General features: G+C 36.7%; 7 protein-coding genes, 1 long non-coding RNA gene and 1 other non-coding gene across 15 annotated transcripts; 4 read left to right on the forward strand and 5 right to left on the reverse strand.

The window, feature by feature from the left end:
* Window positions 1–10,962: 10,962 nt before the first annotated feature.
* Window positions 10,963–17,890, forward strand: SCL28 (SC35-like splicing factor 28). 2 transcript variants are annotated; one of them, XR_014333710.1, is made up of 8 exons: window positions 10,963–11,316; window positions 12,200–12,277; window positions 13,599–13,763; window positions 13,883–13,941; window positions 14,227–14,266; window positions 14,856–15,403; window positions 15,701–16,003; window positions 17,590–17,890. XR_014333710.1 is itself a non-coding variant. In XM_028254955.2 (7 exons), the coding sequence occupies exons 1-7, from the start codon at window positions 11,165–11,167 to the stop codon at window positions 17,597–17,599; spliced, it is 807 nt and encodes a 268-aa protein (XP_028110756.2). In that variant the 5' UTR covers window positions 10,963–11,164; the 3' UTR covers window positions 17,600–17,890. The 2 variants fall into 2 exon arrangements, 1 of the variants encoding a protein (XP_028110756.2); XM_028254955.2 differs by lacking the exon at window positions 14,856–15,403.
* A 1,721-nt stretch (window positions 17,891–19,611) lies between these two features.
* Window positions 19,612–23,800, reverse strand: LOC114309243 (NADH dehydrogenase [ubiquinone] 1 alpha subcomplex subunit 8-B). The gene is made up of 2 exons (XM_028254953.2): window positions 22,804–23,800; window positions 19,612–19,966 (listed from the first exon to the last, which is right to left on the reverse strand). Exons 1-2 carry the CDS (start codon window positions 22,992–22,994, stop codon window positions 19,834–19,836), a joined length of 324 nt encoding a protein of 107 aa, XP_028110754.2. The 5' UTR covers window positions 22,995–23,800; the 3' UTR covers window positions 19,612–19,833.
* A 1,352-nt stretch (window positions 23,801–25,152) lies between these two features.
* LOC114309241 (putative 1-deoxy-D-xylulose-5-phosphate synthase, chloroplastic) lies at window positions 25,153–33,762 on the forward strand. Of its 2 annotated transcripts, XM_028254950.2 has the most exons (10): window positions 25,153–26,427; window positions 26,554–26,682; window positions 27,893–28,057; window positions 28,704–28,854; window positions 29,235–29,506; window positions 29,603–29,876; window positions 30,729–31,036; window positions 31,186–31,467; window positions 32,351–32,635; window positions 33,161–33,762. In XM_028254950.2, exons 1-10 carry the CDS (start codon window positions 26,296–26,298, stop codon window positions 33,308–33,310), a joined length of 2,148 nt encoding a protein of 715 aa, XP_028110751.2. In that variant the 5' UTR covers window positions 25,153–26,295; the 3' UTR covers window positions 33,311–33,762. The 2 variants fall into 2 exon arrangements, with proteins under 2 accessions (XP_028110751.2, XP_028110752.2); XM_028254951.2 differs by lacking the exon at window positions 27,893–28,057 and having other exon boundaries at window positions 26,106–26,427.
* A 5,965-nt stretch (window positions 33,763–39,727) lies between these two features.
* LOC114309242 (uncharacterized) lies at window positions 39,728–41,843 on the reverse strand. Its single transcript, XR_014333711.1, has 2 exons — window positions 41,692–41,843; window positions 39,728–40,745 (listed from the first exon to the last, which is right to left on the reverse strand). It is a non-coding gene; the product is annotated as an uncharacterized LOC114309242 (long non-coding RNA).
* A 5,380-nt stretch (window positions 41,844–47,223) lies between these two features.
* LOC114309239 (uncharacterized) lies at window positions 47,224–56,473 on the forward strand. Its single transcript, XM_028254948.2, has 6 exons — window positions 47,224–47,366; window positions 47,469–47,511; window positions 48,556–48,597; window positions 48,693–48,960; window positions 50,354–50,659; window positions 56,144–56,473. The coding sequence occupies exons 1-5, from the start codon at window positions 47,359–47,361 to the stop codon at window positions 50,644–50,646; spliced, it is 654 nt and encodes a 217-aa protein (XP_028110749.2). The 5' UTR covers window positions 47,224–47,358; the 3' UTR covers window positions 50,647–50,659; window positions 56,144–56,473.
* Window positions 56,474–57,097: 624 nt separating this feature from the next.
* On the reverse strand, window positions 57,098–58,971 carry LOC114309240 (uncharacterized). Its single transcript, XR_014333715.1, has 3 exons — window positions 58,950–58,971; window positions 58,694–58,810; window positions 57,098–57,238 (listed from the first exon to the last, which is right to left on the reverse strand). It is a non-coding gene; the product is annotated as an uncharacterized LOC114309240 (transcript).
* Window positions 58,972–62,429: 3,458 nt separating this feature from the next.
* On the forward strand, window positions 62,430–69,510 carry LOC114309238 (uncharacterized). 4 transcript variants are annotated; one of them, XM_082875731.1, is made up of 9 exons: window positions 62,451–62,886; window positions 63,865–64,230; window positions 64,496–64,523; window positions 64,601–64,721; window positions 65,576–65,888; window positions 66,244–66,316; window positions 67,110–67,200; window positions 67,281–67,360; window positions 69,072–69,510. In XM_082875731.1, the coding sequence occupies exons 2-9, from the start codon at window positions 64,046–64,048 to the stop codon at window positions 69,204–69,206; spliced, it is 1,026 nt and encodes a 341-aa protein (XP_082731857.1). In that variant the 5' UTR covers window positions 62,451–62,886; window positions 63,865–64,045; the 3' UTR covers window positions 69,207–69,510. The 4 variants fall into 4 exon arrangements, with proteins under 4 accessions (XP_028110748.2, XP_082731857.1, XP_028110747.2 ...); XM_028254946.2 differs by lacking the exon at window positions 64,496–64,523; XM_082875732.1 differs by lacking the exon at window positions 62,451–62,886 and having other exon boundaries at window positions 64,107–64,230; window positions 64,461–64,523.
* Window positions 69,511–69,770: 260 nt separating this feature from the next.
* Window positions 69,771–76,240, reverse strand: LOC114309237 (BRCT domain-containing DNA repair protein). Of its 2 annotated transcripts, XM_028254943.2 has the most exons (8): window positions 75,808–76,240; window positions 74,559–74,954; window positions 71,850–74,137; window positions 71,492–71,761; window positions 70,905–70,985; window positions 70,656–70,767; window positions 70,498–70,564; window positions 69,771–69,997 (listed from the first exon to the last, which is right to left on the reverse strand). In XM_028254943.2, exons 1-8 carry the CDS (start codon window positions 75,950–75,952, stop codon window positions 69,901–69,903), a joined length of 3,456 nt encoding a protein of 1,151 aa, XP_028110744.2. In that variant the 5' UTR covers window positions 75,953–76,240; the 3' UTR covers window positions 69,771–69,900. The 2 variants fall into 2 exon arrangements, with proteins under 2 accessions (XP_028110744.2, XP_028110745.2); XM_028254944.2 differs by lacking the exon at window positions 74,559–74,954 and having other exon boundaries at window positions 75,808–76,230.
* A 12,028-nt stretch (window positions 76,241–88,268) lies between these two features.
* On the reverse strand, window positions 88,269–88,742 carry LOC114309250 (uncharacterized). The gene has a single exon (XM_028254960.2). The coding sequence runs from the start codon at window positions 88,740–88,742 to the stop codon at window positions 88,269–88,271; it is 474 nt and encodes a 157-aa protein (XP_028110761.2).
* Between the last annotated feature and the right edge of the window lie 20,713 nt (window positions 88,743–109,455).

The following is a 109,455-nucleotide window of genomic DNA, read 5'->3' on the forward strand; positions in this document are numbered from 1 at the left end:
GGTGAGCATTTATGCTTTAGCATCTCGCATGAATATGAATGTTAACATGACAGCATAATTACCATGAGGCTACTTGCTTATGTGATATAACTGCTTGAATGCCTGTGGGGTGAAGGTTGGATTGTTTGAGTTGGAACAACTCGTTAAAATCCGTGCTTTAGCCTACTTGCGAGTAGCAAATTTCAAACTATTTTTCAAACAAACGGATATGCAATGTTTTGTTCCAATTTCGGCGATTTGGTCTATACTTGTTTGTTGTGCGCATAACATAGTAATTCTAGGCTAATAACCGGAATAGGAACACATAATGCTTTCAAAACAAGATAACACGGTTAGTAGAGGCCGATCTTTGATCGGGCGAGAGGGGGTGCTCATAGCTGACCTTTCCCCAATCGTACCTAAGTTCCCGAGTCGAGGCAACTTTGGTGATGACGGACACGTGGCCTTTGGCACCGAGTTAGGGTTTCTTAAATTTCCCAAAATAAAATATTTAGGCGGCGACTCTGTATCTGGCAAAGTAGTCTATGTTTGGTACTTCTTTTCTAAAATTCTGTTTTTCTCAAAACGATTTGCCGGATTTGGACTCTTTGGTTCAGATTAAAAACCGTGACAATTCGAGAGTCCGAACTGTACTGAGCCCAATATGAACAGAACGGGACTCACCCTCTCGGGGCGTTCGGGCGCGTCTACAATGGCCCACTTAATGCAATGTGACATGATTAACTTAACAAAGCTAATGACATGCAAACTATGCTAATGCATGCATACTCAATGCAAGACAACATAAGCATGCAACAATATGAACAACAACTAGCATACACAATGCAAATATCAACTAGCATACACAATGCAAATGGCAACATAATATACACAATGCAATGAACATGGCATACACAAATGCGATGAACAATATGGCATACTCAACGCAATGTGACCTAAGCATGCAAACAACATGGCATACACAATGCTAAATGGACTTAAACCAAAAGTGGACAGACCTCAGCCATGCCCAAATCAGTGGCCATAACACCAAAACAAAGGCAGAAAAGGGCAAGGCAAACATGCACATGCCTTGCCCTATCAAGTAGGCCTAAGAGCACAACCCTCAAGGGTGCTCAAGGAGTGATAAACATGGAAGTGTGACAACACTAAATGCACTGAAATAAGGTATGAAATGATGCCAAATCATTCAAACAAAGCAAGCATAGCATGCAAAGGTCCTTAAAGCATGAAACTAGTAAAGAGGACTACAAAGGGGGCATGCAATACATGGCACAAGTGTATGAACCAACCATGGACAGAGCTTAATTAGGCCTAAATAAAGACCAAAATATGCTAAGATAGAGGCTCAAGGACCTAGGCAAGATGGCATACATGCTAGGCCACAAGCAAGGCAACAATGCACAACCCTTAGAGGCACTCAAAGGGTGAATGAAGTGGGAACATGGCAATGCTAAATGCTCTAAAATGAAGTATTAAATGATGCCAAACCATCTAAATAGCTAAAAGATAGCATGCATGAGTCATCAAAACACAAAGCTAGCAAGGCTAATTGCACTACAGCTATACAAAGCATGAAGCATATGGCAAAGACAACCCAAAACAGTCTTAGAACATGTCAAAATAATACTAAAACATGTATGGAAGGAAGCCAAAACAAGCTAGAATGAATGGCATAAGGCATGATGAATGCAAGGCAAATAAGGTGGCTTACACTACACCTATTAATACCAAGCATGAGATGACTTAACCAATAAAAATCAGAGTTATATCATGGTAAAATAATCCCAAAAAACACATTGAAATGATGGCTCGCAAGCTTAGGCATGAAGGCATACATAATGACCAATGTTAAGGCATAAAGGGGGAAACCCTCGAACGCATTGAAAGAGTAAAGAAAGCAAGTGCATGACCATGAAACATGGACTGAAATCACATTATAAATGATGCCAAATCATTCAAATAATCCAAGTAATGCATGCTAGTGGACTTGATGTACAAAGCTAACAAGCTGGAATGCATTATAGCTATACAAAGCATGGCATGCATGACCAAAACAACACAAATCAGAGCTAGAGAATGCTAAAGCATGGACAAAAGCTTCTTAGAGTTAAGCCAAAAGCATGCTAGAATGACATGTTAAAGCATGATACACATTAGGCTAGTTCATGGAAATACACTACAAGTGCATGGAGCATGCAAGGGCCAACCAAACCAAACCTTAACAGAGGTATGACATGGCAAAACACCACAAAAAACATACTGAAATGGAAACAAAACAAGGTAGAATGACATGCTACCTCATGAAGCATACAAGACTAGTTTATGAGATTTACACTACAAGTGTATTAGGCATGTATGAAGTGACAAAACCAAGTAAAAATAGTGGTATGCCACAGCAAAATAAGCCCAAATACATGCTAAGATATGGCCAACATAAGCTTAACAAACATGCTCACACATGAGGCTAATGAAACAAGTATTGAAGACACAAGGAAAGGAGATGACTCTCTCCTTATTGGGACCTCAAAACACCACTTCCACTACTAAAATTCCTCTAAGTTTCAGTAGTGAGAAGGTCAAAACAAGGGTGGTCCCAAAAGCTTAAACAGAAGGCACAAAAGCAAGGCCAAACAAGGCCTAAGCGGGGGTAGACAACCCCTAACACAAAAGTGACATTAAACAAACGTTTTAAGGACCAAAAATCAGAAATTTTTGTAATAGGAAGTTAAGCTTAAATCAGCTTGCAAATAGGTCTAAAAGCTTAAGCAAGAATGAGGGTTTAAGGAGTTAAAGGCTCACCCTTGAAGACCACCTTCAAAACTGCAACTCCAGCAAGTTTTTCAAGCTCAAACCAATCCAAAAACTCTAAAACTAGCCCCTAAGCACCTCAGCAACAAAATGATGGTGTTTGAGTGTGTGTTTGTGTGTTAAAGTATGATAAAACTACACTTTTAGGCACAAAAATGAAACAAAGAGAGAGATATAGAGATAAAGGTGTATCTATCACTCCTTAACACCAAAAGCTGAACCTGGAGGAGGAGGAGGGGGGAGACTCTCTTTTATAGAGAACAAAAGCTCAAACTTCTTGAAGAAGTTAAGGGTCCAAGGCCATCCCTCTATACACGTGTATGGAGAATGGTTCTGGTGCCTTCCAGCTGTGCCAGCTGTAAAGAAAATATCTTCAGGAAGCTGGTGAAAAGCAAGTGGTCGGCCAGCTACTTCTACTGGTCGGCCGACCAGTAAAGTGGTCGGCCGACCAGTAAAAGTGGTCGGCCAAGGCAAAAAGTGGTCAGCCAGGTGGGAGTGGTGGTCTGCAGCATGAGACCAAGGTGGTGGTGTGGTGGCTGACCAGAAAAGGTGCCCCAAAGACCAAGAAAACCAGTTTTCCGACCAGAAAACTGGCTGGCGAAAAGAAAAGTGGTCTCCAAGGGGAAGAACTGGTCTCCCACCCTTGTACCATCTTCCAAACAAGGAAAACAAGATTTGTACAAAAAACAAACCAAAACGGATGTAAGACGAAAGCCCGGGAGGCAAGGCGCGCAGCCGGGAGACCCGAAAACTAGTCTACGAGCACCAAAAGTAGTTTACGACCACAAAAGTGGTCTCCCAGACCACAGTGGCCCTCTAGGCCAAGGCAACAAGGCGTGGTTCAAAAATCATGCCAAACGGAGAACGTTCAGCGGTCCCGAGACAAGGCGCATGGCCGAAGGCTTCAAAAACCGGAAACTAGTCTCCAAGCGGGAAAAGTGGTCTACGACCACAAAAGAGTGGTCTACAAGACCTCTCCTTCCCTCAGGCAAGGAAAACAAGGCTTGGTCCGCAAACCGAGCCGAAACACAAAGAGTTCAGAGGCCCGGAGGCAAGGCACTCAGCTGAAAACTCCGAAACCTCGAAACGAGCACAGTATGCGCAATTACTGAGCACTAATCGACGACGTCTGAGTTTTAAGGTCGGTCAAAAATGAGGTATCTGCACCTTGTTTCTTATAATTGTGTCGAATTCATCAAGCTTGTTTCAAAAGATCCGTTTGGTACCGATAATGGTATGATCTTTAAGTTTTGGCACAAGTTCCCACACTTTGTTTCTCTCAAATTGGTTAAGCTCTTCATGCATAGCTATCATCCAATGTTCATCGAATTCGGCTTCTTGAAAGTTTTTAGGCTTAATTTGTGAAAGAAAAGCCAAGTTACTACAAATGTTTTTAAGTAAAGAGCGAGTTTCAATACCTTTTGTAGGATCACTTAGGATTAAATCCTTAGGGTGATTATGAACAAACTTCCATTCTCTTGGCAAATTATCATTGTTTCCTCCTTCTTCTTGGGGTGGGAGAACAGTTTGTTCAATCTCTTTGTTCAACTTACATGGTTGGTTCTCTTCTTTGTAGATACTTGAATCTTCCACATTTGATTCCAAATCTGTATTATCACTAACAATTTATTTTTGAGCAGAGATGTTAGTTTCATCAAATGCCACATGTATAGATTCTTCAACAACAAGAGTTCTTTTATTAAAAACACGATAAGCTTTGCTAGTCAAGGCATAGCCAAGAAAAATTGCTTCATCAGATTTTGAATCAAATTTACCTAAGTTATCCTTACCATTATTATACACAAAACATTTACAACAAAAAACATGCAAGTGATTAATGTTGGGCTTTCTATCATGCCAAAGTTCATAAGGAGTTTTTTTGAGAATAGGTTTAATTAATGCACGATTTAAAATATAGTATGCGGTGTGAACGATTTCAGCCCAAAAATATTTAGGAAGATTATTTTCGCAAAGCATTGTTCTACTCATCTCTTCTAAAGTTCTATTCTTCCTTTCCACTACACCATTTTGTTGAGGGGTTCTAGGTGCTGAAAAATTATGTCCAATACCATGCTCATTACAAAACAATTCAAATTTCTCATTTTCAAGTTCTTTACCATGGTCGGTTCGAATATTAGTAATAAGAAAACCTTTTTTCATTTTGAATTCTACGACAGAGTTTTGTGAAAGAAAAAAAGGTTTCATCTTTGTGTGCTAAAAACATAACCTATGTAAATATTGAATAATCATCAACAATAACAAGACAATAATGTTTACCACCTAGACTAGATGTCCTTGAGAGACCAAATAAATCCATATGCAATAGTTGTAAAGGTCTAGTTGTGAAAATATGAGATTTTGATTTAAATAATGTTTTAGTTTGTTTTCCTTGTTGACAAGCACTACAAAGATGATCTTTTTCAAATTTAATTTTTGGAAGTCCAATGACTAAATCCTTTCTAAAAAATTTAGCAATTAAATCCATATGAGCATGACCAAGTTTTCTATGTCGTAACCAACTATTTTCATTATTAACATATAAACATTTAACATCACTAGCATAGAGATCATTAAGATTAAAAACATAAACATTATCATGGCGATTACCAACAAATAAAGTTTTATGATCATTTTTGCTTTCAATTGTGCAGTGTGATTTATCAAAAATAACTCGATTACCTTCATCACATAATTGACTAATACTAAGTAGGTTATGCTTAAGTCCATCAACAAGTAAAACGTTTTCAATAGAAGGGTTAGGAGAAATACCGATGCTACCAATACTGATGATTTTTCCTTTCTTATTGTCTCCAAAAGTAACAAACCCTCCATCTTTGGATGATAGTTTAGTAAAGAAGGATTTATCTCCGGTCATGTGTCTGAAACATCTACTATCAAGGTACCACTTTCCTTCTTTAGCTTTGGACTTAAAGCAAACCTACAAGATGACAATCAAGTTTTGGTTTTTGGTACCCATAGTTTCTTGGGTCCTTCTTGGTTAATTTTGTTAGATCCCTTAATAATCCAAATCTTTTTAATTCCTATGTTCATATTCTTTTTGAATGGACAATAAGATATATAATGGCCTTTCTTTCTACAATAATGACAAGTAATATAAGGGTGTGTCATGCGAGGTGCCTTTTCAAAAATTGTATTGAGATTCTTTTGTTTCTTAATAGGGTCATATCCAATGCCTGCTTTATTGAAAGCACATCTTTGATTTCTAAGAAGCATGTTGAGATTATTTCTACCTTTTACAAAATTTTCAAGTATTTTTCTTAAATCATCAATATTATTTTTTAAAACAGTTTTCTCATTAGAGATGGTGTCAAAATTATTTTTCAAAATAAATTTTTTTTCTTTAATTCTTCTACATTACTAGATAAAGATACAACAGATTTTTTTAACACATTATTTTTTGCACAAACTTTTCTAAATTCATCTTGTAGTTCATGAAATGCACTTTCAAGTTCTTCATAAAGAGTAGTTACCTCATCTTGAGTAAAGTTTTCATCTTCAAGAGCCATGAGACACAAGTTGGCTACTTCATTTTCAATTTTATCACATGAGCTTTCATCTTCACTTTCTCCCCAAGCTGCTACCATGGCCTTCTTGTTTCATTTGTAGTCTTTTCCATGGTTTTTCAATTTTAGACAATCCATTTTCATATGTCCAGGATTTTTGCACTCATAGCAAATAATAGATTTTTTCTTATTATCTTTGTTATACTCCTTTTTGAAAGGTCTTATTTCTTCATAATTATTTTTTTTGAAGTGCTTTTTGAAATTTCTACTAAACATGGCATAGCTTTCATCCTAACTATAGTTTTCATTTTCTTCTTCATTTGATGAGGTTTTGAATGCAATTCCACTTTTCTTTTTGTTTTCAACATCCTCATGTCCATTCATGGTGATCTCATGAGTCATAAGGGAATCCATAAGCTCATCCAATCCAAGTGTGGAGAGATCTTTGGCTTCTATAATGGCGGTGACCTTTGCTTCCCAATTCTTTGGTAAACACCTAAGAATTTTTTTTACTGACTCACTATTAGTACAAATTTTGCCAAGAGATTTCAAAGAGTTTACAATTTCAATAAATCTAGTAAACATACTTGAAATAGATTCATCAGAGTTCATTTTAAACAATTCATAACTATGAACAAGCATATCAATACGAGATTCCTTCACTTGGTTTTTACTTTCATACGTTACCTCTAGTTTGTCCCAAATTTTTTTTGCCGAATCACAACTTAAAATTCTATTATACTCCTTAGAGTCTAATCCACAAACAATAGTGAGTTTGGCTTTAGCATTGGCTTGCAATAATTTGTGATCCCTCTCATCACATTCATCTTCTGTTTTAGGTACACTAATATTGTTTACTAATTTAGTAGAAATTTTTGGACCCTTGGTGACAATAATCCACATGGCAAAATTAGTGGCTTGTAGGTATAGGGTCATCTTATCCTTCCAATGACTATAGTTGTTTCTGTCAAACAATGGTGGCTTATTTGTGGCTTGTCCTTCAGCTAAGGTTGCCATGGATCGAAACTCCTGATGGTTAAATCTAAAACAAGAGTCTAAGCTTTGATACCGATTGTTACCCAAAAGGCAACCTAAGAGGGGGGTGAATTCGGTTTTTACAATTAAAAATAATAATACCCTAATAAAAATTATGACTAGCACAATAGATAAATATAGTTAATGAAATAAAAATAATTAAAACAAGTGTTCTAACAACTATGTCAATTAATAATTTTAGCATAATAAAAATATGAAATATAGTTATGGCAATTTAAATAACATAAAGAGATAACGGAGAGAGAGACAAACAAATTTATAGTGGTTCGGTTTCAACTCGGCCTACGTCTACTCCTCAAGTTTCACTTGAGATTTTTCACTATTCTCTAGCTTCACAGGGTGCTAACAACATTTTCACAGATGGAGCAATTCTCTACAGATTTTACACAAACTTTCTAAGTCAAGAACACCGAGTGTACTACACTTTTACAAGGTTGAAAATAAGGTATTTTTTTTTTCACAGAAAGCTACAAGAATTATCTTTCAAAGATAGATATAAAAATGAAGCTCTGGTCTTTCTGTAAACCTCATACAAGAAAGATGAGCTTAAAGCTATACGTCTCAGTGTATAATTTCTAAAAGATGATGTAAACAAAAATTGAAGAACACTTCTCAAAGAATTTTTCAGAAAATAGATGTGAGTGATTATCGATCAAAGAATATTTTCTATTTTTTTGTAACTTGTTTATATTAGAGGCTTTGGTATAATGAAACTTATAGTCGTTTAGATGCTTTGGTATAATGAAAATAGTTGTATTCATTTGAATTTATAGCCGTTTATAGATATTGTACTCCATCATTACTAATTTGAATATTTTTCACTCCATAACTACTAATTTGAATATCTTCCACTTGAACCTTTTAAACCTTTTGAATTGCTGTTGTACTGGGCTGTTTGAACTCTTAATTTAATCAAATATTAAATACATTCTAACAACATTTAGAATAAAGGTTTAGGTGAGAAATAATGGGGCAAAAATAAATTTTGATTATATTTTTCTCTTTCAAATAAATTAAAATATCATTAAATAAATTATCAAAATAAATGTTGATTCTATTTTTATCTTTCAAATAAATTAAAACATAATTAAATAAATTATCAAAATAAATAAATCTAACAATTACATTCAATCAATAATCATTTCATTTTTCCTCTCACAAAAAAGTCAAAAGTCCTTAAAAAGCCAAAAAGTCAACCCATTTCCCAAATGAACGCAGATGGTTACATGGTTTACTATTTATTTTTTTTGGTGAAAATTATAAGAAAAATTTCAAAGATTGAACATTATTAAAACTATTAATTAACTTGATGATTTATTAACAAAATGACATATTTGTTATGAAATTTGAAATCTTAAGAGCATAATGTAATTTTAGAATTACGGAGGTAATTTGTAATTTAAGTACATCTTAAGTGGTGTGTTTATAATTTATCCTTAATTTCTTTTGTTGATTGAAATTGGTGAAAAATATGTATTTATATAGTTAAATTAAAAAAATAATATTTTAGATATTTTATGTAAACTTATATTAAATTTAATGAGCTAAATACCTATTTTTTTTAGTAAATTTTATTTAATAAAAATAAATGAATTGTTTAAATTAAAAAAATAAAAAATATTTTATTTATATTATAATTGTCCCAATATTTTTTTTGTTGGACTAATAATAGAGAGGAGGGAGTTTGGCTGTGTTTTTAATGATTTCCGAACTATAATTCTACCCATACATTTTAATATGATGTTTAAATAGGATGTTCAAATTATATTTTCACAACATTTAGAAAACTTTACAGAAAATCCTGTGTGAGGTGCGATTTTCAATTTTTTTTTTGAAATTTGGCCTAACCGGTCATCTGGCCTGTTTACCAGAACGATGTAATATTTATTTATTTAATTATTTTTCAATTGACACATGTTAATTTTTATATATTCAAAAAAAATATTTTTTGATTTTTTAAAAAACTTTGTGAGCTTTAATAAAAATTTGAGCTGTGTGTTTGGTTATGAGTTGTAAATTTTTATCAAATATCACATGTCACATCAAAAATTTCTCACTCAATTCAAAACTCTTTAAAAAACTGATTCACCAAACAAATTTTCCACACACAAATTATAATTCCAAAACTCATAAACTTAAAATGCAACTTCTATTTTCAAATCATATTTAGAAAACTCTACCAAACCCTACCTTTAGCTCTCGTTTGACACCATCACTTTTTAACTTAAAACTTAAAAAGTTACTAAAAAATTAAAAAAATCAACCACCTATATTAAAAAGTTGAAAATTTTATTTTCTCATTACCTTTTTACACATTTTTTTTATTATAAAAAATCAAAAAAAAAATTCCAAAAAATACTAATTTGTTTACATCAGAACATCTTCAACGGTGAACCAAATTTTTTACCAAATTTGAATAAAAAAATAGCCAATTTTCTCAATCTGATATGGCTTACTCCAACCGTGCATCAAAAGAGAAGTAGTCGACCGGTTGGTTGACCGGCCGGTCAACCGGTAAGGTCAATTTTTTTTTTTAAATGTTTTTTGAACCGTTTGAACCAGTAATTTGAACAATTTGAATCAATTCACAGGTCAATTTTTACATGAGCTGATCGACCGGTTAGTCAACCTAATGGTGGATCAGAAAGTGACTTTTTATCAAATTTCAAATATAATATAAGGTTTGACGAACCATTGGTCATGGCTCATATTTTAATAAAAAAACTAAAACGTTGCCTCGTTTGGGAACAGGCTAATTTAGTAACTTTTTGGCTATTTGGTTAAAAATGTGGGTAAAAAAAACTTGTATGTTTGGGATGACTTTTTGGCTAATTACGAAAAGATGTGCAAAAAGTAGAGAGAAAAGAGAATCTTTGACTTTTTTGTATGGGTTGTTGGTTTTTTGGTGGCCCCGTTTGGAGACTTACTTTTTTAGTCAATTAGCCAAAAAGTTACTAAATTAGCCAAAAAGCCAACAACTCATACCAAAAAGTCAAATATTCTCTTTTCTCTCTACTTTTTGCACATCTTTTCGTAATTAGCCAAAAAGTCATCCCAAACATACAAGTTTTTTTTACCTACATTTTTAGCCAAATAGCCAAAAAGTTGCTAAATTAGCCTGTTCCCAAACGAGGCCTTAGCAACTTTTTCGTTTGGGAACAGGCTAATTTAGCAACTTTTTGGCTATTTGACTAAAAAGGTAAGTAAAAAAAACTTCTATGTTTGGGATGATTTTTTGGCTAATTAAGAAAAGATGTGCAAAAAGTAAAGAGAAAAGAGAATCTTTGACTTTTTTGTATGAGTTGTTGGCTTTTTGGCTAATTTAGTAACTTTTTGGCTAATTGACTAAAAAAGTAAGTCCCCAAACGGGGCCAACTTTTTGGCTAACTTTTTGACTAAAAAAATAAGTAAAAAAAATTTATATGTTTGGGATAATTTTTTGACTAATTACGAAAAGATGTACAAAAAGTAAAGAGAAAAGAAAATCTTTAATTTTTTAGTATAAATTATTGACTTTTTGATTAAAAAAATAACTTTTTAACTTTTTAGCTAAAAAAATAATTCTCGAAACGGAGCGTTAAAATTATCCTGTTTAAAATTGGGGTATTTTAAGTGATCGTTGTTTCTAGACCCTCCGGTGTGAACTCTCTCTGTCGACGCACCATTATTTCTAGGGTTAGGGTTTTTCATCCAACTAGGGTTTTCAATTCACAGAGAGAGAGAGAGAGAAAAGAAGAAGAAGAAGAAGAAGAAGAGAGAAGATTAGCACAGCAATGGGGAGGTACAGAAGCCGAAGCCGAAGCCGAAGCTACAGCCCAAGGCGTGGCAAGCGATACGACGACCCTCGCGAATCCAGGTCTCGCAGGGACCGACGCTCCCCTGCCCCTTCTGGTCTCCTCGTTCGCAACATCTCCCTCGATGCCAGGTCTCTCATTTCTCTCTCTCTCTCTAATTATTATTATTATTATTATTATTATTATTATTATTATTATTATTATCATCATCCTTCAATCCCTTGATCTCTCTCTCTCTCTCTATATATATATCCATATTTATATAATTATTACTTTAGGGTGTTGATTTGTGGTTTGCAATTTTGCATTTAAATTTTGGGATGGTTTGATGAGTAAAATCGTTTAGCAGTTTTGGGCAATTTGATGAATGAGAAAAAATGTTGGTTGGATGTGAACAACCAAATAGGAATTGAATAGATTCATTCACCAACAGTTACAGGGCTACCTCAAGTATTTGATTATTTGTTGTTTAGCCTTTCATTGTTGCGGTTTCTCATGAATTTATAGTTGGTTTAGCAGCAACCTTTTTGTCCCAATTTATATGAGTTCACTCTAATGTCAATCCGATCCACGGCACTGGAGTTCATTTTTTCAATGTTCAGAGTCTTTATGAACTTAATGGGATTTGCGGTTGTGGGTAGTAGGGGATGGGTAGGTTGGCATAGGAACCTTATGTAGGAATTGGCAACGGGGCAGGGTCAAAGAGCCTTTTGCCTATTGATCCACGTGTCACCTCTCGAGGCTCACACGTGGTTAGAGAACATGGAGAAGGTGATGCAGTGGTGACGTGGTTGAGCCACATGGCAAGTGGAGCCATAGACCCAGATACCCTAATTGTTATTTACTTTTTTTTTTTTTGGTAGATAAGTTTTTCTTCTAAATATGTAAAAAATATCATTTTAAACCTTGATCTTGTCATTATATGATCGTTTTAAATGTTATTATTCTCTTACACTCTGTTTAAAAGAAAGAAAAGAAAGAGAAAATCTAATGATTCTACTTGATTCTTTACAGGCCAGAAGATCTTAGAATCCCATTTGAACGATTTGGTCCGATAAAGGATGTTTATCTACCTAAGAATTACTACACTGGGTATGATTATTTTAACTTTTATACTTCCGTATTTTTTTGTTTTGTTGTTTGTTATCAAATATCTAGAGAGTTCTACTTATTCCAAAAAAAAAAAAAGAAGAAAAAAGGCCTCAGGTGTGTGTAGGTGATAGTGGGAGACAGCTGGAGTGTGATTTGAATTTGAAAAGATGGGTGTAGGTGGGGTAATGGGCAGATGGAGGGTGCAGATAGGGCTGCAAATGAGACGAGCTTTGCTGAGCTCAAGCTCGGCTCGTTTACTTGTCGAGCTCGTTTATTGAGCTCGAGCTCGAGCTCGGCTCAATAAGAAATTAGGCTCGAACTCGACTCGACTCGACTCGACTCGTTAACATTAATAAAACTCGAGCTCGGCTCGGCTCATTAATTTTTTTTAATATTATTTATATTATTTAAATAAAGATAAACGAGTCGAGCTTGACGAGCCGAGTTTATACGAGCTCGAGCTTGGCTCGTTTAGTAAATGAGCCTCATAGTCGAGCTCGAGCTCGAGCTCGGTTCGTTTATTAAACGAACCGCGCCGAGTTGAGCCCTTAACGAGCCGAGCCGAGCCGAGCCGAGCTTGTTCATGAACAGCTCGGTTCATTTGCAGCCCTAGGTGCAGAGGATGCTGTGTGGAGGGACTAAGAAGCCTCTGGTTTTGGGCTGGTAGTCTTCTAGTTCACTTCAAGTGGATGATTGGCTGACCCAAAATTCTGGGCTGGCTGGTTGTAATTATGTTGGGTTGGGATCTGTGGCTGGTAATCATTCTTTGGCTGCTAGAGGGAAATGAGTTTCTAATGAGAAACGCAAAAGAGGAGCTTGACACTTTGGGGATCTACATGCCCCAGAGTCGTGGAGATGGGCAGGTGCTTGTCAGCCTTATTTTTCTGTCAAGGTGTTCTGTTTGGGCTTGGGAATGGGTCTGCAGTTATGGTGGAGACAAAAGCCCAAGGCCTACTGTTTTCAACCATGGCCATTCTTCCAGTGAGTGGTGAATGCTGGAGAATGCTGTTGACGAGGTGGGAAGCTCTAAAGTAGTAATATCTGACAATATTCTATGCCTGGGAAGCTCTAAAGTTAGTTTATATCCCCTGATCTAAAAATTAGATACAAGTCATGATTTCTTCGAAATAGGTATTTGTAATGGTTATTGTTATTATGGTTGTTACTGTGTTGCCGTTAATGCTTTTGTTGATATGTTCAGCTACTAGTCAAATGAATTCTGTCTTGAACATAGAGATCAGGGATGAATGGTTTGCCTCTTACTAAATTCTTATTTTGATGTTGATGCTTGGCTTAATGTAGTTCTGATTTGAATTTTTAGGGAACCACGAGGCTTTGGATTTGTGAAGTTCCGTTATCCTGAAGATGCAGCAGATGCAAAGGATCATTTGAACCATACAGTTATTGGAGGACGTGAGATAAGAATTGTTTTTGCAGAAGAGAACAGGAAAACGCCTCAAGAAATGCGTAGGGTTACACGCCCAAGGTGTAATATTGCTGTAGTTTTTTTGTTCTTTTGCAGTATCATCATTTTTCCCTCCTGGGAAAATCTCATTTATCCTTTAAGCAGTTGATGACTTTGTTTTGCTTTATTTTCATTTGTAGTGGAAGAGGAAGCTACAGGAGGCGAAGTCCAGCAAGGTCCCCAAGACGCCGCTATCGCTGTCAGTTCACGTGTTAAACTTTTTTTCGTTCATTTGATATTTTCCCACACTTTTAGACCCACAAATTCACCTACAATGATGTGGCAAGGGACTTGGGTCCTATATCATGCCATATCATTGTGGGTACAATTGTGGGAGTTTCTTGGGGGTCTCAAAACATTTTCCATTTTACTTTTGTTTTTGGGTTGTGCACTTAATGCTTATTGTGGCAGCTTTAAATTATGTCATGTTGTAGTTCGATAATCTCTTTTCCTTGCTAATATGTTGTTATGTTTTGTATGACAGCTTATTCACGCTCACCTTCCCCAGAAAGAAGTGGCATAAGGTCTGGTTTCATATCTGTAAAGAGAGTATTAATTGAACTGTGTTGGTTTTTGGTTTGGGATTCTTGGGCTGTCATTTTATATCTCACACTACTAAGTTCTTTGTGCTTTCACGTTCAAGCTTTCAATGTTGATCTTATGTTATCCCGTTTCTCATCATAATGTTTTTTGGATTGTATGCATAGTTATTGGACTAAAAAAATTTAGTTAGTTACCTTCATTTATTGTTGGAATCATACACATGTCACATTTTTACAAACTAAGTAACTGTCTTGTAGTAACTACTGTGTTTGTGGGCATTCATTTCCTGGAAGAGTGGTTTAAACTGTAGAATAATCTATTGGGTACTCCTGTTAGCTTCTTAAAACACTTTGTTTTCCCATTTGATTCTTTTTCATTTAGTCATATGATTGAGAAATCTCTAAATTTTCTTGTTCGTACAACTCCCGTTTTTTTTGTTTTTTTTGTTTGTATAGATGATGTTTCATTGCTGTGATTTTTTTCATATTCTACACATTTATTGTTCTTTTGGGTGATGTTACGTGTTCTAGTGGATTTGAATGACATCTGCCAGTGGCCTTGTTCATGCAGATTCTTAGTGAAAAAGAGAGACTTAAAGAATTCAGAATTAATAAAGTCAGAGACAAAGATCATAAAGTCGAGACTGCTTGCTTACCTTTTGATCAAAGCCTCTTCAGAAGTTTCATTTCTAAATTCACCTTCATCAATAATAAACTACAATATGCATAGGCCTTTCCTATTTTATGCTTTTGGCTTGTAAAGCTTCTATCATCTAATGGAACCAATTAGGTGGACTTGGTTTGTGAAATGATTACGATCACACAAGAACTTCATTTTCTTTCTGATTTAAATTGTTAGTTTGATGACTTGATGTTGCATACTATCCAGTTAAAGAAAGAATATAGAGCTTGTAATTGGCCAAAGAAAATCTTCAAAGATGGGAACTGGTAGAGGTATGGTGGGTTGTTCAAGAAAAGATAGTATGATGTTTTAAAAAGTTGAGGCAAGAAAGCTGTGAAGTTATCAGATGCTGATCCACCAGTACACCATTTTAAAGCCTTAAACAGTGTTTCGATCAAAGTTTCATGTTTTTGTGCAGAAACTCTGTAAAGGTTCAGGTAAAGGTCACATTTCAGTTGTTTGGATTTTAAGGGAGGTTTGAGTAAATTTTCTTACTTATAAAACAACTTACATAATCTCGCTTATTTTCCTAATCAAGTGTGTGCTGAAATTGCTTTTGTGTAGTAGTATTATTCTTTACTTTTGATAACATTCTCTCACGGGGAAGTTAGAGATGCTTTTTGTTGGTCTTGTATTTCCTGTTAGATGCATTAATAATTGATCCATGAACTTATTTTGCAGTTTTAATATAGAAATTGATTTGTTTGTTTGTGTTTTCTTGTTCACTGATACAGGGACCGCAGGTCCAGGGATGATTATTACTCTCCACGCAGATCTAGATCTGTTTCAAGATCAGTTTCACCACCCCCTGATGAGAGAAATTATAGGTCAAACCAGAAGTCCACAAGGCATTCCAGATCCATTTCAAGGTCTCTTTCTCCACGCCAGGAGAGAAATTACAGGTCAGACCACAGGTCCCCAAGCCCGAGAGAGAATGGTCGTAGTCCCCGTGATGAGAGGTATGATGAACCCAGCAGGTCACCGAGCCCTAGGGGAAATGGGCGGAGTCCCTCAAGGTCTCATTCACGATCCTACAGGTACGTACCATTTTCATAGAGTTTTTGTTTGGATGGAAAATATGAAATTCATGACCTAAGTGGGAGTGGAGCTGTAGTCTACTCAAAAATTTGGTCATAGTTCTCTTTCATTGGGCCCTCATGTTTGATCTGCATATGGGTTTTGGGAATATTGCCTTTGCTTTTGTGGTTCTGAGAAGCAAGATTTTAAAAACTAGACTAGACCGGCTAGTTCAACCGGTTGAACCGTCGACCGGTCGGGGTTCCGGTCCGGATACACCCACTAAACCGTTCAAAGTAAAAAACTGGCTTATTTTGAGAGAACCGGGGAAACCGGCAGTTGAACCGCCGAACCGGTCGACGGTTCACCTGGTCAATAAAATCAAATTTTTGTTTTTTTGTTCCTTTTATTTTATTTATTCTATCTTTCTTATTTTATATTATATATATATATATATAAGAAAATTTTAATTGGAAATCTCTTTTAAGGGTTTCTTCTTGTGAGGAATCCCATTGAGAGCTTGAAATTATTGTGAAAGCCTCTAACTATCTATAAGAAAAAAATTCTTCCAAAAAAACTCAAGAAATCTATGCGGGATTCAATCAAATTTATCGGAAGGAATCTTAAAATTTTGATATCCCTTCAAAATTTTTGCTCTTCTTTCAATTAAATTATTTGAATTAAAATCATATGGAGAGAATATCGAATATTTGATTTCTTCTTCTAAAATTAAAATTAATAATATTTTAAATTATAGTTTTATATTTTTTAGTAAAAAAAAGTATTAGAAGAAATATTTAAGATTATTTAATTTTTTAATTTATAATTTTGTTACTTATATTTTTATTTAAATATAATTATAATATATTTATAATGTCACGGTTTGATTTCAGTTCAGCACGACGGTTGAACCGGTGACCCGTCCACTCGATCTTTTTTCCGGTTCACTCACCAATTCTGTTTTTAAAATATTGCTAAGAAGCATACATGTTTTAGAAAGGCTTTTTGAGGGTTAGCCCTGAGGTCGGGGCCATTATCTCAGCATGCAAGCACTCAAGGAATTGGGGGTCAAGTAACTACTAACTGGGGCTTTTGCTCATGGGACTTGCCTCGAGTAGAAATTTGAAAGGGTTCGATCAACAAATTGCACCAGAAATAAGCGGCTTTTTTGATTTCTCCTCCGCATTATACTTATGATATCTTATATTTGTATATATATTATAGACTTCAATGAGACTTGCTTCAAGTATTAATACTGTGAGGTGAGTTTAACATTTATATACATATTTCAAGATGTCATCCAAAGGACTTACTCTCTCTTATAATATTTCTATGCTTTTCATTATGCTTAGTTTCCTATATTTTTGTAGTTTTAGTTGTTCAACAATTTAACAATTTTTTGGGCTTCAAGACTTGTACCTTAGCTTAACGAGGGTAGACTCTTCTACCTTTAATACTGTCTGTAAATATGGTTTTGTTGACTGAAATAAATATGTGCGTGCATACATGTACATGTTCATACACATTCATATCTGTATTCGTACTCACCCATATGTTCACACATATACATGATGTAACTAATTCATTTATATTGTTTTATTTGCAGTCCTCGCTGATGGATGTTCGACTTGAATTGCAATAGTATGGCATCCTTGGTGCCGTTCTTCGCAGTGTGTGCTCCTTATCAGTGAATGCTAGACTACTACTGTTATATGTAGCCATTTTAATAGTATGTTTGGTAGACTTGACATATTATGTATGTAGCCATTTTAATAGGATGTTTGGTAGACTTGACATATTATGGTGACTTTGTTTTGTTTTTGATAGACCCCTTATTTAGCCCTTTTGGAGTATGTTATTTTGAATGGAGTATACAATTAATGTATCTATTGGTTTCTATGGTTGAATTTGTTGTTGGAATTGCATGTTCGGGTCCTATTGTGGAATGCCTTTACTTGTTTGGACTGGAACCTTGTTCTCTGTATGTATACTAATATTTGGGGCACTGAAATGAAGGTGGAACGGTCTCTTTCCCACATTTCGTTCATTGAAAATTATGTCAAGATTTCATTAACTTACAAAGTGAATAGTCATTTCATTAAGAGATTAAATAATGAACATTGTAATTTAGTCTACTTTCATGTGTACCAAACAGAACAGAAGCAATTTCTTGACGGCATATAAGGGTAAATTTAGGGACACTTCCAGTTATTACAATCACGATTTGAGCAACTCCATTTTTCATTAAATATTGTTTAATTTGACATCTCAATCACAATAAAAATAAAATCCATTTCTCATAAAATGTAGCCTCAGAACTGAAAACTGTATGATTTCCCCCGTACTAAAATTTTGTTTGGAATAAACTAAAAAGAAAAATCTATTGGAAAGTTTTATTTTGGAAATTTTTGAATCATTTGGTCTCATGTTTTAAATGGTTAATTGGAGAGTTTTTACTAAGCGTAGTGTGTGACTAGTTTTTTTTTTTTGGAATGTATGACAGATATGGTGTGATACTTTAATGTGACAGGTATTAATATGACACTCTAACGATGAGACACTCTAAAAAAATTAAAAAATTTCTTAATGTATTTTTTATAAATGTGACGTAGCAAATATGATGTGACATTCCAAAATTTTTACTCATCATTAATGTACTTTTGCCAAATGTGATAACGTGGTAGATATGATATGATACTTCAAAAAAAAAAAAAAAAAAAATCTTTAGTATATTTTTTTCAAATGTGATATCGTGATAGGTATGTTGTGACACTCTAAAAAAATTAAAAACTCCTTCGTGTACTTTTCCTAAATGTGACATGTGGCACTTCAACATGACAGATCTAATTTGATTGAATTACTGCATGTTTTTACGTCACGCGCTAAAAAACAGTTAATAAGGAATTTACGTCCAACATTGGACGTGTTAAAAATAACCAAACTATAAAAAAACTACTAGTGCGTTTTTCAAACAACGTGACACACAAACACCCCACTACTTTATCCATACATAACTACACCACTTGCCTCCAACTGTACTAACAATAGCAAAACAATCAACAAATAATTTAAGGGACCACTAGGTCACAAAAAAAAGTTTAAAATCTTATGAATTACAAGTCTACAAAACGAGATTTATTAGTCAATTCTCCAACTAAAAAAGTTAAAAAGTTACTAAAAATGTTAAAAAGTCTATACTATTCAATGGTAGCTTGGGGGGAGGGGGGAAGCCACTAGAACAAAATTATTATTTTGTCTTTTAAATTCAACTACCAAAGAAGTTAAAAAGTCAAATAGGATGAAATGATCATTTTGACTTTACTATAATATTTTATCATATATTTTTTTCCGTAAAAAGTCAAAAAATTATTCTAAACATACATATTTTTTTCTCTACTTTTTTAACCATAAAATCAAAAAATACACTTACATCCCAAACAATTACTAAGACTTGAGCTAAAACAGGGTTTTTTCTTGGGAGAAGAGAGTTCTTCCTCTCTTCTTTTCTTTCCAAACCGCCCAATCCAAACAGGCTATCAGGCTCCTGTGAAATGCTCTCATCAAGCACAACACCTTGAAATGCATCTGGATGGAAAACGAGCGTTAAAAAAAGAAAAAGAAAAATCAATTATTCCAACAATGTATGTAGTATTTATCTACGATTATGATTGAAAATGGAAAAAAGTAATATCCTGGAAGCATTTCCCAGGTACAATCTCTGCTCGAGCAAAAAAAAAAAAGGTACAATCTCTGCCACACGGGTTTGGTGGCATTAGTTTTAGTAAAATTTGCTCGTTGTAGTCTGGCCAAAATTATTACAAGCATTGGATTTTGGGTATCATCTGCTCGGTCACTCCAAAGGACAAGCTTTCTCGAACTCTTTCTGCTCTTTGCGACACAAGTCAAACTCATCTGTATAGTAGTACATACAACCGACATAAGCATCCATCTCCTTTGTGCACCTCTGATGAAGATCTTTCAACCTGCAGAGCCAATTATCATAAAACTCAGAAATAGTTCAAACTTCCATGCAAATTTTGTATGATCACAAATCCGACACATTCTTCACATAATCATCTAAGAACAAGAGTTTCCTACGCTCATCACCTAACATCACTACAAGAGGGAAGGAGCCACTTTCAGTACAAAATCCCTCCCGAGTGCTATCCCACTTCAAAAGAGGAGAAGACCAGCATTTTTTTCAACCTAAAATCAGGGGAAAGAACCATAGAAAGTCTTTTAAGCCATTAGCAGATTTGTCATAATGAGATAATTTTGCTCAAAAGTCAACGCAAAAGTTATTTCATAGGGTTCGTTTGGGATGTGGGTGATGTGGGTTGGTTTTTTGGCTTTTTGGCTATTTTAGCTTGGGGTTAAAAAACCTCGTTTGGGATGAGTTTTTTGGCTTTTTTGACTTTTGTGAGAAAAAAAAAGTAATGATTATGGGTTGAATGTAATGTTTTGTCTTATTGGGCTAGAAAGCCTATTTTATTTTTTTGTGACTAAAATAACCAAAAAGGCCCGGGCTTTTTCTTCCCAAACAAACCCTATAATCTTACATTTTTTTTTTCTTTTTTCCACCCGGGAGTTTTTCGACTAGCATGTTCAATTGAGCAAGGAAACGAATGAAATTAGAAAAGATTAGGAGTACTAACGTGGTCCATCATATAATCACAAACCATTCAAATAAAAGAAATGCCTCATTAAAAAAGAACTTGAAAAAAACTCATGCTGGGAGGCGGCAAGCATGATGATAAAAGCCAAATGCAAAAACCTTATACAAAATAATGGATACAAGGTTCAATCTTCCATTTGTATAAATAAAAGTGGTATAATTTTATTAGCAAGTCTAATTTTATTTGGATCGTACATTAAAATCTTTTGGTGTTTGCTACCCCTAACTCCACCACTCATCTTCTACCTGGTCGTGTGTGGCCACACAGGACCTTTCCCACTAAAAACGCAATTGGAGTGTCCCCAAGCAGCAGCTCAAAACTTAATTAAGTCATATATTTATAGAAAATGAAGTACTTGAGATGCCTTTTTAAAGCGAATTATGGCATTTTAAGCTATAAGAAGTTCTAGGAATTAGCTGGCAGCACTATAAGTTATAATGAAAGAAAATAATAAGGTTTGTTCCCAAATATCACATGATTTTGCTTTTAGATAACATGCGGTTATAAGAGGTTTGAAGGAGAAGAAAGTAGGGAAAATCTAGCAATCAAGATGGCACATGATCAATGGAGATAGGCTGGGCAAGGAAATATTAGGAGCGAGGGAAAGAGAAAGTAGTAGTAGCAGTAGTATTGGAGGCTAGAGTCAAAGAGGAATTGCTTACTTGGAGAAGGGGATGGATGCCTGCTATTTCTAAAAAGAGTGAGACCATGGAGGCCGGCTAGTGTAATGTGCTTGGAACTCATGCCTAGGCTGGTGTGAAGGAGAAGTGCTAGTCCTTCCAACTTGATACATTTTTAGTGGAAATCCTTAGATGTAGTAAAAATTGTAGGATGTGGACTTAAGCAGGCCGTAGGCATATTGCATTACGGTGCCATGGACAAAGGCTGAGGTAATACAAATGGAGGATACCCTCAAGTGGAGGACATGCTCAGTCAAACCTATGAGCAGAGATGAAAAAAATACATTAGTGAGTGGCTCGAGTAGATGCCCACAAGTGCCTAGGTTAGAGGCCAGGGCTCTACATGCATTGGCTTACACATGAAAGGGAGAGTACAGAAGTCATGTTAGAGGTGAAGTGGTGGCACATGGGCCATATGTCACCTCAAGGGCTGAGTGGGCTGACATGTGGAGGCACAATGTGACATGGGGATGCTGTGTGGCGAAGTGGGATAATATTCCCACACCATGTAATGGTATGAAGGACGTTCAGCCTTACAAATCAACCCCAAAGAATGGAGATCAAATTGCTTACTAAATTTATTGATGTTTATTCCACAAGAAAATTAGGGGAGGGAAGAATTGTTGACTTGGATTTCAGTTTAGAATTGGAATCTGAAAACCCATCCCAATCCATTCAGACACCAACAAAAAATTATCCGGTTAGACGGTTATTTAAGAACAAAAAACTATGCACTTTTTAATGTTATCATAAGCTCAAATCCTCACTTCCTAATCCAGTTCATAATTAATCTATAAACGTATACAATAAGATGGACAATGCCTCAACATTTCAAGATAATATTTTTTCAAGTTACAGTAATGTTGTGTCTGACACATAGATTTAGCAAATGATTTGTGGAGATGGGAAGGGAAAATTGAACAAAATTTAGCTTCTACTTTGTACACATATCCCCTTCCTTTTCTTTTTCTACCACAAATCACAAATCCAAGATCCAAACACAGCCTAACCGAAATAGCGACAAAGTTCAACGCCATGTTTTAGACCCAGAAATTCATCATTTCAACAACGACAAAAAAAAAAAAAAAAAAACTGAGTCAATTCAACACTTCCTTCTCCATAACAATGAAATTCAGAGATCCAAAAGCCCCAAACTTGATTAATATCTGAGATGAATATTTGATCAGCACTTTATATAGCTCTCACAAAAAGCAAAAAGGACATCTAAGATCCAAACACAAGCTAAGCGAAACATCAGCAAAATTCAGCTCCATGTCCAGTCAGATTCTGTTGTTCAACACATAAATTCATCATTTTAACCTTAGAAAAAGAGACAAATCATCACTTTCTTCTCCACAACAATGAAATTCAAAGATACAAAAGCCCCAAAACTTGATCAACACTAAAAAATTATACAGTGGTGACATGAACACTATAAATGCAGGTGTATATGAATGTACTTACAGGCTAAGAACACAACGAGTGACTTGTTGGCCTTTGTCCAGGCATTTCTCTGGATTAGGATCGTCTTTCTTGCATTTGAGGAAGGCTAGGTTTTCGTTTCTGCATCTGCTCGCTATATGCTTCGCCGACGACATCAGCACCGCCGACGTCGGAATCGGATCTCCGGCCGGATCCACAGTGCTCGACGACATCTCCAACTCCGATCAATCAAACACTCGATCTTCAGCAAAGCAAATGAGAAATCGTCCCGTTTGGTTACCGAGAAAATGCAAAGAAAAATAAACAGGTTGGGGACGGCTTTTTCTGTTTTACATTTTTACCCCCTCAGTTTTGCTATTATTACAAGAATACCATAGTATATACATATATACTCTTCAGTCGATTGATTCATCATCTTCCCTCTTCATCAGCGACCAGCGGCTCAGCCCCTCTCTCGCTTTCTCTCTCTCTCTCTCCGATTAAAATCAAGAATTTCCTTTTAATTTGCAGAGTCTGTGAACTTCAACAGCAAACTCAGGTACTTCCCAACATATTTTAAATTTTTTTTTTTTTTTTGGTTGTGTTGTTACTTACAATAAATACACAAATCAAAGATGCAGAAATGAATGTATGTTTGTTATCTATAGTTCTAATTAAGACATGAAAATCCCTCAATCCATGAATTAGATTAAATCAAGCTTCACTGCTAAATCAAATTCATATGAAATAAAGACAGTTGTTGAGCTTTGAGAATTCAAGAAAATTGCATATAATCCCAGATTCACTCAACCATCAGAAGCTGCAAAACACTCTCATAGTTAACATACCTATGTACCAATGCAATTTACATGTAACTTAAATCTCCATGACTTCCCAATCAAAAGCTGCAAAACACTAGCATAGTTAACATACCCACAAGTGCTTGATGCTCTACATACATAAGTAAGCCTTTATTTGAAATTGAGGCTCTATCATCATTTTTAGAAATTGAAAGCCTCCATTTCATGTGAAAGCTTTCGTTTTTATTTTAAATATTTTACTGAACTTATAAAGTTTTCTTTTTTTTATGAAACCTTTGTTCGATCTCAAGTGGAGGTTACTATTTCTTTCTATCTGCGCTTTTCTTTTCTTTTGTTCTCTTCTTTTTTCTCCTTCCGCCTTTTCTCCCCTTCTTTTATCTTGTCTTCGGATCTGAAATTTTAAATTCTGCTCCATTTTCTACACAACATCTAAAAATTAATTTCATTAGTCCTCAGATATCAAAAGGAAAAAAAGGTACAACTTGTTTATTCTGTCCAAAACAAGTGGGGAATGTGCATTTGCTTGAAAAAGTTCCCAAGTAACTGTTTTATGTCTTCGGGCTCACATGGAACCTTTTATTATGTTTCGACGAATATGTAAAAGAAAATACTCCACTTTAAATGGGTACTTTACCGATTCAATCTTGTACATGAAGTCTCTATCGAAAATGGAGGCTTGATAAGCCTCCACTTGGATAGTGGGCTTTACAATCATTGTTTTTTTTTCTCCATTAGTTGTGTTGCCTAATGTTGCAAAACAACTATTGGGAAATAGTGTGGTAAAACATTCAGTTGTTTGCATGTTTCATAACTTTGCTGTGAGTTCCTATTGACTTGTTTGGCTTTTTCTTGCTTGAATAAGAGATGGGTCAGAAGAAGAAGACTGCTTCGTTGTTCATCAGGCTTGTTTCAGCTGCTGGGACTGGATTCTTTTATGTGAAGAGGAAGAACCCCAAGAGGATCCAGACGAAGCTTGAGTTCCGAAAGTATGACCCACGTGTGAATCGTCATGTTCTGTTTACTGAGGCAAAGATGAAGTGAATGAGAAGCCGCCCTCGGATAATGCCAATCTGTGCTTATCCCTTATCTTGGATCAATACCATGTTGCTGCTATTCCTTCTAAACAGAATATTTGTACTAACTTGAGCTAGATACAAAAATTATCTTCCGTGCTGTTTTGTTTTCAGTGTGATAATTTCGGCACTGTTTGGTACAATTTGATAATTAGAAACCAGAAGTTAAACATATATCTATCCCAAGTTATTTTTATTTTTGCCTCGTAAATTGAAAACAGAAAGTGTGTTAAACATTTTAACTCATCCTCAAAAATGGGGAAAAAAAAGAAAAAAGAAAAAAAAGCCATAAACAGACTTAATTAGTTACATGAAACATGTCCTATATCATAAAACTTCGATCTGGTGTGATTATTCAATGATCAAAATGAATGCCCATAAACTACATTTAAAGTTTTAAATAGGAGCAGTTATTGGATTTCACAAGTAACATTGTCCCAAATCAGTTTAGGATCGTAGTGCCACATATTTATCCCATTCCTATGTCCACAATGATGGAACCCAACTACCCTATGTTTTCAAGGGAAAGCTGGAACCAAAAAAGAACTGGTTCCTACACATATAAGACAGGCAGAGATGGGACGACCAGTTCCTCACAGAAAGCAAATTTAACTCTCTAATCGTCTTCTTTGTTTGATAAATGCAAGCTGGAACCAAAAAAACCTGGTTTAATATTTTGGCACTAATTGTTTATTTTCCAAACCTAATTTCAAAAGAGAAGCATCCTTTTCATCTGCGAAACAAATATGCTGTCTTTTTAGATATTCAAAAGAATTTTGTTGATGTGTCTTATTTTTACAAATTCAAACACAATTTGAAAAGAAATTGCAATAATTGTGATCAGATAACACTTCTTTTTAAAAAAATAAACAAAAGTATGATTTAGAATATAGATCACTTTTTTTTTTGTATATAAATATGTACTGTTTACTGATCTCAATCAACTTGAATTAATTTAAATGATTTAACGGGTTCTATAAGTTAAATATAAGTTAAAGGCACACATGTCTTTGTCACCGGCCAATCTTTAATTGTCATATCTATTATTATTTACTTACGTCTCAACACAAAATAATAAATTTCATTCGTACCATTTATCAGCATCACAATCTCCCCCCAAGCATCACCTGACCATTTCTGAAAAACACTTCATAATCATCCATAATCATTTAATAAGTGATAGTGAAAGCATAAATGCAAATGGAATGAATTGACTAAAAATATATAATGGAAATGAAAGTGACAACTTTATTCTTCTTTTCCCACTATAGTAGAGAATGGAAGATATGTATATTATCATATATCTTTGTCATCCCCATTTGTTATTTGTGCATACGTGGCCCAATAGGAAGAGACCCACCATGTCAATCCTGGAACATTCACACCCACCAACACCATGGCTCTAGAGAGGCCACCAAGGTCCACTCCCTTTCAACACTCTAAACTCTCCCCCCATTTTCACCTCTCCACACTTCCTACACCACACACACCCACTCTCTCTCTCTCTCTCTCTCTCTCTCTCTCTATATATATATATATATATATGTATGTATGTATATCAGCAGCAGTGGTATTAAGCAACAGTGGAGTAGCAACAGGGGCACCAGCTTTCTCTCTCCAATACACACTCTCTCTCTCTAATGGCTCTGTGTACATTCTCATTTCCCTGGAATTTGAGCCCCACAGATCTCCATAGAAATGGTCCTCTCTCTTCTCATTTCCTATGGGGAACAGATCTGCAGTGTCAAATTCAGCAAAAGAACTACCACCAGGTTTGCTAAGCACAACTCTCTCATTTACTTGAAATCAAAAGATTTACTGTTTGATTGAATTTGTTTGTATTGTCAATTTTGGGATAGAGGTGATTGAAAGATATGGGTTTTGATTTTGGTCCACAGGTCAAGAAAAGGGCAGTTGGGTTTTGGGCATCACTTTCAGAGAGAGGAGAGTATCATTCTCAGAGACCACCAACGCCTCTCCTGGACACCATCAACTATCCAATCCACATGAAAAATCTTTCTATTAAGGTATATAAAATCATTGAAAGCTCATAAAACTTGTTACAAGAGCTATGGATTCTAATACACGGCACGAGATTCTCAGTTCCAATGAACTCTCAATCAATCGTATCTTTAAATTTTCATGTTTTGATATTTCAATTTTCGGCGGTGGTATATGCACTACCAATTAGTGTTATGCCATTATTAGTTATTACTGACTATAATCATTATACAAATTACAAATATTAAATTTTTTTAAAATTATACTACATTATCAATTGATATATTAATTAGTTTACCAATTGGTTTATATAGTATTATTCTTCAATTTTACGAATGAAATTCATGTGTTTCGAGATTTTTAGTTCAGGGAAAGTATATTGAGACAAACGAATGGAGATATTGATTTCATCAAAAATGTTTTAGAGCTCTAATATAGGAGCTCTAAGAGTTCTAATGGGAGGTGAGCCCCACTGTGGTGTGATGTTTTGGCTTTTTTTTTTTTTAGATCTTTCATATCATTAGAGCTCCTAAATTAGAAGGATGTATCATTATTATTATTGTTGAGATTCCTATGTCTACTTAAAAATAAATAAATAAATAAAGTATATTGAGACAAAAGATCAGAGATATTAAGGCCAAGTTTGGAAACTTTTGAAAAAGTCAAAAAGTTACTCAAAAAGTTAACACTTTTTATCAAAAGTAACAATTACGGTTGCACAACTCCCAATTCTAATTTTCCCCAACAAACCAATTTTTACAAATTTTTATTACACATTTTTCCATAAAAAGTCAAAAAGTTAACCCAAACATCTATATTTTTTCCCTCAACTTTTTAGTCTAAAAAGACAAAAAGTATACTTATTTAGGACACCCTAAATAACCCCTACATCCATATCTCGGGATTTTTACTTCAGGAATGAAATTCCTATATCTCGAGGTTTTTACTTTTTTTTTGGAAGTGTCTTTGGACACAAGAACCCAAATATTGATTTTTGTGTCTTGAGATTTTTACTTCATAAATGAGATTCGTGTATTTCGAGAGATTTAGGGACTGAGGATTCCTAACCTATAAAGTGTGTACTTGAGATTTTTACTTCACAACTGAGATTCTTGTGTGTTGAGATTTACACTTCATCGTGTGACCGAAAGTATCTTGGAACAGAATGACAAGAGATTTAAGGACCGAGGATTCCTAACCTATAATCTGTGTAATTAAAACAATCTTTTGATGCAGGAACTGAAACAACTTGCAGATGAGCTACGGTCTGATGTCATCTTCAATGTTTCCAAGACTGGGGGTCACCTTGGTTCAAGCCTCGGTGTCGTCGAGCTCACTGTGGCTCTTCATTATGTCTTCAATGCTCCTCAGGACAAGTTATTGTGGGATGTTGGCCATCAGGTCATACTCACAAAAATTATACAATTTTTTTTGAAACTTACGTGTAGATTTCAATAGGTGGACTTATTATTCAATAAGTCATATGATAATTAATAATATTTTTCATCAAACATTATTAAAAATGGTTATTAATTGTTAATTTTTAGCTACTATTTAGAAATTGTGTCACAAAAAATATCATTAATTATAAGTTTTAGTAACAGTTTAAAAAAATGTCACAAAAAAATTATTAATGTTCAACTTTCAGCAACAGTTTGAAAAATTCGTCACCGAAAACGTCACTAATTGTAAGTTTACAGGACAATTTGTACAAATTGTGACAAAAAAGTAACTAATTGTTAATTTTTAGCGACAAAAAAACGTCACAAAAAATTATTTTTGGCAACGATTTTATTAGGACTTATTTTCAATAGGATTTTATGGGAATTAAGTTCAATTATTAAGATTTATTGGTAGTTTGCCTTTTTTTTTTTTTTTAACAGAATAATATGGTTGAACTGGAACTATTCAAATTAAATGTGATGTTTCTTAATTTTGAAGATGTTATTATCACATCATTCTATCATTTTGGATATATTTTTTTTGTAAGAATAGATATTTCCGTAGGGAAAACCGAAAAGCTTAGTAACCTAAAAAAATTGTGCAGTCTTACCCACACAAAATTTTGACTGGAAGAAGAGATAAGATGCACACAATGAGGCAGACAAATGGGCTTTCGGGATTTACTAAGCGATCGGAGAGCGAGTATGATTGCTTTGGCACAGGTCATAGTTCAACTACTATCTCAGCAGGCTTGGGTAATTCTCTGTTCTGATCTGGTTGATTATTGCAACGAAAGTTAGATAGAACAAGAATTTTAAGTTTGATCTTTGGCATGTTTATAAGCGTTTCCTTCAAAGTGGGTATTTTCATAAACTTTCCCAACAATAGTCTGCGAAATAAATTTTCCGCATCAGTTCATATATTTTCTGTTTTGTAGAACATAAAATGAAAATGAAACCAAACGTGTCCAAATGATGGGAAACAACTTTATTTTGGATTTTTATGTTTCCCTCAGTGGTAAATCACATTGACGCCACTGTCATCAAGATACTGTATTTTGTTTCCGAGCCAAATTATGAGCCTTTATTTAATTCTCCCTGAGAATTTTGATCCTTGGCTTGTTTTGGGTGGACAGGGATGGCTGTGGGAAGGGATTTGAAGAAAAGAAGGAACCATGTCGTTGCTATTATAGGTGACGGGGCAATGACAGCAGGCCAAGCGTATGAAGCCATGAACAATGCAGGGTATCTTGATTCCGATATGATTGTTATTCTCAATGACAACAAACAAGTCTCTTTGCCCACTGCTAATCTAGACGGGCCTATACCACCTGTAGGAGCTTTGAGCAGCACTCTGAGTCGTTTGCAATCAAACAAGCCTCTAAGAGAATTAAGAGAAGTTGCCAAGGTTAGTAATAGCTCACCAGAGTACTAATTGAGAAACACTTCATTAACGATGATGCTTTTGATGAACCTGATTCTACCGTGGTTGAGATTTTTGCAGGGAGTAACCAAACAAATTGGCGGGCCTATGCATGAACTGGCTGCAAAAGTTGATGAATATGCTCGTGGAATGATCAGTGGTTCTGGATCAACACTGTTTGAAGAGCTCGGACTCTATTACATTGGTCCTGTTGATGGTCACAACATATATGATCTTGTTTCAATTCTGAGAGAGGTTAAGAGCACTAAAACAACCGGTCCTGTACTCATCCATGTTGTCACTGAGAAAGGTCGAGGATACCCATATGCTGAGAGAGCTGCGGACAAGTACCATGGTATATATAGAAATTTATTTACAAATTTAGAAAAATTAGAGCCAAGTTTACAATGATTGAGATTGCTAAAAAGTGATACTGTTCTGATTTGATTGCTAATCATTTCAGCACAATACTGTTTAGTTTTGTTTGCAGAATCTGTATTTTAACAAAATAGTAAATTTGGATTTTCAAGCTTGGTGAAAATACCAAAGAGATGTTTTTGGATTTTCAAAACTACTATTGCACAAAAAGGGGAAAATGATTAGTGTTTTAGAAATTTTAAGCCAACCTTCCTTTTGCTCTTCCTGCGGTTTGCCTCCACAAACACACCACCTGGGAGCCCTACTCATTCCAAAGGCCCTACTTCAATTCAAGCGCAAATCCCCCAAAAAGTGAACGATCCTTTGTTTTTCGTGGGTATTGCCAGGCTGCTCCAATAATAGAGCAAAGCATCAGTTATGTCAAAGAGTACTCCCCTTTCTCTAAAAGATGGCTTTCGCTTTCTGACTACTGGTACTACTGGCTGGCAGACTACTGTAAATAAAGACCTTTCTTTTCGTTTCTTACTTGACTGTTCTTGAACTTTTAAAAACTATTTTTGCACAAAAAAGAAAAACAATATGAAAAAGATGAGTGTTTTAGATTTTTTCATAAAGCAGATTCTTTAAACGAAAACAAACACAGGGATTTTACAATATTTTGGACAAATATACTCATTTGGAGTTGTCATGTAAAACAATATTATTCCATGTCAAATCCCAAGGGGAATATCACAATCATCTAGTTTCCATATGTCTGTCTCAATACATTTTGTGTGATAATTACAACAACATATAATTTTAAATAGTACCTGGGTTTTGTTCTTTGCAGGAGTGGCCAAGTTTGATCCAGCGACTGGGAAACAATTCAAAGCCAGTGCTAAAACTCAGTCTTACACAACATACTTTGCAGAGGCTTTGATTGCAGAAGCAGAGGCCGACAAAGATATCGTTGCAATCCATGCTGCAATGGGTGGTGGAACAGGCTTGAATCTTTTCCTTCGCCGTTTCCCAACACGATGCTTTGATGTTGGGATAGCAGAACAGCACGCTGTAACTTTCGCTGCAGGACTGGCCTGCGAAGGCATTAAACCTTTTTGTGCAATCTACTCATCTTTCTTGCAAAGGGCTTATGACCAGGCAAGCCACCTTCTCCATCATTTGGCTAAAACTAAAAAGCCAACTTATTTTTTCCTTCCTTGATCCCCATCCATATTAATCAGATCATTACAAAATTATGTTAAAATTGAGTTAATTTGGCAATGAACCTGTCTTGGTTTGTACCACAGGTAGTCCATGATGTTGATTTGCAGAAGTTGCCTGTGAGATTTGCAATGGACAGAGCTGGGCTAGTTGGAGCAGATGGTCCAACACATTGTGGTTCCTTTGATGTCACATTTATGGCATGCCTACCAAACATGGTTGTGATGGCTCCTTCTGATGAGGCCGAGCTTTTCCACATGGTTGCAACTGCAGCCGCCATAGATGACAGGCCAAGCTGTTTCCGTTACCCAAGAGGAAACGGTGTGGGCGTCGCGCTGCCATCAGGGAACAAAGGCATTCCTCTTGAGGTATGACTCAAATGAGTTTCCACTTGCTCTCCAGTTGGTTTGGCAATTGCTTTTTTAACACCTTTTTTTGTTGACTATTTTTCATTTTTACCGAACTTCTTTAAAAAAAAATACAAAAAACTTTTCACTTTTAGGTCCACTAGGCTAGGAAACACTAAAAATATCACCCACCAGCCTAAATGACAAACAAACACTCAAAGAAAAAAGTAGCAATTCAATTTCAATGGTTTAAGCTTGGAAGCAACCTACTATCCATCAACAGGCGAGAACAGACAGTTAATCTTTTGCTTCCTTGACTCTGATAGCAAAGTTTTCATTTTCCCTTATTTTTGTTCCAAGGCTTTTGTTGGGCCAAAAAAGCCAACTCCTTCCTTCCTTTGTTTGATGCTTTCTTATGTCAAGCTTGAGCCACTTTTCTTGAACTCTCTACTAAAGACAATGAAGAAAGGGGGGGGAAAAAGTCTTTTTTTTTTTAAATAAAAATAAAAATTCTTGTATTAGTGATATTTTTGTGGATATTTTTTTATTAAAAAAAGAAAAGAAAAAAGATCCTTTTAGACTCGTTTGGGAACAGTCTATTTTAGTATCTTTTTTATTTTTTGGCTAAAATATGAGATAAAAAAATTAGTATGTTTAGAATGATTTTTTGATTTTTTACGAAAAGATGTGCAAAAAGTGAAGAGAAAAGAAAATTTTTGACTTTTTGGTATAGATTGTTGGCTTTTTAGGCTAAAATATTGAATTGCATGTGAAAAGTAGATAACTTTTGACCGAAATTTGAAAAAAAATCACAAAAGACAAAAAAAATCAAAAAGGTAATCTTTGCCACAAAGATTAATCTGAACAAATGAAGTTTTATAGATTGTTGAAACTTTTGCAACAGGTTGGGAAAGGCCGGATATTGATTGAAGGGGAGAGAGTAGCACTCCTGGGATATGGAACGGCTGTTCAAAGCTGTTTGGCTGCAGCCGCTTTGGTAGAACCCCGTGGTTTATGGTTAACAGTTGCAGATGCACGCTTTTGCAAACCATTGGATCGGGCTCTTATTCGCAGCCTGGCAAAGTCACATGAGATTTTGATTACAGTAGAAGAAGGATCAGTTGGGGGGTTTGGGTCACATGTTGCTCAGTTCATGGCTCTGGATGGGCTTCTTGATGGCACAGTAAAGGTATGAATCCAAATTATAGTTTTTAAACATTTGAGCAAAGTTTGGATCATGGTTGAACTTGGAAATGAACATCACAATTTATGCTTTAATTCAATTTCCATTAGAAAGTTTTAGCTTTCTGTCCAAATGAAAGGTAAGTACTTAACAACTAAGAAGCACAAACTTGTTTGGCAAGCTATTTCATAAAACAGTTCTCAGGAAAATTTTCTGAAAACAACTCATTTTTTACAAAATACCAAGAAGTTGTTTTCAAATTTTTGTAAACATGTTTTGTACAAAAATGAAATGATATGCAAATGGTGGTTGAACTTCTCATTGTTTTGTTTTCAAAAATATGGAAAAAAAGAAAATGAAAACAGAACCAAACATATCTTAAACTGATTCTATATATGGGGTGTGTGTGAGTAGTAGATGATCTATTTGTTATTTGGTTATTTCTACTTTTTCTACCCATACACCAAAAAGAAGAAAACTTCGAACTCAGCACTAGAGTACTTACTCTCTGCCCTTGAAAATCCTGTGCAGTGGAGACCAGTGGTTCTCCCTGATCGGTACATTGACCACGGATCACCAACTGACCAACTGTCCCAAGCTGGTCTCACACCAGTCCACATTGCAGCAACAGTGTTCAATATGCTTGGTCAAAAAAGAGAGGCTCTGGAGATTATGTCATAGAAGAGATGTCGGGTTTTCGCTTCTCTCCACAATGTACAAATAGGGCGACCCACGGCTTCAAACAACAATAGCAGGTGTCAGCTAATATTTAAAACGCTGAGGGTGACAGTTAGAATTTGAATTTATCATCTTCCAATACTGTAAAAATTAAGGGTTGGTTTGGGGTGTCCTAAAAAAGTGCACTTTTTGTCTTTTTACGAAAAGATGTGCAGAAAAGTAGAGAGGTGATGTGATGGAAAAAAGATAAAAAGATAAAAAGATGGATTATATAGGTTATGCCAAACAAGGCTCAAACACAAGATGCCTAGCGGCGAAAAACCAGGTCAAAAGAAAGCGGATCTAAGTCTGATTAAATATGTAAGATCGAGAGAATTTTTAACCTCTTGTAATGTGTTCTTGATCAATTAATTCAATGTTGAGGTCAATCTTTTGGCAGTTGAATTCTGCATTCATTTATGTTTCCCATATTCCATAATTTTGTTTCCTTGTACTTGTGAGCAAAAAATAAAATGGTGAATAATCAAATTATGGTCAAATAACAGATAAAGAACCAAAAGAATCAAAGATGATGGAGAAAGGAACAATAAAACTTTTCCATATTCATGATCGGAGATGCTCTTACATATACTATCAATATAGTTCGGTGGTTCCGTCGCATGGCGGTTCCTCTCCGACCAACCTAGGGTTTATATTCATAATTTGATTTTCTTTTTAAATAAAAATAGAAGTTAAATTAATTTGAAAATTATAGTAAAATGATCTCATTTTTTAAATTAAAGTTGTTATCTACTTTTAAAATATAAATATAATAAAATCATGTCATTATAATAATTGAATCATTTTAAATTTTGAAAATTTTACAATTTAACATATGTTTCGCAAATAATTATAAATATATAGAAAAATTTATAACTTTAAATATTAATATTTATAAAGTTTATCACTGATTTGAAATTGGTTTTTAAAAACTACACTGAATTCTAATTTTCCCTTAAATATTTTCCCTTAAATTTTTAATTAAAATTTTTAGTTCTATGATAAGAGAATTGGAAATAATAAAAAAAAAAAAAAACAAAGAAAAAGAAAAAGAAAAGTGAGTTACCTAATAGAATTTTATGTCAAAATTGTGATGCAGGCTTTTGGGTATGGCTTATAACTTATAAGTTAATTTTTTTACTTATTACGAAAAGATAAAAGTAGAGAAGTGATATAACCTAAATAAACCAATAAAAAACTTATTTATGGTGTTGCCAAATGAGCCCACAGTTTGTGACTGAGGCCTTATTCCGGAATAAGTTATTTTAACTAAAAGGTCAATACAAAAATGTAATTCTCTCTATTTTTTTATTTATCTTTCGTAAAAATTCAAAAAATTACTAAAAATGTCAATTTTCAAATGAAACCGTATGTTGTTTGGAAAGTTAGAAATAAGCCACATCTTTTTTATTTTTTTCATCTTAGTGACCTTATTTGAAAATTATGTCAATATTTTTTAATTTTTCGATCCGTCGGATATAAACAAATCTAAAAGTATTTTTTTTTCCCATAAAATTTCAACAAAAAAAATAAATTAAAAAGTCAAAACAAGCCAAAAAGATTTGTCTTTTTTAATTTTCCAATTTTTTCGCATTAACTAACTCAATAAATATGTTACAATTAACGGAGAGGTTTCTCACTTAGATGAAAAAAAAAGAAGAAATAATGATTATGGTTTCTCACCGTTATGTTTGAATAAATAAAAGAGAAGAGAATATGATTCCTCACCTATCTTATTTGGATAGAGTAAATAAGGGGAAAAAAAAAAGAAAAAGAAAAGTGTTATATTTTATTTTATGAGAACAACCTTTCATATTAATAAGTAATATTTTTTATAATGATAATTTTGATATTTTAGAAAACTTTTATTAAACCCAATTCTTTTCCACCAAATCTTACCATTTTTTAAGAGAAACAAAACATAAATTTGCTAAAGTCTTTCTGTCATCATCTCTCATCATTTCTCACTATTTCTCACCTACTTAACCATCTAAACAAGTGAAATGATTTCTTATTCTCACTACATTTTTTCTTACCAAACCCCATCATCCAAACGGAGTATTAGACTTCCACTCCCTATGTATATATATATTCATAATCTACAAGACTTGTGGTAAGAATTCTACCAACACCTTCCAATTGGAGATAAGAAATGCCTTGGAGAAAAGGCAGACAGAGGGTAGGGGAAATATTGGATACATTTACTTGAAGTTGATTGATTATTAGTAATTAATCTAAATATTAATATTAATTTTTCTTGTGATATCAAATAAGTTTGACATGGTTGGGGAGGTTGGGATGTGGTTAAGTCCAAGAATGATGTTCTCCAAGAAATAGCATAGTGGTGGAGTTCAGCACAAGAAATAGCAGTATAAAAATAAATAAATAAATAAATAAATAAAAACAATATAAGAATAGTAAAAGAAAAAAATTTAACAAAAATACTAGAGATTCGAAATGAATACAAGAAAGAATAAAACAAGCTATATATATTGAACCAAACACTGCTCAAAAAAGAATACAAGAATCAAACCCTTGTAACCTATGTAAATTGAGTTATGTAGTAATATGATTTCCTTCAGTGTTCTTTGTGCCCTTTTGCATAACCAAAAGTAACTACTACAAAATTTTAAAAAATAAAAAATTAGAGAGAGAGAGAGAGAGATTACCTACAAGCAGAGGCCCAGTCTTTAAGGCCCCCATTTGAATTTGAAACAAATCATCTGGTCTTCAAAATCAAGAGAATTCAATACATCTGACAAAGTTTCCCAATGAAGAGGTTTCTCAACTTTGATCCCTCCACCAATCTCAGTCTCCACACCTTTTAAGTAATGCCTCCAACATTTATAATACTTAGAAGTAGTGCAACACTGAGGATCTTCTTTTCTCTCCACTAGCAACTCACAGAATTTCTTTAAGAGATCAGTGTCTGGATGCTCAGCAACCTCTTTTAGAGAGAGATTCTTAGGATGACAACTCCAAAACAGGCCATCCAGAAGAGACTCACAACAACAACTGTTAGAATTTCCCATCTTTCCCTTCACCTACTCCACTACACACTCCACTTCACCTACCTCCACTTCACCACACACTCCACTTCACCTAACCCACTATCACCTCCACTACACCTACTACCACATTTTCTTCTATATATAGATTGTATAAGAATTGTAATTTATCAATCTTGTAATCAATCAACATCAATCAATAATATACATCAAATTTTACATGGTATCAGAGCTGGTTTAGAACTTACTATTTTTGCTTCACCGGCGGGCGGTAACCTCACCTTAGCCGCCCGCCGGTCCTCAACCCAATTTTTCTCTCTCTCTCTCTCTCTCTTTCTTCCAAGTTCCATGGGCAGATCTCCTTGCTGTGAGAAAGAACACACAAACAAAGTAGCATGGACCAAAGAAGAAGATGAACGCCTCATCAACTACATCAAAGCTCATGGTGAAGGCTGCTGGAGATCTCTCCCCAAAGCTGCTGGTTTGCATAGATGTGGAAAGAGTTGTAGACTCCGATGGATAAACTACCTTCGACCTAATCTAAAGAGAGGAAACTTCACTCAAGAAGAAGATGAACTCATCATTCACCTCCATGGCTTGATTAGCCGGACACGTTTTCCCAGGCGGTCCTTCCTCGGCCGTGGTGTTCCGGCTGAGTCACCAGACGACCATCGACGAGCTCTGAGCTATGGCTTCCTCCTGGGCGTCGAAGGCGACTCGTCAAGCCGCAATCGTTTCTCGGCTCTCCTCACGCCGCGACTCTTGTCCAGCGCCGCGGCCTTGCTGGCGCTTGCCACATCTCTGCCGACAGACTCCATCGCTACCGTCTTCTTTGATCTGCCGCCGTCGACAGCCTTCCCTACCGCCGCATCTCTCCTATCACCGCTATTTCTACTCTCTCTCATCTCCTCTTCTCTTTCGAACCAGAGCACCGACTTCAATGGTGGTTTAGCTAATGGTGGAGGATCGAGCTCTGCTAGGGTTTCTATGATATTCCAACTCCTTTGTTGAGATTCACACACCCACACACTCTCTCTCTCTTATAACCACACAGCCTGTTTTTCAAGAATAACCACACACACACACCCCACTTCTTCTCTCTCTCTCTGCGCACCTAGTCCAGACTTATTCTTCTTTTTTGATTCTCTCTCACTTTCCACCCACTCTCTCTCCCAGCTCTTTCTCTCTCTCTAATAATCAACTCACATGCCCACGATATTTCCCTTTACAAAAAATAAAATAAAATAAAATAAAATAAAATAAAAAAAAACAAATGCTCTCTTTCTGCCCGAATGCTCTCTCTCTGGGCTTTTTCACTCTGCAGGTTTGAACTTTGAACAACCTTGTGTCACTCTTTAAAAAAATAAAAAATAAAAAAAAAAAAAAAAAAAAAAACAACAACCAACACTGCACACCAAACTCCTTTATTCCTGCCGGGATCTCCCCGATCACATTTTTACACAACAAAAAAAAAAAAAAAAACAAAAACAAAAACAAAAACAAAAACAAAAAAAAACAAACACACAAACACAAAAGCCACACCCACAGTGGGATTTTTCTTCTCTACTCTGCTGCAGGTCTCTTCTTCTTGCCTCCGTCTTGGCCAGCCCTTGACGGTATTGCCTCCGTGTTTCCCACTCCACTGGGCACGATCACTCCCCCATACTCCTCCACTGCAGCATATGGCGGACCTCCAAATCGGAACATCACGGTGGCCTTCCGCTTCAGCTCCTTGTTTTCTGCCCTTAGCACGCTTATCTCTGCTCGCGCATCCTTATACATGCGTTGGAGCAGAGACAGCTGGGAGTTTAAATGCTGCACTTCATTTGTCCTACTCTGCAGCCGGTTCGACAAATTTGTGACCGCCGTCATGCTTTCCACACATGCCTTCAAAGTATACTGATTAGCCTCAATATCAGTTTGCATCGCCATTTTTTGCTCCACCGACCGCATCGGAAAGTTCAATGGAGCAAAACCAGAGGTGTTTGGTTGCGGTTCACTGGCCACCGCACCAGTTATTTCTCTTGTGGGCTCGTTCAGTTCTGGAAAGAGCGTGAGCAGGTTCTGGGTAACTGGACGGGAAGAAGAGGCCATGTTTTTGAGTTGCTAAGTGTTTCAGAGAAGGGTTGGTTTCCGGGTGTTTCAAGATTTGCAGAGACAAGCTCTCCGAGCGTTCAGAGGTTTCAGACTCGTATGCACAGCCTTCGCCTCAACCTTGTTTTAAATAGCCAGGGCCAGCCACGTGCATCGCGCGCCTCTTGCCGCCCGACAAACTGGCACGCCTTTTCATGGCACATCTTTTGATGAATTGGGCACGCCTTTTTATGGCACGCCTTTTGACAAATTGGGCACACCTTTTGAGGGTGCAACTTTTATGGGTCCGACAAGACTCTGTAAACTGTCCCGACATTGATTCCGGTTAGCTCCTTTATGGGTCCGACAAGACTCTGTAAACTGTCCCGACATAGATTCCGGTTAGTTTCTACAAAGGTCCGACAAAACTCTGTAAACTGTCCCGACATTGATTCCGGTTAGTTTCTACAAGGGTCCAGCAAGACTCCGTAAACTGTCACAACATTGTCTTCTACAACGGTCCGACATGACCCCATAAACTGTCTTCTACAACGGTCCGACATGACCCCATAAACTGTCTTCTACAAACGGTCCGACATGACCCCATAAACTGTCTTCTACAACGGTCCGACATGACCCCATAAACTGTCTTCTACAACGGTCCGACATGACCCCATAAACTGTCTTCTACATCGGTCTGACACCACCATACAGTGTCCTCTACAACGTTATGACACCCCATACAGTGTCTCCTATCCTTTTTTATTTTTATGTATTTTCTTGTTTTGTTACTCTCTCCAAACTCAAGTTGGTTAGTTTCTATCCTCCTTGAGTTTGCGGGGGCTGTTAGAATTTCCCATCTTTCCCTTCACCTACTCCACTACACACTCCACTTCACCTACCTCCACTTCACCACACACTCCACTTCACCTAACCCACTATCACCTCCACTACACCTACTACCACATTTTCTTCTATATATAGATTGTATAGGAATTGTAATTTATCAATCTTGTAATCAATCAACATCAATCAATAATATACATCAAATTTTACAACAACGACCCCATAATATTTTTAGATTCAAATGCTCTATTTCAGGTACTTTGGTTATGTATGTTTCTTCCAACTCGTCTGCATCACAAATTTTCATCTCAGGCCAACCATGTTTTACCTGCAGAGTCAAAACTCTAGAGGGATTCCAGTCTGCCGCGAATTTTCTCAACGCAAGGAGCCATGAAGGATTAATATCATATTTTAAGCAAATTATAGTGGCCTTCAATTGGTGTGGAGCTCTGAAAAAATATAAAGATGGAATTCCATTACCCACGTATTCAAATGAGAATAAATTTGGAGTATCAATCTTGGCCTCCACCAACTGATTACAATTGTCCAAATCAATCTTCTTGAGACTCTGACTAGAAATGTCTATCCTTTTCAAGTCACTGACATATTGCAAGTGAATATCCTCGAGTAAAGGAAACTTCGACATAAGGTTTTTGAAAAGTTGGTCCCTGATGCTCAATCCCTCCAAATGTAGAACTTTAAGATCGCAAGATGAATCAATGTTCAACACAAATGTATCGCCCTCCCCAATATTATACGAAAAGGATTGAAGACTTGGCGCATTGATCTCAACTTCCTTCAATCCTGAGATCCTAACTTTCTTTAGATTATGAAGACTAGCCATTAAACCTAACTTTGACAACCCATCGCACCAGACAACACACAAATTTTCAATGAGAGGGCAATGGGAGATTGAAACATCTGCTCATCGACATCGATCCACATGAGAGACAGTTTCTGCAGAGAGTGAAGCTTTATACTGTCATAAGATGAGTGCTGTTTTAATTTACACTGATGTAACTTCAGTGCTGTCAAGGATTTGGCAGTGAAGACCGTTTGAGGCAAAGTGTACCTTGTACCTTGATCATTTGCGGGAAAAATTTGGAGTTCTAGCTCTTTGATGTGGTTTTGCAACAGTATTCCTATCCAATTGTCAATGATAGAAGTCCACTCATTTATGAGGGTCAAGGAAAGCCTGAATTCGTGAATTGGTATCCTCTGCTCATGATATGTCTGCAAGGTTTTTGTCCACAATGTTTAAAAATCTCTCTCTATCATTGAAATTTGCTGGATCTCTAGGGAATAAGGTGTCAATGAAATCCAAGTTGGGATTGGTAGACCATGCATGCAGCCATGTCTTGGACAACACACGGGTTCTAGCTGCTTCCTTTGTACAAAGGCAAGATAGTATCTATTGGATAAGAAATACCGGCAACTCCAATATCCGATCCATGCCTTGGATTGTTTCATTCCTGATACACGAAAGTGCACAGAAAAATCAATGCGCGATGATGTGCAACTTTTTTGCACTTTCTGTGCAGGTAACATTACTGTATATAAAATCAAAACAAAATATTTCCAAAATAGTTGTAATTTTAATCTTGCTGAACTGTCCTCAAACAAACCCAACCAACATGAAGTATGACTTAGATAATATCATTAAGGATGATGTTTTCTAGATAAAAGGTAAGACGTATTCGATAGTGTAGTTAGTGCCATGTGAGGTGTCACATCAGATCGTACATAAATATGATCACTCTAACATTATTCTAGGATAATAAAACTAGACATACCCAGTTGAAGAAAACTGACCTTTGAGGAAAACCATTTCAAATAAGTAGCACACTAAGATAGTGTAGTTAGTGTTATTCTTTGAGTCTCTTACCCAGTGTTTGGATCGTGGATTTAAATAGGGATTTGGAAAGAGAATTTTACCCAAATCCATGATACAAACACAGGCTTAATATTTTAATACATTATTTGACATGATTTTGCACGAGTACTCCTATCAATATTATATCTATACCAAATTTCTTCTTAATTATAACTTGGTGAATCAAAAAACAAGAACAATGAGAAAAAAAAATTCCAATAACCAAGTCAAGCTTAGTCAAGATAACAACTTATCAAACAAGAAAATTTAGGAGTAAGAGTAATAGCTAATCATACAAGACACAAAATTTATATGAAATTTTAGGCCCTAAGCTCATCGCAAAAATCAAGTTTCAATGTACAAAAGAATTCAATTTTTCATGAAGAGCACGCATCGATTTCATCGTCAGCAGTTCACATTCTCATTACAACCAATCAATCTACAACTATATACATGTGGGGAGATTATATTAATAGATCAAAGCAGAAATGGAAATGACTCTTATCTAATTTATGAAAAATCCAATGCCAAATACGAAGATTTACCGAAATCTGAAGATTGCTCCCCACGGAGTTCGCAGAATTATAATGCTGATTCCCTTGAATTTGTGATAATGTTTGATTTTAATCGAGACACAGAGGTAGAGAGACACTCGAGGGTTGAGAGATGAAATCACCCGACCAAGTGGAAAGCTATTTATTTATTTATGATAAATTATAAATACACCTGGCTCTTTAGGCCGTGTTTCGTTCAATAATCTGACGATAGATTTGGAAAGAAAAAAATATGATAAAATGTTAATAAAATATATTTATATTTATATTTATATTTTATTTTATTTTATTTTTTATTTTTTCTCAATTTTTTTCTTAAATTCATGAATAAAATACAGTTTTAGAGTTGCTTAAAATATACAGTAATACTACAAGCCTATACTTAACTATCTAGAAATTATTCAAAATTACTATTTTTATTCCACACATAAAACCCGCACTACATATTATACATAAATTCAATATTAACCATGCCACACTCATTCGGAATAAATTTAAGGTATTTAAGGTGGGTTCATACCATTTTTCTAAAACATAAATTGTCTTTTGTCATTTTGAAAATTACATTATGTCTCTCAAAATTTTTCATCACTTAACAATTTATCCATTTTAATTAGTAAGGTCTCGTTTAAGAACAGACTATTTTAATAACTTTTTACAAAAAGATATGAAGAAAAGTAAATAAAGTGATGTAACAATTTTAAGGCATAAGACAATTAATAGTTTTTTTTATGATGTTACAAATATATTTTAATTAACAATTTTAATAAATTTATTGTTGTATATGAAAATAATTAGAAATTTTATTTTTGTTGTTAATTCATTTGAAAATTGAATATTTATTATTTCTAAAATTATTGTCACGACCCAAACCCGGCCCTATGGGTTTAGCACCGTAACCGGCCAGTAATCCGAGATTACCGAAGGCCTGCTGAACAGTAATACAGTAAAACAGAGTACAGGGCCTGGCGGAAGCCAAAACAATAAATAAACAATGCCCAATGAGTTGCAACAGTCTATATGAAAAGATTTTTCATACATTTATACGTAAACAGTACAGAACGGTATGCACAATATTTACAATCATTCAGACTAGGGACTCAACCCTAGGCAACAGTACGGTAAACATTCAGTCTATACAAAACAGTGAAACAGTACAAAAGGGGGAGTTGTAAAACACCCTTAAGCCCTAACACGTTAGGCTCGGAACCTCGCAGTGAGGCACAAAGGCTGGCTTGACAAAACTGGAGTAACCCTGACGCCTCTAGCTTCAATCCGGTGCCTGTACACCTACATATATATATATGAGCAGTGAGCTAAAGCACAGTGAATAACATAAAGCGTAAAGGGGTTTAGAATGAATGTCCTTCCAGTAATGAAATCAGTTCATTAAACAATACTTCAGTCTTTCAGTCAGAACAGTTATTCAATCATATGTGGTACATCCATTAGCATAGCAGTAAACAGTAGGTCTTAAAGACCGAACAGTAGTGATGGCCATCAATCACTAAACAGTAGTGGTTCCACGAGGGAACCGACAGAGATCTCTGTAACAGTAACAGTCAGTAACAGTAGGTGCTAAGGATGCCACAATACAGTTCAGAAGATAGGACATACATTCATTCAGTAAACAATATCAGTTCAGTAAACAGTTCAGTTCAGTATTCAGAAGATAATCATTTGAACATATCTTTACACAATTGTTACTCACAGAGTTCGGGCTACAGTATGCTAGAGCGTGCCTCTCCAGTCGCCAACCCTACACAATTAACAGATTGAACACACTAAGCTACACAGCTGGGAAAGATAATAACTTAACCCCTAATGCCTCGGTGTGTTCTACATCTATATCCTCAACAAGATGTCTACAACTAGGCCTAAGAATGCCTAGAATGAGATGAGGATGCAAAGATGCACATTTAAAAGCATTTTCAGAAAAACAGAGTTCCGCTCGAGTGCAGGTTTCCCCGCTCGAGCGGTAATGCAACAAAGGTACACGCTCGAGCGTAAACTTTCCCGCTCGAGCGTACTGTAAAAGTACTAGATGGGTGAAATCTCCGCTCGACGCCCGCTCGAGCGTGAGACATGACTCCGCTCGAGCGCCCAATCCTCCGCTCGAGCGGACTGCAAAACAATGCAGAGAGATGCTGGATGCTCGGATTCCACGCTCGAGCGCCACTTTTCCCGCTCGAGCGTAAGTGCAAAATCTGGGAATTCCAGATTGCACCTCCAAGCTCCAACTCACACTCAAATGCATCAAAACCAATCCTCTTGGGCCCATTTTATGGAAAACATTTATAAACACATAGTATAACATGGTTCAAAGCTCAATTTTGAGAAATCAAAGCCCAAGGGTGTTTAATTCAAGCTCAATTTCAAATCATTTTCAAGAAAAATCTTCAAACATGACATGCATGATCTTTAAATAACTTTTAAGCTTCAAAACATGCTCTAGTGAGCCAATTGATTCACAAACAAAATGAAAACATGGACCATTACAAATTTATGGACATGCATGTGACAATTTGCCATGAATTCAACTCAAAATCCAACAATTCAAACATGCATGCATGAATTATGTTCTATTTCAACATGTATGAACTAAAACAAGACTTAGCTCCTTAATTTGACATGAATCATGCAAGAACAAGCTCAATTCATAAGCAAGAGGGTAATTACTCTACCTTAGGTCTTGAATTAGAAGACTAGGAGCTCAATTTAGCAATCTACACTTCAATTCTCTTCAAATTCTAAGCAATATTGAGATGAACTCAACTCCTCAAGTCTCTCTCTCTCTATGGTCGGCTAAGGGTCTCACAAATAGGCTAAAGAAATGTTTGATTCAATGTATAAGGCTCAAGTGTGTGTGTGAGATAGTGGTCCACTAGGGGTAGTTCGGTAAATAAGGCCAACTCTGCAATTGATCAATATTTAATCTAATTTAATCATACCTAATCAGTTTTCAGATAATTATACCATAAAATCATATTAAATATGACGATCATAATACACTAACCCATTTCCGGTTCGGCCGCCGATAAGGCCTTCAATTAATAGTTTAAACATAAAACACGAACAGATTAAACAAACAGTCAACAGATAAAATGCAATTCAAACAGATGTATTCACTCAATTCAGTTTCAATTTCGGTCAGTCAGTTCAGTACTGTAATCAGTTCAATTCTCAGTCAGTTATCAGTCATTATCAGTTCCGTTTAACAGTAATCGGTGATTATCGGTAATCAATCAGTCATTAATCAGTAAACAGTATGAGGGTTGTTACAGTCTCCCCTCCTTATAAAGAGTTTAGTCCTCTAAACTCGAGTTACCTTCATTCTGGAAGAAAACAGGGTTCAGTGGAAACAGTTCAGGATATCTTTTGGCCATGTCATCTTCCCTTTCCCAAGTGGCATACACGCCACCATGGTTTTGCCAGTCAACTTTCACCAGTGGGATCGTTTTGTTTCTCAGTTTCTTGATCCGTCTGTTTACAATCTGTATAGGCCGTTCCTCGTAAGTGTAGTCATCACTCAGCACTATACGAGTAGGCTCAATTACATGGAAAGGATCCCGAAGGTAGTCTCTCAACATAGAGATGTTTAAGACGTTATGCATGTGCTCCATTTCAGGAGGAAGCGCAACTTGATACGCCACCGGATTAATTTTCTCAATGATCTCGTATGGTCCGACGTATCTCGGTGCTAACTTTCCTTTGACTCCAAAACGAGTCTGGCCCTTCATTAGTGTCACTTTCACAAAAACGTGATCACCCACTTCATACTCTTTGTCTCGTCTTCTGACACCAGCATAACTTTTCTGTCTGCTCTGTGCAGTTTTCAGTTTCTGTTGTATCAGTTTCACTTTCTCAGTCGTTTCATACACAATCTCGGGACCAAGCAAAGGCCTATCTCCAACTTCTGCCCAGCAGATCGGAGATCTACATTTCCTGCCATACAATGCCTCGAAAGGCGCCATACCAATACTCGAATGGTAGTTGTTGTTGTAGGCGAATTCAACTAATGGCAGATGACTTTCCCAATCTCCCTGAAAATCAAGGACACACATTCTCAGTAAATCCTCTAGAGTTTGGATGGTCCTTTCTGATTGGCCATCTGTCTGAGGATGATAGGCACTACTCAGTCTCAGTTCAGTACCCAGTGCAGTCTGTAGGCTTTGCCAAAACCTCGATGTAAACTTCGAATCCCTGTCAGAAACAATAGACACAGGCACTCCATGCAGTCTCACAATTTCATCAATATAGATAACAGCCAATTTGTCCGCATTATAGGTTGTCTTGACAGGTAAGAAGTGAGCGGATTTGGTTAGTCTATCAACAATAACCCAGATTGAATCCATACCTTTTCTGGAGCGAGGCAATCCCATTATAAAATCCATCGTGATATGCTCCCATTTCCATTCCGGTATGGGTAAGGGTTGCATTAATCCGGCAGGTCGTTGATGTTCAGCTTTGACCTGTTGGCAATGAAGACATTTGGACACGAAGTCGGCAATTTCTTTCTTCATTCCTGGCCACCAGAAATTCTGTTTCAGATCTTGGTACATTTTCGTATTCCTCGGATGGATCGACAATTTCGAATTGTGGCCTTCTTGCAGAACTCTTCTTTTCAGTTTAATATCATTCGGTACACACAGTCTTTCTTGAAATTTCAGTACATTATTCTCAAATTTGAATCCCGGTCTCGGTTTGGATTCTCTTTGTGTAGAATGAGGAAAAAAAAGTCTTTATTTTATTTTATTTTTACAAAGGCAACGCTAATATATTAGTATAATTAGTATTTAAAAAAAAATTGCCTTTGTTTCAATTGTGTAAATTTAGTTCTCATTTTATCCATATTTACACATATTTTTTTTATTTACTTGACTATTAAATTATTAATGAAAAATAGATTAAATGATACTATATGCATTAAAATTTTAAGAGAATCCAATATAATTATGTTAAAGTTGTGAAATTTACTTTATTTTTTCCAGACTTTATAGAGGTCAACGTAATTTACTTAAAAATTATTTAAGGGTAATTTACTTAAAAATTATTTACGAGTAAATTATAAATACACTCCTTAATATTTGATTAAAATATAAATTGTTCCCTGTGATTTGAAAAATTATAAATACCTGTTGTCAAAAAAAATTATTTAACAAAATTAATTGAAAAAATGAAATTCATAACTTTCATCCTACACAATAATAAATTTGTGTAAATTATTAACTAAAATATATTTTTTGATATCATTAAAAACAGTTAATTGGGTTGATAATTTATTAATAAAATGAGGTATTTGTTATGAAATTATAAAACATAGGGTAAAATGTAATTTTCAAAATTACAGAGGTGTTTTGTATTTTAAGAAAATTTCAAGGAGGTGTATTTATAATTTATTAAAAAAAAATTTTTAAAAAAAAAGGTAAGAGAGAGAGGGGCTGTTACATGGGCCGGAAAATTTGGGCCCAGAGAGCCACTGGGCTGGGCCACTGGTCGTGAAGATATTAATATGGAAAGGTTGACGTGGTGAGCTCTTAGTGGGTGTTTCCGAACCAAACCGTGGTAGCTCGCGCACCGAACTCCGAACCTGATCGTCTCAAATCAGCCCTAGCTCCGGCGAATCCTAACATCTGAATCTCTTTTTCATCATACATAATGCCCCGGTATGTATATTTATATACATATATAGGCCTCGATTTGTGTTTTCTGATACTGATCAATTGCTTGTTCTTTGTTGTTGTGTTGCGTTTTTTGCGCCATTACAGGTATTATTGTGACTACTGCGACACTTACCTGACTCATGATTCTGTGAGTTTATTTCAATTTTTTTTTTTTTTTTTTTTTTTTTTTGGGGTGTATGAGATGAGATTTTCACTTTTAATCGTCTTCAACCTAGCAGCTTGTGATATGTACATGTTGAAAGCTATCAAAAAATTGGGGTTTTTTTTTTGGTTGCCAAACACGCTTCTTTTCAAGACACAATTTTAAAATCCAAGCACTTCTGAACTTATTTGCCAAAGTGACGATCTTTTGATAGGTATTCAATCAATTTGTTTTAAAACTTTTTAAAGCCTTACTTTGATAATTCGATTTCAATTAAACAACTTGTGTTTGAGAGGTAAGATCAAAACCATGTGCATTTGGGAAATCAGTTTTTCCAATAGAAGTATACTTTACAGTGGTGCAGGATACTGATTCAATCCTGCACGAATTGGCTGTTCGAAAATTCTCGTCTAATTGGCTTTTTTCCTCTGACATTGGTTTCTCTCGGCTAAATGTCCCACTTCTTCGAACATTATTTATGCTAATTTTGTTCAGCCAATTGACTCGATTCCTTCTAATTTAGTGGTGCCAAAATTTCTCTTCACTAGTAGGCTCTTGTTCTGTTGATTTTTATGTTTTCATGAGGCTGTCAGCATTCTCTCTTTTGACATAATTAGAGTTTTCACATGCAATGAACATGGTGCATGTTAGAAATAGAGAGGAAGAAAAGTCTGTGTGAAGTGTGAACTTGGGGAATTTGTGGGGAGTGTGACAGAGGCATAATTTGAATCATTTAAATTTACTGTTTAACCCTTACTATCCTTTTTGCTTAGGGAAAAAAAAAATTCAAGGATAGTAAATCAAATATTTGTCTGATGACAGTTCGAAATAAATAGGAACCCCATTTTATTTTCCAGTGACTCTAATAGTCGAACACTGTATTTTATGTGACTATGGTAATACTTATATTGTTTATCTTGTGTTCCTATATGCACATGAAGCATTCAGTATCTTCACTTAGAGACATTTTAATTCTTAACCACTTTATGATTCTTTGTCACTAAGAATTATCTTATGTTACTTTCTCAGCCCTCTGTTAGAAAGCAACACAATTCCGGTTACAAACACAAGGTACCTATCTAAAAATATTATAGAAAGGATTTTTTTTTATCATAAACCACATAATGTTGTCAATGATTTTGATGCTTATTTTGTTTGCCATTCAGGCAAATATACGGGCCTATTATCAACAATTTGAGCAACAACAGACACAAAGTTTGATTGATCAAAAGATCAAGGAGCATTTGGGGCAGAGCACAGTGTACCAGCAAGTAGGTGCAGTTTACAATCAACATCTTGCTTCTTTTCCAGGAAGTCCTCAACGTCCCCGTCTACCTATTTTACCACCACCAATGGTACAAATTCCAGGAGCTGGGCCCTCACCAATGTTTCCAGGGATCAGGCCTCCTGTGTTGCCAAGACCTGGCACTCCAGGTAATTAAACATTTTATATGTTATATTGATTCTGCTGATGCTGAGTCAGATAGATTCTCTGCAAAGTTTATGGTGCAATTACAAGGGTTTGTTGTGGACAATGTCATGTTTGTTCTTTCTTATTTTCTTCTATCCTTTTTTGCTGTGGTTCGCAGTTTATGTTAAAGTTGTTATTTCACTGCAGTATGTTATGGGGATTATGGTGAAACTGAGCTGACATTTTTTTTATTTTTTTTCCCCCTTTAATGCTGGTCTGTAAAATGTAAAATTATTATGCTTATCAACTTTGCGGGCATGGACTGCCCATTGAAGGGAACTCTAAAAGGCTTTTAGTTGTTTACATTGTTTAACCAGTATTTCTTTATTTGGCCCACATGCATATTGATTTAGTGTATTATGCCCTGGATGTCACATTGTTGGAGAATCTTCCGCCTTCTTCATTAAATCCTGCATTTCCAAGAAGACTGAATGAATAAACTCTTGCTTTCTGGTAGTAGTAAATGGACAAGATTTCCGATAGCTAGATTTATTTGCCACAGTGCCTCCAATGAAATGGCATTTTGATATGGCAAAAATGGTCTCATCCCTACCTTTCACTGAAAGTCTAATAATGTTGTAGTATCTATATGTATATTTAAGATAGAAGAGAGAAGAGAGAAACTTGTGGCTGTAATTAATAATTTTGATATTTTCGAGCCTTTTTTTATTTTCAGCCACTCTTACTGAGCTATTGCATTTCAGCTGTTCTGTGTGTGTCTGCATATTGTTCTTTCACATTTTGTGGAATGCAATAGACCCCAGCAATTTTCAAGTTCTTTTCATTTATGTTTTGAACTTGAATTTCAGTTGTTTACTATCTTCTCAATTTTGAAATATTCATTCTATTGTTAGGTAGTACTGCATCTAGCTGATTTCATGAGGTTTTATTATTCTTTTTCAGGAAATACAATAAACTGTATAATTTCTCGTTTACTGCTATTGACTTATATTTGTCCACGACTGCTCACTCTTTCTGCTTTGAAAATTTGCAACGTTTATTTCATTGTTTCATTTACTTTTTTGATTTTATAAGATTTCATGTATCTATGGATTGATTTCTTGATTGGTGGATTAGAGTATTTTATAGCCTTAGCATTTAATTTTTAACAATATCTGGAATCTTTGTACATATAATTACCATTGGCATCCTAGATCCTTGGCCCAGCTCGGTTATTTATCACTAAACACATCTTCTCTCTCCTTTATTTGTATTTAGGTGTACTCTCACACAAAATTTTGACCCATCCATGTAATATGTCCCTGCAGTAATGGTTATTTTTTATATTTTAGAAACAAAAAACTGCATCAAATCAATTTTGTTTTTATTTTTTTTTTATTTTTGTGGCTTTGGCAGGTTATGGGGTCACTCCAATGATGGCACCAGGTATGGGGCAGGCACCGGGTATGGGGCAGCCACCAACTGCTTCCTCCTTGCCCATGCAATTAAATAGTCTGCCGAGGCCTCCAACAATGAATGCCCCAACAACAGTTCCCGGGGGATTACCAGCCCCGGGATCAAATGGTGCCCCCTCTGCGGTTACCCAAACTGTGTACCAGGCCAATCCCACTACTGGAAGTACTGCTTCATCAACTTCTACTGCTGCAGATAACTATGCCTATGCACAAGCTTCTGAAGCCGGTCGTTGATCTTTCCAAATTGGTATGTTTTCCAATTATGTCATTACATATGTTCTGAAAGACTAATACATAAAACTGCATAATTTGGGTTGTGTTATTTATGTGTTGAATAAAACAAATAAATAATTAGTTCTCTCGTTCAAAAAAATGAAGGAAAGAAAGCAGAGCAGAAATTCATCTAGAAATTTTTCAAACTCAGTGAATATTGTTTTTAGAATTTAACAGTTTTCAATGAACATTAGGGGTGTGCATGGGTCGGGTTGGGTATGCCACTGGCCCATCATCTGAACCGACCCCATCGGTTTAGAGAAGTGATCAACTGTTATCGGCCGAACAGCTGTTCGAAATTGACCGAATGAAAAGATTCGGATTGGCGGTCGGTAGTTGATTTCAAACATCTGATGGAGAAAAAAATTATAAAAAATCAAAATCAAATTTTAGAGTAAGAAATTTCTTTCTAAATTGAAGAAAAATAACTTAAATCATATATTTATATAAAAACACACATACATATATACATATATACAGATCTCTGAGATAACAAAATGATGGAGAGACAGCAAAAATAAATAAAATAAAATAAAAGATGAAGAAAAAAGGAGAGAAAACTGGGAGAAAAGTATGAAGGGGGGCTTCCCACACCGTCGCTCATCAACGCCGCCACCATCGATCACGGCAGCCACAATGTTAGAAATAATGTATAGAGAAGGAGAGAGAATAAATTGTATGTATTATTATTGATTGATATATTGTTATTTTCTGTCTATTACAAATGGTTTCTTATATAGATGTAGGTGTAGTGGATGGTGTGTAGTGGATGGTGATAGTGGTGTAGTGGGTTAGGTTTAGTGGAGTAGGTGAGGTGGTAGTGGTGTAGTGGGTTAGGTTTAGTGGAGTAGGTGAGGTGGTAGTGGTGGTAGGATGATAGAAACTAACCAACTTGAGTTTGAAGAGAGGAACAAAACAAGAAAATACATAAAAATAAAAAAGGATAGGAGACACTGAATGGTCGTGTCAGACCGTTGGTGAAGACACTGAAAGGTGGTGTCATAACGGTGTAGAGGACACTGTATGGGGGTGTCATAACCATGTAGAAGACAGTTTATGGGGTCATGTCGGACCGTTGTAGAAGACAGTTTACGGGGTCATGTCGGACCGTTGTAGAAGACAGTTTACGGGGTCATGTCGGACCGATGTAGTAGGACAGTTTACGGGGTCATGTCGGACCGTTGTAGCAGACAGTTTACGGGGTCATGTCGGACCGTTGTAGCAGACACTGTTGTGACAGTTGTTGTGACAGTTTACAAAGTCTTGTCGGACCCTTGTAGAAACTAACCGGAATCAATGTCGGGACAGTTTACAAAGTCTTGTCGGACCCATGAAGGAGCTAACCGGAATCAATGTCGGGACAGTTTACAGAGTCTTGTCGGACCCTTGTAGAAACTAACCGGAATCAATGTCGGGACAGTTTACAGAGTCTTGTCGGACCCTTGTAGAAACTAACCGGAATCTATGTCGGGACAGTTTACAGAGTCTTGTCGGACCCTTGTAGAAACTAACCGGAATCTATGTCGGGACAGTTTACAGAGTCTTGTCGGACCCTTAAAAAGTCGCACCCTCAAAAGGTGTGCCCAATTTTGTCAAAAGGCGTGCCATCAAAAGGCGTGCCCAATTCATCAAAAGGTGTGCCGGACATGATGGCGAGGCACGTGAGTGCCTTGGTTGGCGTGCCCGTTTGTCGTCTGGTGGCAAGTGGCGCGCGATACGCGTGGCTGCCTTGGCTATATAACCAAGACGAAGGCAGAGGCTGAGGCAGAGAAAAACTGAGAGAAACCTCTGAAAAATCCTTCGTGTTGCTGAGAAAGAGAGTTCCTTATGCTGAGAGAGATAGTCTGTAATACTCTGTAACGAGAGATATTCTGTAACACTCTGTTGCCCAGAAAATGGCCTCGTCTTCCCGGAGTCTGCTCACCCTCTTTCCCGACCTCAACGAGTCAACAAGAGAGAGAACTGGAGCGGTGGCACTGGAACCTCAACCGAGTGCCCCGGAGTTTACTCCGCTGAACTTTCCGATGCGGTCTGTGGAGCAAAGAATGGCAGTGCAGTCGGATGTGGAAGCCAATCAGTATACATTAAAGTCATGTGTGGAAACCATGACTGCGGTTACAAACTTGTCGAACCGGCTGCAGAGTAGGGCAAATGAGGTGCAGCAGTTAAACTCCCAGCTGGCTCTGCTCCAACGCATGTATAAGGATGCGCGAGCAGAGATAAGTGTGCTAAAGGCGGAAAATAAGGAGCTGAAGCGGAAGGCCACCGTGATGTTCCGGTTTGGAGGTCCGCCATATGCTGCAGTGGAGGAGCAGGAGGGAGTAGTGATCATGCCCAGTGGAGTGGGAAATACGGAGGCAACACCGGCAAGGGCCGCCCAGGACGGAGGCAAGAAGAAAAGACTGGCGGCAGAGTAGATAAGAAAAAATCCCGCCTGTGGATGTGTTGTTTGTTTTTGTTGTTGTTGTTGTTTTGTTTTGTTTTTGTTTTTTTTTTTTTTTTTTGGTGTAAAATTAGGATCGGAGTTGATCCCAGAGAGGAATAAAATATGGTTTGTTGTGTAAATTGGTAAATTGTTTTTTTTTGTTTTTTTTTTTTGTTTTTTTTTGTTTTTTTTTTTGTTTTTTTTGAAAGATATATAATAATAATAATAATAATAATAATAATAATAATAATAATACAAAGAATGGGTCAAAGTGGGAGGGTGTGAAGAAATGTTATTTTAGAGGATGGTGGAAGACATGGGTGGAAAGATATTAAAATAAAAAAAAATATATATATATATTATATATATATAATATATAAAAGCAATGCCTTCCATCTGTACAAAAGCAGTGATGTCGGCAAGCGTGGAAGGAGAAGAAAGCAAGTGCAGTAAACCGGCAGTGGAGGTGAGTGTGCAACACGTGAGTTGCACGGAGGATGCAGCTGTATTTGTGGCATTGTCAGCGGCCGTTGATCTAAGCATCGATGCTTGCAAGCTTTTCTCTCAAAAGCTCAGAAAAGAACTGTGCCAGTCACATGATTTGCTCAGCTGATCATGACTTGAATGTGAATTTCTCTATCATTTTCAAAAAAGTAGTGCCTTCCACCTCATAAGCACTGCTTATATATATATATAATATATAAAAGTAGTGCCTTCTATCTTTACAAAAGCAGTGCCTTCCACCTCATAAGCACTTACGTCGGAGCTCTATTAGCTTGCGGTATAACCTTTGTGGGTTCAAATTTCTTTGCAATCTTTCCTGCCCGTGGAGGCTCGCAAGGACACGGCAGCGCTATGAACTTTGGCAGCCGATCTCCGGGCATCAACACCGGCAAGCTTTAGTTCCGGTCTTGCTTTGGGGAAGAGAAACCAAAAAAGAAAGAAAGAAACAATGCTTGTTTCAGATGTGTGTGTTTGAGGCAGCGGAGTGAAGGTATGTGTAGAGGTCCGGCGGACTAGGTTGAGGTCCGGCGGACGGCTAAGGTGAGGTTGCCGCCCGCCGGGGAAGCAAAAAATAGTAGGTTCTAAACCTGCTCTGATACCATGTTAGAAATAATGTATAGAGAAAGAGAGAGAATAAATTGTATGTATTATTATTGATTGATATATTGTTATTTTCTGTCTATTACAAATGGTTCCTTATATAGATGTAGGTGTAGTGGATGGTGTGTAGTGGATGGTGATAGTGGTGTAGTGGGTTAGGTTTAGTGGAGTAGGTGAGGTGGTAGTGGTGTAGTGGGTTAGGTTTAGTGGAGTAGGTGAGGTGGTAGTGGTGGTAGGTGATAGTAAATTCTAACACACAATCGCAATCACCACTATCAATCATCCTCGCCACCGGCACATCAAAAAGGGGGAAGGGAAGAGGAAGAAACAAATATAAGGAAGAAAGTATTTGTATCTCAATGGGAGAGAAGAAAATGAGATAAAAGAATAGAATAGATTTAGATTGAAGATAGAGAGAGCGGGTCTCTTTAATTTACTGGACTTCGTAGGGTTTATGGTCTAAAAAATGCTTAGTAGCCCGAAAAGGAGGGGCTTGAATGGTCCGAATGGGTGTTGGCCGGACGTCCGCTCGGACGACCGGATGAAAACTTGTCTACCGCGGTTGTCACCTTTGTCGACCGCGACTGTCAACCTTTTTGTCGGACATCGTCCGAACGACCAGCAAGATGAATTTCGAACCATTCGAGCTAACCTCCTTTTGGGCAACCAAGCATTGCTCTTATGGTTTATGAGAGAGAGAGAGAGAGAGAGAGAGAGAGGACTTACTGAATGTTTACATGGGAACTTGGGAAGTGGAAAGGTATAAGATAGAGTGATGCTTGAAGGAGTAAAAGTTCTTTATGAATTGGTAAGACCAAGAAAAGATAAAAATAACAAAATGATACATTCCTTTAATTTGGAAGTTTTAAAAGAGCACTAATGATGTGAAAAATAAATAATAAAAAAAGAAAATAAAAACCAAGGTCAAAACATTACATCACATATCACATGGGACTCACATTAATTAGAGCTATTAGAGCTCTTAATGTAGAATTCTCGAATCATTTTTTTAAAAATAGAAAAAAAAAACGTGACTGATGAGCTGTTTAAGGGATGCAGTTGTCATGTAAAAAATCTTTATTGTATCTTTATGAGATACAGCTATGATGTATAGACAGCTTTAATTGATAGGCACTACTTAAATAAATACATACAAAAAAAATATAAGAGTATTAAATGTTCGGCCGGTTCGGTTTAAATGAATATTTCAAATTCATACTGCCACTCAACTCGAAACTCGGATTTTTAAACTAATTTGAACACTCAAAACTCGGATTTTTAAACTAATTTGAACTGTGGCCGACCGTTACAATGTTTGAAACTGACCGAAAGTGGATTGGGTCAGCCGGGCCGGGCAGTTTGAACGGGTTGGTCGGATCTGTGTACACCCCTAACATGAAAGGCAGAGAACAGCAAACGTTTAGAAGTAGAAACTAGTTTGCCCAACACATCTGAAAAATTGCCAATGAAAGCATGTTTTTGCTTTTTGAGTTCTAAAAGTAATGGTAAATGTTACGAATCATATTTGGAAATTGGAACCCCAAAAGAAAAGAAAGAACAAGTACTGAAAAGTGAATCAAATTAAACCCTTGCTAAAAAGAATCAAATTAAACACTTGCTGCAAGTGAAAAACACTGCATAATGTCCTCTATTTGATGTAAGTACAACAACTACATTTTGAAAATCAATGGAAACCATTTAGCGCGTTCTTATTTTTTTTTCACAAAAGCATGGCTATCTTTGTTGCTTGACGTCTCTTGGAAAATATCTTGTTTTAATACGAACAGATTTTAATGAAGAAAACCTGAGAATACTCATTGTCAATATCCTTGTCAATATTGTTAATATCCTTGTTGTTATGTACTCACTTTTTGGTGAATTCATTTGTCCCATTCATTAAAATATCTTCTTATGCCTTCTCTTCAACAGATCCGAACCTTCCTTCTCAGTGGACTAGTTGTGCAGTGTTTGGGAAAGGTGTCATTGCTGGGTTTGATCCAAAGAAGAGTGGACATGAATTATTCAATGAAAAACAAATTCTATTCTGGGATTCTGTAATTGTAATGTAGGCTCCAGTGTGCCTAGTTATTTGACAGTTTTTTCGAGCCATCTAAAACAGTGCTGACCTCAAGGATATGGTTTGTATTTTGTCGCAAGGAATCAGAAATTTTGCCTAAACATTATCACAGTCACCATGTAATATGATTTCTATATTGAGACTCAAATCACATTACTAGTTGGTTGTTTTTATTCAGAAAATTATGTTAAGAAGTTTTTCCTGCTTACTTTGCTGATTGCTTAGGTGGTAGCATCTCCAACTGCTATTACTCACAGAGCTCAATTAGTCGCTTAATTGTGATCTCAACCCAAATGGCTTTTCGGAAGAAAATATCTAGTGGGTCTGGTTTATGATTATTTTGTTTCAATTTTTTAGACAAAATGGTCCTATGTAAGTACACACAAAACTACGTGGTATGTCCAAGTTCTAGTGTTTGGGATCAAACTTGACCAAGGATTCTCCATTCCAAAAGTCTCCGTCTCCATATTCACAATACACAACCAATAAAAATACAAAAAAATTGGACATGATCATACAACTGCATATTAGGACAGAGGAATAGGGATTTTAATGATCAATTATTATTAATGACTATAGTAATTCAATGAAATCAAGGGCTCCATAAAAACATACACCATCCGTATTGTTCAATAATAAGCTAACAACATGAATCAGACATGTTGTCCATCTTCTACAACATTTAAATGTTTCAGAACTAGAGTCTTGTTTTTGTGCCTTCTTGTGTAAAAAATCCAACATCCTCACGTACCATATAGGTCCTTTTCAAGAAAGAAGAAGAAAAAAAAAGTTTAATAAAGCAACCACCAAAATCTGGAAAAACTAGGTATCTTTTGTTGCTTCTGTGTCGCGATTTCTCCAAGGATTGAGAGCTTCTCTGATAGCTTGAGCTTCAGGGGAACTTTCCCAAGCTCTCTTTTCTGATTCCAAAACAGTTACTCTATCATCTGCCAACATGCCAAATGTAAGCCCTACTAAAACTTAAATTGAAAGGCAAACTCATTCACAGAGAGAATAATATGAATGAATTCTAACAGGGTATGCTTGTTAATGTTGACTAGACCTAATGCCGGTCATGATGGCTGGAAGATGATGGCAAAGACAGCTGAATTGAGAAAAACAGTACATGAAGCCAACAAGAAGTAAATAGAATAAAAGGCCTTAATGAGTTGAGTATGTATTTAACAGGTTCAGCTTTATCATATGTTGCCAAGACTAGCATATTACAAGCTCGTAAGAGTTTGTTTTAATTTCACCTCAACGCATATATTAATGTCGCGAATCGTGATGAAATCAGTCCTAATCCAAAATCCAAAACCAATAAATTTTTTGTCACTCCTATGCATGTCTGCAAAACTACTAAAAGCAAAACCTAACCATAATGTTTGTCCAAAACTTTATCATATGAGATGTACTTGAGTAAGATTCTTCGGCCTACATTGCTTTCTACAAGTTTTCTCCCTTATTTTCCTTCTAATTTCTTTTGTTTGTATATAATAGAATTTGAAATTTTCATGACGAATACATACACTTGCCCAGCCAATAGAATTCCCAATAAAACTTTGTCTAAACACTAGAGTTGAACTACACGAAACTAATGTTTTTAAAACATTTAAATTTTTTTAAAAGTAACTCATGTTAGATCAAGGTTCTGATCATTGGGCAAACCAAAATTCAGAGTACATAACTCTAAATCAATTGCATTTCCATACAGCAATGACTGAAGGCAAGAATTGAATAAGCCATTTCTTTTTTAAACCATTGAAATAGTTCAACTCTTGCAATTAATAGTTCTAAATTTAACACTTCCAAGTTCCAACCACTCAGATAAAGGCTAAAAGCAGCAGTACCAACTGAAAACCTATTTTAGAATTAACTACAGTGAAAATTATGCTTATCGATACAAACTCTAATGCTCTATTTTTTTCATTGGAATGAGAGGGAATAGAATGGTGATTCCATAAGCTTTCCTATAGAATGACAATTCCTTAAAATTAGTAAACGATGATTCCATTTGTAATGCATTTGTCATTTTTTTTTTTTTTTAAGTCTAACCAAACATGAGAATGAATATTTTGATGAAATAATCATTTCATTCCAATGAACCAAACACTATCTAAATCTCTAATAGATTATCTGCAAATTATGAATTACATTCACATAATCCATTGATTTTGCAATTTGTTTACAACCCAATCTCCTCATCAACACATTGAATAAATTTGATAAATTCAATCCATAACCCACAGTGAGCCATTCATTTTAGCTGGGCAAATTCATAATGAATGAGAGCATTGAATCCAAAAAATCAAAATTTCATAAATCAGAACATTAATAGAAAACACAAACAGATAAAAATGAAGCAAAATGGAAAAGAGTGAGAGCTAAAGGAGTGTTCTCACACAGAAGCCGGTTTTGACCATGAAAAACTCCATTGAACCTCCAATCAGCGCCGACACGACTGATATCTTCAGGTACCAATCCCAAAACTTCATTTCTCTATTTCACTTCTTTTTCCACTGAAAATTTGTACAAAAATGAGCAATTAGGGCAAGTTCCTTTCAGCAATTAACAATCAAATAGCCATACTCAAACGCATACACACAGATGATCAGAGAAAGAACTGAAGAAGATGTGAAGCAGAAGAAAAACACAAACCTGAGAAGAGAGAACGAGGAGAGAGAGAGAAAGAGATTTGATTTGGGAAGTGAACCCCAAAAGGGGTGCAAAATCGACCCACCCGCCTGACGTCCACCCGTGACTCTGGGCCTGGAGCATGTGTTTTGGGGCCGGATCCAATCCAAGGCCCGTCCCGAAATCTAATGTCATTTTTAAGTTATTTTAGTGAAAAATAAAATAAATTTTTTTTTATAAAAAATAAAAAAAAATAGTCAAGCCTGGCTTAAGCTTGAGGCCTGATGGCCTGGCCTGATTTTTGGCTGGAGCTCGCTAAGCCCGACGACACGACGACAGGCCAACGTGTGGTTCACGTTGAATCATTTTTACACCCCAATTCAAAACCAAACAAAATAGTCTAATTTATATCATTTTTTAAAATCGACCAAATATAAATCGGTTTTTTCTTATGAGCTGTTTTGTGGCCATGCCTAAACATTTTTAAGATTATTTAAGTTTTGTTTATTTGTAGTACGATAAAAAGTTTAGCTTATAATATTAGCTAAATATATTCATTCAATCAAAGCTTGACTCAAAAGATTATTATATGTATTAATCAAGATAAGATGAATTTGATTATATGAAAAGAATTATCCATCAATATAATTGAGCACAATTATTATATGTATTAGTCAAGGTAAGATGAAAATGAATTTAATTATATGAGAAGAATTATCGATTAAAATAATGGGTAAATTGTATTAACACTCTCTGAGGTTTATGTTTATTACAATTCTCTCCTCACATTTGAAAAATTACACTAACCCTCCTTGTTAATTTAATTTTATGTATGATGATCATTACGGTGAAGGGGAGAACTGTTATAAAACTTTAAATCTCAGGGAGCAATCTATAATGAAATTTTAAACCTCAAGGAGGGGGACGTAATTTTCAAAAGGTGAGAGGAACGGTCATAAATATAAACCTTAAGGGGTGTCAATGTAATTTATCCTAAAATAATTGAGCACGACTTGAGTGGCTTGAATATAGTCGTGGAGGACAATATGAATAACTTAGCATATAAGAGTGCAAAAGTGAATTGAAAGAAATGCAATTGTAAATTATGCAAAATATCAACATATTTAGTGGGGTTCAAAATCAATCATATGTAGGAAGACTTTTCAAGAAGGAAATACATAGAAGCTATATTATCAATTATCAAAGACTTACAGTATGAAAGGAATTCCATACCTATGTGTATGGGTCTTACATCTTCTCTTTTTCTATTAGTGTGTATTTAGATATAGAGATTATTGTTTGTAATTTAAAGAGTAATGTTAAAAAAATTAATAATGTATTAATTAACATATCATATAAACACAAGACACGCATGTCAAATTTATTATTTGAAGTGGAATTTATTTAATATTTTATTTAGTTCATATATTTATTGGTTTACTAATTCTATTTATAATTTAAACATCTCAACAATGTGACATCTATAAATATATATACTCTTTCTAACAATTCACCCTGTAAGAAGGTGGCAAGTTATAATTACGCATTGGATGTAAATTACACACAAAAAGAGACATTTAATACATTTTACAATCTTTTAAATTGTAAACTTCTATGAACTCACTATTAACTTGATAATGAAAGATTCAAGCTTGTTCGTGACTGGGGGTGGTTGATAATCTCCACTGGTGCCTTGGTGGTAGGTCCCTTCTTATAGGTTGGATTAAACCAGGCCGACAACCGATTACCCGGGGCCTGGGCGTGCGGAGGTCGTGATGCCCCCACAGAACCTCCTTTTTTTGTGTTAAAAAAAAAAAAAAGCTTGCAAAAGACCTGCACTCTCTAATTATTTATTTGTCTTACAAAGTAAAGAGAAAGAAAACACTTGGTCTATAATAAGGGTTTTTTTTTTTTCTTTTTTGCATCAATAGTTATTATTTTAATATGTTTTTGAGTCTAGAATTGAACTGGAGTTCAAATTTTATTATTGTACTATGCAACATCTCAATCTCCTATTTCCTTTTTATCAATCTTAAAAATAGTAAAACTTTGGTTAGAACATTTTAAATTGAAAAAACAAATAAAATGAAATTTTGATAAATTTTATTAAAGAAAACTTTTGGAAATGTAACATGAAATCTATAGTTAATAATACAGTATTAAATAATGGAAACTAATAAGAGGAGTCAGGTTGAACACCACCAAGTTGTAGTGGACGACTTTCACTCAAGTTGTCAACGATTACGCGACCCAGAATACCTTCCAAAGATCATTCCACTCCCTTTCTCTCTCTTTTTTTATTGTTCAAATATTTCAATCTTTTGTAGGAAATTGCTCACTCGACGGCTCAACTTTTCAGATCACACGGCATAACTTTCATGCTGAGACCGTGTTTGGGTGTTTTTTTTAAATGAAGTTTTAAGTTTAGAATTGATAAATAAATAAATAATAAGAAGCAAATTTATTTATTTATTTATTTTTTGTGTGTGGATTTTTACTATTTTTTAGATTCATCTTCACAAATGGATTGGAGAAATAATTTTTCTACATAATATTAAGAAATATCACTAAAGATAAAAATATATGTATATAACTATTTTAATTATGTGTCAAACATGCCTTAAGTCTCCATTTATTTTGACGTAAAATGTCATATATTATGTATTTTTTATTATTTAGTTGAATTAGGCTAGGTGGTGGTGGAAGAGTTAGGGGAGCCGTGTTAGATTTGAGAAGGCATTGGAGTTGCAGATAGTTGTATAAAATAGCCTACTAAAATTTATTATGACTGAAATTGGGGGGTTGGGAGTTGGCAAAAAAGAGCCGAGAAAAGGTAACAAGGGGTTAGGAGTGGTGGCAACACTAATAGAAATGGTGGTTGAAGTGGTGAAGAGGGTGGTTAGAGCAAGAATGAAGGTTGCGGGAAAAAGAGGAGAAAGAGTGAAGTTGCATGACAAAGTTAAAAATATGGTAAGAGTTAAAAGAAAAATAAGCAAAGAATAATCTTAGAAGGTTAGGGGTCAAAACAAAAAAAAAAGACACAAACATGTTTCACAAATTTTCATTTGTATTTCATCACATAATGACTTGCTATCTCTTTTTGTAATTTTTTTTTCTATCCCATTGTTAAGTAATTCTCCCAATAAATAAAAAAAAAGGGAGCATTTAAAAATAAATAAAGAAGAAAGAAGAAAAATGGATGAAAGTGCAGGTGGCTCTTAGAAAAGTAAATTACAAATACACTTAGTTTATTTAAAATACAAATTATTTTTTGTGGTTTAAAAAATTATAAATATCTCTTTGTCAAAATTTTTTATTTAATAGAATTAATTAAAAAAATAAAATTTCTAACTGTTCACATATATAATAATAAAATTATTTAAATTATTAATTAACTTGATAATTTATTAATAAAAAAATTTATTAATTATAAAATTAAAAATAATAAGAAACATAATGAAAATTTTAAAATTTTAATGTGTAATTTGAAATTTAAATAAATTTAAGAAAGTGTATTGATAATTTACCCTTTTAGAAGAAGCAGTACCCATGACAGAGAAACGAAGGAGTGGGGAAAAGAAACCAGAAAAATACACAGAATTGAATGCGGGAAGAGGACGATAGGTAGCTATCATCTCTAACGAGGGACCCACTAGGGCGGGTCATCCACCTGCTGCCTGAACCAACAACACAACTTCCTCTTTCTTTCTTTCTTTCTTTCTATCTATCTCATCATCTTCCAAGCAAAGCACCATACATTTCTCTCTTCATCTCTGTTTTGTTTTCTCAATTATTTATTTGTTAAATTTAACCATTTTGGTAGTGAATTCACAGTCCCTCTTTGTCCCAACCTCCATTAACCTCTGCTAGTTTCATTTCTTTCATATAATTTTTGAGGGAAACAAGTAGAACAAGTTGAGAAATCATGCAAAATAGTGCTGTTGCAGATGATCCTCCCAAGGTCCATCTCTCTCTCTCTCTCTCTCTCTCTCTCTATATATATATATATATATATTGTGGTGTTTATGCTTGGTTCACCAGAAATTGGGTTCTCGATTTCCTTCAATTTTGTGTGGGTTTTAGCTTTTCCATTTCATTTTATGATCTAGTGTTAGTCAGATATCTGGGTTCTCTTTGGTTTTATGGTTATATATGGTGGTTCACTTTTGTCAAATCATGTGAAACTGTTGGCTATTTAGGATTTAAAGATTTCCTTATCTTCAATTCTCTGTGTGTTTTTTCTTCTTTTTTTCATAAATGTTAATTTCATTTTAGGATCAAGGGTTAGTCAGATATTGGGTTCTATTTGGTATTTATGGTTTTATACATATGGTGGTTCAATTTTGGCAAGGCAATCGTGTGAGACTGTTGGCCTGTTTGGGGTTTAAATTTGCCCTAACTTTAATTTCATTTGAGTTTATGCTTAGAAGCTTTTTGCTTCAGAATAGTTGACTACATGTGAAAGACTTTGGCTTTGGAATCCATTATGTTTCAGGTGATTTTGTTCGTAACCACACTTAAACTGTGCCTTTGAGTTGGTACGTGGCATTTAAATTATGTTCAAATATTTACCAAGTACTTAACGGTGTGCATGATTTTGCAAGTGATCTTGTGCATAACGACACCAGAAATGAGCTGTTGAAATTGTGCAAACTCAAAGTAACTACAACTGTGAATTGGCGTGTGTCATTTAATTTGTACAAATATTGAGTAAATACTTAAACAGTGCATAATTTTTCAAGTGATTTTGCACAAACGACACCTGAAATGAGCCGTTGGAATTATGCAAAGATGGAAGTTAAATTATGTAGAAAGATTTACTAAGTAGTTATCATGTAATTTTTGGAATGTTTGAACCCGAGTTATTACTTGAGTGGATTTATGTGATAAATGAATTGAAATCCCAAATCTTCGGTATTGAAATGTTCATCACCTGCAGGCTGACCCCCAATTTGGAGGCTCCACTGATGAAGTTGTAAATTTAGGACAAAGCGTGAAGCGCTCAGATCTCTCCCTTCAAATACCTCCTAGACCGGTAGGTTTGGGAAGTAGCCGCGGTAGTTCTTCATCAAGGGGCTTTCTTCGGGGTTTAAGTTTCAAGAAGAAGGTTACGACACCTGATGGTGAAAAAAGCTCACTTCTCTATCCAGACCTTAAGACAGCTCCTGAAAGTCCTGTTTTGGCCAATTTCATGTCTGGTTGGAAAAAATGTGCCTCTGTTCCTGTGTCACCTGCATCAAACCTGTCCCCTTCTGCTTCCACACCTGCTTCAGCAAGGATTTCTGGTGAACGGGTTAAGTCACATGTAAGTTGATCTTCTATATCACTTGGTTTATGAACTATTGAAATTGTTTTATACACTTTGGCTAGTAGAATTTTAACCCACCCTCCCACCCTCCCAAAAAGCAGTTATGCTTCAAATTGAAAGAAATAGTTCCAATCATTATATTGTTGATATTGTTGGAGAGAGAGAGAGAGAGAGAGAGAGAGAGGACAATGTTTTCTAATTACTACTAAAATATTTCCTATGTTTAGGCTGCTGATTAGGCCATCCCCTACTTTTGTTATAGGCACCTTCTCTCAACTATGGCAGCAAATGTAAGGTTTTTATATCAGCAAACAGTGGCAGATTAGACATATTATGTGTTAATTTATCTGTGATTGATTTCTTTCAGATAGGGTCGGTTCAAGGTTCAGTTTCAAGGTCTTTCTCTGTCCCTGGTCGAAATGTTGTCATTGTAAGATCAGTATCTTTTGCTAACTGTAAAGAGTATGCTGAAACAGATACGATTGAAGGTTTGTAGTATGATCATATACTCTGTCATATTGTTTTTTGTGCAGCAACATTAATTTGTAGGGTCATTGCCAAGCCTTTCTATTAGCTATATCTTCAGAAACCTCAAAACTTTGTAAAATTTACTAATGCTAAGCTTTTTTTATCAGGCACTGATTTGTCTGAGTTGCTTCTCTTTCAGTCTATAGACTCTATACCATTGAGATGTAGATGATTCTATTATGGGTCCTGCTAATGATTGCCCACTTGGCGTTTGTTAAAAACCAATTAATGCTTGAGAAGTCAGAATTCCTATACACATTTCACATAACCCCATACACTTTTATATATTACTTTTTTTATTTTATTTTCTATATTTCAAATACACTTTTACATATATACCAAAATTAACCACTTTTAGTATTTTCCTTCTATTATTGTTCATTGCTCCTAGTGGATCAAGTTTCCAAATAGGATCAGTATGTGCACACTGAAAAATGTTCGCCGAAACCTTACCAAACATCTGTGCACCTAGGAGGACTGTTCCAAATATCTGTTTAACAGTTTTACTTTTGTCTGTGGTTGAATTAAAGAGAAAAAATAAAATATTATTTCTCATTGAAGTTCAAATGCTCTTAATTTGCTTTAAGTTTTTCTTAACCATCCATAAGTAAGATTTTGGAAACTAAACGTTGCCAAGTCAAGCCTTCCTGCCCCCACAACTGATCTAGATTCTCAACTCAGACACTATCTGGAGTTGGTTGCGTTTTGTAGGCCATTTCTTTCGTCTCATGGCCATCTTATATCTGCATCTTATTTTGTACTGTTTTTGTCTGACAGTCCTTTGTTTATTGTTAATTTTCTCATGGCAAGTCAGATCAAATTACTCCTGTTCCGCCAGAAGAAGACGATAAAGAGATTGCTGAAGAGGAAGCAATATGTCGGATCTGTTTTGATGTGTGTGAGGAAGGAAATACACTCAAGATGGAATGCAGTTGCAAAGGTGCCCTTAGACTTATTCATGAAGAATGTGCAATAAAGTGGTTTAGCACAAAAGGAAACAAGAATTGTGATGTCTGTGGGCAAGAGGTTTTGAACTTACCAGTAACCTTGCTTCGAGTGCCAAGTTTAAATCAAAGAAATAATAGGCAGGAGCATAGTCCGCAAAGTTTGAATTCACGAACGATAAGGTGATTAAAATTAACATGCAAAATTTCATTCAACGTCATGCTGTAAAGCTTTGATGTTAGACTAGCAAGTCTGGGCCAATCTTTATATCAGCTGATACTCATCTGTCTAGCAAACTCAACTGAATAACATCTGCTTCAGCTTAGTTTCGGTCTTGAGCAATTCACCACCAGAGTTTACAACTAGATATTTGCTCTCATGGGGAAAATAGATGAAAAATCTCATACAAAAATTTGAATTGACAAAACCGCATTCAACTAATACTGTACATAGATTCACTGTCTTTTTCTTTTTCCTTTTCTTTTTCTTTTCTGTGATTGTTTTTGAAGTAATGTTGATGGATATTTTTATATGCAGTGCCTGGCAGGACTTTGTGGTTCTTGTCTTGATTAGCACAATATGCTATTTCTTCTTTCTTGAGCAGCTACTGGTATGCTATCTCATCTTAATTAAAAAAAATCATTATAGAATTGGTTTGATGTTTTTATAGGCTGGAACCTTTTCCTTCTCTCATTGGCAACACGCGCACACAATAAAAAAAAGGAAATTTATTTGTGAAATACATTTATTGGATAGGAGTTGCTCAGGCATAGATGCTTAAACATTTTCATCAGTAATATAATCCTGAATAACTTCAAGCTTGAACAAGGCCTACTGTGTCTTTATACCGTATTGCAAAGAGAATCCCCCCCCCCCCCCCCCCCAAAAAAAAACAAAAACAAAAACAAAAAACAAAAAAGAGAAAAAGAAAAGTATTTCTGATTTCAGATTTTGACTGAAGCAACAGTCATCAGCATTTTGAATATGAACATTGTTATTGCACTTACCCTTTGCTAATTTCAGTAAACTCATACATCTTTCACTGCATCTGCCAAAACTTTTTCCACTTGATGTTTTGTTGATGGTCTTGACGCATCTATTTGGTTCGGTTTTGTCAACATACAAAATCATGAATCAAGACCACCTTCAAGAGTGTTGTAGCCTGTAGGGCAAAGTATTATGAATGTCCTCGTAGTCATAAAGTGGATTTTGTTGGTTATTTTTGTTGTGGCTGTATTTTCACTTTCTAGAAACAATTTTTAAAATAATAATAATTATAGAATGTTTGAGCCAATACCCACTATGAAAGTGAGATAGCTCTTACCAACCCTCACCACTTTTTATTGCATGCATATATATTGGAATTCGGCCTAGCAGTTCTAATTTTACGTCCCATTTTGCAGATTCATGACATGAAAACGCAAGCAATCGTGGTTGCTGCACCATTTGCATTTACATTGGGCCTTTTGGCATCAATATTTGCAGTCCTCTTAGGTATAGCCAAACCTCCAAAATTTCAACCATCTTGATGGATGAGGTATGATTGTCTTGATACTGACTTGTTTCACTTGCAGCCATCAAGGAGTATATATGGACATTCGCTGCTCTTGAGTTCGCACTTGTGGCTATAATTCTCCATGTATTTTATTCTCTGGTGAGTAATGCTTCCTCAAATTATTTAATTGATTATGTATTTTTGTTTCAGTTTCCATCATTGATGTCCATCCTTGATTTTTTTGGTGAATTTGCATTTCTGAATTTTTTTTAATATAAATATATCTTTTTTCATTTTCCAGAGCACAATACCTTTACTTTGGCTTCTTATTGAAAAAATATAGATAATGTTACCAAACATGGTAAAGAATTTAATGATAATCAAAATGGCCAATATGAATGTGGACATGCAATGATTAACAACTCACTATGGCTATTAACAATTTTTGTGTTCTTCACATTTAAAACTGGAGAACCCAGGAAGTAAACTATTCAAACAGCATTGTAAATTGGAATTGGAAGCCTTTCCTCATCCTAATTAATTCATTTCGGCTAGGGATGGCAATCTGAACCCGGCTCGACGGTGACCCGACCCCCCGACCCCAAATTGAGCGGTTATTCCCCGAAAAATATCCCCCGCAACCCGGGGATGATATTAAAAAAAAAATTCCCGATGATGTTCGGGCCGGGGACGGGGATACATATCCCAGCCCTGAACCCACCCCGCCCCGAATAGCCCCGATGCAAAATTACCATTATGCGCAATATATATATATATGTGCGCTTAGGTTTGGTTCTCATTCACTTCATTCACACACTCACAGAAGTGTTGGGCCTCTCTCTCTCTCACGGCTTAGGGTTTCCCCTCCCTCTCTCTCTCTCTCTCTCTCTCTCTCTCTCTCTCTCACAACGACTGCAGTGCCGTTTATCCCTCACCGCAGCTGCTTTCCCCTCCCTCTCTCTCTCACACACGATGGCTGTCGCTTTCGCTGCTCCCTCACCGCCGCTGCTTTCGCCTCCCTCTCTCACTCTCTCACACACGACACCGATGGCTGTCGCTTCTCCCTCACCACCGCTCGTGAACAGATCGTGACCGTTGCCAACGATCACCGATCTGAACAGATCGTAAAGCTCTCTCACTCTCTCTCTATGTATGTATGTATGTATATATATATATATATGTGTGTGTGTGATGATGATTGTTGATGATGCTGATATATATATATATATATATATACGTGTGTGGGTGATGAACAATCTCAGATCTCTCTTTTTTTTTTCTTTTTTCTTTTTCTTTTTTATGTTGTTGATGATGATGATAGATACAATTTCAGAATTTTTTTTTTTAAAAGTTGTTGATGATGATTGATGATGATGATGATGACTCCCCCCGCCCCCCAACGGCGGGAGCGGGGATTTTTTTGCCATCGGGGATCGGGGACAGAGAATGTAATCCCCGGCCCTAGCCCGGCCTGTTGCCATTCCTAATTTCGGCTAGAATTTTACTATGCCAGAGTGTAACACCATTGTAGAGCAGTTGATTTGAGAGGTTCAGAGCTTTGTAATCTTTATTGCACATGGTTTTTGATATCCTCTTTGTGGACTTAAACACATTGGCTAACCACTTATTTTTTGTATTTTGTGTGTTTGTTTTGTTTCTCTTGTAAGCCATTCGATTGCTGCAAAACAGTGTTCTTTAGTGTAGAAAATAAATAAAATTCCTCAAAAATAAAGAACGAAACTAATGAAAAAGCTGATGATTGTGTATATACTTTGGTATTCATATCATGTCAGTGTTCCTTATTATGTTTTTATTTATTTTTCTTGGTGACTCGTACCTTAAAAGTAATGTACATGTTTTTTTCTTGCAGCTTCATCTGAAGGCAGTCTATGCTATAATGCTATCGTCAGTTGTGGGTTTTGGGATGGCAATGTGCCTCAACTCACTTTACATCCAATATTATGCTTGGCGAGTTCAAGTTTCCCAAAACTCGAGCCCTGTTTAATCATTCCCATGTTCTAGTTAGTGTTTGGATTCTCCTCGAAATGCTTCAGTTTGGTTCAAAATATATTAGTTAGCAGGATATCCTCCTTATTCTGGTTATTGTTGGTTTTCTCCTAAGTTGACGCGAAGGTTCAGTTCAAAATAATATTAGAGGGATTGTAGACCCCACAGAAATAGGCCTTATTCCACATGTTTTGAATTGAATTATTCACCGGAGAGGATCCAAACTCTCGTGTAAAGTGTGAACATTAATTTACCAGTCACTGGTCAAGAAGAGTGAATGAAAAACAACACAAATGCTCAAATCTTTCTGCTTCGTCAATGCAACCCTAAGTTGGTTTGATTTAGATTTTTGGAGTTCAATCCTCATCAGCTATAAAAACCCCTTTTCTTTCAAGTAGGTTCATACCTTCAATAATTGAGAAAACCGCATTTTTAGTATCATTTTCGTTTTCAAACTGGAAGGAAACCTGAACTGTGGTGGAAATTTTCTAATGTGCATGTTGGTGACCGGAGCGAGATAAGTAGTTCAGCAAGCTCCAAGAAACCAAAAAATAAAATTAAATAAAACAAAAACAAAATCATGTGGATAAATCTGCAAAGAATATAAACATTGAAGCTTTCTTTACAAGATGCAGAAGACAAGCCCTTGAGAGATGAACAGCATACATAAAAGGAAGGAAGAGGGAGCAATCTTATTTGTGGTTAGTGACAGGCAGATAGTGATTACTGTCTTGTTTCAATCGTACTGTAGAACGGGTTCTCCTGACATGATCTACAAAGAGACGATGTCTGCCCAGCAAAAACATAAAATTGTGTTAGAAATCAAAACACAATGGTAAAAGAAATTTGTACACTTAAATCTTCGCTTCAAATGCAATCCAACATAACAAACTCAAGAAGTACGGACATTTTTAAGGTGGCGTCTAACAAACACACTTTTAAATATGTCCTATTTTTGTTAAACTCAAGACTAGTTTCAGATACTTGAGACACACGTATCTTACATTGTTTGAAGATTTCAGTATCCGCATGTATGTGTTGTCTGTGCATTCTTAGCACTAGGAAAAGGATTTTTTAAGATCATTTCATCCTCTAGCCAGTGGCAAAGAAAAAAATTGATATCTTATACACGCACACACACCTGTATGCATATATAAAAGATCATAATTCATTGGTAAGAACAGCCCCAGCATGCAATTATGATGCCCATGCATAGTTGATGGCACATCAATCTCCCCACTCTGATAGAACCAATTCAATTTTTTCAAGAAAAAGTATGTGAGACCAACCTTTCATATTCTAGCTTCTGAATCACTATTCCATTCAGTAGCAACTCTGAACTGTAAACTGCTGCACCTGCACATACATAAAATTAAAAAATTTCAAATCATACCATCTTTATTAATTTGATTAAGGCCAACAAAACAGAAGGTAAATTATTCTTAACCTTTCTCAAGAAAAGGCACACAGATAGCATAATCTTCCTCACAAGATAAAACCAACAGGCCTTCTGAAATTTTATCGTCCTTGAATGCTGATCGACCAATTCTCTCCACCGCCTGACATTTCAACTCAACTTGGTTTTCATACGAGAATTCAAAAATGTGTTGAAGTGAAATTAACTGAATTCTAATATGTGCTACTTCGTCATCATTAATGCACTTAGCTCGAAAGAAAGACTAGCAGACTTACGCACCAGGCCATGGACTGCCTTAACCAAGCTCACCAATATTTCTTTACCAGGCTTTGTATTTGGAGTAATCAAAACTTTTAGCCCCTGCAAAGAAGGACAACTTATTACAAGGAACCACACAGCTGCAGCATCTGATTAATAAAAATAAGAGTACACTATGGCGCTGTTTGGGAACAAATTTTTTGGGTTTTTTTTCGTTTTTTTTCACTAAAACACAAATTGGTTACAAAACCAAAAAAAACAAATCTACACAAAATATCACATCAAACCCCATAATCATTTCATTTTTTCTCTCACAAACATCACATCCAATCACAAAAAAACGCAATTATCTTTCCAAACACAAAATTTTTTTTCTCCAATAATATCCTACAACTAAAAAAACCTACAAAAAACTCACTTCCCAAACACCCACTATATTTCTAGAATTTTATCCAGAAACATCAATGAGTGGTCCAGATTCTTTCTATGCATGGATCCCATCCCACAATGCACCAATTAAATTTCAACCACACTTCCCCATTCTGGGTAAACTTCTTGACAAATTTTCTGGGTGAGCAGAGTTTTCCTGTAAAGAAAATTGAGTGCACCTGTAAAAGTGGATGTTGGCATGCACGTGCCAATGAAACCGGCAAGCTAAACCCAAACTCCTTTTCCTTTTTGGCATCTCTCAATATGTAATTCCTCTCATCAATGAAACAGCTAGCTTGTCTACAGCTTTCGAGCCATGAACGTGTCACCACAGGTTTGCCAAAAGCAATAGCTTCTAACATATTCCTTGTTCGGACAAATTTATCCGTTACAAAATGTGTGGCTTCTGAAATAGAGGGTGCCACTGAAGCTCCTAGCCGGGCCAAAATCTGTAACAAGAGACCAAGAATAAGGCACATTTTGAAGTTTGAATCTGCTTGTATCAAGGAAAGAGTAGAGTATACCATAAGTGACTACCTTCTTTTGCTGCTTGATTAAATCATCATCCAAGTGGTGACTAAACAAGACACAGACATTAGCCATATCTCTTCTCCTCCTTGAGTCTTTGGTTGGGGAAATAGGCTCTGGTCCCTTGGAGATTAAGCTATTGATTTCTTTAATAAGGAATGATTTTGACAAATTCTTCCTGCATGACTGTTTGAGATAATCTGCACCCATACAAATAGGTGATGCAGCATTTATAGGAGTGGTACAATTAACAGGAGTAGTCGATGCTGGACCAGATGGTTTGCATCTGTCTCCTGGTGACACTTCTAATCTGGCATTTCCTCCAGCATGTTCACCAGCTGACATGGTATCTGCATCACTCTGTCTCCTTTTTGTTTTCCTCTTCACGCCTAGATCCATGGAAGGACTCACAGCATTGGTCTTTGATTTGTTTGATTTTCCAAGAGATTGTCCATTAGTCTCCTTCCCAACAAATTGATTGATTGATTTATGAAGGTTGCAGCTTCCATTTAAAGGACCTGACAGTTTTCGCTGAGTTCTTCTTCCTCTGTTGTTTCTCAATTCACCAATTCTAACAGCAGCAATCGTATCAATCAACTTTTGATGTGATTTCTCCTTCTCCGTAATGCCCTCTTGTCTTCTGTCATTCAGATGTTTCCCTTCTCTAGAATCATATGACGCAATCCCAGCCCTTAATTTATATTTTACCCTGTGCTGCTGCCTAGTTCGACAAGCTATGGGTGTACAAAAACCACCTTGTTCTTCCAACCGGCGTTTCTTGACTGATATACGCCCACTTGATGATGCATTGGCAAGGCATCTGCCAACCTCATCAATGTTACTTCTTTTCAGAGCTCTTACTTCTTTTATTTGCTCATTAACTTCAGGAGATACTTTGTCTGCATTTTCAATCAAATTGGTGGTTAAGTGTACTCCATCATTTGACTTGGCCTTCTTTGGTTTTGCCACTAACTCAATATCACTTTCCTTCCTCACATTCTTAGCCTGTTTCAATGATGAAAGAGTTGGTTCGCCACTCAATTTGGTACCAATAATCTTAGTTTGCTTTGAATTTCTTGTTAAAACTCTAGAACCAGACAAACTTGATCTCTTCTGTCGAGAATATTTCTTAGACCATGACCTATTCTGTTCTTCTCCTCTGGAAGAACCTTCACACGTATTTTTGGTACCTTGATTAGTGTCTTTGTTGTCATGGTCAGCCACGTCCAAACCAAAGCATAGTTCTTGCATTGCTTCCGCAGCCATTTGAGTATCAACCCCCACATTCAGCATCTCCGACGTATCCATGTCAGAACCAGTAGCTTCGATTCCATCTGAGGAACCAATCTTTAGCTGTTCATCCATTTCCTTGGTAAGGTCCTTTTTAGATTTTGCTTCTGTTAGCTTCACTGTCTTGTAATTCCTTTTCGAATTATGCAACACTAACCGTGAATCGGAATTCGCTAAATCCTTTGTCTTTCGATGGATTTCTAGTCGTTCTTCCTTGTCTCTAGTTTCATCTACAGCACCAGTTCCTTTGGAGTCAAGATGCTTGAGCATACGAGGTTGGGTAAGAGATCTATGCCTCTGTCTTCCATTATCAAAGAATGCTTCCTTTTTCTTGGTGAAGAACTCTCCCCCTCCTTCATCTTCACGGTTATCATCCCAATCAAAAATCCCTCTTCCTCCCGCTGTACTTTTAAAATTAGTTCTTTTGGCCAAACTTTGGGTGCCTTTTGCACTTGAAATGGGTTTTACTTTTCCCCCAGTGGACCTTACTATGTCAACTTTTTTACCAAAATCCATGTCATTGAATTTAAGAAACCTGTCCACAAAGTCTAGTGCATTGGCTTGCGACAACTCTCCAGGTTCTTGAGAGTCGACATAGCTCAACCCAGCCATCTCATTGCCACAATCGGTCAACTGAGGCAAGTCAACTCCTCCACCAGCATTATTTGTGTAGTTATTCAGTCCTTCAATCTCAGCAAGTGTATCATCCGCAAAAAGCCTTCTCACTGTTGAACTACCAACCCTGCACTTGTTTTGATTCTTTAATCCCTTCATTTGCTCATTGTACTCCCTTGGAAAATCCTCATCAATTTCCTTTCCAAATGCCAATGAATCTCTGATATCAGTCATCCCATTATCCTCAGCAGTATGTTGTTTTAAAGACTGATCATCACCCTTAATGGAACATGGCTCATTGTTGGTTCCCTTAAAAGCCATGTTACGAGCTGCTAAACCTGAGGCCCGTAAAGCTGCTGCACGGACTGAAGTGAAATTCCTTCTTATGGATCCTGTGTCAACAAGTAATAATTACAATTCCAGACTTACATAACAGTTAAATCATGTCCACGAATTGACCTTCAGAATTCAAAGCTTCTAAAAGAACAAAAGAAGGCATTCCACATTTCACCAGCATTCCTGTCAAATGTAATTATCTACCAGCAATGATTTAAATTTTTTCAGTAAGAGATTGAAAAAAAAAAAAAATTTTTGAAAGTGTAAACCTATACTTCTTTTGTTATTGATCCAGCTAAAAAAGATTTCCTTAGTTAATGCACAAAATCATCACAAGTTTTATGAAAGTTTCATCTGCTTGACTAAAGATTTAGAAAATTTAAGCAAATAGATAAAGAGTAATGATAGGTAATTGAGATGTGAAATGAAATCAGTAACATCAACAACAATTGTCTTTTACTAAGAAAAAAGACTGACCTGAACTCCGTTGTTCATTAATCAACCCATCTAATTCTCCTTTACAACCCTTATCGTCTTGTTTTGAAATAATGGTATAGAGCTTATTCTCTTGGTTCATTGGATAACTACCAACTATGTTTACAGAATCATCATCAAACAACTCTTCAGTATCACCCAAAACTTCTGTTCTGTCTGTTCCTCCGTCATCAGTATCAACAACTTCATCATCACACTCATCTAACAACTGGGTGTCCATGTTCTCAGCATCATAATGATTATCCAATACTTGAGTTTCACCAGCAAGACTCGTGACTTGGGTCTCAAATGCATCTTCAAGTGGAACGGTACCAATAAACGGCAATGTACTTTGTAGAAACTGTAACTCATTAAAGTCCTTGTCCTTCAATTTATTACCTATTGCAATAAATGGGTAAAATATAATGTAACATTTTAACCATGTATATGTCAAATTTGTACATCTAATTAACTTGACATGTTAAAACTGATACTTGTACACTCTTGGATTCCTCACGTGTGCCAAGTCTGTGTACATCATTACTGAGTCATCATAAGAAATCAGCCAACTGATATTATGCATAAGAAACACAACATTTATCTGCCTTACTTCATCTAATTTTTCTCTGTCTTCAACTAGTTAGTAGAATACATGGGTTTATGGGCCATCACAAAGGCTCAAGGTTAACCATACCCATACAAAGTGTTTTATCATTTACACAAACAGCAATGCTAATGCAACAGACAAAAACTATACCCTTTCATCGTCCCAATTAAAATTGAGTCTTTAATATTTGTTCATATTTATCGATTCATAATATGTTGCTTCCTGGGTCATGTTTTTGACCTACATTTTTCCTTTCCCTTTCCAAATCACTACCCAAATCCATAATTCAAACACAACGTAAAGGAAAAACAACACGAAAAAAAGAAACCAAAGCTTGGTTGTACTCGCATATTAGTGACACTTATAGCAAATTAAACACTACATTCTTCTGCTCAGATTTTAACCAAATTTATTCTTTATTATTTCTTTATACATATATGCATGTTGCTGAATCATAACAATACCTAAAATTCAAACATACTGTTCTTTTTTTAACTGTTATCACTTTCCACCATTTTCTTGGTTACGGCATGTTTTCCTGACCCAATATCATTTTCTCCAACTCTCATTCAACAGAGAAATGCCATTCATCACTTGCCCAATAATAACCAAAGAAAATGGAAAGACTGGTAGTGAAGTGATTACCAGGCACTGGAGGCAAAGAAAACTGACTGCCAAAGAGTTGAGTCTCGGTGTCGCCGCCGCCACCATCAAGAACCGAATTCCGCTTAACTGGTTGGATCTCATCGTCATGGTCTCCCAGCGACCCCATTTTTAACTCATCCGACATCAAAATTCAAATTCAAACTCAAACCCCCCAATAAATAAGCTATTTTATCACAATCGGAAGTAACAAATAACTATGCATCTATAAAAAGACAGATTTATCAAGCTTTTTAGGTGAAATGCGCAGTGAAGAGAGAGAGAGAGGTAGGTTTAGGGTTTAAGAAGTTGAGTGGCGGGAAAAGAAGGGGAGATTCGAAGGATGGTGTTGGATTTTGGAGGGAAAATTCGATTCCCAAATTCTACTGTGTTAAGAAAAGTTTACTAGGGTTTTTTTTTATCTCTTTTGTCGGTTGGAGAAGAAGCAAATATAGAGAGGGCTTTTTTGGTTTGGGTAAATTACACAGACATCCTGAGGTTTCTATTTATTTTAGTTTTTCTCTCACTTTTTTAAAATTACATCTCCTTTCTTAAAGTTTAAAGTTTCATAACAAATTTTTCCTCAACAATTTAATTTTTTTAAATATCAATTTTGCCCTCACTAGGTAAATTACATTGACACCCCTCACATTTTAAAAATTACAATCTCTTCCATAAGGTTTAAAGTAGCATTACAAATTGCTCCATCGGTTACTATAATTTAGAAGAAAAAAAAATCATTGAAAAAAAAAAATTAATTGGAAAAAAATTATTTGAAAAAAAAAATTAATTGAAAAAAAAATTGTTAGTAAAATTTTTAAATTTCTATTTAAAAATCAACGTAAACTCATTTTTTGAATTTACATTTTTTTCTGAAATTTACAAACTAAGACAACTTTTTATAAACCCAAAAAATTATCAAATAAGTTTTTATGACAGTTTTTAAAATTTTTATAAATATAAATTGAAAACTGATTTTAATAAAAAAGTGTCAAACATGAACTACTTTGCTAGATACAGAGTCGCTACCTACATATTTTGTTTTAGGGGAAATTTAGGAAACCTTGACTCGTGCCTAAGGCCACGTGTCCGTCATCACCAAAGTTGCCTCGGCTCGGAAACTTGGGTACGAGAGGGGAAGGTCATGTAATGAACACCTCCACTCGCCCGATCAAAGATCGGCTTGTATTAAGTATGATATTTTGTTTTTGAAAACACATGTGCTCTTATTCCGTTTATTAACCTAGAATTACTATATTATGCGCACAGCAAACAAGTATAGACTAGATCGCCTAAGTTGGAACAAAACATTGCATATTTGTTTGTTTGAAAACGGTTTGAAGTTTGCTACTCTCAAGAAGGCTAAATCGGAGATTTCAATTAATTGTTCCAATTCAAGCAATCCAACATTCACCCACATGCATTCAGGCAGTTATATCAACTAAGCAGTTAGCCTCATGACAAGCATGTTTTCATGGCAATCAATAACACACATGCAGTATGCTAAAGCGTAAACACTTACAGTGTACTCCGAGTCAAAACAGAGAACTAATTAGAAATCATGTATGATCCTAGTTCATGTTAAGATGGCTAATGCAACACATGTGAGAATGCAATTAAAATAGGCTCAGTCATTCTAAGATGGCATATGAAATGCAACTTGGTACATGTATTCAAATAGGAATTGAAATACAATGCAATTAGTATGATTCGCTGAGCCCGGTGCATATAAAACAGATGAATGGATGCACGCATGTGAGCATAAGGTATGCTAAACAAAATATGCCCTAAAACTAACCATCGTAAGCTGTTAAGTAAAATGGAGAAAGAAATTGGGATTGGAAGGCATGCATTGCACACACGCACGCTTATTACAATAGTTAGCCCTCTCGATAGAGGGTCCGAATAAGAAGCTAACTAGCTAATTTAAGCTAATTAAACTAATTATTAGATAATAAAGCTAATTAACTAATCCTAATTAACTAACTATTACAAAACAGAATAAGCAGCTAAACGCATTAACTACTTAAATTACATAACCAAAGCATAAACTAGCTAAGCAAATTAGCTAAGTAAAGCAGTAAACAGAGGTGCCCTCAGAGGGAAGAAAGCATGCATGCCCGGTCGCCTCGTTCGGAAATCCATCGCGATGCCCCAACTTGCCTCTGTTTGCAATTGTTCTCAGAACCTTGCACCAAGCTCCAGAAAGCTTAAACTCCACCATGGGAACCCATAGGAGGGTGGCTGACCACCTATAGGTGTCACCAGCTATGGCCGACCACCTGTCTTTGCTGTGAACCAGAAAAAGCGATCGGCTAGCTAGTTTTTCTGGCTGGCCGACCAGTTGTTGCTGCCAAACTCCAGTTTTCCACACCAGAGAGCAAGAAAGGGCATGGCAATGTATTTGCAAGATATGTGTGCACAACCACCCTCCCTATCATTTCATAAGCTCGAGAGAGTGTGGTTCTCGACCCTCGAGCCACCAATCGCGCATTTCAATGCATGATGGCCGAGAGGCGAAGTTGCACAATTCAATATGAAAATAAATGCACAAGTAAACACATAATGCCTAGAACTCTATCATGTATGATCAAGAGCGTCAGCAACCGAGAATTGAGACACGTTTCATCACTTTAAGTATGAAACGTCTCTCGTTTCCTGTATTTGGACTAACACCTATTCCAAACACAATGCAAAGTAACTCAAGCATGCAAACATGCAATACAATAAAACAAGCATGCAAACAACATGCAAGGGACAAGCATGCAAATCATGCAATGCAATGTAACATAGCATACTCAATGCAAAGCAACAAAATAACATACACAATGCAAACAACAACATGGCATACTTAATGCAATGTGCAACATGGCATACACAATGCGATGCAACCTAAGCATACACAATGCAAAGTATATGCCATACTCAATGGGATGTAACCTAAGCATACACAATGCAATGAACTACATGGCATACACAATGCTCAATGGACTTAAACCAAAATGAACAGATCTCAGCCATGCCCAAATTAGTGGCCATAACACCAAAATAAAGGCACAAAATACAAAGCATGCATGCACAAATGCATTGGCCATTCAACTAGGCCTAAGAGCACAACCCTCAAGGAGTGACAAATGCAGAAGTATAACAACACTAAATGCACTAAAATTACGTAAAAAATGATGCCGAATCATTCAAACAAACACAAGTATAGCATGCAAAAGTCCTAAAGCATGAAAGCTAGCAAAGAAGACTACAAATGAGACATGCAATATATGGCACAAATGCATGAACCAACCACAAACAGAGCTGAAGTAGGTCAAAACATGGGCCAAAGAATGCTAAGATGGAGGCTCAAAGGCTTAGGCATGCAAACATACACATTAGGCCATAAACAAGGCAATAAATGCACAACCCTTAGAGGTATTCAAAGGGTGGAAGAAGTGGGAGCATGGCAATGCTACACACTCTAAAATGACATGATGAATGATGTCAAATCATGTACACAACACAAATGAAGCATGCTATGGTGCCCAAAGCTTGAAGCTAGCAAGAGCACTTGCACTACAACTATGCAAAAAATGAAGCATATGGCAAAGGCAACCTAAAACAGTCCTAGAACATGTCAAAAAAACACTAAAACATGTATGGAAGGAAGCCAAAATATGCTAGCATGAAGGGCATAAGGCATGATGCATACAAGGCAAATAAGGTGGATTACACTACACCTATTAAGACCAAGCATGGGATGACTTAACCAAAAAAAATCAGAGTTATATCATGGCAAGATAACCCCAAAAACACATTGAAATGATGGCTCGCAAGTTAAGGCATGAAGGCATACTCAATGATTCATGTTAAGGCATAAAGGGGCAAACCCTCCAACGCATTGAACGAGTGATAAATGCAAGTGCATGAGCATGAAACATGGACTGGAATCACATATGAAATGATGCCAAATCATTCAAATAGCCCAAGTAATGCATGCTAGTGGACTTGACACACAAAGCTAACAAGCTAGAATGCACTATAGCTATACCAAGCATGGCATGCATGACCAAGACAACACAAATCAGAGCTAGAGATGGTAAAACATGGACAAAATCTTCTTGAAGTTAAGCCAAAATCATGCTAGAATGACATGTTAAAACATGATGCATGTTAGGCTAATTCATGGAATTGCACTACAAGTGCATAGAGCATGCAAGAGGTGACCAAACCAAACCTTAACAGAGGTATGACATGGCAAAACATCACCCAAAACATCCTGAGATGGACTCAAATGAAGCTAGAATGATATGCTATTTCATGAAGCATGCAAGACTAGTTTAAGAGATTTACATTACAAGTGTATAAGGCATGCAAGATCCAACGAAAGCAACACAAAATAGATCTAAGGCATGTTAAAATAACACCAAAAACCTACTGAGATGGCCCCACAACCAGCTAGAAAGACAAGCTTAAACATGAGGCACACAAAGCTAGTTTGCAAGATTTGCACTACAAGTGTATAAGGCATGTATGGAATGACCAAACCAAGTCAAAATAGATCTGAGACATGTGGAAATAACCCCAAATAAATGCTAAGAACAAGCCAACACAAGCTTAATAAACACGCTCAAACATGAGGCATATGAAGCAAGTATACAAAACACAAGGAGAGGATGACCCTCTCCTATTAGGGACCTCAAAACCACCTTTCCACCACTGAAAATCCTCTGAATTTTAGTGGTAGAAAGGTCATGCAAAGGCTACAACAAAGAGCCAAAAGAGGTGGCTGAAAACAAGGCCTAAGAGAGGGTGGACCACCCCAATACAAAAGTGACCTTAAACAAACTTCACAAGGACTGAAAAACAGAACTTTTTGCAGTAGAAAGTCAAAGCAAAAACAGCATGCAAGTAGGGCTAAAAGCTTAAGCAAAAATGGGGGTTTAAAAGGTTAAAAGCTCACTCTTGAAGACCACCTTTAAAGTTGCAACTCCAACAGCTTCTTTGAGCTCAAACCAGTCCAAGAACTTCAAAAACAACTTCAAGGGACCTCAGCTCCAAGAGTAAGGTGTTTAAGTGTGTGTTTGTGTGTTAAAGTGTGACAAAACTACACTTTTGAAGCACAAAAATGAAGTAAAGGGCAAGATAGATACAAGGGTGTATCTATAACTCTTAGGGCAATTTTTTCTGAACCTAAAGGAGGGAGGAGGTGGTTCTCTCTTATAGAGAACAAAAGGTAAAGCTTCTTAAGGAAGCTAAGGGTTCAAGGCAATCCCTCCATACACGTGTATGGAGGATGGTTTCAGTGTCCTCCAGCTGTGCCAGCTGGAGGAAAATATCTCCAAAAATGTGACAAAAAGAAGTGGTCGGCCAGCTACTTATAGTGGTCGGCCGACCACCATAAGTGGTCTCCTAAGACAAAACTGGTCGGCCATGGTGGGAGAGAGTCTAGAGTATGAAAACAATGCAGTGGTGTGGTGGTCGACCAGAAAAGATGGACCAAAGACCAAGGAGACCAATTGTCAGACCAGAAAACTGGCTGGCAGGAAGGAAAGTGGTTTGCGGGGAGAGAAAGTGGTCTCCCACCCTTGTACCACCTTCCAAACAAGGAAAACAAGGTTTGTACAAAAAACAAACCAAAACGGATGCAAGACAAAAGTTCGGGAGGCAAAGTGCACAGCCGGGAGCCTCGAAAACTAGCTGACAAGCACCAAAAGTGGTTTACGACCACAAAAGTGGTCTCCCAAACCATAGTGGCCCTCTAGACCAAGGAAACAAAGTGTGGTTCAAAAATCATGCCAAACGGAGAACGTTAAACGGTCCCGAGATAAGGTGCGCGACCGAATGCTCTGAAAACCAGTAACTAGTCTCCAAACGGGAAAAGTGGCCTACGACCACGAAAAGTGGTCTATGACCACAAGAAGGGGTTTACAAGACCTCTCATTCCCTCAGGCAAGGAAAACAAGGCTTGGTCCGCAAACCGAGCCGAAGCACAAAGAGTTCAGAGGCCCAGAGGCAAGGCACCCGGCCAAAACTCCAGAAACCTCAAAACGAGCACAACATGCACAATCACCAAGCGCTCAATCGATGACGTCTAAGCCTTAAGGTCGGTCAAAAATGGGGTGTCTACAACCGGACGTGCCCTTTATCCGGTTAACTGAAGAAGAAGAGATGGTCAAGCGAAGCCGCATCAAGAACCTCACCACCGCCACATCCGCCGAGCTACCGAGCGTCCCCCCTCGCACCTCAACAGCTGAACAATCATCTGAGACCGTCATCGCCTTGGCGTCAACAACTTCGGTGCAGGCCAGCAAAGAAGGCTGCCAAGCAGGCAAAAGGCCTCGGTCTGCCGACCCATCTGCCGAGCTTGCAACCGAGTTGAGCACCGAGCAACTCGCGGAAGGATCCGAACCAACTCCGCCATGGTAGCCGAAGTTGAAGCACCGGGAAAAAGAGATCCCGGCCAACACCTCGGTCAAAGGCGATAAAGAACACCTTCTGGCTTTTGACCTGACAAAAGCACTACTTTTACCGAGCGATATGACCCACAGTGAGCATGTTCCTGACACCCGGCTTGTCAAATCCTCAGTTAAATCTATCACCAGGGTAAGAGCTTTGTTTATCTATTCAAATTTGTTAAGTGTTTCCACGGTTACTCTTTTGATCTCTTACGTTCTCTTACAGGCTATCCAAAAGCAGCATCTGGTGATGAAAATGATTCATAAGCTCCGGCAGAAGGTGACCGATGCCAACAACCAGGCTAAAAATCTTGAGACCAAGCTGGGGAGGTCTAAGGCTTCACTTGAAATGGCCAATGCTGACAATGCAAGACTCCTCAGCCAACTTGGCTGGGCTGAGCAAGAAATGGACGAACTGAAAGCCTAACTCACGGCTGAAAAAGAATGGAGGAAGGTTGCCGTGGACGAGGCCAACAATCTCGGTTTCCAGGAGGTCGAGGATAACTACTCCAAGCAGGTCGAAGCCACTAAGGACATTTATTTCAAGTCTGGTTGGAAGGCCGCTTGTGAAAAGCTCGGCCAAGGATCGGAGACCGAGGTGTTTGCTTCTCCTCCCCCGGCCTTCCTGCCGGTCTACCTAATTCCTTATGCCAATGAAGTCTTCAACGCCTTGCAAGAGGAGGCAGACAAAGAAGTCGGGGAAGAGGGTAGCCAACTGGAGCTCGGCGAGAAGGAGAAGGCTGTTGTGGTTGACCTAGAGGTCGCGACAGAGGGAACCGGTGACGAGTTTGCCGATCTCTCCTCTCTAGATTAGTTTAGGCTTATCTCTTTTGATTTGTTTGAATTTTTGTAACCGGGCTACAAGCCCCACCATATGTACCCAATTTTTTCATCAATGAAAAGTTATTATTTTGCACTTACTTTTGCAATGTCTGCTGTAGTTTTCGTTTTAACCACGCTATTCTTTATAGAGCCGAGAAGATTATCTTGGTCACAGTAAACAGGCTTGTTAGCGCTACGTAAACAAAGTCATTCATGCATATAGCCGGGATAAAATTCTAGCCGGGCGAAAATATCTCAGCTAAAATTCTAGGGATAAAAAAATCATTAACCCTTTTGGCCAGGGTAGCTCATCTCGGCTAGAGCCTTGGAGTTGGGCAAATCACCAACTCCTTTAGCCGGTGTAAATCATCTCGGCTAAAACACTTGGGTTGGGCAGATCACCAACTCTTGCAGCCGGGGTAAATCATCTCGGCTAGAACACTTGAGTATGCCCCTTAGTCATTATATTGCAGTCAGGGTAAATCATCTCAACTAAAACACTTGAGTTGGGTAGATCACCAACTCTTGCAGCCGGGGTAAATCATCTCAGCTAAAACACTTGAGTTGGGCAAATCACCAACTCTTGCAGCCGGGGTAAATCATCTCAGCTAAAACACTTGAGTATGCCCCTCAGTCATTATATTGCTTCAATCATAACAAACCTCTTCAGCAAAAATAATTCGCTTCTATGACATTGGCAAAAAGAGTATTATATTCAGAAATGTAGGGAAAATAGGTCTTTCCATAAAAAATTACATAAGAACGATAAATACTAAAAATAGTACAGTTTGAGGTTGGCTACATTCCATGGCCGAGGTATGCTTCTGCCATCCCAATTTTCTAAGTGGTATGCCTTCTTACCCGCTAGACCGGTTATCTTGTAAGGCCCTTCCCAGTTTGCCCCTGGTTTGCTTTCGCCCAGCACCAGTGTGTTGCCCATGACCTTCCTTAACACCCAGTCGCCCACTTTAAACAATCTGGGGTGCACTGTTTTGTTGTATTTCCGGGTCAATTCTTGTTAGTATGCGGCCATGTGGATCAAAGCTTTTTCTCGGCGCTCGTCAGCTAGGTCCAATTCCAGGGCGACTGCTTCAGAGTTTATCTCGGGCTCAAAATTTTCACTGTGGATGGTGGGCATGCCGATTTCCAATGGGATGACCACCTCCATGCCGTATGCCAGGGCAAAAGGAGTTTCCTCGGTAGATCGCCTCGGGGTCGTCCGATATGCCCAAAGGACACTTGGGAGTTCCTTGACCCATTTTCCTTTGGCTTTCTCAAGTCTTTTCTTCAACCCATCAAGAATGGTCTTATTTGATGCTTCGGCTTAGCCGTTGGACTGCGGGTAAGTCGAAGTGGAGTTGTAGAATTCGACCTTCAATTCCTCATAAAATTCTCTAAATAAGCGCCCGTCAAATTGGGTGTCATTATCAGAAATCAGAATCTTAGGGACACCAAACCGCATTACCACATTCTGCCAGACAAACCGTTTGACGTCTTTCTCCTTGATAGTCGCCAAGGGCTCAACTTCAACCCATTTGGTGAAGTAATCCGTAGCCGCAATGAAGAACTTCCGGTTGCCCGGAGCCTTGGGAGTGGTCCCACTATGTCCAGCCCCCACATCGCAAAAGGCCAAGGGCTTGTGAGGGGAAGAAGTTCTCTGGCCGGCTGATGAATTTGGTGGGCGAACTTCTGGCACTTCTCACATTTTCTAACATATTTCTGAGCGTTCGCTTGCATGCGTGGCCACCAATATCCTTGCGAGATAGCTCAGTAGGCCAAAGATCTTCCCCCGATGTAACTTACGCATAAGCCTTCATGAATCTCGTACAGGAAAGCCTCCACGCTATTTGGGTGTACACACTTGAGGTAAGGACCGGTGAATGACTTCTTGTATAAAGCGCCAGGTGGAGAGAGCCAAAACCGTTCTGACTTCACCTAGACTTTATGCGCTTTCTTTTTATCGACCGAAAGGGTCCGTTCTTTCAAGAAAAGGATAATAGGGTCCATCAAAGAAGGGCCAAACTCGACTCAAAGTACTTCTGTCTACTCGGGTTCCTCAATACTAGGCCATGGAAGAAACTCAATCAGGAGAGGACTGGGAGATATTCTGTTGACCATGGAAGCCAGACCGGCTAACTAATCTGCACGGCCGTTTTCTTCCCGACCAATTTGTTGGACCCTTATCGTCTGGAATCGCTTGATGTGTTCTCTTACCAGAGCTTGGTACTTTGCCATTCTATCATCTTTGGCTTCGTAAACCCTAGACACTTGGTTGACAACAAGTTGGGAGTCGCTGTAAACTATCAGTTCGGATGCGTGCAACTGGAGCGCGCTCTTAAGCCCAGCCAGCAGTGCCTCGTACTCAGCCTCATTATTTGACGCAGGAAAGCCGAGTGTGATAAAGTGTTCGATGGTCAGACCATTTGGCGAGATCAAAACTACACCCAACCCAGCGCCATGACGATTTGAGGCGCCATCTACAAAAAGTTTTCACATTTCACCGACAAAGAGTTTCCAACACTCTGAGGGGTCCTGGAAGGCTTGAAAACAGATGGGATCATAGTCGCTCGGTTGTTCGCCTTCAGGTTCGCTTCTGTTCGGTACCACTTCATCCCCCATTGGCGATGTGGCATTGGACCCTATAAGTTGGTCTGTTATTCCCAAGTCCACCGCCGCATTGCCGGGCTACAGTACCATTCCGACTAGAGGTTCTACAGACGGGCGCACAAATTTTGCGTCACCCACATCGCCTGGTTGTGCAATTTCCATTGAGCCTTCGCTCACCATTTCGGCTGCCGCAGTGAGATCCACCGGGCATACTTGGTGAATTCCAAGCGAGAACTCAACAACAAAATCTACCAATGCTTATGCTTTTATGGCCGTTCGAGGTTCAAAATTGATGTCGAATTGTCTCAATTCAATTTCCTACTTCAAAATTCGACCTGAGAATAATGGTTTCAAACCTGGACCGGATCAGCCGGTCGAACCGGTTGGACCGGGAACCGGGCCTTGTTCCGGTCCGGTCAACCCCTTAAACCCGGAGTGGCGCCAAAACCGGGAAAAAGCGGTGACCCAGTGGTCGAATCGGTGACCCAGATCGGTTCGGGAGGGTCAGACCGGTCTCTCTTTTTTTTTCGATTTTACTTTTTTTTTTCTTTCTTTCTTATATATAAATATATTTTAAAATTTTGACTAAAAATTATTATTTCAAGAGCCTCCTCTCATAAAGAAGAGTCTTATTGAAAGCTTGAGAAGATTATGAAAGTCTATTCTTATTTATAGGAAAAGATTTTTCAAAGAGAACCTACAAAATTTTATATGGGATTCAATCAAATTATTTGAAACATATTGATTGGAGGGAGAGTTGAAAATTTAATTTCCCTCCAAAATTAAATATAGCATTCAATCAATTTATTTGGAGGGAATGTTTAAAAATTTTAATTTCTTTAAAATAAGTGACTTTTTTTAATCAATTATGACTTTATTAAATATTATTAATAAATACTATGCAACAATTTTTTATTTTTATTTGATTATTTATATATATTTTTATTTATTTATAATTTATAATTATATTTTTTAATTATATAATATTAATTATGACGTCACGGTTCGACCGCTTTGACCCGACGGTTGAACCGGTGACTTGTCCACCCGATCCCTTTTCCGGTTCGCTCACCGGTCCGGTTTTGAAAACATTGCCTGAGAAATCCGTCCGCTCAAACAAGGCTTGCATGGGGAATTCGGTCAACACGACGATTGTGTGAGCATGAAAGTAGTGCGCCAATTTCCTGGAGGCCATCATCAACGCCAAAGCGAGTTTTTCCAGCGGCAAGTACCTCGACTCTGCCGGTAGCAAGGTTTTGCTTACGTAAAAGATAGGGAAATGCTGGATACCTTATGACCGGACAAACACCGCACTAACTGCATGTTGAGAAACTGCCAGATAAAGGTAGAGTTCTTCGCCGGGCTTGGGTGTCACCAATAATGGGGCAGAAGACAAATATGCGTTAAGCTCAGCCAAAGCCCTATCACATTCGTCGTCCTATGAAAACTTGGACTTCAAGGCTCGAAAGAAAGGACGGCAGCGATCTGATGACCGGTTTATGAATCGATTAAGCACGGCGGCCATACCGGCCAGATGCTGCACGTCCGTCGCTGAGTTGGGCTGCTTCAATTCCTGTATGGCTTTGATTTGGGTGGGGTCCGCCTCGATGCCTCGGTTTGTGACTAGGAAGCCTAGGAATTTCCTAGATCCCACGCCGAAGGCACACTTTGACGCATTCAGGCGTAGCTTATGCTGTTTGAGAATGGCGAACATCTCGGCTAGGTCGGATAAGTGGTCAGCCTGATGCCTGCTTTTGACCACCATAGCGTCGATGTAAGCCTCTATCGTCTGGCCTAGCAGAGGAGCAAACATTTTGGTCACCATCCTTTGGAAAGTCGCCCCAACGTTCTTCAAACCAAAAGGCATGACTCGATAGCAGAATAGTCCCCTCGGGGTAGTGAAAGAGGTTATCTCGCGGTCGGGACCATGCATGGTGATCTAGTGATAACCGCGGTAGGCATCCAAGAAACTGAGCCTGTTATGTCCAGCCGTAAGGTCCTCCAGCTGGTCTACTCTGAGCAGAGGAAAGCTGTCTTTAGGGCAAGCTCGGTTGACAGTCTTGTAATCAACGCAAACTCGCCTTCTCATTCTTCTTGGGCACTACGACCGTGTTAGAAACCCACCGAGGGTAATGCACTTCCTGGATAGCCCTTGCTTCTAGCAGATTCCTTACTTCCTCCGCGACTACCTCGGCGTGATGGAGAGCCGATCTCCTCGTTCTTTGAATGACAGGGCATGCATCCGGGAAAACATTAAGTTGGTGGCAAATAAAACTTGGATCAACGCTAGGCATGTCGTATGGCGTCCATGCAAAGACTTCGATATTCGCCATCAAGAATTCTACCATCTCGGTCCTTTCTTGGGCGGTAAGGCTTGACCCTAGCAAAAAAAACTTGTTAAGGCTTTCTGTGTCGATCCGTACTTCCACCAATTCCTCAACAGCCTTTTCCTCGGCCCTGGTACCCACGTCATCAAGGACGCTTTGGTCTTCTGGACCTTCGATCATTTGAACGAAGCCTTTGGCAGCTCGGCTCCCGTTCACCGCCACGAAACACTACTTCGACATAACTTGATCACTCCAAATCTCCTCAACTTCCCCCTGTAGCCGAGGAGAAGCTCATAACCTGGTGGTAGGTTGACACTACCGCCTGCATAGCATGAAGCCATCCCCTACCAAGGATCAGATTGTACGTGGACGGCACCTTTAATACCCAGAACTCCACTTGCTTGACCACAGATCTGGCTTTGACTAATAAGATTATCTTTCCCATAGGCCACTCCGGCTGTAAGTTGAAACCAACTAGTGGTGAAGTTGTCAGAGCCAAGTCTGTGTCCCGGAGTTTGAGTTGCTTAAACGCGTCGTAGTACATAATCTCAACCGAGCTTCCTTGGCCAATCAAAATGCGCTTGACATCGAAGTCCCTGATGCGGAGGGTGACAACTAGGGCGTCGTTGTGCAGCGTTTGAATGCACTCTAGGTCCCTAGTTGAGAAACTAATCACATCTTTCTCCTCGGTATTCCCCCTTTTGATCGCGAGTTGGACTGACAAAATTTCTCTCATATGTTCCGCTTTTTTTATCATTCCTCGGAGCTCGCATACACGCGCCAGCTCCACTATGCCGTGGATCACATTGACCACTCCTTAAGGGGGCGCCTTTAAGTCATCCGAACAACTCGAATTGACCGAGGTGGGATGCGCGGCTTTAACGCCCCCATCAATGTAAAGGTCTAAGTGACCGACTGCAACTAACTCGCTCCCTATGATATGTGCAGCGGTACCGCGGATTAAAGCCTTTTTGCACATCGCCTTACTTAGCAGGAAACTGGACGTAATCCTTGTCGCGGATTTCACTAAGTATGCGATAGATTGGAATCTTAAATACCGCGGTGATGCCCGTCCGAGCATTCAACCTTCTGTTAGCATCAGCTGCGTCGTCGCGGGGATATTCTGCTCGATCATTGCCGCGACCTCTACCCCGGTTTCGATGATTTGATCCACAGTCAGATTTCCCGGTGCGATCATTTGGACGGTTAGTCTCCTGTCCGACCGTGTGTACCTTACCAGTCGCCCTTTTTTCTGTTGCCACCAGAGTTGTTTTCTCAGTGGACGCCGCCGCATCATTCTCTACTCGAATGTGCTCATTGATGCGTTGCATTAGTTTCCTCATGGACATCGGCTGGTTCATTGTAAGCGAGTCTCTCAGCCTATGTCCGATCGGGAGACCGCGCTTATATTGGGTGATTGCTAGGTTGATCGGGCAATCTAGGATCTCATTGAAGGTTTCCCAGTACCTGGAGTTATATGCCTTGAGGGTGTCACTCGACTTCATCTTGACACTAAAAAGGTGGTCTACTTTCTTTGGCGTTTTGGTGTTGGTTTTAAAATGAGTCACGAATGCTTCCGCCAACTACTATCACCTTTCGATGCTCTCATCCGGTAGTCTCTCGAACCATTTCAAGCCCAACTCACCTAAACTCGATTGGAAAATAAGGCACATAAGAGCATCATTATGCCTGTGTCCGGCCATGACTTGCCGAAAATGGCTTACACGCATGTACGAATCGATTTTTCCGTCATAAAGCGTAAACTTGGGCTGGTGAAAGCCCGCTGGGAGCGGTGTGGTTTCTATCTTAAGGAAGAAGGGGGTGGCGTTCAGTCTCGCCAAATCTGTGTCTAAAGGGACAGGCACGGCTGAGCGCGACGGTGGCATTATGACCTCCTTACTGGCGTGACCCCCGTAAGATAACCGCTAGAGCGTCGGCACCCTTTGATCCTCTCGTCAGCGAGCCCGTTCTTTCAAGACAACCCGCAAGTTCTCCTAACGGACGGAGTAGGAATATCTCGATGTCATCACCGGACGTGAGGGATGGTAGGTACTATCTTGCGCGCTAGACTGCTCTACAGGCGTGTCGGAGTCTCCAACCTTATAGCTCCTGGTGATAGAAATGGAGGGCGTGTGCCGTTGGCTCTGGCTGTCTGAGCGGCGTGGTTGGGTGCGCTCACTGTGGTCTCCCACTCCAGCAACACCCTTTCCTTTGACCTGCTGTTTGAGAGCCTCCATCTCTGCCGCCATTCTCCGGATGAGAGTGTCTTGGTCTCTTAACTTGTGCTCCAGACGTCTAGCGTGCGATTCTCTTCGCCGTCGGTGTCCATCTGGGCTTCGTGAGTGACCAAAACTTCGAGCGTGCTTATCCCGCGCATCTCTTGGGAGTCCTCCTGGGGAAGTCTCCAGGCCCGCCATGTTCTGAACGGGGGGGAGTCCGTCTCTCTGTCTAGCTGACTTCGGGGTAACACCGTCAATGGCAGACAACGGTATTTCGTCGTTGTTCGCCATAGAAGGCAATCAGACGAGCTTGGAGGACAGAGTTATGTCTGCAAAAGGTTTTCCACAGACGGCTCCAATTATATGGGGAGGAAATACTCGCCGCTGTCTGTACTCCTTTCGTCCAAGCTATTCCGACCAACCTACAAGCACAACGGCGGTGAGCTACTCGGCGGTGTGTTGTCGGAAAACCCTCCGACGGTCAAGTTAGCATACACTCAGAAAGAGAGAGAGAGAGAGAGCTGAATGAATGTAGAGTTTTTCTCACCAAATGATATTCCATCCCCAGCATGGGGGGCGCAGTCATACTTATATACTTTCTACGCTCACCTCTGCATCCATTCGCTTATTGGCACGTGAAGCTTTTCTCCCATCTGTCAGCGCAAATCCAGCTAAACACCACCTACTCAAACCGCCAGACAACATTACCAGGAACGGGGTAGCCCAGCAGTGTCACCTCGGACTCATATGACCAGGCTACGTAACGAGTCCGACGGCACCACTCGCCGAGCTCCACCACAACCGAGCTTAGTAACATTCCGATACGACTAAGCTCAAGACAGGTTAAGCCGGTCTTCAGAAGGCCTCTCTCACCGAGCTAAATGCACAAACCGTGAAACGAGGATCAGCAGACAATCATCCCGGCCAAGTTAGCTCGACCCAAACATGGGCCTGGGAACCGGCCGAGCAAACCAACCCTGGACTAGCCCAAGTTAGCTCAGCCCAACGTGGGACCTGGGCCTCGACCGAGCAAACCAACTCTGGACAAGCCCACGTTAGCTCGGCCCAAACATGCTCGGACCTCTCTCTGCTCGGCTTCTACCACGGCCCAAAGCCACATTATAAATCTCCCTCTCAATTATAGTTTGAAAATCACACAAATAAATAGATAGATAACTATAAAACAAAAAGCCTTACAGCTAGCCATACAACAGCTTGAGGATTTATTAGCATAACTGTAGAATTAATTAAATAATTCTCAGCCCAACTTAAAAATAGTGGTAAACCACTAACTCACCCCAAAAAATAGTATCAGAGCAGTGTTCGGTTTTAGGAAAGTTTAAGTTTTTTTTAGTTAGTCTATGCATTTTGCTTACGAAAATAGAGTAGTTTTTATTTTTGGACAATTCAGTTATAAATTTCATATTATAGTAGCTTTTAATAATTTTAAAGTAGGGTTTAATTTTGTATATAAAAAGAGTATAATATTTAGATTTAGAATTCAGCAATCATAACCATCGTCTTAATATAGATAAAAATAAATTTCGTTGTAATTTTGAAGGTACTTTTACACATAACTCCATAGCGAACATGATTCTCAGCTAAATAGTATTGTAAATCATTAGATTAATTTTCCAAAAAATATTAAAAAGGAAGTAGATAAAATCAGTAATCTTTTTACTTCGTCTATAGACCATCTTCGTAATACTCGCAGTATAATTAAAAATCAAGATAAAAAATTATATTATATCCAAGATTAGTGTAGTTCAATCTTACAAAAACGAATAGATTTAAATTTAGAAAAATTCTCCACCAAGCTAGAAATAGAAACTCTAATTTCAGCCATAAATATTAGTAGCTCGAAGCAAATAGAGTTAGAATTTAAGCAATTAATTGAAAAAATAATCAGATAAATCAAATAGTTAGACAAATAGAACAGATCAACCAAATTCAAGACAATTTAAAACAGAAATTAGAAATTTTAGAACAACTAATAAAATCTTAATTTATGAGTAGCGATAAAAAAAATTAATAGAGACTATTAAATTATTTTAAAACAAGCAGAAGACATTCATAATAACCCAGAGGGAATTAGTAGCTATCAAGGAATAAATCAGTCAGATAAAATATTTATATGACAAAACAATATAGAAATTTTATTTCTTATCTGATTATGTGAAAAAATTGAAAAATTATCAGAACAACTACACAGTTTAGAAAATCATTTAGCTTCGTTAGAAAGATTAATACTTCAAAAAGGGAAAGGAGTAAAAGGACAAGCAAGAAAAGCCCAATCTCAAATAAACGAAGAAGATGTAACTAAAAATTTTGAAAAGCTTAAATTATCAAAGAAACCTGCCTGTAGAACTTATAGAAAATAAAAATATTTAAACAGTTAGTAAAAGAAAGTAGCAGTAAAAAGCATAATGAGGATGAAAATGTTAAAGTAGAAAAATTTATAAATGTAGAACAGCAAACAGAAAAATTTAAAAAGGAAAAACTAGAATTAATTCTAGCTAAATATGTATATAAGTTATGAAAAATTCATAAAAAAATAATATTTATTTAAACACTATAGTGAACAAATTATTAGTGTAACTCAAGAATATGAAAAAATAGAGCTAAATTTAATAAATAGATAAAGTTATAAATATGCTGTAAATGAACACCTCAAAAGGACTCACTTAGAATTAGTTAAGGCTTTAACTAGAGAAAATTTAGGAGCTAAAGTTTTTGTATGTCTTTATGATGATAGGTTTAATGATGTAGGACAAAGTATTTTAGGCAGCTATGAATTATATATGAATTCAAAAGGAGGGATAATTTATTTTACACTGGATTTCCTTTTACTGACTTCGACCTTCATAAAAAGATAAAAATAGGAATAAAATGTAGAGGATATAAAATGAAAAAAGGAGAAAAAATTTTATTAGTTTGCACATAATTTTTAGGCTTAGCGGTCTTAGAAAACAATACCCATTATAGACTTACAAATAATCAAATAGTTAAGATATTAGGCACAAAAGGAATAAAGGCACTACCAGCTAAAAAATATAATTCTAAAGATAATGTAGCACTAGATTGGAATTTAGGAGATTTTCTAGGACAAAAGAGGTTAGTCCCTCAAGATAATTTATTATATCAAAAAGCAGATGGAAGTTATACAATAAGATTTACTAAATACACATATGTAGCACCAGAAAAATTCGAAGATGATGAATTTAGTAATGTAGATAGAGAAGAAAGCCAAGATAATTATAGTGACATAAATCAACTTTATATAATGACAGAGGAAAAAACAATATCACAAAATAAGATATCTAATATTGATGAGATAGATTTGGAAAATTTCACCCTAAGTGATATGAATAAAATATTAGATACCAGACACTATGAATATATAGCTAGGGGAGATACCCATGATGAAGCAGTATCATTTTTAGGTCAAGAATTTCATACCGAATATGTAGATGATATTTTAGAAGATAAAATACAGCCTAGCAAAATATTTAAAATACCAAAACAATCTAACTTAGAAGACTCTTTTTATATGAACACTCAAACAACAGAAAGCACAGTAACTAGCAACCCACAACATACGATAGAAGATCCAGTAGAACCAATGCATTATGAAGTAGAAGGAAGAAGACCATTAACCAATACAAGACGTAGTAAAGCAGATCCTAACAAAAAGTATAAGTTTCATGAGAAGCGAAGATAACCAGATATAAGTATATAATTACAGCCAGTAACCAATCAAGGAACCCTTTTAGACTTAGCTAAATTCGACCCACAAATATGGCAAGAAGTAATAAAAAAAATGGGAAAAAGACGCGGTAAAGGCATGGATGAATAATCCCTTTGAATCAACTGATACGTGAGAGAATATATGGAAATACTTTTCCTTAGAGTCAACCTAGTTGAGTCTCAACCCTTTAGTCAATATTCCCAAGCACAATCCGACAACACATATTTACCATTTAATTACCCTTTCATACCAAAGCCAAATTTAGTTGAGATCTCTTGTGTTATCAAATTTGCAGAAAAAATTATTAGCATAAATGCCATGATAGATGCAGGAGCCAGTAAATCATCTATTGAACAACACATAGTTCCACTAGGATGGAGTACAATTTTAACAACCCCAGCTTTAGTCAGTATAGCCGATGGCACTAAACAGACATATACACATTGCATCAATAGAGCTCAAATTCGTTTTTATTACATAGGCTCTTAAGCTCAACATATAGAGTGGTTTCCTTTACCCCAAGTTTGGATTAGCAATACTCGACAAAACCATCCCTTTATATTAGGCCTTAATTTCATACTTAGTCTACAAGGTGGCATGTTTATCAACTATAGTAGCATTAGTTTCTTCAAACGAACAGCACATACACCCATAGCATATGCCCTCAACACCATTGCCCATTCATCAGAGTTGCGTGCGAAACGTGGTGGTACCATAGGAGTAGATTTAGTTCCCGCTAGTTTTTTATTTCATAGTAGAAACATTTTCCCTGAGTTGGCCCAAAAATATATACAAAATGAAAAGATAGCAAATATTTCTTTAGAAAATTTAGACATGGAAGACTTTGAATCAAAAAAACATAGAAGATGTTGAATTAGAAGAAAAATATGATTCTTGGAGTATAGAAGATTTCCAACAAATTGTTAACCTAGAATTAATTTTCACAAAAATAGGAAAACTGAAAAAAAAAAAAAAAAAAACTAGTATACAGAAGAATAGAAAATGATTTAGATGAAATAATAAGATTAGCTGAAACAACATAAATACTAGGAGAACAACCCATGAAATACTGGGAAAGAAATAAAGTTTTAGCTAGTTTAGATATAAAAAATAAAGATTATAGGATTACATCAACACAAATAGATCATACGCTAGCAAATATAGAAGAATTTAGAACACAAATTAAGGAATTATTAGATTTAAGAGTAATTCGACCTAGTAATAGATCATATAAGAGCGCCGCATTTATGGTTAGAAATCATGCAGAGATAAAAAGAGAGAAAACTAGAATGGTTATAAATTATAAGAGATTAAATGACAATGCAAAAGATGGTAAATATAATATACCAGATAAAGATCAGCTCATAAACAGAATACAGACAGCAAAAATATTCAGCAAATTTGATTTCAAGTCAGGGTTTTGGCAAATCAAAATGGAAAAGGAAAGCATACCTTGGACAGTCTTTTGTTACCCACAAGGACATTATGAATGGCTAGTCATTCCTTTTTGACTAAAAAATGCACCTTCCATATTTTAGCATAAGATAGATAGCATGTTTAATAAATATAGTTTTATACTGGTATATATAGATGATATATTAGTATTTAGCCCAAATAAAAATTGTCATATAAATCATCTATACATAGTATTAGAAGAATTTATAAACAATGGAATAATAATTAGTAAGAGAAAATGGTATTAAATAAACCTCATATAGAATTTTTAGGAATGTAGTTAGAAGATGAAAAAATCAGGCTACAACCCCACATAGTTAAGAAAATTTTAGATTACCTAAATAAATTAGAAGATACAAAATAACTTCAATCATTTTTAGGGGTTTTAAATTATGCACAAATGTATATTCCTAACCTTAGTAAAACAATAGGACCTCTATATAGCAAGACCACACCCACAGGAAAAAAATATTTTAACCAACAAAATATAGCTTTGGAAGATGTCAGTGTAATCTAGATTTCAACATTTGCCCTGTTTACACTGACATCTTCTAAAATATTCTGGCCTATCTATACATCTTTCTTCTTGTAAACAAGGTTGTTCTTCATCCTCGTAGAGATAAGTCTATTGATATTCCATACTAGGGCACTGAATTCCTGCTGTGGAGAGGTTTTGAAGAAACTGTTGTATAGTGACTAACTCACTATTTCTACTATCTTCGGCTAAGGTATATATATAGGGTTTAAGGTCTTCTATTTCTCAGTTTTTCTCACAAAAAGATTAAATGATAGAATCTCTGAAGAAATACATTCTAGCACTCAATTGTTCAAATTCCTCACTGGTGAATTGTTTGATTTTTACGTTTGGAAAAGGAGTAGGTGCTTTTTTTGGAGTTAGTTTTTTGAGCTGGCTGGTTAGGGTTTGAATGGTTGCTCTCAATTGTTTTTTCTCGTCTCGAAGCTAGTCTAGCTCTTCACTGACCTTTTTGCCTTTATCCATAATTTTCTTGAAATTTTTGATAAGGCCTTCACAATGTCTGCACATTTGGAAAAGATTTTGATAATTTAAGGGTTAGTACTACTACTTCTTGTTATCTGGCTAACTGGAATTTCACTAGTAGCAAAATAGTTGACTGCATCTTGCTCAATGTGTCCAGATAATCTTTACCTATTTGGCTAATAAAGTAACTAGTTTCTATTTGTCTGTGGACATAAGTACTTGCTGATTTGAAATCATAAAATCCTTTAAACTGAGGTACAATAAAATTTTTAACTAAAAGTTCAATTTCTACCCAGTCATGGTAAATACCAGGCTTGGTTCTTTTAGTTACTACATAGAAAGAAAGCTTTTAGAAAAATGTTTATTCTGGATTTTTGAAAAATATATACTGAGAGAGTTTAAGGCTGACAAACGTTTAGCTGGGTGATTGAGATTGTTCCAAAGGTTATCTAAAAGACGCTGTTGAACTGGGTCTAGCTCGATTCCTATTAATGGTTTGAATTTGTTTCTGCCTTCATAAATGGGAAGAGCAAATCCCCCAAAATTCATTGTTTTGTTGTTCTCCATTATCTACACAAAAATTAAACTGGTTATTTTCTTTTTCTAAATAAATTTTCCTACTTAGCCAATCTGTTAATTTATTATCACTCCCTTTAATATGTTCAAATTCTATTTTATATCTTTGTCCTACTATACAATCTAAAAATTTTGCCCATCTTATACTACTAAGTTTACGCTCATTAAGTTTATTATAAAATCTAATTATAGCTTCTCAGTCTATTTTAATTATAAAGGGCTTGTGTAAAAATAACCTAAATTTGTTTATTGCATATACTATTCCTAATATTTCAAAATCTAAGCTGGTCATGGTTGTATCTTTTTCTTTAAATTTCCTAGAACTATATTTACAAATACGCTCTTTATTTTTACTATCATACTTGCTAGGTTCAGCTAATAGTACCGTTTCCCATCCTAATTGGCTTGTATCTGTTTCTACGACTATATATTCTGATTCTAAAAGAAGTTGTAGGTTCGGGTAAATTTCTATAAATGTCTTTAATTTTTCTTACTAAAGCTATATCTTGCTGGTTAAAATATTTGTGTCCTGTGGGTGTGGTCTTGCTATATAGTGATCCTATTATTTTACTAAGGTTAGGAATATACATTCGTGCATAATTTAAAATTTCCAAAAATAATTAAAGTTGTTTTGTATCTTCTAATTTATTTGGGTAATCTAAAATTTTCTTAACTATGTGGGGTTGTAGCCTGATTTTTCCATCTCCTAACTTCATTTCTAAAAATTCTATATGAGGTTTGTTTAATACCATTTTTCTCTTACTAATTATTATTCCATTGTTTATAAATTCTTTTAATACTATGTATAGATGATCTATGTGACTATTTTTATTTGGACTAAATACTAATATATCATCTATATATACCAGTATAAAACTATATTTATTAAATATACTGTCCATCTTACGTTGAAATATGGAAGGTGCATTTTTTAGTCCAAAAGGCATGACTAGCCATTCATAATGTCCTTGTGGGCAACAAAAGACTGTCCAATGTATGCTTTCTTTTTCCATTTTGATTTGCCAAAACCCTGACTTGCAATCAAATTTGCTGAATATTTTTGTTGTCTGTATTCTGTTTATGAGCTGAACTTTATCTGGTATATTATATTTATCATCTTTTGTATTGTCATTTAATCTCTTATAATTTATAACCATTCTACTTTTCTCTCTTTTTATCTCTGCATGATTTCTAACCATAAATACGGCGCTCCTATGTGGGCTATTAATAGGTCGAATTACTCCTAAATCTAATAATTTCTTAATCTATGTTCTAAATTCTTTTATATCTACTGGCGTATGATCTATTTGTGCTGATGTAATCCTATAATCTTTATTTTTTATATCTAAACTAGCTAAAACTTTATTTCTTTCCCAGTATTTCATGGGTTGTTCTTCTAAAATTTCTATTGTTTCAACTAATCTTATTATTTCATCTCAATCATTTTCTGTTCTTTTGTATGCTGGTTTTTTCTTCAATTTTCCTATTTTTGTGAAAATTAAGTCTAGGTTAACAACTTGTTGGAAATCTTCTATACTCCAAGAATCATATTTTTCTTCTAATTCAACATCTTCTATGTTTTTTTGATTCAAAGTCTTCCATGTCTAAATTTTCTAAAGAAATATTTGCTATCTTTTCATTTTGTATATATTTTTGGGCCAACTCAGGGAAAATGTTTCTACTATGAAATAAAAAACTAGCGGGAACTAAATCTACTCCTATGGTACCACCACGTTTCGCACGCAACTCTGATGAATGGGCAATGGTGTTGAGGGCATATGCTATGGGTGTATGTGCTGTTCGTTTGAAGAAACTAATGCTACTATAGTTGATAAACATGCCACCTTGTAGACTAAGTATGAAATTAAGGCCTAATATAAAGGGATGGTTTTGTTGAGTATTGCCAATCCAAACTTTGGGTAAAGGGAACCACTCTATATGTTGAGTTTGAGAGCCTATGTGATGAAAACTAATTTGTGCTCCACTAATGCAATGTGTATATGTCTGTTTAGTGTCATCGGCTATACTGACTAAAGTTGGGGTTACTAAAGCTGTACTCCATCCTGGTGGAACTATGTGTTGTTCAATATATGATGTACTGGCTCTTGTATCTATCATAGCATCTATACTAAGAGTTTTTTCTACAAATTTGATTACATAAGAGATCTCAACTAAATTTGGCTTGGGTATGACAGGGTAATTAAATGGTAAATATGTGTTGTCGGATTGTACTTGGGAATATTGACTAAAGGGTTGAGAATCAACTAGGTTGGCTCTAAGGAGTACATATGTTCTTCAACAAGTTTATCTTTTAAAGGATATTTAGTATGAAATTGTTCTATCTGCTGTTTAAGTTGTTTATTTTCTACTTTTAAACATTCTATGTCAAAATTAGACTTAGTGTAACAACCCCGACCTCTGATTTACGTTAATTCGTGGTTAAATAAGCTTGATCAGTAATTAAGAGAAATCCAGAATTAAATTGCTTGTGTATGTTGCATTATTGTGCTGATATCTATTTATTATAGAAAGATCTATTCATGTTTCCGTTTTGGTTTGCGAAATAAAGGCCTTATCAACATCTGATTCAGAAATTGACTTAGTATATGTGTTATTTGGAATTTTTAGAAGATTATGGTAGGTTCAATTAAAATTCAATTCGAAACGATTAAATTAAGATAAATAAATTATTAAGTTGAATCAACTTTGTTTCAATCACAATTAATTAACCTAAGCTAATCAAACACATAAATAGACCACTAATAGTTGAGAAGACTCATTCTTACCATCACCTTGTGCAACAAAACATGTAGAGAGAAAGAGAGAGACTAGGGAGAAGTCTTCAAACAAAGGAATTTGTACTCGCTAGAGAATTAAGGAGAATTGAAGAAATTGAGCAAGAACTCACTAGGATTCAAGGAATTGAGAACCTAAGGTAAGAAATCAAGCCTTTAGTTGTGTACTTAGAATACCTAAATCATGTAGTCAAAGAATTAAGTGAATTGAAGCAAGAATTAAGCTTAATGAAGTAGAAGAGTAGAGTATACATACATGCATGTCTATTACATTGCATTTAGAGCATGTTAGCTAAGAATTCATACCATGCATGTTCATATTTTGGTTTTAGTTTAAGAATTCACTATGACTTTGAGTAGAACATCTTATTTGATCTTGAATTGGAAACTTGAAATCTCATTCATATCATGCATGTCATGGTCATGTTGTGTTTCCAAAGAATTAGGTTGGTTTTGCATATATCACATGCTCTTGAATCTTGATTTTATGAAATTGATTTTGAATTCACCATGTTTTCCAAGTTTACAAGAGTTTTCTCAAATTTTTGGCCCAAAAGGATGAGTTTTGTAGTGTTTGAGTTGAGTTTGGAAGCTTAGAGGTGAATCTGGAAATTTCAGAATTCGACCTCTCCGCTCGAGCGACGGATTCACCTTCATTTTCACACTTCTGCTCGAGCGACCAGAGGTTCGCTAAGCGTCAAATGGATGCTCCCAGAAGTTTGCATGTTTTACAGACCGCTCGAGCAACAAAAGTTGCGCTCGAGTTTCATGCTCGAGTGAGCGTTGAGCAATCATCGAGTGAAAAAAATCAAGCAACCAGCACTTTTGCATTGTTTACAGACCGCTCAAGCGACCACTCGCATTTTGCATGTCCGCTCGAGCGAAAGAAGCTACGCTTGAGCGGGACCCCTGCTTTCAGCAATTATTATTAAGTGTTTTCAAGTGAATTTTAGCATCTTCATTACATCCTAGGCCAAGATCAAGACACCAAAATGAGGATAAGAAGTAGAAACACACCAAGATAAGAAAAGATTTAAGTTAATATTTTCGGGTGTGTAATTCAGCACGTGTTCATTCTGTAACTGTGTAGGTCACGCGCCGCAAGACGTATGATTTGTCCATTCTGTCTATTTGCCTTGGAGCCCTCTGTTAATTGTGAGTAATAACTTTGTAAAGGTATGTTCAATGTATAAGTATTTTCTAAATGATATAAGATGATCTGTTTTCCGAAATATTATTTTCTGCACAAATGAATGGTTGCCCAATGTTTCTGAAACATATTTGTGGCATTCTTAGTTTCATATGACATATGTTATCTGTTTTGTATATGTCCCAATTATGGGTCAACTGATCGTCTCATGAGCCAACTGTTATGGATCCTTCTGTATACGTCCCAATATGGGCCAACTGTACGTCTTATGAGTCAACTGTATCGTCTCCGTGCACGTGAGTCAACTGTTTGCCTTCATGGTCGTCCCTTTATAGGTCAACTATACGCCTTTATAGCAGTCCCTGTATAGGTCAACTGTTTCTAGAAGTGCTAATGAATGTACCACATATGTTTAACTACAAATTCTGATTATGAATATGATTCTGAATCTGTATCTGTTATGACCTATGATTTCTGAACATAAACTTTGTTTTCTGTAACTATTATGGACAGCATTCATTAAACCCTTTACTCTATTATTATTCACTGGGCTCTAACTCATTATTTATATTATGTATGTAGGTGACCAGGCACGTGAACAGGCCCAGAGTTGATGGCCTAAGATTTCGTTTTGTCAGCTATCCTTTTGCGCCTCCCGAAGAGGTTTCGGATCAAGTCAAGCCTTGTGGCCTTGTTTAACAAGCATCTAAAACTTTGTTTACTTTTGGTTTTTGAACAAGTTTTTGGTTATCTGTACATAGGGTGACGTAAAATTACTATATCTATGCAACGTTACGTATATGTTATGAGTTTTAAAGTTATTCTTTCCCACTTATGTCTGCATAGCTTAATGGACATTGTACTTTATATTGCTTCCGCAGTCCCTAACTATATGTTATTCTGTTAAAAGGCCTTCGGTAATCCAAGGATTACTGGCCAGTTACAACGCTAAACTTATAGGGGCGGGTTTGGGTCATGACACTTAGTTTCTATCTCACGTATTTGTAGTATAAATTCTCTTACTTGTATTTCTAATTCTCTAATTGTTAGGTGTAATTCTTTGCTTTCTATACTATGATCTTATCGTATCTCATCGTTACTTTCTAATGTTATCTTGTGTGTCATATTTAATTTTTCTAGACAAACTATACAATAGGTTATACTGCATAATAAACATTGAGCTTTCTTATTTTTAGCAGGAAACCAATTACAATAACTACATCTAGTGATATCAAATCCTAATCCTATCCGAAAATTATGCTGACATTCAGTATCTGCATTGCATTCCATCATAAAAAAATTATCATAGGAAGGGGATATTCTTATTTCTTGGTTAAGTTGTCTAAAAAGATTGTCTATATCTGTATCACTTTCTGAACTTATGGCTTCTATTTGGTATTTATAATCGCTGATTATGCTATGGACTTCTGAATCATCATTAACTACATCTTCTTCTAAATCTGTTGGAAATGGTGGAAAAAATTCTGGGTAAAACCAGAATTTTTCCGCAAGTTTGGTCTATTTTTTAGGTGGGCCCCAAGTGTCGATTTACTCGGGTCAAAGTGGTAACGCGTTCTATGCCGCGTTGTGATTCACGTGGTATATTTGGTTGCTCAAAACCATTACCGAGTGAATGGGAAATTGAAGCCAAAGTGTGCTCCATGGAAATGGAGTTTTGGTGGAAATTTCTTAAGGTTGTAAATTAGCTTGTCCCACATTGATTTGGTGGGAAGTTTTGAAAGGGTTTATAAGGCTTAGGGTGAGATACTTGGGGTGTGCCCCAAGGGGTACCCAAGTGTTTTAGAGGGAGAGGTTATGGGCAAAATGGGCTAGACCCATTGGACCCAAAAATCACCACGCGCGCCGCCGTCCGGTCGGGCGGGCTGGGGTTGGGCTTCTAATCTTTTTGGGCCAAAAACATTTGAATTTAATTTTATTTTTTATTAAAATAAAATCCAGAATTCAAATTAAATTGGTTTGGATTTTTTGTTCATCCAAACAGGGCCCTTCCTGTTTTCAAACAGAATTAAACTGATTTGGATTTATTGCTCATCCAAACAGAGCCCTTCCCGTTTTCAAACAGAATTAAACTGATTTGGATTTATTGCTCATCCAAACAGAGCCCTTCCCGTTTTGCTATCTGTTTGAATTCAAAACCAACAGGTATCATACCTGTTCAATTCAAAACCAAGAGCCACATACCTGTTCAATTCAAAACCAAGAGCCACCTTCACATCTATAAATAGGACCACCCTCATTTGATGTTTTCAATCAGAAATTTCGTATTTCACTTCTGCTAATTATATTCTTCATCTTGCTGCATTTTATTTCCGAAAGAAAGAATGTAAACACTTAGTGTGTTCGTAAGGCAAACAATTTGTAGTGCTGCTATTGTTTGCAGTAAGATCATTTCATCCTGGGAGATAGACGTCCAAACTCTGAAAGCACCGTGGAGAGGACGAATCTGTCTTAAGGACACAGTGTCAAACACTGGACTTGATCATAAAATAATTCGAAGAAATTAAATCAAGTAAGTTATTTAATTTATTTTCAGTGTTGTTTTTATTTATTTAAATCAGATTTTAATTTTGTTTTTGTAACAAAATAAAATCTGTTTTTATTTATTTATTTTTATTTCGAGTTTGATTTTTGTAATCAAACAAATTCTCTCCTTTTCTTTATTTCTTTAAATTCTATTTGTTGTTGTGTACACAATAGAATTAAATCTTTTAAATACAGTGAAGATTGTCCAACAATCTTAAGACAGACTCGTTTTTGGGTATCTTCATTGTATTTAATTTTCTGTGTTTTCAAATTAATATTCTGGTTGGAAAAACAAATAGTGATTTATGCTATTTGACAGATAGTAGTAATATACTGTCTCTTTTCTTTGACAACAACTAGTAGTACGATACTGGTGTCATTAACAATTCAGAATATTATTTGGTATTACAGAAAATTCTTGTTATATATTTTATTTTTCTAGTTTTAGTAACAAGGAAAATAAAATTATTTTGTTGTTATAATTTATTTTCTGGTTTTAGTAACTAGAAAATTAATTTGTGTTTTAATTTTTTCTGATTTTTGTAATCAGAGATTATGGCTACTACAACTGAAACTGCATCTGGCAGTGGTACTCCTATTGTTACATCTACATCGGTCCCTATTCAGAACCATGTTCATATACCAATCAATCATGGAGAAAAACCGGAAAAATTTAACGGTACCGAGTTTAAGAGATGGCAGCAGAAGATGTTGTTCTATCTTACAACTCTTAATTTGGCCCGGTTTCTTCATGAAGAGGCTCCAGCACTTAAAGAGGGTGAAAGTGATCGGCAAGTTGTTGCCGCTGTAGATGCTTGGAAACATTCAGATTTCCTGTGCAGAAACTACATCCTAAATGACCTTGACAACATGCTGTATAATGTATACAGTCCTCTGAAAACAGCAAAAGAATTGTGGGATTCTTTGGAGAAGAAATACAAGACAGAAGATGCCGGCACGAAGAAATTTGTCGTCGGTAAATTTCTGGACTTTGTTATGGTAGACTCCCAAACGGTAATATCTCAAGTTCAAAGTTTTCAAATAATTTTGCATGATATTCATTCAGAAGGTATGTCTCTTAGCGAGTCATTCCAAGTCGCTGCTTTAGTGGAAAAGTTACCACCAGCTTGGAAAGATTTCAAAAATTATTTAAAACATAAACGCAAAGAGATGACTATGGATGAATTGATTGTAAGATTAAGAATTGAAGAAGATAACCGAAAGGCTGAAAAGAGGAATGGGAAAAATCCCATTGAGTCCAAAGCTAATGTGGTTGAACAAGTTCATAAACCACATAAAAAAAAGAGAAAGTTTACTGGAGATGGTCCTAAACAAGGCGATAGTAGCAAGAAGTTCAAAGGAAAATGCTATAACTGTGGCAAAACTGGACATCGAGCTTCTGACTGCCGCCGCCCTAAGAAGAATCATGGAAGTACAAGTAAGAAGACCACCAATCAGGCCAATGTAACAGAATTGGATTACATCTCTGACGGAGTGAATGACATCAACCTTTCTGCTGTGGTGTCTGAGGCTAACTTGGTGGGAAATCCCAAAGAGTGGTGGGTTGACACTGGAGCAACTCGTCACATATGTACGGACAAGAAGATGTTCACTACCTACAATGAGGCTGCAAATGGTGAACAACTTTTCATGGGAAATTCTTCTACTTCTACTGTGGCTGGACAAGGGAAAGTGATCTTGAAGATGACATCAGGGAAAGAACTGACCCTCAACAACGTACTGCATGTACCTGACATCCGGAAGAATTTAGTTTCTGGGTCTTTGTTAAGTAAAAATGGTTTTAGGCTTGTATTTGAGTCTGATAAATTTGTATTAACAAAGAGTGGTATGTATGTTGGTAAGGGATACATGAGTGATGGTCTCTTTAAGTCGAATGTAATGACAGTTGTATCGAAAGTTGCTATGAATAAGAATAACACATCTTTTGTTTATATTCTTGAGTCAAATTTATGGCATGGTAGATTAGGACATGTGAATTTTGATGCTTTGCGTAGATTAATTGGTTTAGATCATATACCAAAGTTTGAAATTACTCCTAATCATAAATGTGAAATTTGTGTAGAAGCGAAACTAACTAAGGCTCCATTTAAATCGGTTGAAAGAAAAACCGAACCTCTAGAATTAATTCACACTGATGTATGTGATTTAAAATTTATTCAAACTAGAGGTGGCAAAAAGTATTTCATAACATTTATCGATGATTGCACAAGATATTGTTATGTTTATTTACTTAGAAGTAAAGATGAAGCCTTAGAAATGTTTAAACTCTACAAAACAGAAGTTGAAAATCAACTTGGTAAAACCATTAAAATGGTTAGAAGTGATAGGGGTGGTGAATATGATGCACCATTAAATGAATTTTGTGCACAACATGGCATTATTCATCAAACTACAGCCCCTTATTCTGCACAGCAAAATGGAATTGCTGAAAGGAAGAATAGAACCTTAAAAGAAATGATGAATGCCATGTTACTAAGTTCAGGCTTACCACAGAACTTGTGGGGGGAAGCAATATTGTCTGCTAATTATGTTCTTAATAAGATACCCCACAAGAAAACCAACAGCACTCCTTATGAATTGTGGAAAGGTCGATCGCCTTCCTACAAATATTTAAAAGTGTGGGGGTGTTTGGCAAAAGTTGAAGTTCCTGTTCCTAAAAAGACTAAGATTGGACCAAAAACAATAGACTGTGTGTTTATTGGTTATGCTCAGAATAGTAGTGCATATCAGTTTCTGACTTATAAATCAGAAATACCTGATATAAATGTGAACACTATTATAGAGTCAAGGAATGCTGTGTTTTTTGAACATGTCTTTCCTTACAAGAAAGGACAGGAATTAAGTTCACAGAAAAGAACTTATGATTGTACACAAAGTCAAGGGACTAATGACAATCAAACACAAGAGACTAGTAATAGTCTCGACCAACAGGATTTAACCAATGATGAACCTAGACGAAGTAAGAGAGCAAGAACATCAAAATCCTTTGGTCCAGATTTTCTGACATACTTGTTAGAAAATGAACCTCAAAGCTTTAAGGCAGCAATGACAGGTCCTGAAGCACCTTTGTGGAAAGAGGCTGTTAATAATGAAATTGAATCCATTATGCAAAATCATACTTGGGAATTGGTGGATCTTCCACCAGGTTCTAAACCTCTTGGATATAAATGGATATTCAAGAGAAAAATGAAAGCAGATGGTTCAATTGACAAGTATAAAGCAAGACTTGTTGTCAAAGGTTACAGACAAAAGGAAAGTCTGGACTATTTTGACACATATTCCCCTGTGACAAGAATAACATCCATTCGCATGCTTATTTTTATAGCAGCGTTGTTTAATTTAGAAATACATCAAATGGATGTTAAGACAGCTTTCTTAAACGGTGATCTAAATGAAGAGATCTATATGGAACAACCCGAAGGGTTTGTAGTATCAGGGCAAGAAAAGAAAGTTTGTCGACTTGTAAAATCCCTTTATGGATTAAAACAAGCACCTAAGCAATGGCATGAAAAATTTGATCATGCAATGCTTACTAATGGGTTTAAGATAAACGAATGTGACAAATGCGTCTATGTTAAAAACACTGACCAAGGATATGTCATAGTTTGTCTTTATGTGGATGACATGCTTATCATCGGAAGCAGTCAAAACATGATCAAATCAACTAAGCAGATGCTTAACAAAAGATTTGATATGAAAGATATGGGGGTCGCAGATGTTATATTAGGAATGAAAATTACTAAAACATCTGACGGATATGCATTATCTCAATCTCATTATATTGAGAAAATTCTTGATAAATTTATCAAGGATGATTTGAATTTAGCTAGAACACCTGTAGACATCAGTCTTTATTTATCAAAAAATAAAGGTGATGCAGTGTCTCAGTTAAAATACTCCCAAATCATTGGAAGCCTAATGTACCTAATGAATTGTACTCGTCCTGATATAGCTTATGCTATCAGTAAATTGAGTAGGTACACTAGTAACCCTGGAGAAGACCATTGGAAAGCGATCATTCGAGTTCTTAGATATCTAAGATTTACTCGTGATCATGGTTTGAACTTTACTCGATATCCAGCAGTACTCGAAGGTTATTGTGATGCCAATTGGATATCGGATACTAAAGATTCAAAATCCACTAGTGGATATGTCTTTACTCTAGGAGGCGCTGCTGTTTCTTGGAAGTCCACGAAACAAACTTGCATCGCACGATCCACAATGGAATCCGAGTTCATTGCTTTAGACAAAGCAGGTGAAGAAGCAAAATGGCTTCGTCACTTCTTAGAAGACATTCCAATGTGGCCAAAACCTGTGCCAGCTATTTGCATTCATTGTGATAGTCAATCTGCAATAGGCAGACAGAATCACATGTATAACGGTAAGTCACGACATATTCGTCGTCGACATAATACCGTAAGGCAATTGTTGTCAAACGGAATAATCTCAATAGATTATATAAAATCTAAAGAGAATATTGCGGATCTGTTAACAAAAGGTTTGACAAAAGAGTTAGTGTATAGTTCATCAAAGGGGATGGGATTAAAGCCTATTACATAAGAGTCGTCATAATGGTAACCCTACTTATATGACTGGAGATCCCAAGAACTAAGTTCAAAGGGACAACTAAGTTATGTATGGCTCACCAGAAATCACCAGGGGATTAAAAATTCCCTACCCATTCCTATGGTGAGAGTGATATCTGCAACATATGTTGTATGCAGGGGTATAAGGATAAGCTTTGCTTTTAATGATTACTTATATCTTGATTAAGGCATAAAATCAAGATGAGTATAAGGAGATACTCACAATAAGAATCACCTATATGAGTGTTGAACTGGGGCCGGTTTTATGAGAATGAAGAGGCTAAATTCTCTAGAAACACTTATGAAAACCAGGTGCGTTCAAGGCCAAAATGAACACAACAGTGTTAGAAGATATTTTGTGTGAAATCTATTGTCTTGGCTTACACAAACGGCTGAACAATTCAAGGCATTGCGTCCATTGGTTAGCCAGTAAGTCCGATAGGTTATCACTAGGGAAGGTTCAAGGCCGAAAACTACCTATCCTGATACAAGATATTTTCGACTTATACTCTTTCGTTAAGTCTGCATTTTGTTGCATTTCCATTGTCATCAAATTCCATTCATGTGGGGGATTGTTGGAAATGGTGGAAAAAATTCTGGGTAAAACCAGAATTTTTCCTCAAGTTTGGTCTATTTTTTAGGTGGGCCCCGAGGGTCGATTTACTCGGGTCAAAGTGGTAACGCGTTCTATGCCGCGTTGTGATTCACGTGGTATATTTGGTTGCTCAAAACCATTACCGAGTGAATGGGAAATTGAAGCCAAAGTGTGCTCCATGGAAATGGAGTTTTGGTGGAAATTCCTTAAGGTTGTAAATTGGCTTGTCCCACATTGATTTGGTGGGAAGTTTTGAAAGGGTTTATAAGGCTTAGGGTGAGATACTTGGGGTGTGCCCCAAGGGGTACCCAAGTGTTTTAGAGGGAGAGGTTATGGGCAAAATGGGCTAGACCCATTGGACCCAAGTGTTCCTCGTGCTCCTCCTCTGAAGGCGAATAGATAAGGATGTCGTCCACGAAGACGACCACAAATCGGTCTAAGAACTCCCGGAAAATCCGGTTCATCAAGTCCATAAAGACTGCCGGTGCATTGGTAAGCCCAAATGGCATCACCAGAAACTCATAATGGCCATACTGCGTACGGAATGCCGTTTTCGGAATATCTTCCTCCCTGACCCTCAACTGGTGGTAACCCGATCTCAAGTCTATCTTAGAGAAACAACGGGAACCCTTCAACTGGTCAAACAAATCATCTATACGGGGCATAGGATATTTATTCTTAACCGTAGCCCGATTCAACTTCCGGTAGTCAATACGCAATCTCAAGGCACCATCTTTCTTTTTAACAAAGAGGGCCGGTG

The sequence above is a fragment of the Camellia sinensis genome, chromosome 6 (assembly GCF_055761805.1).
Source record: "Camellia sinensis isolate YWXY chromosome 6, ASM5576180v1, whole genome shotgun sequence".
In the NCBI taxonomy this organism is placed as follows: domain Eukaryota; kingdom Viridiplantae; phylum Streptophyta; class Magnoliopsida; order Ericales; family Theaceae; genus Camellia; species Camellia sinensis.

Excerpts from the sequence above, each read along its gene's own strand:
- LOC114309243 (XM_028254953.2), bottom strand. The coding sequence starts at position 22,994 with ATGTCGTCGAGCACTGTGGATCCGGCCGGAGATCCGATTCCGACGTCG. Across the intron at positions 19,967-22,803 it reads ACTCGTTGTGTTCTTAGCCT|GTTGAAAGATCTTCATCAGA; the intron begins GTAAGTACATTC and ends TTGGCTCTGCAG.
- SCL28 (XM_028254955.2), top strand. The coding sequence starts at position 11,165 with ATGGGGAGGTACAGAAGCCGAAGCCGAAGCCGAAGCTACAGCCCAAGG. Across the intron at positions 13,942-14,226 it reads CCCAAGACGCCGCTATCGCT|CTTATTCACGCTCACCTTCC; the intron begins GTCAGTTCACGT and ends TTTGTATGACAG. Across the intron at positions 14,267-15,700 it reads CCAGAAAGAAGTGGCATAAG|GGACCGCAGGTCCAGGGATG; the intron begins GTCTGGTTTCAT and ends TCACTGATACAG.
- LOC114309250 (XM_028254960.2), bottom strand. The coding sequence starts at position 88,742 with ATGAGAGAAATTTTGTCAGTCCAACTCGCGATCAAAAGGGGGAATACC.
- LOC114309241 (XM_028254950.2), top strand. The coding sequence starts at position 26,296 with ATGGCTCTGTGTACATTCTCATTTCCCTGGAATTTGAGCCCCACAGAT. Across the intron at positions 26,683-27,892 it reads TGAAAAATCTTTCTATTAAG|GAACTGAAACAACTTGCAGA; the intron begins GTATATAAAATC and ends CTTTTGATGCAG. Across the intron at positions 28,058-28,703 it reads TGTGGGATGTTGGCCATCAG|TCTTACCCACACAAAATTTT; the intron begins GTCATACTCACA and ends AAAATTGTGCAG.
- LOC114309239 (XM_028254948.2), top strand. Across the intron at positions 48,598-48,692 it reads ATTCCGGTTACAAACACAAG|GCAAATATACGGGCCTATTA; the intron begins GTACCTATCTAA and ends TTTGCCATTCAG. Across the intron at positions 48,961-50,353 it reads GCCAAGACCTGGCACTCCAG|GTTATGGGGTCACTCCAATG; the intron begins GTAATTAAACAT and ends TGGCTTTGGCAG.
- LOC114309237 (XM_028254943.2), bottom strand. The coding sequence starts at position 75,952 with ATGTCGGATGAGTTAAAAATGGGGTCGCTGGGAGACCATGACGATGAG. Across the intron at positions 71,762-71,849 it reads TAATCAAGCAGCAAAAGAAG|ATTTTGGCCCGGCTAGGAGC; the intron begins GTAGTCACTTAT and ends CTCTTGTTACAG. Across the intron at positions 70,565-70,655 it reads TGTGCCTTTTCTTGAGAAAG|GTGCAGCAGTTTACAGTTCA; the intron begins GTTAAGAATAAT and ends ATGTATGTGCAG.
- LOC114309238 (XM_028254946.2), top strand. The coding sequence starts at position 62,851 with ATGCAAAATAGTGCTGTTGCAGATGATCCTCCCAAG. Across the intron at positions 66,317-67,109 it reads TCTTTCTTGAGCAGCTACTG|ATTCATGACATGAAAACGCA; the intron begins GTATGCTATCTC and ends CCCATTTTGCAG. Across the intron at positions 67,361-69,071 it reads TCCATGTATTTTATTCTCTG|CTTCATCTGAAGGCAGTCTA; the intron begins GTGAGTAATGCT and ends TTTTTCTTGCAG.